The sequence below is a fragment of the Microtus oregoni genome, unplaced genomic scaffold, assembly GCF_018167655.1.
Source record: "Microtus oregoni isolate MIOR12 unplaced genomic scaffold, Mior012 000022F_ref0000154, whole genome shotgun sequence".
Classification (NCBI taxonomy): domain Eukaryota; kingdom Metazoa; phylum Chordata; class Mammalia; order Rodentia; family Cricetidae; genus Microtus; species Microtus oregoni.
The window spans coordinates 11,934,637-12,074,613 of record NW_024543081.1 but is presented as its reverse complement, the minus strand read 5'-3'; the positions used below and the strand labels follow the sequence as shown (position 1 = coordinate 12,074,613).

Here is a 139,977-nt window from a genome sequence, read left to right as displayed (position 1 = left end):
TAGCCGGGTGGTGGTGGCGCACGCCTTTAATCCCAGCACTCGGGAGGCAGAGGCAGGCGGATCTTTGTGAGTTCGAGACCAGCCTGGTCTACAAGAGATGGTTCCAGGACAGGCTCCAAAACCACAGAGAAACCCTGTCTCAAAAAAACCAAAAAAAAAAAAAAAAAAAAATTCCCGCACAATTAACAAAACTCGATGTGAAGTTTGTCTAAGGAGAGAAGGTGTTCCTTTTATATCGAGATATTTCAAATAGGAGTGTTAAAGTGTCAGTGAGCTGTGCCCAAGAGTCTACAGGTCTATGGCCAATAATGTTTTATGAGCAAGTATGACCAAGTATGGCCTTTCTCCTTTCCCACCTGTAAGTATGTAATTCCCTAGGAATCTCAGAAGCCAGACTGTAAACTCCATTTATAGTAAAAAAGGCGTGCCTTAACCCTCTTGTATAACCTTGTGACCAAGGGTTTCTCCTTACCAGGTTGCATCCTGTCCAAGGCACCTGAGGAACCACCCTGTCATTTCATTTTCTAAAAAGAAAGTGAAAAAAGGCCCCTTAGGAAGTTCTGAGATGTGGCTACCGGGAAGCTCCTTAAGACTCAGAACACACCAGAACCTGGGTGTGGTTTATGCCTCATCTCCTTTTCCATTAACCCCTGTGGGCTTAAATCTATGTTAAGATCTCTTCTTAGGGGCCGGTGAGATGGATCAACAGTCTCTAGCTCTTGTAGAGGATCTGAATTCAGTTCCCAGCACCCACCTGGTGGCTCATAGTTATCTGCACTTCCAGTTCCAGGGGATCTGACCCCCTCTGCTGACCATATGTGCAGACAAACAAAAACAAGGGCATCTTTTTAAAAAGATCCTTTCCTAATAAACTCCAGCTCCACCCTCATTCTAACTTGTCCTGAAATTTTTTTTTCCTTTGGCAAAGTCAAAAATCCCAGCTTCAGGGCTGGAGAGATAGATGGCTCAGAGGTTAAGAGCACTGACTGCTCTTCCAGAGGTCCTGAGTTCAATTCCCAGCAACCACATGGTGGCTCACAACCGTCTGTACTGAGATCTGGCGCCCTCCTCTGGTGTGTGGGCATACATTGAGGCAGAATGTTGTATACATAATAAATAAATAAATCTTTAAAAAAAAATCCCAGCTTCAGTGGGTGGTGGTATCCCACGTTTTTAATCCCAGCACTCAGGAGGCAGAGGCAGGCAGATCTCTGAGTTCGAGGCCCACCTGGTCTAAAAATCGAGTTCCAGGACAGCCAGAGAGACCCTGTCTTGAAAAACAAACAAGCAAACAAAGGATCCTAGGGTCACTGAACAGAGATCTTGGCACAGATCTCAGGCAGCTGCAGGCAGAGGCACGAGGCTGTATTTTCCAGCCTGTGTTCTGTTGCGGACAACATGGTCTCAGGACACTGGGCTCCATCACTTTCATGACTCACTGGTTCAAGTTTGGGAGTTACCTGGAGTGGTCCCCAGTGAAACTGGCATGTTGTTCTTAGAGAAGTGGGTTGGGGCCCTGGGAGCTGGAAGGGCCTGGTGAGTGTCCACTGCCTCCTCCACAAGCATGATAAGAAAACTGACCACAATTCTTATTGGGTAACTGCATTACTCAAAGGAGAAACAGGGTCTGGGGTGAAAGGTCACTGTGAGCTTGCGCTGTGGAGGATGGAGACAGAGAACTGTCTTCTGAGGGTTCTGGGCCTTGTGTCTGGATTCAGGAGACTACCCTCCAGTTGTGCTTTCTTCTTGCTTGACACAGGCAGGACCAAATCTCTGGAGACTCCCCTGCATGATGCAGGCCACCAACGCCCTGTTCCTAGGGCCAGAGCCTGCTTTTTGTTTCTCGAACCTGGAGTTCTGACTTGGTTTTGAGGGAAGTGGACCTGGAGATGGGTATCATCGGATGTCAGCTGGGGTACCACAGGGAAGGGAGTGGCAGGCAGCGCTGCTATGTTCCAACAGTTTTCAAGGTAGGTGTCCTCAGCTCCACTCAGCAGGGAGCAGAGGACACAAGACACACAGCTCCTGAGGTCTGGGCTCTGAAGCGCCAAACTCCCATGAGAAGGTCAAGAGCCACTTCTAGTCACAGGACATAGCCTCTCTGAGCAGGGGGAAGCTAAACAAAGGGTCATGGGCCTTGGCGTGGGAAGTCCACCTTCTTCAGTGTGACAGAGTTCCACTATTAAACAGAAGCAGCAGAAAACTTGGGACCAGATCAGGGAGATGGCTCCACGGATACAGGACTTGCTATACAAGCACAAGGACTAAGTTCAAATGCCCAGATCCCACGTAAAGCTGGGCAAGCCTCACAGCTGCCTACAATCCCAACATCCAGGAATCCCTGGGGCAAGCCGGCTACCTAGACCAGCCAAAGTCAGTGAGGTCCTGGTTCAGTGAGAAACGCTGCCTCAACTAATAAAGTGGAGCACGAAGGAGGAGGACACCCAACATCAGTACTCAGGGGCTCTACACACACACACTCACATGCACACTTTTACCAGCGCACACCTGCCCCGGCACTAACACACATTCAAGCAGGCATACACATGCACGTTTATGACCCCCCCCTTTATATGTACACCATGGCACATGCACACACAAGAAATGTAATTTAAAAAAACAAACAATTCTTTGTTTTGATTTAATTATAGACAGAAAACGGCGCCGTAGAAAGCACAGCTTGATGAACAGTGCACTCTCAACTCAGCCTCCCCCACTGTAACAACAGCTTGCAGAACACAGAAAGATGCCAGGTCCAGAAAATGGACTCACTGCAAGCCACAGCCCTTACTCGGATCTGGCCGGTCAAGCGTGCATTGTCTGTGTGTGCATGTGTACAGCTGGGCACATTTTATCACATGTGTGTGACCAGTGCCTTCTGCCGCTCACAACCCCCTACCCCCACAATGCCCCCCACAAAATGATGTGAACTTTGAACTGTGAGCTGAAATGGAACCCTTTCTCCTATAATTTGCTAATTATTTTCCTTTTCTTTGTTTTTCTGAGACAAGGTTTCTCTGTATAGCTCTGGTTGTCCTGGAACTCACGCTATAGACCAGACTGACCTTGAGCTCACAAAGATCCACCTGCTTCTGCCTCTCAAGTGTTGGGATCAAAGGTGTGCGCCACCACTACCAGGTCATAAATGGCTTTGTCTGGCTGTTTTATCACGGCAATAGAAAAGACAGTTACCTATATTATCCCTTTTTTTTTCCTTTCTTTTTCCCTTGGTTTTTCAAGACAGGGTTTCTCTGTAGCTTTGGAACCTGTCCTGAAACTCGCTCTGTAGGCCAGGATGGCCTCGAACTCACAGAGATCCACCTGCCTGCCTTCTGAGGAGTGGGATTAAAGGTGCGAGCCACCACCGCCCGCACATTTTCCCTCTTCAGCACAGGAGGGGACTGCAGCAGGACCTGAGTACTAAGAATGAAAGATCACTGTGGACAGTCTCTGGGGTTGGCCATGTTGCACCATGGAAGACAATTGGTCACCTGCATTCTTCTCTCTCTGGATGACAAACAGATTGTCCTTTGTGTCTCGAGAGTGCAAGCACAAAGCAGCCCTCTAGGTGTGACCAGGCAACAGAATATAAGGATGCCTGGGGCCCAGCATCCCAGAGCCTCAGTGCTAACCCTAGTGTACTACCCCAGGCTAGCCCTAGTGTACTACCCCAGGCTGTACCACGGGAAAGGCAGACATCTCAGTCCTAACAAGGCAGACACTCCCGTTCTTGTCATGGTGGCTTCATCTGTCCTCGTTACTGATACAGTGACTGTCCCCTCACTCCCAGCTCTGTGGTTTTTGGGTCTGTTCAAGGTTTGTTGGGGAGGGTGCTGGAGACGGACTGTGGGCTTTTGTTCCCCTATCAGCTTCTGCTCCTGATACAACATCTGCTCTGTGATACAACATCATGACCAAAAACAACTTGAGAAAAAGGTTCATTTCAGCTTACAGCTCCCAGGTTCTACTTCCTCATGGGGAGAAGTTAGGCCAGGAACTCAAGGCAGGAAGTGAAGCAGAGGCCATGGAGGAGTGCTGCTACTGGCTTGCTCTTCATGGCTTGCTCAGCCTGTTTTCTTAAAGCACCCAGGACCACAAGCCCAGGGGTAGCACTGCCCACAGTGAGCTGGGCCCTCTCACATCCACCATTAATCAATGAGATGCTTCACAAGCTTGCCCACAAGCCATTGTGATGGAGGCGTTTTCTCTACCGAGGTTCCCGTCTTTGAGATGACTCAAGTTGACAAAAACAAAAACAACAAAATAACAATAAAAAAAAGCTAGCCAGTACAGTGTATGTGCACATGTGCTGTTGTGTGCAAGCCTGTGTGTGTGTGTGTGTGTGTGTGTGTGTATGTGTGTGTGTGTGTGCTTGGGTGCTTGTGTATGCTCATGCAGAGGCCAGGGACCTACTGGGTGGCTTCCTCGGTTACTATCTTATTATTGAGACAAGGTCTCTCACTAAAGCACTAGCTCTTGGATTTAACTGCCTGACCAGTTAGGCCCTGGATCCTCCCACCCCTTCCCAGGACTGGGATTATGAATAAGCATCGCAAACCCCTTTTCACACGGTTGCTGGCTCAGGTCAGCTGATGTTGGGTGTGTGAATGTCAAGGACTCCTGACTGGGAATCCACCTGGGAGGACCCAGAGAAGGTGCCACCAGAGAGAACCCACCAGAGAAGGCACCAGGAAGGGTCCTCCAGAGGAGAGTCCTGGTCCCGCCTGCTTTGGGCCCAGAAGCCTTTGCTTGCCCCTGCAATTTGTGACATTCCAGAATGTCCCCAGACATGTGGCTTCTATACACACAAGCCCTTGCGGTCAGCCTGAAGCAATGCTCTCTCATCTCAGAGTAAACACGTTTGGGATTTTATTTTCTCTCCTCCCTCTCTGTTTATCACTCCGAGCATCTGCCTGACCCCACTAGCTGAGGCTCGGAGAGGAGGGCAAAGGCTCTCCGACAACACGAGAAGCCAGGGTGGCGGCCTTTTGTTAAGGGCTTTCATCCTGGTCACGTGGATCAAAGCAGTAGTCCTTGGAGACAGCATTTTCTGGTCCTTTACAGACCAGCGACAGCCTGGGAAAGGAGCCAGCACAGCTCTGGCCCGCAGTGCTAGTTTAATGAAAGAAGATAAAGAGAGATTTGCAAGGAGCATAACTGTGGCCACGTCTACTGATTCTTTTAGTCCTGATTTCTGCCTGTAAGATAGGGGTTTACCTGTTCTGTGGATGGGCAATACTAGCACAGAGAAGTACACTTACTGGTCTTAAGTCACATAGCAGCACATGGGGTCTGGCTGACTGGTTCTCTGGTTTTTTCCCCAATCCTTCCCTGGGTCATCGGGGCCATTAGGTTGGTAAACAGTGGGACCTCAGGGAAGAGCAGGCTATTGTTTTCTCCTCTCTTACCAGCCTCACCCCAGAGTCACTAATGTGGAAGTAACAGTAGTTTGTGGCACTAAGGACATGCTCTGTCCTAGCTATTGCTTACAGCACTGTTGCGGTAGGTGCTACCAGTGTCCTCATTGCATAGAAGAAACAAGACACAGAGAAGGAAAGCAACTCAACTGAGGCCACACAGCCTGGGCATCAGAGTTAGGATCCGAGAGTAAGTAGTTTCCAAAGACCGCTCTGTTCTTTGAGACAGTTTTGAACTGTAGCCCAGGCTAGCCTAGAGATCTCACTCCTACTGCTTGGTCTCTGGAGTTCTGGGATTACAAATGCACATCACCAGACCTGTTTAAAATGAGAACTTTTTGTTATGTGTGCTCTATCACAAGCCATTAAGCTTTGAAAAGGTGGTTACAGAGGGAGAAAGCAGCACAGTGGGGGAGCGTTTGCTGAGCATCCATCGAGCCCTGCCTACGACGTAGGTGAAGGTGGGAGGGTAGGACCCTTGGTCCACGTTCATAATCCCTGCACTGAGAAGACAGACAAGAGGATCAAGAGTTCAAGGTCATCCTTAACTACATAGTGAACTAAAGGCTAGCCTGGGCTACATTTCTTAAAATGGTCTTTCTGGCATTCAGGAGGCAGAAGCAGAAAGATCACCAGTTCCAGGCCAGCTTGAGCTACACAGAAAGACTCCATCTCAAAAACCAATTCTTTTTTAATTTGTCATCTTTGACCTTTCTGGGGGTCCCCTGGCATTGGAATTGCATGCTCTCACCCTTGACCTTTCTGGGGGTCCCCTGGCGTTGGAGCTGCACACTCTCACTAACTGTCATTTCATCTATCTCCAGACTCTTTTCAGCTTCCAAAGCTGCCCCTCAAGGTGAGTTGAACAATAGGTCCCAGTCCCATTCCTTCCACCCTGGAGCCACCATGCTCCCTCCTGTCTCTGTGCCAACCATGATGTTGTTGTTGTCGTCGTCTGTTTTGTATTTTTGCACCATCTCCCCTGTGTAGCCCTGGCCAGCCTTGAACTTGGCAGCAATCCTCCTGCTTTCCCTGTGGTGGGGACCCTACTATAGGGAGAATCATGATGTGTGTCTCTTTGTGACTGGCTTGTTTTTCTTAGCAGTGTCCTCAGAGTGCCTCACGAGGTCCCATGTGTGAGCATGATCTTTCTGTTCCAGGCTAACGAAGCTGGGCATGGTGAGGCAAACCTTGATGCGATGTCGAGATGCGTGAGTGGACTATACTTCCCAGTTTAGATACCGGGAGGACGTCCAAGACCGAGGTCCTAGAATGTTCTTTGGAACATTGCCATAGGCACCCTTGCTGCTGGTAGCCCCAGTTTGAGAGAGACAGGGTCAGCATCTTACACTTGGCCTTCCCAGAAGCCCTGTGATAAACATGTATCATCTGACTGGTGTTGCCTCCGGAACTCAGTGCTCTGTCCTCAGCCATTTCCCACTGTGAGGCAAGAACCCAAAGCCAGGAGGCCAGAGAGGAGTTTATTGGTTCACATAGCAAAAAAATCCAGCATGACCTGGACTCAAGTATCTGGATGGAGTCCCAGTCAATGTGATGTGAATGAAAGCAACATGGGTCAGCAGACCTCAAGTCCCACACTGCAGCCTCTGTCTGCTGCTTAATGGGTGATGTTGCAGTCTGTGCTGGCTAGTTTTCTGTTAACTTGACACAAGTTAAAGTCATGGAAAGAGGGGACCTCAAAGGAGAAGATGCCTCCATCAGGTTGGTCTGTGGGGAAGCTTGTAGTGTTTTTTTTTTTTTTTTAACAAGGTTTCTCTGTATAACAGCCCTAGCTAGCTGTGCTGGAACACGCTCTGTAGAGCTGGCTTTGAACTCACGGAGATCCGCCTCCTGAGTGCTGGGATTAAAGGTGTGCACCACCACCTCCTGGCGCATATTTTTTTTTCTTGATTGATGATTATTGTGGGAGGGTTCAGCTCGCTGTGAATGATGTCTCCTGTGGACTGGTGGTCCTGGGTTCTATAAGAAGGCAGGCTGAGCAAGCCAGGAGGAGCAAGCCAGTAAGCAGCACTCCTCCAAAGCCGCTGCTTCAGTTTCTGCCTCAGGTTCCTGCCCTATTTGAGTTCCTGCCCTGGCTTCCCTCAGTGATGGACTGTGTTGTGGCACTGTGTACTGAAGCAAACCCTTTCCTCAGGTTGTTTTTGGCCATGGTGTTTCTTCACAGCAACAGTAAACCCGACTAAGACACAGCCAAGTCTGCAGGGTACCATGGAAGCACAGGGAAGAAAGACAGACAAGGACTTGGCATACTTCTTTTCCTTCCTTGTTCAGTGGAATACGGAGTGCAGTGTGGAGTATGGAAGCTGGGCTCACTCCGGGGCCCAGCAAAGGAGAAACTAGAAACTTGTCCGAGGCCAGTGGCATCCTGGAACAGCTGGAGAAGTGTGTGAGTGAGTGGATCCCGGCCCGTGGATGCCCATGTAGGGCATCAGGGTGGAGGAAGAGCTGCTGCCCCTGGGGGAGTGTTCTCCTTACCTTACTGGAGTGTCAGGGAAAGCCCAGAGGGGAGGAGTGACTCAGCCCTGAATACCTCTGCTGCTGGGGAAATCCACCACAAGACTTGCAAACAGCTCATTTCCTTCCCTAGCCTGTGACTTCAGAGAGTGTTTACACCAATGCATGGTCAGGACTTGAGAGGCGACCTTTGATGGAACTTGAATGTTTTCCTGGTAAACCTGAGAACAAACCATGAGGCTAGCTTTCTGTGGTGAATTCCAGCCCAGGAGACAGCAGGACACACTTGGTCTCCTCGTGCAACTTAGGAGGGGGAAATTAACTTTGGTTTATTACACTTTTATTATTTATTTTACTGTACATACTTTGTGTTTATATTAATGACATTGGTGTGTGTGTGTGTGTGTGTGTGTGTGTGTGTGTGTGTATGTGTGTGTGATTGTGCGTGAATGCAGGCATGTGTCCCTGGCATCTGTATGAAAGTTAGAGAACAACTTCTTCTGGCAAAACTCTGGATAGTTTGCTCATAATTAGCAAACTCTTGGATTAGTTTCTAGTGTGCCTTTTTTCTCACTTTAAATGCCTTTAGAAGTTGATAAAATATCCTGAAGCTTATTTACAAGCAAGAAAATTGTGGTTGGGTGTTTTAGTATACTTGGGAGATAGACGCAGGAGAGTCAGAAGTTCAATGCCAGGCTTGGTTACCAGAGTCTGTTTCCAAAACAGAAGGAAAAGAAAGAAAATTGTAAAAAAAAAAAAAAGAAAAGAAAAAAAAAAGATTCCTGAGGGGTGAAAGAGTATACTTCCTCTTATAATGTATTGATGTGAGTGTGTGTGTTTGTGTGTGTGTGTGTGCTTTTGCTAGGGATCAAACCCAGGGCCTCACACACGCCAGATAAGTTCTCTACCATAAAGCTGTATCTGTAACTTCATTTATAAAACTACAGTCACTAAACATTTTTTTTCTTGCTCTTTCAAAAAAAAAAAAAAGATTTAAAAAGATGTATTCTGCTAGTATAAGGCAGCTGGCTGAGGACTAGTAGCCTTGGAGGCCCTCGTGGTCAGCTTTGGAAAGCACCCCTGCAACACTACAACCATCGTAACTGCCCCTCCTTTGGCCAGCTGGTCAAAAGAATGAAATACTTCTGGGCTTGGGTGGAGAAATGGCATTCTGATCTGCTCCAAAGATAAAGACATTACATTGTGTACCATGTCTCCTCCCCTCAGAGTTAATCCAGGGGTGGTGAAAAGGTTTAGTGGGTAAAGGTGCTTGCCCATAAGCCTGGCAACCTGAGGTCAACTGCCCCCCAGGACTCACATGGTGGAAGGAGAGAACCAACTCTTTTGTTGTTTGTTGTTGTTTTGTTTTTTAAGACAGGGTTTCTCTGTGTAGTCCTGGCTGTCCTGGAACTCATTCTGTAGAACAAGTTGGCCTCGAACTAACAGAGATCCCCTTGCTTCTGCCTCCTGAGTGCTTGAATTAAAGGTGTGCGCCACCACTGCCTTGCCATTTGTGGTTCTTGCGGAGGACCCAAGTTCGATTTTCAGCACCCACAGCTCACAATCATCTGTAACATCAGTTCAAGGGAATCCAACACCCACTTCTGTCTTCTGCAGGCACCTGCAACACATGTGGTATACATACATACATTCAGGAAAAATACTCGTACAGGTAAATACATTTAAAAAGAAATAAGCCGGGCGGTGGTGGCGCACGCCTTTAATCCCAGCACTCGGGAGGCAGAGGCAGGCGGATCTCTGTGAGTTCGAGACCAGCCTGGTCTAGAAGAGCTAGTTCCAGGACAGGCTCCAAAACCAGAGAAACCCTGTCTCGAAAAACCAAAAAAAAAAAAAAATAAATAAAAATAAAATAAAATAAAATAAAAGAGATGGGGAGGTTAACCCAGCTGACTGGCCTGTCAATCACCAGGACAGGAATTTACTCCCCACAAAAGCTGAAGGCCTGCTAAAGAGATGGGAGGAATAATTATCCCCTTAATGAGATAATACTTGTTCTTCCCAGAAGTCTCTGTCAGTACAGGCATTACATGGCCTTGCAGCCTGCCTCCTTTTCTGAGTTCTACAGAATAACTGTTTTTCTTTTCCTCTATCTTCTTTTGGATAGTGGCCAAAAGTCTAAGCATGCTTTCTCTGACACTCTGGGCTTTCTCACTCTTTCTCTGAAGCCTTCTTCCCTATCCACCGGATGGTTCCTTTGCTGACCTCCATTGCTGAACATGCAGTCTTGGATCTTAACTCAAAAGTCATGACTTCCTTTCTTTAAACAAATTAATCTTTATTTATTCGTGGGAGTGACATATGCGGATGTCAGATGTCAGAGGACAACTTTCAGAAGTGAGTTTTTCTCCTTCTACCAGGTGGGCCCTGGGAATTGAACTCAGGTCTTACCAGGCTTGGCAGTGAATGCCTTTACCCACAGAGCCTTTTCACCAACCCATTATTTTCTTCCCCTTCTCCATTCCCTTTCACAGCCAGTTATTGAGGTTTACAGCTTGCCTGACCTATTGCTTTCTCTCAAACTACCCAAATTATCTGCAAGCTTTCTTCTTCTTCTTCTTTTTTTTTTTTTTTTTCGAGACAGGGTTTCTCTGTAGCTTTAGAGGAAGCTCTCTTCTGAGTTTGTTTCTAAGTTCACTTATTAACAAGACTAGGAATCCAAAAGAGATCCTTAATGATTCTCTGATAACACTAGCTTTGTGGGCAAAGTGCCTGGCACATAGCACACAGTTAATGAATAGCTCTAATCACTAAAAAAATAAAGGCTCTCCTTTATTCCACGTGCTAAATATGAGTTGAAATAGGATCATTTAAAGCATTTATTATTATTATTATTATTATTATTATTATTATTATATGAATGCTTTGTCTGCATCCATGTCTGTACCCCACATGTATGTCTAGTACCCACAAAGGCGATAGGAGGGCATTGGATCTTCTGGAACTGAGCAAGGTTACAGATGGTTGTGAGCCACCATGTGGGTGCTGGGAACCGAGCCCAGGTCCTCTGCAAGAACATCCAGTACTCTTAACTACTAAGCCATCTCTCCAGCACCCTGAAATAGGAACTTAATCCCAATGAGCAGAAGTAACAAGGAAACAACATAGCAATTTAGAGAAAGAATGCCTAGTAACTTGTTAAAGTCTGCTGTGTGCTGGATATGGTGTAGGTGTTTCCCTTACACTATCTTACCAACAGTGCTGCTGCATATGGGGGAGAAAAGGGACACTCCAGTGAGTGATTAACCTGCCCAAGGTCATCCAGCGAACAAGAGGCCCAACTGGAGCCAATATTAATGCCTTTCCATTGTCATCCATGTCACACTGCACTAATTAACACCAGTGTCGTGCTTTTCTGTTTATAAATGTATCTCAAGTCACCTAAGACTTTGGACCACCTTGCCAGGCATGTGGCATCTGAAAGATGGTGACAAAATGAAGCTCCAGGAGGCCCCTTGGTCCTAGCCACACTTGGCTTGGCCCTGTGCCTTAGAAAACAGTCATGTAAGCCGGGCGGTGGTGGCGCACGCCTTTAATCCCAGCACTCGGGAGGCAGAGGCAGGTGGATCTCTGTGGGTTCGAGGCCAGCCTGGTCTACAGAGCTAGTTCCAGGACAGGAACCAAAAAGCTACGGAGAAACTCTGTCTCGAAAAATCAAAAAAAAAAAAAAAAAAAAAAAAAAAGAAAACAGTCATGTAACCCCGACAGCAGCTCCTGCCATTTTTCTTTTTTTTTAAAAAATATTTATTTATTTATTTATTATGTATACAATATTCTGTCTGTGTGTATGCCTGCAGGCCAGAAGAGGGCACCAGACCTCATTCCAGATGGTTGTGAGCCACCATGTGGTTGCTGGGAATTGAACTCAGGACCTTTGGAAGAGCAGGCAATGCTCTTAACCACTGAGCCATCTCTCCAGCCCCTGCCATTTTTCTTCAGCACTGACAAAGTAAGATTCAAAGAGGAGTGTGAAGCCCCTCAGGTCCCACCACAAGCAACTCAGAAACATGTGTAGGTTGTTGTGCCAGGCTTTGAACTCAGGATCTTGCCTACGGCAGGCAAGCACTCGAGCACTGACCGACTACATTCTTATTTTCTTCCTTTTAATTTAATTTAATTTTTTTTTTTTTTTTTTTGGAGATAGTTTTACTAGGTAGCCCTGGATGTCCTGGAACTCACTATGTAGATCAGGCTGGCCTTGAACTCACAAGATTTACCTGCCTCACTGGGACTAAAGGTATGTGCCACCATGCTCTGGTAGGCTTCTACTTTTTTTTCTTTCTTAGTTAACTTATTCTTTTACAATTTTACACACACACACACACACACGTGTGCACACGCAAATGCATGCATGCACTATTACACTTTGATCATTGTTTGACCATTGTCTTCTCCCTCCCTCTGAAGCCCTACTTCCCATCAAATTTGTCTCCTTTGCTACCTATTGTATTTAACTAGGGCTGCCTGGAGGAGATGGATGATTTACTCGAGCAAGGGCAACTTACCTATGACTACACCATTGAGGAATATGACCTCCTCCCAGTAAACATTACCTGTAACATGAAATGTAACATAAACATTAACTACTCAGGGAGGGGTGGGGCCTTATGAGCCCCTGCTCCATCCTGGATGGAATGTTGATGGGTGGGAGTCTTGTGTTGGTAGCCACTGCTGCATTGAGTTCATTGGGCAACAGCCACTCATCCAGAGGTAACTAGGACGTCAGGATTGACCACTGCGCCTTTTCCGTGTCCATTCACCAAGAGATGACTGACAAGCACAGGGTTTGTAAAAAAGTGGCTCCCCAGCATCTTTCACTTGACACCTGCTCACAGCTCCTCACGCACGCACATACTACAAGAGGGTTGTTACTCTTTTTCTAGCCTGAAGCTTCGAAAGGTCACATGGTTAACCTGTAGAAAGGACAGCAGCTGAGCCAGGTCCACCCATGAGTGCCCGTGGGTGGCAGGAAAGGGGCGAGGCGAGACAGTCAGGCCAACTCAAGGTCAGGCAGCGGCCTGCAGCCTCCCCGCCCGCCTCCCTCTAGGCTCTACCGGCTTCTCTCCAACCGCCCTGGTGTCTCCAGCTCCCAGATCTCTCCTATTGCGGTGCGCGACTGGGCCAAACCGCGCCAGCTCACTCAGCGCGGAAACCTGGAACCCGGCGGACCTGTTGCGCCGTCGCAACCATTGGTGGCTGAAGGAGCGGGATAATTTACATATGCGTTCTCTATTGGCTCGTAGGGCGGAAGTAGGCGGATCCAGCTAACCACCTGCCTGGAACTTCTGTGCAGAAAAGGTGCCGGGGCACAGAGGGCTGGCGGCCCAGGAGTCAGGCCGGAACCGTGGTTACTGCACCCTGGCTGCTTCTTGTGGCTGCGAACCGATCGGAGCAAGATACAGCCATTACTTGGTTACTTCTGGGGGCCGGAGGGTAGGCACAGAACGCAGATTTAATTTTGAAACATTTCAGGCCCAAATTGAACCTTGGGGCCTATCAAACCGTGTGTGCTTGTGTCTACACATGTGTGTATATATACACTTGGTAGTAGCCAAAAGGCCTCGGAGATGGCAAAGATAAAGAGATTTCTTTAGGATCCTCGCAGAGATATTTGTTGTTGTTTTATATTATTTGGTTTTGTTTTGAGAAAAGGCCGCCCTATATATTCCTGGAAAGCCTGGATGGATGCTATGTAGCCTCATCTGACCTCAGACTCACAAAGCTCCTCCTGCCTCTGCCTCCCAAGTGTGAGGGTTAAAGGTGTGCGTCAACCACCACAGGTATTAGTTTATAAATTGTAAACCTAACCTGTCATAACCCTCTACAGCCAGCTATAGCCTCCTCCCACCTGCCCACCAACCCTGAGCCTGAGGCTGTAGCCACAGGTGCTGGTTGGTCACCGCCCAGCCCACCTTCCACGTCCCTACAGCCTTTCCTGTATCTCTGCTCTTGTGGAAATTTCCACCTGGAGTTCTCATCTTCAGGGATCTCCTGGGTGTCCCTTTCCCCCCCATTCCTCATTGCAATTGTCTCCCTCACACTTCTAGAACAAGGACATCTACTCTATGTGCAGGTGAGGTCAGTTGTGAAAATTCTATCAGTATCGCCTCCCTGCTTCCTGTGAGTTCTTCAACCCAATCCCATTCACAGCCTTCCGTCCTTGATGTTTCTATGTGTGTGTGTGTGTGTGGTATGTAAGTGTGTGGGTGTTGGTGCACACTTGTGTAGAGGCCAGAGGAAGACCTCAAGTGCCCTGCTCTGTTGCTGTCCATCTTACTCCCTTGATATGGCCGCTGAACCTGGAACTAGGCCATCAAGTCACATTGAACCTCCTGACTCAGCTCCTAGGAGTGCGGTACCATGATCATGCTTGGCTTTTCACATGGGTACTGGAGATTCGAACTCAAGTCCTCATGCTTAAGCAGCAAGGACTCTTATACACTGGGCCATCTCTCCGGACCCTGCTCCCACCTCTTGTCACTTCTTGGTTTGACACAAACAGAGCACCCACTATCTGTCAGCTGCTGCTCTCTGCCCTAGAACTAGGGCAAGGAGCCACGGCTGGAAGTCCCCTGTCTGCCGAGAGTTTACAGTTTAATGAAGACAAAGTGGATGCTGTGGCAGAGGGCACAATGTGTCAGCCAGTGACTGGAGTAGGAAGAAAAGGAGGGCCACAACTGCATTTCCACCTTCCCTGGAAAGCGGGGGTGAGCCTGAACTGGGGCTAGGGGTTCAGAGGTGGCTTTTGAGTGGAGGTGGTATCTTAGGAATGGCCTGAATGGTGTAAGGGGAGTCAGCAATTGAGATAAGAGCGCTCCTGATGGGGACAGCAAGATGGAGCAGCTCCTGTGCCCTGTCAGAGCACAAAAAAATGGATACTGGATCCCAATGGACAGGGGAGGGGGAGATAGCCCAGGAAGGAGTGTGTGCGGGACCTTATATTTCCCAAGAGTGGTCAGCACGGTGGCCTCTGCTCGGGTCACTGAGCTGAGCGTTCTAACCAGCAGTGCAGTGTTTGGAAGCCCTACCCAGTGAATTTTGCTTCTGCAGAAGGCAGCTCTAGACTTCAGAGGGAATTCTTGATCTGGCCCTTGCCAGTGTCACCTTAGGAGCCACTTGGTCTACTTAGTCTACATCTCCATCCAATGGGTAGGGGTAATAACAGCCACCATGCCGTGCTGGAGCATTGTGAGGACTGTATATGATATGATCCTTTAAAAATAATTTGGATGTTTGTGCAAGTGTTTGTGAATGCTATGTACATACGGGTGCCTACAGAGGCTAGAAGAGATGATCATGTCCGCTGGTGCTGGAGTTACAGGTTGTTGTGACCTGCCTGACGTGGGTACTGAGAACAGAACTTAGGTTCTCTGGAAGAGCAACAGCTCTATTTATTTATTTATTTATTTATTTATTTATTTATTTTATTATGTATACAACATTCTGTCTGTGTGTGTGCCTGTAGGCCAGAAGAGGGCACCAGACCCCATTACAGATGGTTGTGAGCCACCATGTGGTTGCTGGGAATTGGACTCAGGACCTTTGGAAGAGCAGGCAATGCTCTTAACCTTTGAGCCATCTCTCCAGCCCCCTATTATTACACTCTCAACCACAAATATGATGCCAGACTGAGCTATTCACTCCCAGGACAAGCTGTCACATTTCGGGAAGAATAAAGAAAATCCCACGTGTTCAGTAGAGACACCTTACTTTGGAGTTGTTTTCAGCCCTCAGTTGGACACCTGATGTAGACCCTGCAGATATGAGAGGCCAGCTCAACAGTCTGCTAGCCTTGTAAATGTCAGGAAACCTTAGGGACCAACTGGTGGAGAGACTGGAGGCACAGTCGGACTCTCCAGCCCTGGGAAGCACTTGACTCAAGGATATTTACAGGAGGGCTGTCTCTGTCTCTTGGGCCTGCTCCAGGCAGCTTGATACTTTGGCCCTTGTTCACTGGGAGACACTCAGTCTGAGCCTCCTGCTTCACTGCTGGGCACCTCCCTCTCTTGCCCAACCGCCCGGGGTGGTTTTGTCTCATTTCCGTGGTTGAATGATTTCGAGGTTGAGGGGCTTCTCTTGGGCAACAGTGGTGCTGTCTCTGTCCCTCGTCCTCTGGGCCCCTCCCTCCTGAGCCTCTGCCTTCCAGAATCATGAAAGTCATGAAAGTCACTCTCTGATTTAGTCGAGATAATTTAGGCCTCTCCAGTTTGTAAGCCGTGGTCCCACAAATCTTCCTGGATCATCAAATCAAGTGCATTAGCTTGGTGAAGTTAGCACTTGTTTCTTTTCTCTTTCTTCCCTTCCTCCCTTCCTCCCTTCCTCCCTTCCTCCCTTCCTCCCTCCCTCCCTCTCTTCTTCATTTCTTTTCTTTTTTGAAACAGAGTCTCATGTAGCCCAGGCTAGCCTCAAACTTGCTATGTAGCCAAGGCTGGCCTTCACCTCTTGTTCCATCTACCTTCACCTCTCAAATACTAGGATTAATAGTATTTGGCACTATACCTGGCTCACACTATTCTTCTAATAGATGAAGAATGCTAAGACCCAGAAAAGTCAAGTAATTAGCTTGTGGTCATACAGTACCCTTTTTTTAAAAAAAAGAAAAGAAAACAAAACAAAGAAAAGAAAAGAAAAACAAAGTTCATGTAAAAATCTTAACCTGGTGTGTTGGGTTTCTTTTTAAAGAAAAGAAGGAAGGAAGGAAGGAAGGAAGGAAAGAAAAGTTTGTTTGTTTTGAGGGTCTTATTTACTATGTGGCTCTTGAGTTCTCTAAACATACAAGGCTGGCCTCAAATTCACAGATCTGCCTGTCTCCCGAGTACACCACCATGCCATGCCATACGTACTGGGTTTCTTACCTGTGTAATTTTAATAATTTTAATGTCACCCAGCTAGTAAGAGCTGGAACTGAGATTCTAACTCAGATATTGGGGAGCCAGGTCCAGGCTGCTCTGAATTGGGGTTCTGTTCCCTCCTATGAGTTCACCACCCAGCCAGGCTTGGCTGGGAAGGCAGCCTGGGATGCAGGCTTCCTTACATCCGAAGGGGCTTCGTGCCATCTGGCCCATCTTCCCAGCAAACATGACCATAGCTACAGCCCTGGGCCAGGAGGAAGTGGAGCGAGGCCATATGAAGGAAAGTAAGCCTCCAAGGGAAGAGTCTAACAAGCCACTGTCACACCGAGTCAACCTTGTCTCGCTTGCTCGTATGGTGGTGGCTCAGGGGGCTGTGCTTAACCACAGGCTGTGTGTGGGGTGGGAGCAGCAGGCAGGCTGGTAGTTTTCACCTTCAAATACCCTTTCTACAGAACCAAGGAGGACATCTTTATGTTGTCTTTTCATTCCTTTAAGTCACAGCTTTATTGAGACATAATTCACATGCCATAAAGTTCATCAGCTAGGCTGTATAATTTCATGGTTTTCAGGGGATTCCCAGAGCCCCACAACTCTCTCCATGATGTAGTTCCTAAACTTTTTCATTACCCTAAAGAAACTTCAGGGCCGGCAGGATGGCTCAGCAGGCAAAGGAGCTTGCAGCTAAGCTTGGCACCATGGCTCTTTCTTGGAACCAACATGGCAGAGAGAACCAATTCCCTCAAGTGGTTCTTTAATCTCTACATGCTTTGGCATGAACACACATATGCGTGCGTGCACACACACACACACCATACATGCATACATGTAAATAAATGTAACTAAAATCATCTAATTAAAAAACTCTGGAGGCTGGAGAAGTGGCTCAGGGGTTAAGAGCACTGACTGCTTTTCCAGAGGACCCAGGTTCAAATCCCAGCACCCACATGGCAGCTCACAATTATCTATAGCTCCAGTTCCAGGGGTTCTGACACCCTCACACAGACATACAGGCAAAACACCAATGCACATAAAATAAAATAATTAAATTAAAAAAGAAAAGAAACTTTGTACCCTTAGCAGTCACTACCCACTTCTCTGCCTCAGCCCTTTCAACCACTGTGATTGCTACCTGTGTAGGGTGGCCTTGAACTCCAAGCTTCCAGCTTCCACCTCCTGTGTTCACACTATCGACATTCACCACCCCACTGGCTTTATTCCTTTTTTTCATCAAATTAGAGTTCCTTTGGGAGTATGTATCATGTTTTGTTTACCTGTACAGCAGTTTGGGAGCATTTGGGTCTATGTAAGCATTATTATTATTATTATTATAAGCATTCATGTCCTGAAAAAAAGCGCTGTGGCCCTAGGCCTTGAGATACCTTTCATTGTTTTCTGCTACTAAAATAAAATACCACAGACTGGGAAATGGATGAAGAAAATAAGTTAAGGTCTGCAGAGTTGGCTCATTACACAAGAGTACTGACTGCTCTTCCAGAGGACCCAGGTTCAATTCTCAGCATCCACGTGGTGGTTCTTATCTATCTGTAATTCTACTTCCAGAGGAGTTGACACCCTCTTCTGGCCTCCTGGTGCCCCTTGGCATGCACTAGGTGCACAGACACACATACAGGCAAAATACTTATACGTAATAAGTAGATAGATAGATAGATAGATAGATAGATAGATAGATAGATTTAAAATTAGATGTAGTAGTGCACACCTTTAATCCCAGCTCTGGGGAGGCAAAGGCAGGCAGATCTCTGTGAGTTTGAGGTCAGCCTGGTCTATATAATGACATCCAGGGCTACAGAGAGACCTTGTCTCAAAAAGAAAACAAGAAAAGAAAAGAAAGAATAAGTTTATTCCCCACAGTCCTTTAAGGTAGGTAGTTCAAAATTAAAACACCAGCATTTCGGGAGACCCTTTTGCTGTGTTAAGACGTGGAGGGAGCATCGAGAGGACTGGCGAAACCAGATTCCCTTTCCAAAGAATGCCCTCTGCAGAGATAATGCACATACTTACACATTCCGGGGTTTTGTTGTTGTTGTTGGTTTTGTTTGTTTGTTTGTTTTTGTCAGGGTCTCGCCGCGTAGACCAGGCTGGCCTTGAATTTACAGAACCTGCCTGCCTCCACCTCACAAGTGCTGGGATTAAAGGCAGACGACACCACACCTGGCATCATCTTTTTATTTTGTTAGGGTTTCACACCGTAGCCCAGGCCCGGCCTCAAACTTGTGTTGATCTTCTTGCCTCGGTCTCCCAAGTGTTGAGATCACAAGTGTGCACTTCTTTTTTTTTTTTTTATTTTCGAGACAGGGTTTCTCTGTAGCTTTTTTTTTTTTTTGGTTCCTGTCCTGGAACTAGCTCTGTAGACCAGGCTGGCCTCAAACTCACAGAGATCCGCCTGCCTCTGCCTTCTGAGTGCTGGGATTAAAGGCACTGCCTGGCTAAGTGTGCACTTCTTGAAGCCCCCACCTTCTACTCTCCTCCTAGCAACAAAATTTCCACCTAAGTTGGGAGAAGACATTCAGACGGTCACCTGTGGTAACTCTGTTTTTATTCCTGGAAGAACTGCCATGCTTGTCTCCAGGGTGGCTGCATTATCTTCCTGCCCTGTGTTAAGGCATGCTATCTCCAATGGCTTCTCTTTGTCTTTTCAAACATTTCCATTATTTTTAAATATCTATCTATTTATGTATTTTTGATTTTTCAAGGCAGGGTTTCTCTGGGTAGCCCTAGCTGTCCTGGACCTTGCTCTGTAGACCACGCTGGCCTCGAACTCACAGAGATCTATCTGTCTCTTCCTCCCAAGTGTTGGGATTAAAGGTGTGCACCACCACTACCCAACTTTTCTTTATTTATTTGTTTATTTTGCTGTGATGGAGATCCAGCCACCGTTCTTTTAAATTCTTTTTTCTGTGTGTGGGTGTTCTGCCTGCTTGTGTGTCCGTGCCTGGTTCTCGACAGGGGGCGGAAGAAGGCGGCCTCGGTTTCCTGACACTGGAATCAGAAACACGCGTGAGCTGCCTTGTGGTGCTGGGAACCAAACTTGGATCCTTTGCCAGAACAACGAGTACTCTTGACGGCTGAGCCATCTCTCAAGGCTCCCTGCACCATTTTTATGTATTCTTCTTTTTCTTTATTTAGAAAGATGTCACTGTTTGAGTAAACAAGATAAACTCCCACCACGAGAGCAGTCTACAGATGACTCATGTTTCCAGTTGGGAGGACCCACTTAGCCTTACAATAACAACCAATGGGTGAATTTGGCTCACCCTAAAGCATCAAGAGGAATTCAGCATCCTTATCCTTTCTATTATTCTCAAGATGCTGTGGTCAGCGACAGCTTTCTTCATTTCTTTTTTTAAGCTTCCCAGTGGAAACTGAGACTTCCGCCCAAGCTGTCCAGGGTGGGGAGGTATGCAGTGGCTGTGGGCTGGAGCACTTCTGCCCTGGAGACAGCAGGCCTGGCTCCTCCCTCTTCGCTGAGTTCCTGAGAACCACTTAACCTTTCTGAGCATTTTCTCTCTCTGTCTCATTATCTCCACATCCCTGTCTTTTTCTTTCTTTTTCCCCCGTGGGGGGCGGGGACGCTAAAGATGAATCCAGGGTCTCATTCTTGCTAAGCACGCACTTTGCCAATAAACTACACTGCAGCCCTAGTCTTCTCTCAGACTGATGTGGGATCTAAGGAGATCACAGGGCAGTTGGGTATATAAAGTTTTGAGCTCCCTTGTCCATTTTTCAAAAGTTATCTATTCCTAAAGGCTTGTTCTCAGTCCTTCCTTCCTTTCTTCTTTCCTTTTCCCCTCCCTCTCTCCCTTCCTCTTCTCTTTCTGAAGTACTGAAGATTGAACCTAGGGTCTCTCACATCTATGTTGAGCCAGCCTTCTACCACTGAGCACAAAGCTCTTTCTACTTTTAATTTTGAGGCAGGACTTCACTAATTTGCTCAAGCTAGCCTTGCCTTGACTTTACTCCATAGCTCAGGTTGGCCTTGAATTTTCCATCATCCCGCCACAGTCCTGAGTACCTATGGTAGACCTGGGTTGCCAGGCTCAGTCCCTTCCCTTCCCCTCCCCTCTCTTTTTTCCTTTCTTTTTCTTTTTTGATTTGGTTTTTTTTTTTCAAGACAGGGTTTCTCTGTGTAGGCTTGACTGTCTTAGAACTCACTCTGTAGACCAGGCTGGGCTTGAACTCACAGACATCCACCTACTTCTGGCTCCTGAGTGCTGAGGTTAAAATCATGGGCCACCATTCCTAACCTCTGGTTCTAAATTTGAAACTTGCTTCTTAGTGGGGACACTCATTACCCTTGGACGGGAGGGAAGGACAGTGCACTGGAAGAGACAAGAAGAGACTGTGTCTCCCTCCTTCCTTCATCCCTTCCCCCGCTCCCTCCCTTCCTCCCTCCACCTCTCTCTCTGTCTCTCTTCCTCTCTCAGGCTCTGGGTTGTAAACTTCACCTGAGTGTCCAGTTTTTCTGCCATAAAAAGGAGATTAGACACACCTCACAGGGCTATTAGGATCAAATGGCTTTTGAAAAACATTCAGCCAGTGGCTTGCACCATCATTAAAACAGTACGAAGCATTCATCTCGCTCCTGCAGACTGAGTTAATGCAATGGCAGCTCAGGAGAGGCATGCAGCTGCCAGGTTCGGAGGAGCAGACACAGAAGAGGTCGATCATGCCCTAGTGTCCCAACCACCGGAACAGAGAGAGGCATGCTTAGAGTTCTCTGCAGGTAGAGAGGAAGGGCGTGGCAAGGAGGCTCAAGCAGAAGGAAGTGGTGAGTGGCACTGGGGCAGGTGGCAGGGGCCCCTTTCCTGCAGGGTGATGGGAGGGGGGCCAAGTACTGTTGGACTGAGAAGGTTGCCTTGTGGTTCCATTATTTTCGCCCATGCTGGTGCTTCAGAAGTGACCTGTCTGCACTGAGGGTGGGGATGGACCGGTCTTTGCCTTATAAATCCAGATCAGGAGCCTTTAAGATGGAGCAGTGGATAAGGGTACTTAGCACAAAGCCTAAGAACCTGAGTTCAATCCCTTGGGACCTACATAGTGGAGGAAGAGAACCCAGTCTTGTAAGTTGACCTCTGGCCTGGATACCCACACATACATAATCAACAGTCAATCAAACAACCAACCAACCAAACCAGCGGGAACATAGCCTTGACTCCCTTCTCCCGGAGCACATATCCAGACCTTTGGGAATCCAAGGCCAGGAGGACACAGGCTAAGTGAACACGGCCAAGTAGTCCACGAGGGGGAAAAAGACATGAAAGCCTCAGCAGACCTGGCAGGCAAGCAGAGTGACAGACAGGAAAGGGCTTACTTGGCATTCTCCCCCTGCCATTTAATTGTCTGGGAACTTTGGCAAGTCTCAACATGTCTCCCAGGCCTCGGTTTACTCATCTGTGGAGAAAAGGTAAGCCTAAGCCTCCTTAAACAGCAAACAGCAAGATGAAATGAGGCAGCGTGAAGACACGATTATAAAATCTCCCTGCCGCACACTTTCATGGAGCCTGCTTATTTTGGAATGGGTCAATCAGATATGGTCTCTCCATAGAAGGAGATACCACTTGGCCATAGGAAAGAGTGAGGTACCCACAGATGCTCTGACGCAGTCATGTTTCTCAAACACCAAGCTAAATAAAAGCAGCCAGACACAAAAGCCCACACGCCGTGATGCCATTTCTATGGAATGTTCTGAAGAGGCCAATCCATCCAGAAAGTTGATTAATGGTTGTCTACTTCCAGACAGGGGTGGGGGTAGGATGGAGTGACTGCTGATGAACAGGGGGTTACTTTGGGGGGGGAGGGATGTAAGTATTCTAGAAGCAGATGGTGATAATGATCGTGCAACTGTAAGCAGACTGAAATCCACAGAACCGAATACTTCAGGTGAGTGAAATCTGTGGAATGGGAGTTCTATCACAATAAACCTGCTTAGAGGAGCCGGCAGCATGTTTGTGAGTTTGGTTCCCAGCATCGGTGTGTGGGCCCACACAAATGAAGGATTGTCCTCTCCAGCGTGGCATTAGTGTAGTGGGTTCATATGCATGCTTGCAATCTTTATTGTCTTATTTGTCTGTTTATTCACTATAAAGACACTTATTGTAGGTCTTTCAAGATTCTGAGTTCCATGTTGGGTCCCAAGGACAACACACACACACACACACACACACACACACTCTCTCTCTCTCTCTCTCTCTCTCTCTCTCTCTCTCTCTCTCTGATTATGTCCTTAGGAAACTCATCAGGAGGCTGGCGAACTGAGGGGTGAAGAGGATAGCAGAGAGCCCAGGGCGCTGTGGGAGCAGAGGGGAGGGCACCAAGCCAGAATGGGAGGATCCAGGAAGGTCCCTGGAGACAGATCCACACTCAGAGGCATAAGGGGAAAGGACAGGAGCATGGAGGCATGACGACCAAGCGGGGCTCTAGGCCCTGTGGCCAAACAGGCACAGAAGCCATTGAACTAGAGATATGGGATCATGTTTGTTGACTGAATGCGATCGAGAGGACTCCTGAATGATTGCCCTTCGTGGGGCAGAGGAGGCAGGCATGGTGTTTGTGGCTGGTGCACAGCGATTGCTGAATAACAAAGGGTGTGAAAGAATGCTGGACTCCCTGCTTCGATTAACTGCTTCTTGAGACCTTTCAAAGTTTGTTCCAGATAGGCTCTTGTTCTGTATCCCAGGCTGGCCTTAAATGTGTTATTCTCTTGCCTCGGCCTTAGGATTGCTGGCATCACAGTGTGTACCACCATGCCTGCCTAGAGTTTAGCATGTGCCTGTACATGCTAAGAAAGTGATCTACCACTGAGCTGCACCCCAACTCTGTAGAGACTCTAATGTGGGATCTCCTCAGATTAAATGCATTGTTTTTTGTTTTGTTGTTTTGTTTTGTTTTCCCCAAGACGGGGTTTCTCTGTTTAGCTCTGTCTGTCCTAGATCTTGCTTTGTAAATCAGGTTGGCCTCGAACTCACAGTGATCCACCTGCCTCTGTCTCCCAAGTGCTGGGATTAAAGGTGTGTACTACCACTGTCCAGCAAACTCATTGCTTTTTATTTGTCTTCTTTTTTTTTAATATTTATTTATTTATTTATTTATTATGTATACAATATTCTGTCTATGTGTATGTCTGCAGGCCAGAAGAGGGCACCAGACCCCATTACAGATGGTTGTGAGCCACCATGTGGTTGCTGGTTATTGAACTCAGGACCTTTGGAAGAGCAGACAATGCTCTTAACCTCTGAGCCATCTCTCCAGGCCCCTATTTGTCTTCTTTTGAGACAAGGTCTTCCCAGGTAGCCCTGACTGGCCTGGGACTTACTATATAGCCAAGGCTAGCCTCAGACTTGTGGCAATCCTCTTGCTTCTGCCTCCTAAATGCTGGGATTACAGGTTTCAGTCACCAATGTGGTTGCTTTTCAGATGTCATCAGGACTTAGACCCAGCAAGCAGATTTGACTTAAGTGGTTCAGAGTATCTCAGTTCTTGCCCTTGGCTTTAATTTTTTTTTTAAATATTTATTTATTTATTTATTTTTTATACAGTATTCTGTCTGCTTGTATACCTGATGGCCAGAAGAGGGCACCAGACCTCATTACAGAGGTTGTGAGCCACCATGTGGTTGCTGGGAATTGAACTCAGGACCTTTGGAAGAGCAGGCAGTGCTCTTAACCACTGAGCCATCTCTCCAGCCCCCTTGGCTTTAATTTTATTGATATATTTATTGCTGGGTTTCAAATCTGGGGCTTTGTGGGTGCTCACTGCACCCTGTTGCTACACTCAACTTCCCTGCTCTGGGACTTCCCATTTCTACGAAGCCCCTACAAGAGAGGCTGATGCTGCAACCCCACAGTCCAAGGACCTCACTTTCCACAACAGTCTCTGGCCCTTTCTAGGCCCTGCCACCTTCTGAATGACACTTCCCTCATCCTGCATGGACTGCATCTCCTCCCTGTTGGCCTTGTGTCTGTGCTCTGCCTGGAATGAGCCCCCTCGGCCCTTCACTGGCATGCTCTCCTCCACCCTGGCTGAGCCACCTTTGCAAGTATTGCAAGCAGAAGACTCTTAGACTCTTAGAGATGCCGTTCTGGGTCACTGACTCCAGCACCTGCCATGTAGTCTGGCCAATCAAAAAGTCCTTAGGCAGCACCGCATTGAGGCACTAGAAAATGACCTGTTGGAATAATAAGACAGGAGCCCACATCTTCCTTGTCCTAGCAAACACTGCACTATCTGTGCTGGTCCCATTGCCAATGCTTGACATATATAGCAAGTCACAATTGTCAGAATGACCTAGTTTTGCAGGGAAAGTCACCAGCACCATCTTAACAGTGAACAGTGAGGCACAGAATATAGGAAGAGTATGGATCCTCCTCAGATAGCCCAGAACAGACACATAGGAGAAAAGGAGAAGTCCTGCCAGACATGACAAGTCACACAGATGATGAGGGATAAATATGTAGACAGAGAAGTCTGCCACTCAAATATCCCACCCAGAAGACCTGATTTAAAAAGTTTGAAGGGGCCGGGTGGTGGTGGCGCACGCCTTTAATCCCAGCACTCCGGAGGCAGAGACGAGACAGGAGAATCTCTGTGAGTTCGAGGCCAGCCTGGTCTACAGAGTGAGTTCCAGGACAGCCAGGGATGATACACAGAGAAACCCTGTCTCAAACAAACAAACAAACACCCAAAACAAAACAAAACAAAACAAAAAAACTTAGATTTAGGCACAGTGGCCTACTCCTTAACTCAGAGTCAGAAGGTAAGCCAGTGGCTTTGGAGCTGGGAAGGGGAAAATGGACGTGGTTGTGGAGGGAGCACAAAGTTTCATTCAGTCCTGGTAGGCGGAGTCTAGGGATGACAGTGATGGGTGGCACAATAAACACATTCAGTGCTACTGAGCCACACGTCTAAACATGGTTAAGACTGTGGGGCTTGGGAGTTAAAAAACACTGCCTTTTCTTCCAGAGGACCTGGGTTCAATTTCTAGCACCCACACGACGGCTCACAACCATCTGAAACTCCAGGTCCAGGGAATCTGATGGTCTTCTGCTGTCCCTGGATACCACGCACACACATGGTTTACACACATAGATGCTGACAAAACACCAACACACATAAAATAAAAATAAAATAAAATTTAAAAATGGGTTCTAGCATGTTAAATTTCATTGTGCATATTTTAACACAATTTTTATTTCTTTATTTTCTGTTTTTGAGACAGAGTCTCTCTATGGAGTGCTGACTGTCCTGGAGATTGCTATGTAGACCAGACTGGCCGCGAACTCACAGAGATCCTCCTGCATGTGCCTCCTGAGTACTCAGATTAAAGGTGTGCACTACCACACCCAAATAACACAATTTTTATTTTTTATAATTTATATTTTTATTGATTTTTCTAGTCAGCATACAAAATAAAGGATTTAATGGTTACACAAATACACACATACAAACACACACATACAAACACACACAGACACATACACAGATATACACACACAGATACACATACCCCCGCACCCCCTCCCCCCTTCCCACATACACAAATAATGACAAGAGAAAACATGCTATATGTGTCTTTCTTCCCCCTCTTACTTTTCCTTGTCCTCTGTCCTCATCTTTTATACCCCTTCCTTACCCAACATGGCCCCTTTCTATCTTCATGTTTGCAATTAGAAAATTAGGTTTCAAATTTCTTTTTCTTTTTCTTTTTTTAAATATTTATTTATTATGTATACAATATTCTGTCTGTGTGTATGTCTGCAGGCCAGAAGAGGGCACCAGACCTCATTACAGATGGTTGTGAGCCACCATGTGGTTGCCGGGAATTGAACTCAGGACCTTTGGAAGAGCAGGCAATGCTCTTAACCACTGAGCCATCTCTCCAGCCCCTTCTTTTTTTTTTTTTACATTTATTTATTTATTATGTATACAACATTCTGTCTGTGTGTATGCCTGCAGGCCAGAAGAGGGCACCAGACCTCATTACAGATGGTTGTGAGCCACCATGTGGTTGCTGGGAATTGAACTCAAGACCTTTGGAAGAGCAGACAATGCTCTTAACCTCTGAGCCATCTCTCCAGCTCCCTAGGTTTCAAATTTCTAATTCTCCTGCTTCTGCTCCAAATGCACGGATTATGGTCATGACTGCATCACCATCTCTAGGTACAAGTATTATTATTATTATTATTATTATTTTTGGTTTTTCGAGACAGGGTTTCTCTGTGGTTTTGGAGCCTGTCCTGGAACTAGCTCTTGTAGACCAGGCTGGTCTCGAACTCACAGAGATCCGCCTGCCTCTGCCTCCCGAGTGCTGGGATTAAAGGCGTGCGCCACCACCGCCCGGCAGTATTATATTTTTAAACTTACAATTCAGCGCATGAGAGACAACATATGGTATTGTCTTTCTCAGGCAGGCTTATTTCTCTTAACACGATGCCCTCCAGCTCCACCCATCTCCCTGGGAATGGCATCGTTTTGTTTTATTCTTCTTTAAGTCTAATGGCCATTGTGTATATCTAGCGCCACATGTGCTCCAGTTGTTTACCTGGCGATGGGCATCCAGGCTGGCTCCATAGTCAATATGGGTGTGCAACTATCTCTGTGGCGGGCTGACCTAGTTTCCTTCAGAGCGTTTCTTACAATTTTTAAAAGTTGAGAAAAAAGAGAAAAGATTGCTAATTTGAAAGCCTGGGTGGAACATGGACTTGGCAGTTACCTCTGTGACTGGTACAGCTGCAGGTGGCAGAGTGGGCTGGAAATCCAGGAAAGGAGTCTCAGGAAGCAAAGAAAAGAGCTTCAGTTGGTCACAGTGGACAGTGCAGCGCTGAGGGCTGGGGCAGCTGGTTGCACTTGCCTCATCTGAATGCCAATTCCACTGCTTAGTAGATAAGTCACTTAGCTTTGCTAAGTTTCACTGTCCTCATTTACAAAATGGGGATAATATTGTGAAGATGAAATAAGAAAATTCTTCAATAAGGTGCTTAATATAGGGCCTGCCACGCAGTAAAAAATCCTGTCAATGTGTGCTTCTGGTAGAGGGGTGGGTATTGCAGATTGAAACCATTCAGAAGGAACCTTAGCAGTTGAACCCGCATTCCTGCAGAGTGTCCATCCACCTAGGTCACCAACTAGGGAGGAAGCAAGAAACCCAGTTCCCGGGAGTTTCTAGATCTTTAGGGGGTGGGGCACAAGGCTGTTGATCTCTCTCTCTTTTTATGCCTGCATAGTAATCAAGTGTAGACCATTTTATCTACTTTATTATTATTATTAATTTTGAAGTCAGGGGCTCACTATGTAGACAAGGAGGTTGGCCTCCAGTTCAGTTTGCTGCAGCGTTTTGAATGTTAGGTGTGTTGGAATTATGGACATGAGCAACACACATTTTTATATTGATTGACTTTCTTCCTACTATGCTTTTTTTTTTGTTTTTTTGTTTTTTTTTTTTTTTGGTGGGGGGGATGACAGGGTCTTACTACATAACCCTGGCTGTCCTGAAACTCATGAGATCTACCTTACTGCTACCTCCCAGGTGCTAAGCACTAGGATTAAAGGCACCATGTACTTCTTTTTTGAAGTCTGTCCTTTCCTTAGTAAACACTCTCTCTCTCTCTCTCTCTCTCTCTCTCTCTCTCTCTCTCTCTGTGTGTGTGTGTGTGTGTGTGTGTTATTACAAATTGAACCCAGGCCTTGCACATGCCAGATAAATGCTCTACTGCTAGCCGGGCAATGGTGGTGTATGCCTTTAATCCCAGCACTTGGGAGGCAGAGGCAGGAGGATCTCTGTGAGTTCAAGGCCAGCCTGGTCTACAAGAGCTAGTTCCAGGACAGGCTCCAAAGCTACAGAGAAACCCTGACTCGGAAAACAAACAAACAAACAAAAAAATAAACTCTACTGCTGAACTACATCCCCAGCCTCTTGATGGTCAGTTTTAAAAGTAATTCTTTGCTATTTATTTCACATATTTGAACCATTTGTCTGTGTAGTTCCAGGTTGGTCTTGAATTATCCTCATTCTACCTCAGTCTCTTAAATTCTGATCTACCACCCACAACCCCTGGATGTCTTCATCCGTTTTTCTTTTGAAGCATTTGGATTTTGCCTATCAACTAGGAAGTGATCTTTAAGGTATTTAGGTAATAATCATTTGTCATCCGGGCTGCAAAATCTTTTTTTTTAAAAGCTGTCTTTAGTCTTTAGAAAGTAAGTTTTCCCTGAAGTTCATTTGGAAGGATTGTTTTTAGCTGTGTTAGCAAGAACATTCCAACAGTTAAGAGCAGTGACGAGAAATTTGCCATCATAAAGTGATTTAAAAGCTATTCCCATTGACTGCAGGATCGACCACACAGATCAATGGACACAACTCGAAAACGGATATGGTGAGAGTGGTACCTACAAATCAGGGCAGAAAACAATTGTGTGGACAGATTCCTGGTGGATTAAATGAGAAGCGCGAAAAATGTATCCTCTCGTAGTTAGTAACTAAAATAAAAAAATGTAATAAGCGCTTAAAAATAATTTAGCGACAAATATCTCAGAGGATGTGTCCGACTTAATTACTCAGTGGTAAAGCACGGTTTAGATCGCATTCCAAGCCGAGGGAACCGCCAAAGCAAAGGTTCAGAGGCTCCAAAATCGAACTCAGGACGCCCACACGGAATGCAGGGTTGAAGCCATGCCCGCCCCCACAGCCATCATAATTATGTAAAATACCACTTTTCCCATATATGGTACTTAATATCTGTTCTCCTGGTAGGACAGGACGAAGGGAAAACACGGCTCGTGGGGCGGAGTGTTAGAGCCTCAGACCTTCCCAGCACGCTCCCGCCGGCCTCGGCGCGGCCCAGGCTGCGCACCAGAGCCGGGACTCGGAGCCCAGCGCGCCGGAGCCGCCCACTCCTGATTGGGTGTAGCTCACGTCAATCCTCGTCCTGTAACCTGGCTGTCCGTTGGATACTCCCCACGAGGCGGGGCTCCCGCCTAGGAAGCGCGGGGAAGGTGGGGTGGGCGGAGGTGGGGACGGATGGAGAGGATGAATCTCAGCCCGCAGGCATCCGTCCCTTGTCTGCTTATAGGCCGAAAATCTGTCCGTTTAGGTCAGACTCCTGCTGGATTGGGCGGCGTGGAGAGGGGGCGGGCTCTCCCTGGAGCTCCGCCCCGAGCCGGCGGCAGGCTTCAGACCCGCCCTCCTCTGGAAGGGCGGGGCGGGCGGCGTTCAGCAGAGCTGGGTGCGGTGAGGCGCGTAGATCACCGCGGTTCCTGGGCAGGGCACGGAAGGCTCAAGAACCTGACCTGCTGCAGCTCGAGTCTCCCCTTCGCCCCACCCCGCCGCACCGCCCGAGCGCTCGAGAAAGTCCTCTCGGTAGAACCAGCGCCTGTTCCCCGGGCAGACCCAGGCTCAGGTGAGCGAGCCCTGCCGGTGTGTCCCGCCCCGGGGCTGCCGAGTGCGCGCGCGCGCGGCGACTTTACACTGGGGGCTTGGAGCCGGCGGCCCTGTGGTTCTCGGCCTCCGCGTGGCCGGCTCTGGAGCGGTCGGGCGCGAACCTCTGGGTCCGGGCTCCGCATCTTCACCCGAGGGGTGCTAGGCAGCGAGGCCTTGGGGTTAGGGAGCCGGGGGACACAGTTCCCGCCTCGGGAGGCTTCCCGGTCGGGGCACTGGGAACTCGGCCTGCTTCTGTCGCCTGTGCGCTCCTGCCTCCCCGACGGCCTGCTAGGGCAAACTTTTTAACCCCTTCGAGGACGCCGCAGTCCCGGGGCCACCAGCTGAGCCCACGGGGATGAGGATGCGGGCTCGGGGCAGTGGCTCTTCTGTAAGTTTTGCAAAGGGACTTAACGGGCAGGCGGCGACCGCTTGGCAGCTGTCAGGACGTCCTGAGTCAGGATCGGTCGCTCCCGCCGCAGACATTTCGCCCGGTTTCCGCCCTCCGCAGCGACTTCCTCATTCGCCCGGCAGCCTTCAGGCTGGGAGGGGGCGGGGAGAGGTGCGCTGGGTGCGTGGGAAAGGGGGATCCGGCTGCCGCGGGGCCCAGGGTGCCGGAAGGACCCCATCCGTCCTCGTCTAACCTTGGGTTTCTATTGCCCGAGGGCAAAAGGCCTGGTTCTGCCCGCAACCGTCGAGCCGCCCAGGCGTGCACCTGATTTCACCGCACCCTGGGACGCCACGCCCGGACTAGTTTCTGGAAGCTGGCCCTGACTTTAGGACCCGGCCCGGCTACTGCATCTTTTATGTTAGGGTTAGAGGCGGAGTTTTGAAGACATCCCCCCCCCCCCACCCCTCCACTTCCCTGTGTAAGGGTCCTCACCCCATCCTGTTCTAGAGCCACGCCCAGGCCAAAAATTCACCCCGCTCCTCCTGGTCCTCATTTCTTCTAGGCAAAGGAGTCTGAAACCTCCTGGACTTGCTTGCGGGCAGTAGTGAAATTGAGGGCAGGGTGGGCCCGGGCGGGTGCCTCAAGCCCCACCCAGCGGTGTTAGGGAAAAGGTTTCTGGGAAGTTCCAGGTCTTGGAGACCCGGAGGCTACTTCGGCTGGGCAGTGGAGATCTGGGCAGTGACTTCTCCATCTGAGTGGTTTTCTGAATTTAGCCAGATTTCAAAGTAACTGTTGCATGCTCTCTTCGGCAGCACCCATACCAAAATTGGAATGATACACAGATTCATGGCCCCTGCGCAAGGATGACACGCAAATTTGTTAACCATTCCATATTTTTAGCCGACGTAGACTGGCGTGTTCCAGCCATCTCTGGACAAGCCATCCCTGGGCAAGCGGCTCACTCTCAAGCGTGACTAGGTTTCTTCTCCTAATTGGCTCCCTTATCTGCTGTGTGCCAGCCAGCCTCAGCACCTCCATCTGAACTTAAGCCTGAACTTCTTAAGCCTCCAAGGCCCTCCCAAGTCTTGGACCAAGTTAAAAATAAAGTTTTTTGAAATAGAAAAAAAATTAAAAAATTTAAAAACGTAACTGTTAAAGGGGAAGAATCCTAGCCCCTTCTTGTTCACAGTAACATTGTAGCCATTTCTGACTCCAGTGTCTAGAGGCCAGGCTGATAACCCCACCTGCCTACCTTCTTTTGGTTTAGGAGGCAAGCTGCTTAAAGGCCTGTTTAGACAATCTCTCAATACCAGTCAGTTTATATACAAGGTTGCTGTGGGTGGGGGAAGGGTCTATAGATGTGTAATTGAGCAAATATTTAACTGGCTTCTCCTGCCAGGGACTTTGCCAGGTGGTGTGTGTGGGGGTGGGGTGCGGTGGGTGTGAGTTGAGTAAGACTTGGCCCCTGCCCCCAGGCACTTAGGGGAGAGCTGAGACAAATCAGTAGGTGACTCTAGTGTGCGGCAGGGATGACAGGAACTCCAGAAAGGTACTGTGAGGCATCCGACTCCCCTTGAGAGCTTGTTGGCCTCCTGAAGAGACTTGTGTCCTGGGGAAATTTGAGGGCTTCAAGGAGCAACTGTGGCACAGTGTGATACAAAGACAGCTTGTGCTGTGTCCCAAACAAGCCACAGACAAAGGACTCAAGGATTTCCTAGGTTAAGGGGACACTGCTGTCCAGGGCACACAGGGAAGCCACCACGAGGAAGGAAGACATTTCAGGCTTGGCAAACTGAGGCAAACACGTGGTGAAGGAAAGTGGGGAGTCATTTAATGGGTAATTGGGGAGTAATTAGAAGCATCGAGATTGCTCAGTGTAATTCCAGAGCCAGTGTGCGGTGTGGGTGACACTCCAGCGCTTTGCTTCTGTACTCGGCAGGTCCTGGCAGGGCAGGTGGGCAGACCCGGGTTCCCTTGGAACCAGCGTTAGCAAGTTCTGTTGGGAGGCATTATGCTGCCCCTCGGGGAAAGGGAAGCTGAGAGGCAGGGACCAGTAGGGCTGCTGCTCTGAAGGGCATGGGAAGGGAGAGGAAAGAAAGGACCAGGGTTCTGGTTTATCTGGTTTTTATTTTATTTTAAGTTTTGAAATTTTTAACCAAAGGGTTTGGAGATAGGGCAGCGTCTCTCTTGTGGAATGAAGGGTGCATGTTAATCACAGCCTGCCTTTTGCCTGGTCTTGCTCTAGAAAAAAAAAAAAAACAACAAAACAAGGATCTCTTAGCTCTTAGAGAAGCACACCGAAAAAATGCACCATTGTCAGAGCTGGTAGGGTATTGGTAGACTAGGGCTGGAGTTTTGCTCACTTCCTCTTCTTACTAATCCTTCAATAAAGTACTTAAGACGGCCCCTACCAGCTTGACATCTGTATTTTCAAAGGAGAGGAAGGGTTAGCCGTTGTTTTCCTTCTCTGGGGGAGGGGGGGGAAGCTAAAGCAAGGGGCAAAAAAATCCTTGCCTTGACAGCTTCCTCCAAGCATCATGTTCCAAAAATATTTAGAATAACAAAATCTGTGTGTTCCCTTAATTAAACAAATGTCCTAATTTACTGAGCATAAAACAGCATCTCCGCCCTCAGGGGCAGGAAGTAGATTTTCCTTTTGTGCTGCCCCAGAGAATCACTGCCTCTTAGCTTTAACCCTTGGTGATCTGAGCCCCTGGCCTCAGGGCTTCTGGTGACAGCAGAACAGGGCACTGGTTTCCTAGGCAACTGGCTCATAGACTTCTGTTAAAAAAAATAAATTTTTAATAAAGTTTGTGTGTGAGTTGAGTGAGTGAGTGAGAGAGATACTGATTAAGGGGAGTTGGTTCTTCTACCATGTGTGTCCTTGGGATCTAGCCCAGACTTGTGGCAAGGGCCTGCAGTCCACAGAGTTGGCCTCAGAATCCCATTTTTAAGTTGGGAAGAGTGAGTGGGTCAGGGAAAGAACATGGGCTGTGGTGATAGGCAGAGTTCAAATCCTAGCGCTGCCCACTAGCTTTGTGACATCCTCAGTTTTCTCAGCTGGAGCATGGGCGTCCTGGGCTCTCCTCTGCAGAACTGGATGCAGGAACTAGGAGTAGTCCCTGGAAAAGGTCTGCTATCTAGTAGCTGTGCACATCTCTCTCTGTGTTATTTTCGTCGTAGATTTTACTAGTCTTGCCTCTCACTGGGTGGTTCTGAGGGTAGAGGCTAGACGAATTTCCTTGGTTCCTAAAACTTAGCTTTTTTTCCTACCTCTAGGGATACTCAGGGTTGCCTGGCTAGGGGAGAGGAGGCAAAATGGTGAAAACACAGTGGCTTTAAGGCTGCAGACGCTTTTGGGTGCACTTACTTAGGAATGTGTGCTAAATGACTTGATTTGAGGTGTGGGCCTAGGCAGAAGCTGCTCATAATGTCTGTGGCTTTTTTTTCTTTTTCTTCTCAAACATGGTTTTCCATGTTCTAGGCGGTAGGCTAGGGTAGTGTGGAAAGAAGGATGGCAGACTTGTGTCTGGAGCCCTGGCTTCCAGCCGGTGGGCTGCGAGAAGGTTGGTTTGATCTTGTTAGAGAGGATCACATTCCCTGTAAGATTGTATCAGTTTGTGTGTCTACTATACAGGGTGCCTGGAAGACTCTCCAGGTGAGGGACTTCCTTCCATACACCTGCTTCCCTACTTGAGGACTCATGGATGGGGGTGTTCCTTGCACAACTTTTTTTTTTAAATGTTTTGTGTTTGAGTGTGCACGCACACATGTGTGAGTGTGCGAGTGTGTGTGTGTGTGTTATGAGTACAGGTGCCAGAAGAGGCCAGAGGTGTGGAATTTCCCCCTTTAGCTGGAGTTAGCAAGCAGTGGGTTGTGAGCCACATGATGTGGGTACTGAGAACCAAACTCCAGTCCTCTGCCAAAACTGTACTCACTCTTAACCACTGAGTCACTGCTCCAGCGTTGGCACACCTCTCTTTTGAAGGTAGTTTTGCCAGTATTCCCTTCTGTGTTCTAGGCATTTACCCCACAGATAAACTTGGCTGTGCAAAAGGAAATGTCTGAGGGTAGTTATTGTGGCATTGTCAGAGAAGAAGGCAGGAAACAAGCTCACTGTCCATTAGAAAGGTCATGTTAATCATGGCACAGCTGGACAGCGGAAATCCTTGCAGCCCTTCAAAGACAGGCTAATCTCTGTGCTCACAGGCAGGCTCTCGAGGGGACGAAAAAGCACAGCTAGATGCAGTGCCCTGTATTCTTATTTGTGGACACCCTTCTCTGCTATTTTTTTGAGACAGGATCTCACTGTATAGGCTCAGGTTAGCCTCTGCCTTTCCACCCCTGACCACTTGAATGCTGTGATTGCAGGCCTGTGCCATCACACCTGGTGGGGGTGGGAAGGGCTTAAAAATAGACTGACTTGCTCTTCTGGCTCAGAACACTTTGAGTCCTGTGTTCCTCAGCCTGCCTCAATCTCACTAGAACGACAGATGTACTGTTTTGGTTGTCGTCCCATCACCCACCCCAGCCTGGGGAGTATAGGGGTGATTCCTATTTTGGCTATGAGAAAAAGAAGCTTGCATGGATTTGTTGTTGTTGAGACAAGTTATCACTGGGTAGCTTTGGCTGGCCAGGATCTCACTCTGTAGATCAGGCTGGCCTTGAATTCATAGAGATCCGCCTGCCTCTGCCTCCTGAGTTCTGGACTTAAAGGTGTGTGTCCCCTTCTTTTGTAACTTGGGGTCCTAGCGTTCGAAAGCACTCTTTCCGCTTTATTCCAGTTGCTGCTCAGACATCTCATCTGTGGTTTTTGATGCATTAGCAGTGGGAAAGCTCAGGTTCTTGAAACAGTGTAATCAAAGGGACATGGTGACTTGGGGGGACCCTGACCTTTGTCTGCAGCCTCGGATGGTGTGGATACTGGAGGCTCTGCCAGCTCTGCTCTTTCCAGTGAAGCCTGAGGAAGAGCCTCCCAGGGCTCTGAGCAGACAGGGTGGAAAGCGAGAGTGGCATGAGTCACACTGGAGCACATAGCGTGAGCCAGGCTCTAAAGTAGGCCTGCCACCACGCGGGCAGGTGGTTGAAGGTTGATGCCTGTGTGGTGTTTCCTCTTGCGGCACAGGGAGCTGCTCCTTGGTTCTGATGTGAGTCTCTTTAAAAAGGACCCGAGGCAGGGTTGTGCTGGAATTAGTCAGATTCCACTCTGACCAGTTTCCCAAGCCTGAGGTGATTCAGCACTGGGCAGGTGGCTGGAGAAGGAGGCCTTGGCCGAGGTCTCTAGCTGTCTTCATTGTGGTGTGAATGCCTAGGACCCTCCTTTGGCTGAGGAGCTGGCAGTGCTCTCTGGAAGGAAGTCGCTGGTGAAGGGTGAGGCCCTGTGCATGCCCCGTGCAGGACAGGTTGGGCTGTCCATGCCCCAAGTGACTTTTTTGTGACCTCTCAGGATTTCTAGGTGCTTTGCAAAGGAAAAGGGGGTCTCCCAGGGAGGCCTCTATGGTCCTACTGGGCCAGATGCCTGTCTCCCTAATGTTTATGTGTTAAGGTAGCTATAGGCAAATTTTGCGAGGGCTGTCATTGACCAAGAGGACATTTACAATTCCAAAACTTGACCCTTAGATTTTCTTTTTATTCTTAATTTCTTTTCCCCTGCAGTGCTGGGAATCATTCAGTCCGAAGGCTTAGATACTATTTTGCCATTGAGCCTCTCCCTCAAATCTGTCCCCCAAACTCTGAATATTGATTCTAAATGTAAATGATCCTGATGAAAAGAAAAACCATTGGCATCAGTGCTGGACATGGTGGCTCATGCCTGCAATCAGCGCTGAGGAGGCAGAGGCAGGCAGATCTCTGAGTTCCAGACCTTCTATCCAGCACAATTAGACCCTGTCTCGAGACAAAAAGTCCCCATTTGTTGAATTTGCTTAGCCTTGTAGAATGTCTGAGTCGGAGGGGTTTTGGGTCTAGTTTTTAAAGAGATGCTTTTTTCTTCCCATGTTGAGTACTTTGCCTAGAATTCGTGCCAAGAGTTGCTCTTGGCTTCACTCAGCCAGGAGAAAGTGGTTTTGAACGGTACCCTCTTTCTTGGCTTTCGTGGGCTGGGAGCCACGCAGCATACCCGGCTCCCTTACTTAGCCTTCCCTCAAAACCTTCCCTCCCTTAAAACATCTTTTCCATTGAGAGGCAGCAAGTTAGAGAATGGGGGAGGTGTTGGATTTGTCTGAATTTCCTCCAGACAGGTGGGGCTCTTGGGCTGAAAAAGTTCCCAGAGAGAGAGAGAGAGAGAGAGAGAGAGAGAGAGAGAGGCGCCATCCTGAAAGCCACATTAGCGCTCACTCTCTCCAGCCAGTCTGAATTTCTAGTAACTTTGACTCAGTCTCAGGATCAGCTATTTTTTTGTTGAAGGAAGAAGCCAAGGTTTTTGGCTTGGACAGACCTGGACTGGACTCAGAACCGCATCTCCCGCTGCTTGCCTCAGTTCCTTCCTGAGACATGGACATGCCAGCTTTGAAATGGGGTATTCTTCACCTTCCTCCCTCCTTACCCTTGTTATCGTCTGCATCGCTTCTCAATATGGCAGGAAATACATGTTCAGGTTAAAGAGATTACATTTATTCCACAGAACTACTCCTTGGTAACCGGGGTGGTGGTAGCTAACTGATGTGGGAAGGAGCCAGCTGGCAGGCCTCTGGGTTTGATGTTGGCTTCTGAGGCCAGCCCCTGTGTATCCTCCCTCTCATCCTTGTTACTCTGATATGAGCGGGGTAAGCATTAAGAAGAAAGGCTTTAGAGAGCTGCAGAGGCCCCTTTCTGTCGAGTGTCTGTGTTTCCTGTGTTTTATGTGAAGTCACTGGGCTGGAGAAGGCAGCTTCCTGTGTGATAAACATGAAGAGCGGGGCAGCGGAACACTTGGTGACTTAACCTAACTAGGCCAGAGTGGGGGAGAGGGTTAGAAATCTTAGACCTCACTGGACTGCGAGGCCTGGGAAACTAAAGGTTGCCCCCTTTCCTTTCTGGTTCCTGCCTTAGCATAGGGCCTGGCCGGGTTCGCTTCAGGCCTCACTGCTTGAACAGAACTAAGGTCTCCAGGGTGCCTGTCTTAGGGGTTTCTACTGCTGTGTTGAAACGTGACCAAGAGCAACTTGGGGATGAAAGGCTTTTTTTTTTTTTTTTAATTAGGCTTGTATCTGTAGTCCATCATCAAGGGAAGTCAGGGCAGGAACCTGGAGGCAGGAACTGAAGCAGAGGCCATGGAGCAGTGCTGCTTACTGCCTGTCTCCTCATGGCTCTGTCAGCTCGCTTTCTTACACAGCCCAAGCCCACCTGCCTGGGGGTTGCACTATTCCGAGCTGTCTGTCTGTCTGTCTATCTATCTATCTATCAACTATCTATATCTTTAATTAAGGAAATGCCCCACAGGCTTGCCTACAGGCCAGTCTGGGTTGGGGGGCATTTTCTCAGTTTAGGTTTCTCTCAGAACAGCTGTAGCTTGTGTCAGGCTAACATAAACTAGCCAGCACAGGAGAGACTGGGACAGAGTAGCAGCTCAAGAGTCTGGGTATCCGAGTTGAGTCACATAGCATAGGCTAGTGACAGAGGTCAGATTGTCTTGAGCACTGTATGTAACAAACTGTGCTGATAAATTCTCCTCTTGCCCCCAGGAAGTAGAAGCTGAGGAATTGCTTTACAGAGATTCAAACTAGGGGGGGCTGCTTCAGCTCCTGTGGCCTTACAACACCTTTCACTGGGGGCATACATGGCCTGGCTTGGAAAGAGGGTGGACTGGTTCCTGCGACTTTCTCTTTCTCTGGCTGTGCGCTCATTAAAGAGCACAGTCATCCCCACTGCATCCGGCCACTCACTGAGCTCTCCTGTGCTATGGTATTTATCGCAGCTACTTTCTTCATGAGTATGGAGTTCGGGGAGGGAGGCAGGCAGGTAAGAGGACTATGGCCGCTAACATGGAGTCAAGCCCAGGATAACTGTTGGCTGTTGGACCCAGTGTTGCCCACTGGGGACCATGGCCAGAAGCCCATTGCTGTCTTAGCAGGTGGGCTCTTGCTGATGCCTGTGCATGGAACACTGTTGCATTCCTTCCTTTGTCTGGCCACTTGTCGAACTGCTATTCAGTAACCAGACTGGATAATGTGGATTTCCCATGTGCAAAGCTGGAGGGATCCCAGGGCCAGGCGCAGGGAGGATGGAGATACAGGAAATGTGGTTTGTAGGAGCTGAGGGTCTCCAGCTCATACAGGGAGCAGCCCTGGGTGGGTGGGGGGTCTGATGGTTGCTTAGAGGAGGTGGCACTTGAGCTGATGGCAGAATCAGAGGACAGGGCATGATGTGCCCAGGGAGCAGGGTTGGGACTGTGCTCTTAGGCACTTCAACCCTGCTAGCACTTTGTGCAGGAGTGATTCAGGTGGGTGAAGGCCTCGTGACTCATGGTCCTGGTGAAAGGCTCCCTTTCCTTGGTAGGTCCTCGCCTTTTTAGAGCCCAAGATAGTCACCTGTCTTGGGTGGCTTGCCTTCTTGCACCATTTCCTGCGAAGTAGAGTGCTGCATTCCACTCCCAGGTCATTAGCCTCTGGCTGGGTGCTGGGCAGGCTGTCCATGTCCTCTGGTTGCATGATCAGACATCAGGTTTACCCAGTCAAAGGACTCGAGGTGAGATTTTTCTCGTACTATTGAGAAACGACCATTGCTATTGGAAACAGTGTCCTATTAAAGTTAAAAAGAGAAAACTAGGCCTGTTGTTTACAGCACAAGTATGACAACGGAGCTGACAAGAAGCACCCCACCATTGGGGTTTCTGGGCTTCCTGCATGTGCACGCACACGCACACCTGTATGCACTTCACCAAATCCCAAGCAGAGTGATACTGTGTACTCTGATTTCTCATTTAGTGCTGTAACCTCAGGTTTCCTAGTCGCAACATTATCCACACAGGGTGTTTTAATGTCATCATGTTATTGTCCACTGAGGGGTAGAACTCTTATTCACATTCTCAGAAAGCACCATGGTTTCTCTTGACTCTTAAACTGTTTTCACTCAACGAGGAGATGGTTGCACATCAGGATATTGGTGTCTGAGATCACTGGGCTGCTCTCTGGTTTTATGAACATGGTCAATGCCTTCTGGTATTGTGACTGAGAAATGGGGATTTGCAGAGGAGATGGGGCTGCTGGGTGCCCAGTCTGGTTCATAGAAAGCTGGTCAAACCACTTTGTCATTCATGAGCTGTCAGGAGGCTCAGAAGCTGGCGCCAAGAGCTGGGAGACCTTTCCAGGCTCTGTGGAGGAAAGTCTTCCACCTTCTGTCTCTTAGCCCTACACATACATCTCTTGTCTCCTGTGTGTACCACACAGTTTATAAGATCTGAGTCAGAAAAACCATGTGGAAGAGGTGAAGAACCAAATGTCTCCTTGGGGCCTTGTTCACTGGGTAGTCACTGCTGAGGACCATACTGAGTAGGAAGGAGACTGAGGGTAGGGAGGAAGAGGAGATAGGGCCCCACCCAGGAGTGTGGGGAGGGTCTGAAGACTTGTACTTTGCCAGGGGCCCAGGACTCTGCTGAGGCTCCTACCTTGCGGAGATGGTGTAAGAATTGTAGCAATAAGTTGCAACACTTTGGCTTTGTTGTAAAAAGGAAGTTTCAGAATCCTAGTGGTAGTTTTTGAACGATGTTTTATCTGTGATGGGGAAGTATTTGCAGGGCAGCCAGGCTTTGGGATGGTAGTTGCCAGCCTTCAACAGGGAGGGCATTTTACTTAGCTCTCTCTGCCCCCTCCGCTCAGATCCCACTCCAGTTCAAGACTTTCTGAACTGTGTGGTCTTCTTAGAGAGCAGGAGAGGTAATTTGTTGCTTGTGAAGGAGCCAGAAGCTTGTTGCCACCTGCCCTGCTAGGGGAATGAAGGAGGTTGCAGTGGCCCCAGAAATGCTGGCAGGACTCAGGCATTGCAGTCTTTGCTCACCCCCACCCTGCAGTTTGTGTTTGCATCAGCCCAGGTCTCTTGGGTTTGAGGTTTGTCACCTGTTCACAATCCCCCCCATCTCCCCACTCCCCCCATTCCAGTTTACTCAAAGCAGCACAATCCAAGTTTTAACCTAGCTTTCTTTTCACACATGGATTGAAGTTGGTACAAATAAAAAGTAATTGGAGGAGTCCAGCAGCTGATGGATTATTAATAATATTCCTAGTTAGGGGGAGGCCTTTTGTGGGCCCTTGTAAAAATTAGTTTATATGTATTGCCTTCATGTAAGTTATGTATACTGCATGCATGTCTGCTGCCCAGGAAGCCCAGAAGAGGGCATTGGTTCTCTGAATGTGAAGTTCAGGATGGTTATGGACCACCATGTAGGTGCTGGAAACCGAATCTGGGTCCTCTGCAAGAGCAGGAGGTGCTCTTGATGGTTGACCCATTTCTCCACACACCCCCATTGTATCTTTATTCACTTCCTGTTTACACTGCTGTTAGGTAATTGCGGGCCAAGGGTCATCATTTGAGTTGATACTATTTTGCATTATTTACTAGCTGTCATATTGGGGGTGGGGGAAGGGAATGTAAGGATTAGAACAGTGGGAGGAGGACTTGGTAATAGAGCTGGGTGATGCAGCTGAGTTTGGATCCCATTTTTTTATCCAGGTCATTTGTTTATTAGCTCTGAACTGAAGGCTGGGTGTGCGTTAGAGGTTGTTCTGGGTCCTGGGACTATGCCATTGAGTAAGTCCTGTGACGCCCCTGCAGTGTGTAGTCTGTAGAGGCAGACAGCAGTCCCAGGAGCCGGTTCACTGTCGTCAGACTGCACTATACACAGGAGGCTGCTGGACAGCTGCAGTGAAGTACTACTGCTGGAAGTCAAGGTCACAGTGGGACCATTGGCATCCTGGCTTACACGTGGCTGTCCTGTTGTGTTCTCCTCACATGCTCGTCTTCAGCATATCTGTGTCCTAGTCTCTTGGGGGACACCAGTCATACTGGATTTGGGGCTATTCCAGTAACCATGGCTTGACTTAGTCCTCTTTGTCAAGGTGCTGTTTCCATCATGGATAACAACTTGAGGTATGTCTTCAGTGATCAGAGGAGCCCAGTGCAGCCCAGACATTCTGGTGACCCTTTTCAGGTCTAGGGGATGAGCACCTCCTGGTGGTTTTTTTTTTTTTTTTTTTTTTTTTTTTTTTTTGACAGGGTTTCACTATATAACCCTGGCTGGCCTGGAAATCCTTATGTAGACCAGGGTGATCTTTTTTTTTTTTTTTTGACACTAAGAGATTCATTCTTTATTTACAAGTAAAAGGGAAATATCTTTTGAAAAGAAATGTAAACTCTGAGATAAGAAAAGCAATACCGAGACGTGATTCTCAGCTCCACAAGCCACTGTTTCTCTAAACCACAAAGCAGGGCAATGGTGAAGCACACCTGTGATCCCACAAGCTGAGGTCAGCCTGGTCTACGTAGTGAGTTCAAGGTCAGCCAGGGCTACAGAATGAACTGTTTGAAACAGAAAAGCAAAATGAAACATACAATTATTTTGTTAAAAAAACAAAATCACATGATTTCTTCATGTTGGCATATGTGAAAGAATAAGATAGATCAGTTTTCACGTTGACAGTCTCTGTCTGGTCAAATGTGAACGGTGACTGGGTGAGAGCCCTTGCTCTCTAGAGCACAGGACTCAGTACTCATCCAGAGTATCTGCTCGAGGGATGGAGAGGCCCCGATCTTTAAGGGCCTGAACCTTCAGCTTCTCTGCCTCCAGTCTGGTCTGCTGTTCTACCCTCTGTTCTTCTAGGATCTCTTCAATAGACACTTGCTGGAGGGGTGTGTCACTCTCCTTTTCCAAGTCTATTTCTCCAAGTAGGACCACATTTTCTCCTCTGACCACAAAAATCCCTCGAGGAATATCACCGTAATTTTTGCCCACATGAATGCGCTCTACGGTCTGATGCAGCACTAAGTTGGCAAACTGATCAATGCTTCTTAAAAAACCTATCAGTGTCCTTCCATCACGAAGTAGGACCAAGTGTTTTTTGTCGATGTCCTCGATGAGGCTAGCGGTCCCGGGCATATAGTTCATTTTTTTTTTTTCTAAAATATTTATTTATTTATTATGTATACAATATTCTGTCTTTGTGTCTGCCTGCAGGACAGAAGAGAGCACCAGACCCCATTACAGATGGTTGTGAGCCACCATGTGGTTGCTGGGAATTGAACTCAGGACCTCTGGAAGAGCAGGCAATGCTCTTAACCACTGAGCCATCTCTCCAGCCCCATATAGTTCATTTTGAACTCAGGCAAAGATGCACCGCTGGGCGAGGGCGTCCAGTCGCCCGTCGGCGGGCCGCGGACGACCAGGGTGATCTTGAACTCATAAGAGAGCCACTTGCTTCTGCCACTGCCTCTGCTTCCCCAGAGCTGAAGTTAGCTCTACTCACCCCCTACTACTTCTTAGTCTGCTTTGACACTCACGTTCTCACATGTAAAGGGACTGAGAGGAGCTCAGTGAAGATTAGACTGGACCGGCTATATATTGAAACTGTCTCCAACAAAACCAAGCAACTACCCCCTTGCACCCCTCTAACCTGACTCTTGTCTTGATGTTCTTGAGGCAGCTGAAGGATCGACTTCAAGCAGCAGGTACACTAGCTAGCCCCCATCCCAGTCCTGCCCTCAGCGTCCCTTTTCACTTCACAGCCCTTAGTGGTCGGGCTGTTCCGCCTTTCCATCTGGTGTGAGGAGTGTGGCTGGCGTCTCTCAAGGGCAGCGGGAAAGTGGTTCAGAACTATAAACTTTTACATCCCTGGGGTTGGCCAGAGGTGAGTGGCTGCTATTATATAAAGCTGCTTTGCTGAGGACTTAGCCTGATTGGGGTGCCTCTCCTACTTCTCAGGGAAGTGCTGGCTTCTGAGTCTTGTGTTGGTCTGGTGTGCCTCAGGACCCTTGTGAGTCCTTTGAAGGCCCATGGTGGACTGGGGAAACAGGGGAGCATGTTTATCCCTGACTGGGTCAGGCACACAAGTTTAATTTCAGCCTTGGGTGGGCGATGGCACATTGCAGCTAACAACTGTCTGTAACTCCACTTCCAGAGGGTCCAGAAGCCTCTTTTGGATTCTGTGAGTACTGATAGGTGTCACACAGACATACATGCAGGCAAACACACATACACATAAAATAAAGTAAGGTAGAGAGTAGTGGATGAAGACAAGACACCAGTGTTGACCTCTGGCCTCTGTACACACAGAGACACATACATCACAACACATACAAAAGTCTATTTCGTATGACAGTCTTTTTATTATGGCTGCATGAAACTGTCACATCAAGGTTATTATGGCTGAAGTCTTCTACACGCAAGGCTGTCAGGAGTAGTGTTCTTATTTTATAGCTGGGCATGTTGAGACTCCAGGAACCTAAGAATCAAACGATAGCTAGACTATGAGAGAGCTAAGATCCTCTGTTCTCATGGCCTCTCCCACATTCTCATGCCACCATTATAAAGGCAGTGGTGACATGGGTTTTCTGCCTCAGTGACTTTGGGTGCCAGTTGCTTACTGACTTATTGGTACCAGGTATAAGATCCCACCTCAGGTGAGCATGGGCAGGCCAGGGCTGATGTGGTCGGCAGGTATGTGGGAGTTAGGAAGGAGGAGCTAGCTATTCTTAGCCTGCTTTTCTTACGAGAACCCAGCTTTGCTTCTCTTCTCCAGCACACCTCCTCCTGCTGGCCCCCACAATCACGCTGTTCTCAGCCTGCCTTCTGCCCACAGCCTGCTGCCTGCGTTGTTTCCTGTCCTGTCAGGGTGAAGAGGAGGAAGTGCTCAGGAGGAAAGCCTTATTATCCCTGACTGTGTGGCACACGTGGCATTCCCCTGCACTACCAGTGCTCTGCTGCCCAAGCGAGCTGTCTCCTCCTCCCCTCCCCAGCCCTGGCCACAGTAGTCACTTGTTAGCTGTGTGTCCTGCCTGTAAGGGTTCCGGGGATGCTCCAGGTGGCAGGCTCTGCCTCATTGTGCACTTTGGAAGCCCTGTGTGAAAGTGCCCGAGGCTGCTGTGGGGTGGGCCTCCCTCTTCCCTTGGAAAACCAGTCCTGGGCTTTAATTATCTTTAGGTGGAATAGCAGAACCCCCCCTCCCCAGTCCCACCCACCCTTTTTCTTCTGGCCTTCAGACAGGAATGTGAAGAATGTGGTCCTCTGTTGTGGACCTGAGTAGAGGTCTGGGTGCCTAGGCCCTCTGGCCGCTGGGGTGGGACTCAGAGGCTTGCCTTGGCTTTACAGGCTGCTTTGTTGTGCCCTGACTGTCAGGGACGTTCAGGATTGGTCATAGTTTGTTTCGAGTCATGACGATTCCAGGCTTACTCTGTATATCCAGTGTGGCCCCTTTGAGACTGCTGGGAGGAGCTGCAGTAGGGAGATGACCCTCTTCCCCTCTCAGCAATCTTAAACCTCAGAGGAATCAAGTTCAAGTTCAGAGGGATTGGCAGGGGAGTCTGGTACAGGAAAGGTCAGGGTCAGGCATGAGAACCAATTCTGTTGCTTCAGCTTTGGGGCAAGGAGACCAGAGTCACCTGCACACTTTCTTCCTGATCTGGTGTCTACTCTGATCCTTGCTGATTGCTTCTGAGTCTACAGCTTTATTGCCTCCCAGGAGGCGGGGAGCAAAAGGTTGGATGTAGGACTCTGGAGTCCAGAATGAGACTGTAGGATGCAGACACCAATAGCAAGCCATGTACCAGTTGTGTCTTTTGCAAAAGGATACCCACAGAAGTTACCTGCCAGGGCTGCTGTGTGTAAGTTCAGTTTCTCTGGATGGAAACAGGCAGGATGAAATTAATGGCCATGTGATCTTTTGAGGTGGGCTCTGTAGGGGAGATTCTGTGTGATTAAATAGTTTATTTATACCCCTCCCCCCCACCCAGACAGCATCCAGGGGAGCAGCTCAGGAGCATCACTTTCTGCTTTGATCCCAGCATCTTCTGGGGACACTTCCGTGTTTTCTTCTCTGTGTACACGTTTTTGTATACATGCCTATGGGCATGTCTGTGAACATAGATCTATACATATGTCTATGTACGCATAGCTCTGTATCCAGATTTGTGTATGTCTATGAACAAGTCTGTGTGTATTCAGGGTTTTGTGAGTACATGTTTCCACATACATACATACATACATACATGTCTGTGAGTGTATATTTGTGCAAACATCTGTATATGCACATGTTTGTATTTGTACATGCGTTGGTATATATGTTTGTATCCAGGTCTTTGGGTATGTATCTTTGTGTGTATGTATTTGTTTATATATATATGTCTCTGTGTGTGCATATTTGTTACACACATGCCTGTGTATGTGTCCAGATCTTTAGTGTCTGTGTGTGAGTGTGCAAGTGTGTATGGAGGTGAGCTTGTGGGAGTTGTCTCCTGTGTGTGTCCTGGATTACCAAACTCAAGGTGCCAGGCTTAGTGACAGGCAATTCCACTCCCCTCATCTCTTTGGCTTGCATCCAGGTCCTTTATGTATCTATGGGCACAGGACTTGCTCCAGAACAGGATGCTCTGACCTGAATGTCCCTAGTGCAGGCCCCCTACTTTTCTTTTTTTTTTTTTTTTTTTTTTTGGTTTTTCGAGACAGGGTTTCTCTGTGGTTTTGGAGCCTGTCCTGGAACTAGCTCTTGTAGACCAGGCTGGTCTCGAACTCACAGAGATCCGCCTGCCTCTGCCTCCCGAGTGCTGGGATTAAAGGCGTGCGCCACCACCGCCCGGCCCTACTTTTCTTATAAACAGCCTTGGCCAACCTTGGTCACTTTGGAGCCTAATTGTGTGGCTCAGGAAAAGGTAAAGTTCTCTGGACAGTCAGGATTCTGGTGAAGGACATGGTTTGGGGTCATTCCTGCCAACCAAGCTTCCTATCCAAGGGCAGCTGGGGTTGGTCTGCCTTTAGACAAGAGTAACTATGTAACTAGAAATTGTTAATTTTCTTATGTGTAAAGCAAATAGTTTGGTCTTCATTCAGTGGTTCCTACTTTGATCTTCCTGAGAGGCAGGAGGCTCAGAAATGCATCTGAGCACCTCAGAAGAGGGTGTCAGATTCTCCGGAGCTGGAGTTGAGGCCATTGCTGTATATGAGTACTGGGAACTGAACTTTGGTCCTCTGCAAGAATAAGTAAGCGTTCTTAATCCCTGAGCTGTTTCTCCAGTTCCTGCTTGTATTTTTTTTTTCTTTTTTCTCGCTTCGAAATAGGGTTTCTCTGTGTTGTTCTGGCATCCTGGCTGTCCTGGAACTAGCCCTATAGACCATTCTGGTCTCAGATTCATGGAGATGCACCTGCCCCTACCTCCAGAGTACTGGAATTAAATGCTTGTTTGTGTTTTAAGAAAAGATCTTGGTATGTCCTTGAACCTAAGTCTTATTGTCCCCTAAGATCCAGGGCTGCAGGTATATATGCCATACCCCTATCTGCTGCCTTCCTGATTCTTAAAGAATGCCATCAGGGCAAATCAGGTGCCTCTGAGCTTCCTGATTTAAGAGGGAGGGACCGTGATTTCCATCTTGGCTTTGTCAAGGTTGGCAAGGTCAAGCCACCGGAGTATGGTGAGACACCTGTCTGGCTAGTGGCAGGTTTTGGTTCGCTGTTGTCTTCTGACTTGCCAGAGGCTGGAGCCCCCTTTGCCTCCATACTTGGAGTTCTGCTTGGCCTATTGATGGGCAAGTAGCTTGACCTGTGTTTGAACTGGTGGGTGTTTCCCGACTGTCAGCTGGATGATACCAGTGTCTCTAGAAGTGCAGTAAAGTAGATATCAGTGCACACACAGCACACGGCCATCATCTCATCAAGCGGGTTGGCGTTTGCGTGTGTGTCCTGTGGTGGAGCTCATTGGATGAGTACTCTGGGGGTTTCTCACAATCCTGAACTTAGGTTTCTTCCTGCCGGTCCGAGCTGATCTGCTCCTGGAGACCAGCCTGTAAACGAGCCCCTTTCAAGGCCAAACGCTGACTAGAAGTCTTGACAGAATTCTGGGAAAGAGCTACATTCTTGGAGGGGAATAAATCATGCTGAGTTGGGTTAGGCAGGATGTGACTTCAAGCCCCTAAAGTGTGCTGCTTCTATGACTGACTCATTGTGAGTTCAGCCATGACAGAGCCACACAGATGACTGAAGGAGCCACTGTGGGGGGAGGGACTGCCTGTCTGGGGCGCCAGCAAACATGGGTGCAGGGACCCTGTTTTCTCTACAGTGGTTCTGAGTTAAACCTTACAGGGACAGGGCAGGACAGTAATGCCAGCCAAACCCGCCACATCCTCCTTACCTTTGCTCTTCTCTAGTCACCGCAGGGTGGCAGATTGCTCAGAGGTCCAGAGTCTGTCCCCCCTCCCTTTCAGGATGGCGTAGGTGATCAGTTCACCCCGGTAGTTGCTACCTCAGTTCTGGGGGGAGGGGGACTGTTGGAACTGTCACTTGTGTCTTAGAAACAAAGATTAGTGTATGTCATACAGGAAGGTGGAGGGGATGTGGTGACAGTGATCCCGCGGTCCCAGAGGTCGGTCTGTGCAGTCTGGCCTTTGCTTGTTATGTGGTCACACTGATATCTGGGCCGTGAGGTGTGGTAGATGGTGTGACTCTGAGTCTGCAGGGCAGATCTCAGAGCTTGCTAGTCTGCAGGGCAGATCTCAGAGCTTGCTAGCCTGCTGGGCTAGCCATTGCCAGCTCTGGGGTCAGTGAGAGACTGTCAGAAAATGAGGTGGAGATTGGTAGAGCAAGATCCTGGGCATTGACCTGTGCCATAGATACCTTGCCTCCTTCTCACCCCATCCCTCCCACAGGCAAGAGAGAGAGTGGGAGGCAGAGATTTCATTGAACTCAATTCCTAGACTTTGACCTTTAGGAAAGGAAGGCTAGACCCTTCCTAATTTGGTCAGTTCGGGTTAGGCATTATTTAACACCCCCACCTGTGTTGGTCAGCAAGGGCCTAGTGGTGACCAGAGTCCCAAGGCCTGCAGGATAGAAGAAGGAGGCCGTATGGGGAAGAGGCTCTATAAACCAGCCCCCCTAACCTCCAGACGGTTTTTCTTTGTAGCTTTAGAGCCTATCCTGGAACTTGCTCTGTAGACCAGGCTGGCCTCGAAATCACAGAGATCCACCTGCCTCTGCCTCCTGAGTGCTGGGGTCAAAGGCGTGTGCCCAGCTATAATTCAGGTTTAAAAAATTGTTCTTTTAAGAGCTGGAGGTGTAGCTCCGTGGTAATTTGCCTAGTGTGTATATGGCTCTTGGTTAGAATTTTCAGCACCACTCCAAAATAAAGTTAAATGATTAAAAAAAAAAGAAAAAATTTATTTAACTGTCACTAAGAGGAAATAATTTTGCTGAATGTCTGCTCTGTTGCAGATAGAGTGACCTTCAGAAATCATTTATTTATTTATGGACAGGATCTTGGCTTGGAACTTGCAGTGGAGACCTGGTTAGCTTCAAATTCACAGGTCCACCTGCCTCGCCTCCTGAAGGGCGAAAGTGTTGAAGGCCTGACCTGAGCTGCCACCAGGCCCAGGGCACCCTGTTTCCGATCCTGGATTGCATTGCTCAGCAGTCATGATGTGGACTTGGAGACCAGCGTTCTGCACTTTCCCACTGAGACAGTGGCCTGTAATTAAAATTTTCGAGTACAGTTATTTTTCTGTGTTGGTTTTCAGCAAACCATGCTCACATGCTTGAGGAGAGAAAAAGCCTTTCTCAGCAGAACCAAGGGGAAGGAAGGAACCCCACCGTCTGAAGGGCTCCAAGTTGCCCCCATGCATGCATGGGCAGCTGAACTGGGAGAGGCTGCTGTACACGTGGGAACAGCTCCCAGAGAAAGCAACCTAAGTGTTTTTCTGTCAGCCTAGCAAACCTGAGGGTGAGGGGGGGGTCCAAGCAGGAGGAGTGAGAGGAGGGACCAACTGCCCCACTCTGCTGGGAGGGCCGGATCTCTTCCTGGAATAACTTGCTTCCCTACAGCTCCTGGACCAGGTGAAGGCTCATTACAGGCAGGTGAGGCTTCTGTGTGACCTCACTGTGCAAATATTGAACCAATTAAAAGCTGACTTATCTGAGCTCCAGCCCCGCCTGCTGCCCGTCTGCCCTTAGCTCCTGGCCAGGCTGCCTAACCTGTTGTTGGAGCCCCTTTCTCCCCCACCCCCTTTCCCCTCTCCTATCCTCCTTTCCTTATCTCCCTTCCTCTCTCCCTTTGTCCTGAGACTTTAGACTTGAGGCTTTAGTGGGAGTTGCCTTTGGAGTGATCACTCAGGGCTGCTAGATTCCAGTGTTTGGAGAGTTCTGGTCTTTCCCCCAGCATTGACTTGGGGGACCCTGTCTGTAAAGAGGACCAGAGGAAACAGTTCTGCACCCGTGAAATAAGCAGAGCAGCAGAGCTGGGGCCGGACTGAGCCTGGCCTGGGAGAAGAGGACAAGGAAGCCCATACCACAGTGTTAGGAAAGGGCTGCTTGCCGGGTGAGGGCCATGCTTGGACTTGAAAGACTCAGCCAGCAGGAAACAGGGGAGGGGACATGCAGCTGCTCTGGGTGGGGGTATGATGTGAGGAAGGACCCTTAGGTGCTGGTGCTGATGCTGTGTCTAGCATGATTGGGTGTTGGGTTGGACTCGAGGCCTAGTCGGGCAGTTAGTCCTTTGGGTGGATCGCTGTGCTGCTAGGAGTGGCTCACTGCTTTCTGTCCTCACAGAGATCTGATTCATTCATTTGTTTAGAAATGGTTCTCATGCCGAGGCCCTGAGACAGCTATCTTAATGGAGGAGACTCAGTAAGATTATCATGTAGTTCCCGTGACACAGGCTACATCCGGGCTGTTCCTACCTCTCTGCGAACATCTACATAGAGCCCTGGGGTTGGCCGCTTGTCATCTGGGAGGCTATAACTGTGGGATTCCAAGGAATTGCACAGGGTGAGGGGTGTCAGAAGGTAAAATCTGACAGCTTTTGTCTCCTAGTTTAGTCCTCTACCCGGCCTGCACTGGGAGCTGGATCCCCAGTACCCTATTCTGACTATACTGGAAGATGGGCTTCCCCGTTAAGCTTGGAAGTACCCTCTTTGCCAGATCTAGGACTTTCCAGCTGTGATTTCCCATGTGTGGCCACCCACCCCCTCAATGAAGTATGTAGGGCGAACTCTAAAATACAGAGTGATGGTGTCATCTCCCCCTCCCTTACTGTTCCTAGAATAAAATCCACATTCCTAAATGGCTGATAAGATCCTGCTGGTCCTGGTGACCGCCTCCAGCGCTTTGTGAATTCACCCCCACCTTTAATGCACAGGATGAAAATCTACACAGAAAATTAATTCTCAGGCCTTTTTAAAAAATATTTTTCTTTTAATTGACAAAATAGAACTTGTCTGTTTATTTTTCCATGTACATTTTGAGATATGTGCTGGTGCAAACGGCCACCGGCCCACACGTCTCAGCTTATGAAAAAGGCAGTAGCTTGGGCAGGCTTTGGGCTCTCAGCCCTTGAGCTGAATTCCTCTGGGTCTTTTCCCTGCTCTGGTTTCCTTATCTGCTGAGCATCAGCTTGGGCCTGGGTTGGAATACTGCTAATACAAACAGGTCCCAGCTTCTCCTGTAAGCAAACAACATTCCTGAGGTGGGGGCCGGGGGAGGAGCCCTCCTGGTACTCAGCAGCTCTGCCTCCACCACTGCACAACCTGAGGTCTGTGGCTGCCATAGAGAGGCCACTGTGAGGCTGGCTGTGAGGCAGAGTGGCCCCTTGTGGCCCCTCCCTGTAAATAGCTGTTGTTTGTGCCAGGCCCTTTGTCTGCTCTGAGCTTAATGGCAGACAAGTGTGAAAGCTGAGGCCTGGGGTTTGGTAACAAACAGGTGGTCAGTGCCAGGCCAGGCTCAGGTCCAGCTCGCCTGGCACAGCCCTTGCACACAGCCCTTGCGCACATCCTGTCAGCGTTTCTCAGATCAGCTTGGAGCAGTCTTTTCCTCCACAGCATCTTCCTGAGTGCCAACTCTAATCTGATGAATTAGGCAGGCTTCCTTCTCTTGCCTCAGAACTCTACAGGTGGCTGTGGTGGTGCACACTTACTCTGAGGACAGGGCAGAACTTGCAGGGAAGATGGGGAGCCACTCTGGGAGCAGGACAGAGGAGAAGAATGAAGTATTAGGAGTCTGTGGGAACATGAATTGCAGCTCCTTCAATAGGTTGCCCCTCCCCCCTTCTTTCTAAAACCAGCAGTCTGAGATGTTAATAGCTTTCAGGTCACAGGAATTGTGAGCAGAGGACACAATTGTGGAATCCATCCACCCCCGTCCTTTTGGCCCCCACACCATACCCATTCTGTGTGTTTGGTGTACTCCGGCCATTTATCTTGGGGTTTGAGCAGATGCCCCTACTCCTTCTGAGTTCCAATACTGATGGGCAAGGTTGATGGCCACAGCCCTCGCTTGACAGGTGAAGACTTAGCCCTTCAGCCTCTTGGGGCACCCAAAGGCAACACCAGCTGTGCTTGTCAGTGTCCTTTTGGTATGTTGGTCTGGTAGGTCCTAATTTGCCTTGGTAAGTTGGGGTGCCATAAGGTTCTAGATAACTGATTGTTCTGCCCTATGCAAAGCTTTTGAGGGGTATCAATAAATTATCTCCACACCGTTTTTCTTTGTACATTGAAGCCCCAAATATACTTTCCCTTACTGTATATGTATATGACAGTTCATGAATGACTTAGTTTTCCTAAAGATGAGCTAGGCGGGCCCCTCCCTCCTTGTTTCAATGTGTCTCTGTCCTCTCTTCTCTAATCTGACCCCTTTTGTAAAGCTTGAGTGATTTTCAAGTCACTTCTCATTCATTTATACACTTACAAAACTGGAGCTGTGTGCCTGCCCTGGGCCACACATTGTGCTAAACATTAGAATTGAGATGGTTGAGACCAAATTCCTGTCCTCATTACAGTTTGACCAGTTCACTGTGGTGGAAATTAACCCAGGGTATGGAGGGGAGGGACATCAAACAGGAACATCTCTTTCTACCTTAGGAACAAGTGATCTGAGATCTGAGGGCTTCCTGATGCAAAGAAAACAGCTTCTTGGGAGCTATGGGGTCCTGATCCGATTGGCCATGAGCATAGAGTTGGCATAAAGAGCTGGGATGGAAAGTGGAGAGGGAAAGGGCAGGGCAGCCTCCTCCCCATCCGGGACGATTCGGCTTATTCTGAAGAAGGTGTGGAGTTATGGAATCTGTTGGAACCTAACCAGTAATGTCTATTAAACAGGAGAATGTGTAAGAAGTGGCGAGGGGAGGAGTTTACACTCTCCAGTGTGTAAACTTGGGTACCCAGATCCACAGAGTATCAGGGCATGGGAGGTGGAGGGTTCAGGCACGGTGCTCCTCCAGGTGGAGGTAGCTCATTGGAAGGTGCTTAGGTGAATTGGAGTGTGGAAGAGAGGCCTGAGTGGGAAGGGAAGTACTCATATGGGAACTGTGAACTGCAGAGAGGAAGCCATGGGCTCCCTGGGACCTGATCCTGATTGTTCCACAGTATCACTCACTAAATAGCATTTGATGTGCAATTCTACAGACAGGGTGAGCTGGCATTGATGTGGAACAATTCCTACCCTTCTCCCTCCCCCCTCCCTCCCTCCCTCCCTGATAATACCTGTTTTCAAGTTGCTTCCCTGGACTTTTTGATGCCTGTGAACTTTGCTTATGGATCACTGTCTGAGCTCCTGTGTTGGAGTTTTGGAGGGAGCTCTGAGTCCTGTGGGGGGGGGGCACACCATGTCTTTTGTATGCTATTTTAAAATTAGCATATGTAGAATATTACTTGTGGGGATAATACTGTAGGCAACCCTCTAGCTTTGTGCACTAGAGGAGCCATGCTCATCCCCCTGCCACGGACCTTAAAGTCCAGTCAACCGAATCCCTTCAATCATAGCCTTTTATGAAAAGGACAATCCTTTCGTGGTGACAGTACCATCAATACCCATCTTTGCTTGAGTTCTAGAATCATTAGCTTCAGAACTTTACTTTCTTTGCACACAGGGTCTTCAGACTCCTGAGCACTCTAGGATTATAGGCTCCTGGAGGATAATTTTAAGTAATTTCTTTATGCAGAGAACTGTGAAGTGTTTTGTTTGTTTTATTTTTATTTATTTGTTTGCTTTTTTTTTTTTTTTTTTTTTGAGACAGGGTCTCACTCTATCCCTTGACTGGCCAGGAACTTGCTGTGTAGACCAGGTTGGCCTTGAACTCACAGAAATCTGCTTGCTTCTGTCTCCCAGGTGCTGGGATGAAAGGTGTGTGCTACCATGCCTGGTTTTGTGAAGTTTGGTCTTTCTTTTTTCTTTTTCTTTTTGTGTACTGGGGATTGAACATAGGCCCTCCCACGTTAGGCAAGCACATTCTACCACAGGGTTCTGTGCCAGCCAGACTCCTGTGTCACAGAGGAGATTGGTCAGACACCTCAGAGCCAGGGAGGATTTTCCTTGTGTTGAGGTGCAGCTTGCCTTCTAACGCTCCCATCTTTGGTGATATCTGTGGGGTGTTTTTGGTATACTGGGGACAGGATGCTAATGACATCAGTTGGCAGGGACCAGGGATGCATTTTGTCCAGGTCAGCCCCACCAAGCGAGATTTGGCCCTAGAACAGCCCTGAGGTAGAAGACCGCTGCCTTAACCAAGCATACGTTTTTATGAATTGCTGCTGTGTTAGCTTTTGCTTCTCTTCCACCCCTCTCCCTTCCTCATCAGTTGCCAGGGTTTTGCCCAGCTTCAAGGACTTCACAGCCTTTTGTGCTTGCCCCTGAACTCCCACTGAGTCCCGCTTTCTCTTGCTCCTCTGGCCTCTTGCTTCACTGAGTCTGTGGTTGGAGCTGGTTGTGGACATGTTTCCCTCCACAGCGAGTGTCCATGGTGTGCGTGCATTTGAGGAACATATGTGGAATTGAACAGCCTGTGCGTAGGGAGAGCAGCATGGAGTGGTATCAGGTGTTGTCGGGGTCCAGGGGCATGTGGCAAGCAGTCCCTCCTCAGTCGTCAAGTGTCTAGTTGCATTTGGGTTTTGGGAACACATGACCAAGATTGAAGAAAACTTCCTGTCTGCTCTATCTGCACTCCTGTGTTCACATGATACTTCAGGGAGCTGCGTGTGCAGCCTGCCCCCTTGTCCCTCTGCACAGCAAAACCCCTGGGACTTCTGCGTCTTCGCAGTGACTTCTTATGTGTAGATCCTCAAATATGTATTTGGTGATTGAATAAACAAAACTCATGGCTTTGAAGTTACAGCCTTTCCTTTTATAGAGCTCAGTGACCTCTAAACCAGTATCTGTGAAAAGAGGGAGGAGGGACATGCTCCCCTGTGTTTTCAGGGGACAGGGAGTGAAGATGCAGGGAGCCAGCACCTGGGATTAAGCTGGACTGGGGCTTCCAGTGTATGCCACTCAGCTGTGGCCTATGCCAGTTACCTGGTAGGAACGCTTTAAAGGAGAAAGAGTGCCTTGGCTGGCAGGTGCAGGGCTGTCCCTGTCTTCTGGACCTGTGGTGAACAGGGCGTCATCACAGGTGGGAGCATATGGAGGAAAGCTGCTTGCCTCATAGCAGCGAGGAGGTTCAGAGACAGCAAGAATGTGCTGGGACAAGCTATGACCTCTGAGGACTCTTCCACTGGGCTCCACCTTTGAGAATGACTACTACCATCTCCCTATAAAGACAGCAAATTGCCAGGCGGTGGTGGCGCACGCCTTTAATCCCAACACTTGGAGGCAGAGGCAGGCGGATCTCTGTGAGTTCGAGGCCTGGTCTACAAGAGCTAGATCCAGGATAGGCTCCAAAGTTACAGAGAAACACTGTCTCCCTGTCTCAAAACACCAAAAAACAAAACAAAAATAAAACAAAAAACCCCCATCAAATTATGACTCCACTGAAGAGACCTCATGATCCAGTCACTTCCCCACAGCTCCACCCCGAGCATTTCTGCACTGGAGCCAAGCCGTTGGCATCTGAGCCTAGTGGGGTGGGGCGTTAGGGTCCAAACCATAAGCAGAATCTGAGTGGGGGCTGCCAAGGTTGGGACTGGAATCAACCTTCTAGGCCATCAGTGACTGCTGAATCCAACTACACTTATCACCTTACTTTAGTTCCGAAAGTTTCCATTTTCTCTCAGAATCCCTATACACACGAGGACAGAGAGCCAGGCTCACAGCTTTGAGGAGACACCCTAACGTCTGCCTCACCAGGGGCTTCTCTGTTCTTTCTTTCCCATAGTTCTGTGGCTAGGGCACATTGGCTCAAGGGGAGGCGACAGTGTTTGGAGGGCACACAGGTCCGCGCTAGCCTGGCCTTTGAGGCCTGTGGAGCCTTGTCTCCTTCTCCTGGAGATGATGTGATGAAATAGCCCGTGTGAGATGACTGCCAGGGTGGAGTGGAAATGGAGTGCACATTAGCAAGGCTGCAGAACAGAGGCTTTATGATGAGTGTAACAACTTACGGGCTGCCAGCCTGGAATCTGGCCTTGGAGGATGTTAGACGAGTCTGGTTGTCTAGGAATGGAAAAGCTCACGGTGCCTCCACCAGCATAATTTCCATCTTTACTGGGCCAGCAATTCGCTCTCTGAATAAACACACAAACAAGTAAAAAGAGAAGCAGGCAGGGGTTGAGGGAGACAACCTAGTGCAGGCTTAGGGAGAGGCTGGGGAGATGGATAGTGAAGGAATTACATTCTGGGTTGAAAGAAGAGGTTTTTGGTCAACCTCTCTGCTTTCAGTTTCATCATTTCCTGAGAGTCCTAATTTAGCTTCTGGTGTGTCCTGCTCGATTATGGCCTAAAAAGGCAACAGCTTGGGTTTCTGAAGTTGGATGGGCACCCGCAGGAAGCTTCTGGGGAAGAGCGGCCCAACCCGACCCAGTCTCCAGTGGGCCAGAGTTTCTGAGTCCCTTAACTCCTCCAGTGCTGCCTGCCAGCCCCCGAGGAGGAGCCAGGGCAGGCAGTGTTGGCAGGGTCATGTTCTATTGTGTGCGTGCCTCCCATGTACACACGCACCCATGTACACACACACGCACACACGCACACACACTCCTGCCCTAACGGCAGCAGCGCTCTAAGAAGATGGTTAGACCGAACATCCTGGGGCCACAGACATGTTTCTACACTCCTCCACTGCAGAAATGTCATGCTGCAGTTCACTGCAAGGAGGCCTACGGGTAATAAGGGAACCTCCTTGAAGTGGTATTGAAAAACTGCTTTGGAGCTAGCCCAGTGCTCACGAGGCCCCGGGTTCAATTCAGTTCTTAGTATGGAAAACAACAAAAATGAGAAAGCCAAACCAAATCCAAACCACCCCTCCTCAACGATGTCACTCCAGCAAAACAACAGGCTTTGGAATACTATGTAGTCACTAGTGACCCACAAAGAAGTGCCTTGGGTTTGAGTCCCAGCCCTCTTAGCTCCAGCGAGCTAACTCTAAGATTTGTTCCATCACTTGAAGCTTTGGGATAAACACAGAACCCCATAGGGAAATGGATGCAGGCAGTAAGTTAGGTAAATGTGAATGTCTGTGAGAAGTGTTTCTGTGAGTCAAAATTAGGGAGGACCAACCAGTAAAATGAGAGAAAATGGCTTTAAAAATTTTTTGTGTGTATCAGTGTTTTGCCTTTGTGTGTGTGTGTGTGTGTGTGTGTTCGTTCCCACAGAGGTGAGAAGAGGGGATCAGATCCTCTGGATCTGGAGTTACACAGATGGTTGTGAACCACCACGTGCATTCTGGGAACTAAACCTGGATCCTCTGCAAGAGCAACAGGCATGCTTAACTGCTAGGCCATTTCTCCAGCTCTCAGAAAATGGATTTTTTCTTTTGGTTTTTTTGAGACAGGGTTTCTCTGTATGGCAGTCCTGGCTGTTCTGGAACTCGCTTTGTAGTCCAGGCTGGCCTCGAACTCACTGAGAATCCGCCTGCCTCTGCCTTCTGAGTCCTGGGATTAAAAGCATGTGCCACCACCCAGCGAAAATAGATATTTTTTATTAAAAAAATATTTGAAGACTGGGCATGTACACTGACCTCCCACCCCCACCCCCAGGTCACCCTGAACTGTGATATTGCAGCACAAGTCTAGGACTGCCGCCACAGAGGCAAAGGCAGATGTGGGTTAGAACCCCACTGCATGACTGAGCTGGGGATCCCGAACAGTGACTCACTGTCTCTGTGCCTGTTCTCTCTTCTTCAATTATAGATAATAAAAGCTGCTTCCAGGGAGCCTAGCAGTGAGGCGGTATGCTTGATATTGGTGGTAGACACTTAACAACTGTCCCACCTCCTGGGATAGGGATCTTGTGCTGGGCAGTGGTACATACTCTCAGGTGTACGCTCAGGCATCTCCACTGGATGTGTAACCCAGGCTGGCCTCTGCCTCATGCTCCTCCTGCCTTAGCTTGCCTTCAAGTGCGGAGACTGTGAACATCTAGTGAAACTGCCACCCACTTAGGATTTTGGAGAAGCGCAATGATGGAGATATCACACCCTTTCTGAGTTTGAGTTCAAAGTTGGGAGGCAGCAGCTGACTAAAGCCTGGGTTCTGTGTTCATGGTGGCTGTTAGTCTTGGTCGGGCTACCTTTGACTGGGTAGAGGACAACTGGGGATTACTGTGGCAGACAGGTTTGTCCAGTGGCCTGGTCTCAATTGGCAATGCCTGTACCAAGTGCTGGCACTCTGGTGCTCACTCCACAGAAAAGATGAAGACTGAAGGCACGTTGCAGCTGCCCAATTCTGTTCTGCTTGCTATCAGCTGACACTGGGCCCTGGCCCCTCTTCAGTAGTCCTTGCAAGGTAGCTGACGCCTTGTGCAGGGGCTACGGGGGTGCAAGGACTGCAGAGTTTCCTGGTGCTGGGTGTAGATAAGGAAAGCCACCAGCCGATGGAGCTGCAGAGGCTGCCAGGACTCCTTCCTTGAACTTGCTTCCTTCTTGGGAGGGAGTTTGGGAGTACCAGGTTTCCAGGAAACCAGCCCCTGGTGGAGTGAGCAGGGAACCCCTAAGCCTAGGTCTGGAAACTATTTAACAAGCCAGAGATGGAGGCCTGGGCAGCCAAAGCCTCCAGCCTCTTTCACATCAAAATATCTGTTGGAATCAGGGAACTTGAAAGCTGAGCAACTCTGGGTTTAGATCTGGGAACTCGGTGGCTTTCCAGAGTTGGCTGGCCAGATTTGATCTCACAGAGCAGTGCTTTCTTGTGTCCCTTACTTGTGTTCCAATTTCTGGTTGCTTCCTCTGAGGCTTTGGGCCCAGTGCCATACACCAGTTTTCAGATCCTGGTTTTGGTTCAGTCAAAGCAACAGCCCCCAGGGATCCAGCCTCTCTGTAGGCTTCAGTCACCACTTTGCTAAACACAGAAGGCCAGAGACCAGGACCTGGAGTCCTTGGAGCCTCTCTGCACAAGCCCCTGACTCTCAGAGAACTGTGCTTACAGATGGGTATTATAACATATGCCCAAGCCATTTGTGGTTCTGTGAGGACTATCTTTATTCTGCAAATAAGTTTTGAAAATAACAAGTCACACGAGTGCTTGTGTCCTCCTGACCCACCAGGCATGCCTGTTCCCTTTTACTTCATGGTATAGCCCAGGGCCAGCTTCTGTTCTCACTGATGTCACTGTGCAGGTGTAGTGAGTTGCCATCTTGGCTAACTAGATACCCGTGTTCTTGGAAGTGTTCAATGCCTTAGCAGTGGACTGTGGCTGAGTCTGTCTTTGTGGAGATGCTTAACTCATCCCTTCCCATGGTAGTGTTGTCTGTGGAATTGCGTGTGTGCTGATCATAGAGTAATGCCCTTACTCACTACTTCCTAGCCAAATCTTGCTGTCTCTCAGATGTGTAGAGTGAGAAAATTCAGGCAATTGCTCAATCTGATGATGTAGAGCTTCCCTGCATGAGCGTTTGCAGGGAGAAGTCTTCTGTGGCTGATGTTCTGTCGTTGTGCCTTTTCTTAGGTCCTGGCTGTAAGTCACCATGGCCCAGCAGGCTGCAGACAAGTACCTCTATGTGGATAAAAACTTCATCAATAACCCGCTGGCCCAGGCCGACTGGGCTGCCAAGAAGTTGGTATGGGTGCCTTCTGACAAGAATGGCTTTGAGCCAGCCAGCCTCAAGGAGGAGGTGGGCGAGGAGGCCATCGTGGAGCTCGTGGAGAATGGGAAGAAGGTGAAGGTGAACAAGGATGACATCCAGAAGATGAACCCACCCAAGTTCTCCAAGGTGGAGGACATGGCAGAGCTCACGTGCCTCAATGAAGCTTCGGTGCTGCACAACCTCAAGGAGCGTTACTACTCAGGGCTCATCTACGTAAGTGGCTCTGAGATGGGTGGGATCTCCTCATCCCCAGGTGCCAGGGCTCCAGCTAGCTGGGTGAGAAGAGGGCTTTAAGAAGCTCCAGGTGAGATGCTCACAGCTGTCACATCTGTACATCCTGTGACAACACCCTTTCTGTTCCCTGTCTACTCTGTTCTTGGCCACATGTAGGAAGAACATGCTCCCACCTGTTAGCCTCTGACTTCAGATCTCTGTGAAGACATGTGGGTTCAGGCCAGCATAGTAAATTCCTTCTAAGGGGAGTGCTGCTGTCTCCTGGCTCCCTTGTTCTTCCCAGTCAACCCCTATAGCCACTAGTTTGGTTCAGTCCCATTTTGGTACTTGAGGCATTTTTTCCTTGTAGAATCCTGTTGGTAAAGCATCTTTCCTTGGGGTCACACATAGAACAGAGCTGAGCTGCCGAGAGTGGAATGGTGACATAGCAACATTTTGTTAGTGCTGGGTCCACGCCAGGTCCTACAAAAGAGTGGCCTTAGAGTCCTAAGAGCGATGTGAGCAAAGGTCCTAAGTACACCAAAGACCAGAGTCTCTTTCTTCTATTGGGGCTACCTTTTTAGATGGAGGGCTTTATCACCATGTGGGCGGTGTTGAGAGAAGAACATTTTCCCAGCATTCTTTATGGATTGCTTTAGTTCATCTTCCTTATGGAAGGGTGGGAAGAGTTGAAACCTGAAGGTGGACTGGGATTTAGATGGGATTTTACGCGCAGTAAGGTGCTGGCAAGGGCTAAGAGCAAAATCTGCTTCTTTTTTCTTTTTTTCTTTTAAACTTACTTATGTGTGTGGGTATTTTGCCTGCATGCCATAGAGGCCAGAAGAGGGCATTGGAAATCGTTGGAGAACTGCAGTTATAGATGGTTGTGAGTTGCCATGTGGGTGCTGGGAATCAAACTTAAGGTCATCTGGAAGAGCATTCAGTTCTGCTAACCACTGAATCTTATCTCTGATCCTGGAACTTGAGGTTTTTGGTGAGAATATGTATAATACAAATTCAAATCTTGCCCCTCAGAAGCATCAAACATGAAATTCAAATTTGGAGGCTGCAGAAAAATGAAGGAAAAATGTCTGTCCATCCAGATAACATGGGAGCCACATTCCCCTTGCCTGGGAGTAGGGTGCTCTTAGCAGGATTTGCTTCTGATGTCTCGTTCACTCTGCTGTGCTGGCCTGCCTTTACTGACTATGTCACATGGTGCTGCAGAGCCTCGCATCTTCTGTAAGTTGCAGGTAGCTCTCGGCTTGCACCAGGTCTGGACTCTGGCTGCCACTGTTTAAGTCAAAGTCCTGTACTTAGCCTCTTACTGGTGTCTCCACTTAAGTGAGCCTGTGAGAAACAGGCTAGCCACTTGCTGTTACCTCTAGCTGCAAGTGGTCTTTCCTTCCCATGCATGCAATATTAGCTGTCAAAGTACATTCACTGTTTAGTCACTACACCCTTGTGAGTTACATGCAGGGCTTCATTCTGTACGTAGATGTGGGTGTAGAAGCCAAGCTTTTCCCCAGAGCTCTGATGATGGCAGGCATTAGCTCTTGGTTTCTTTGCTGTCTTGCCACAGACCATCCGCCAGGTAGCATCACTAAAGACTGCTAGTGAGATTCCAGCAGATGCAGAACTGTGGGGGCAATTAAAGCCTTTGGTAACTGCCTGGCAGGGCTGCAGCCACCCTCACAGCCTATATATGTGCAGCAGGGTTCCACACTGAGACTCTAGGCACCTTCATGCTGCATTTGCCCAGCTTTGTGGGCGGCACAGCCAATTCTGCACCACAGCTGCTCTGTCTTTTGCTTTGAGGGAAGCGAGGCTCTGGGACAGGGGGCGATGGGGCACAAAGAGCCTCTGTGGCCTGTGAATGGAGCAGCTCCCTGGTGTGGCTGCGTGGGAGTAGAGCCACTTGCTCAAGTGTCTGTGCCTCCATGAGCCTTTAATGTGCTCCTTCCTCCCACCTGAGCTGGGTGCCCCCTTCTCAGGGCTCAGCTGGCTAGTGTCCTTGGGGGGGGTTAGCTCAGAGCCCTTTAGAGCCTCTGCAGTGTCATCTGCCCATCCAGCTGTCCCAAAGAATGGTCCTAATGACCCTCTGTCCCCTTCTGTTTCTGCCAGCTGTTTCAAACATCTGGCTTTGTGGCACACCCTGTATGTGGGACCACGTGTCCTTGGCTTTTATCAGGCTGGATTTCCTAGAGTATAGGGTTTTTTTTTTTTTTTCTTTTTCTCTAAGGCTGAAAACAAAGTTCAATTGTTTGGAGATCCTGGGATGACCTTACTATTTTCTGTCCTTCAATCTTGTCCCCACCTAATGCCATCTGACAACTATACAGAGGATGCCACAAGATGACCTTGCTCCCTTCTTCCTTTTGCAGCACCCAAGCCAGAACTACATTTGGGTTTCTTTGCTTTGACCTTCCTGGTTCCTTGAAAATAGAGTAGTTGGAAGGAGAACATGTGGCAGAAGTACCCCCTCCTCCCTCCTACTCCATAACTCTCTGGGAAGAAGGAAGTCTCCTTAGCATCCAGGTCAGCTGCTCTCCCTAGTGCAGAGCAGTGCACTTGGTTAGGGTACACCCCCTTGGGAGAGCAGCTGACCAGTGTCTGGGTGGTGGGGTCTTTGAGCTTTGTCCTCAACCTAGCTTCTGTTTGAAGTTCCAAGAAGAACCTTTGGTCAGTGCTGGGGAAGAGCCCTGTCTTCATGCCTGGCTTCTGCGTGAACCCCTGCGTTGAGCCTTGCTGTAGTAGAGAGAGCACAGGTGGAAGGGGCAGGATGCATACCATGATCCGCTCCCCAGATGGGCTGCTCCTGGAGCAGGGATAGGATTGTACAGGAAGATGAGGGGGGCATGGCTGAAGAAAACAGGATATTTGGAGAATTGGCCCTCCAGACCAAAGAGGTGTTAGCCTGTTTTCTTGAGGCCTGAGTTCATGCCTTGTGACCATTGATTGTCTCTTAGCAGACGGGCAGTTTTGGTGTGGAGCCTGGGATGCCGAGCCTTGCTCCCCAGCCTACCTTCCTTCCAACTTGCGATTGTTTTCCCAAAAAGATAGCACTGAGATTGCTGTTGCTGTCTGAAGACAGCCATGTCCCCAAACCGAGCATCCCTGGGTGCCCTTGGCAAGGACAGTTCTCATGTACTGGTTAGGAGTACACCATCTGTGCATTTGGAAGGATCAGGGAATTTATTAGAGTTGGTCACAGGCATTGTGGGCATTTCCTCCAGAAACATGGAGGAAAGAGCTGTGTAAGCTCACTGTAGGAAGCAGCTCTCCTGAGCAACACTGTGTTCCTACTCCTTGCCATGCAGTAAGGTGCCAACCTCCACCCATGCTCTTCTGCATATTGGGAAGTGGAGGAAGAAGGGTACGGACCCCACCACCGCACCCCAGTCAGGATTTGAACTCAAGGTATCTGACTCCAGGGCTTTGCTTTTAAAGGTCAAAGCAGACCTGGAACATTGGGTATACCATGTTGTAAATGTCTGGCATTAAGGGTATTGACACTTCTGAGTTTCTGCCCCTGGAGAAGGCTTTCCGAGGTCATCAAAGTGGCTTTATGTTTTTGAAAGATTTGCAGAGGAATGCAGGGCATGAGCTAACTTTTAGCCCCCGAGGCTCTGTGGTGAGCTTTCCCAGTGTTTGCAGGGTGGAGTGCCCGTGTTGTCAGTGAAGAATCACGTGCACTCAGTTTTTTGAGGTATAGCTGAATCCTTTATCTTTGTACATCTCTCACAATGACAGACACATCTCATTCTCCTAGGATCTGAGGTTTGTTGTTGTTTTTTTTTATTTTTTATTTTTTGGTGACAGTGTTTCACCGTGTAGCCCTTCCTGTCCTGGAACTAACTCTGTAGAACCAGGCTGGTCTCAACTCAAATATCTGCCTGCCTCTGCCTCTTGAGTGCTGTGATTAAAGGTGTGTCCCACCATGCCTAACTGGAACCTGAGTTTTGTAACTGGACTTCTGTGTGTTTTGATATGGACCTTGTCTGATGCACACTAGTCAGCATATAAAGCCACCTGTGAGAGAGTGCTATGACACCTGCAGCATCAGCAGGAGCAGGTTCACCAGAGAGCACTTTTGCCCTAGGTTGAATCGTGGCCTGGGGCACAGTGGACACTCAGCCACACAAAGATTGGGTGCTGTTGAGACTCAGACTTGCTAAACCATGGCTTCCTGTTGCTTTCTCAGACCTATTCAGGCCTGTTCTGTGTGGTCATCAACCCTTATAAGAACCTGCCCATCTACTCAGAGGAGATCGTGGACATGTACAAGGGCAAGAAGAGGCACGAGATGCCGCCCCACATCTACGCCATCACAGATACTGCCTATAGGAGCATGATGCAGGGTGAGTACTTGGGGCACTGAGGCCCTCGCCTGGCCTTTCTAGGGATTCCGTTGCTCTAGTGGCTGGTGAGGTGTGTCTTCATATAAGAGCCAGGGCCCATGGCTATGTAAACAATATGTTTATATGTTAATAGACCATTCTAGAAACTTTAAAGACTACACTTCCTGATTGTTCTCTCATGTACTCATCCTTCAGAGAGTTTCCCTCATCAGTTTTCGGATCCGTTCCTCATTTTCTCCGCGTTTTCCCTTTGTGCTCCTTACACACAGCTGGTAACACGCCGGAGTGCGGTCCCCTTAGAGAACCCATGTGAAGCTTCAGCTGGTGGCTGCACCCCTGCACTTGCCTGTGTTCTCTGTCCTGTCACAGTAAAGTGCTTTGGGAGGATGTTTGTTCACTCATCCCTTCTCCTGGACACACCCATTACCTCCCTACTTCTTCCCCTCTTCCTGGTGTGTGGCAGTCTCCCACTTTCCACCCTTCCTTCAGGTCTGCTCCCTTAGACTCCTTCTCCCCTTCTGCTTGGCTGTCTCCATGGATCTCTTGCTTTTGCCTGTGGGCACTCCTTTTTGGCTCATCCTCAGCCCTGGGCCTTCCATTCAGCCCCTGGAGTGGTTTCTGCCATCGGTGCCTGGCTATGCACTGGTGCTGTCCCTGATTGCTGCCAGCCAGGCCGACCTCACTGCTACTAGATGCTGGAACCTAGTCTTACCACGCACTTTCTTGCTCTCACCCCTTTCCCCAGCTCAGCCAACACTTTTTTTTTGTTGTTGTTGTTTTTTTTTTTTTTTTTTTTTTTTTTTTTTTTTTTTTTTTTTGAGACAGGGTTTCTCTATGGTTTTGGAGCTCTTGTAGACCAGGCTGGTCTCGAACTCACAGAGATCCGTCTGCCTCTGCCTCCCAAGTGCTGGGATTAAAGGCGTGCGCCACCACCGCCCGGCTTCAGCCAACACTTTTATTTTCGTTTTTGTTCTTTGGGTTCTGAGACAGTGCCTCACTATGTAGCCCAGGATGGTCCTGCACTCAGAATCCCCCTGTCTTGCGCTTCCCCATGCCTGACTTCAGCATACTCTGTAGGTGTTCTTTCTGTTGCTGTTTCTGATCTTCCTACCCTCACTGCTCTGGCCTTAGGTCTGGCTTTGCAGCTCCTTGTCTGTACTGTTGTCCTCTTAACCTCCATTCTGTCAGAGCCTCTGCCTGTCAGCTGACCACTTTTCAAGACTGCAGATCTAAGGGTGGACCCAGAACCGTCGGGCCGCCCTCCCTCCACTCAGGGAGCTCCATGCATTTCTCCAGCAGGCCTTTCTGCTTCAGGGCCCCACACTTGCTCCACCTGCACACAGTGCTTGGTGAGTGACTGCTACTTTTGGGAGCCTTCTGCTCCCCCAGGCTTTGCACCAGAGCCTGGCAATGCTTAGCTGGAGTCAGGCATTTTAAACTTTTATTTTCTCTGCTCAGAATGGCCTAGGCCCATGCTGCCCTCATATTCTTAGAATGTTGCCAAGTCCCTGGCATATGCAATCCTGCTCAGGTCCAGCTCCCAAACAGTGTGGCCGTCTTGTTTTGATAGTGGTTTCTTTCGCATCCTTTGTTCTTTAAGCACCACAGTCCATCTGGGCAGTGGTGGTGATGCCCCTCATACTAGCTTTGCCCCGATTTAGTAGTTTAAAATGGCACCATGCACAGGGTATTTCTCGGCCAGGTTATTAATTAGGCAGGATGTGCAATTTGGCCTAGCCTTATGTTCACATCTATCAGGGTTCCTTGTGGAAGCCAGCCCTTTGGTTTGAAAGTAGGATGTCTGTTTGAAAGTGCTAACGAGAGCAGTCTGGTGGGAGAACATTCTGTGAGATTCCAGAGGAGTCTGAGTCTCTGTCTCTGGGGGTTATGAGTCACTTTCCCTTGGCTCTGCAGTGACGCAGTGCGAGGAGTGCACTTGGGGTCTTCCTGAGCAGGGCATGTTCTCATCTCCCCCAGGATCTCAGCTGCTCCTGCTGGGCCGTCGTGGGAGAGCCATGGAGAGTAACTCCAGCAGCCGGTCGTTGGAGCTGGACTCTCAGACTCTCGGCAGATAACCTGTAGGGCTCTTTTCCAAGAGAGTTAACCGGTTTTCATTTATTCATAAGAAACAAGTTTGGGGAAGGTTTTCTGAAAGTCACACAGACTGGAAATGGTTAAGTGAAAGAGATAGATAATGTATCTTGTCCGTGGCAGAGCAGCCTCAGTAGGGAGAAGGAGGTGGCTTGGACCATGACAGCAAGATCAGTTAGAGGGAATGATTGTCAGTGTGGGGACCTACCAGCCCTGTGCTGCTTCAGGAATGGTCTGTGCAATTGCTAGGACCAATGTTTTCCCACCCTCAGCCTGAGAGGCCCCCACTTGACTTCTTGCTTTGGGGTTGCTGGAACTCGTTAGCCCCTAAGAGGACCTACTAAGCCCATTCTGAGCTGTTGTACACAGTGGGCCCACAAAGCCTTTAGCAGTAGATGTCTTGTTCTTGGGGGTGTGAAGGACGGTAGTCACACAAGCTTGCCTGTGACACTACGGGTCACTAGTAGAGAGTGTTTCTGAAAGGGACCCTGTCTTCTTACCCTAAGCCAGGTTTTGTAGGTGGAGCCTTGATCTTCAGGCTGTTGGAGCTTGTTACTCTCTGTTTTGGGGTGAAGCCTTGGGCTTGCTGACCACCCAGTGGGGAAGGGGGCAGGTTTGCTTTGTCCCTTCCTCATGTCTTAAAAGGTATGGCCAGATGGTTCCTCTTCTGCCTCCCCTCCCCCAAGAACTACACAAAAATTTCCTTCCTGAGTTGGTTGTGGCTTATGACATACTAGCGTTTATTCTGCCAAATAGGGTAGTTGGTGGCTTTGTCTGGGAACTTTTATGAGACAAGCTTTTTGATTCCTCCCAGGGCCCATCCTTGTCTTCAAATTCTTCTGTGCTGGGTTTGTCCTTATCGTCTTGGTTACTCTCTGTGGCTCTTTCATTTTTATCCTGGTTTGGATGGTAGCTTATAAGCTACTTTACCTGTTTGCCAGACTAAGCCAGGCTTTCTCAAATATGACATTTGGGATACTGTAGGATGCATAGTAGTATCCTGGCCTCTTTTCATTCTCTCTATTTGTGACAAAAAATATCTCCAGCCACTTCCATTAGATGTTCCCTGATGGACAAAATTGTCCCCAGTTGAAAACCCCTAGACTAAACTTTACAGATCTGTTTTATTCTGATTGTTAGTTCTGGTACAGCAGTTGTCTGGACCCTGAAGTGTTATGGTTTGAAACACAATCTCAAAAGAATTCTGGGATAGATTAGTATTGTCTGCCATGTGCACAGGATAGGGCACTGGAGTGTATGGTCTCCAGCTTAGGCCCCCCAAATAGGTGATAGAAAACGCCAAGATATCAAAAGGGTTATCCTGTTCCTGGAGGCCCTGGCGGTCCAGATGGATAGAAAAGACATGTTTGCTGACAGATCCGGGGCTATAGATGCATTAAAGGCAAGCTGTTGCTGCCGATACCTGGTGCCGGCGCAGTGTCAATAGGTATCAGGTGTCTTGGAGTTCATGGAAGTTGTGGCTGCTGAGGCTGGTGTGGCAGGGAACAGCACTGTGGAGGTAGAGACCATGGGAAAGCTGGCCGGCCTATGATAATAAGTGGTTGTGGTGCAGCCCAGACGTGCCTGCACAGTTTTGCTTGTTGTCTTAATCTCCAGCCTTGGGTTTAATTAAGGTTGTGTTTGCGTGGTCGTCTTACCACTCTAACTCTGGCTCTCCGTGTATTTTTTTTTTTTTTTTTTTTTTGCCTTCTTGGCTATTAGGCGGCATTTCATCCTTAGGAGAACTTGAACCTGTGTTGCTGCCCCCAGCTTGGGTGCAGATGCATCCCAGGGCAGGTACAGGGGCTTCATGTGGAAATCAGGCAGCAGATCCCTGGGGCTTGGGGAGGGGTGCTTTCAGCCTTCTCTGGGGCCCTTGTTGGTAAGAGTGAGTTCATCTGGTTAGTGAGAGACTTCGGCCTGAGCTCAGTTATCTCCCAGTGTAGGTAGAAAAGAAGCTACGCTTACTAGCTCCACGCCAGGTCTGGCTCACTCTCGGAAACCAGCAGAGTTGGCTTGCACTGTGCTACCCTCCTCTCCATCCCTCCTTGGCTTCTCTGTGGAAGCTGCCCTGCAAGTGGTGGTCACTGAACATTGCTCCACTGCCCAGTGGATGTGCACATTCTCCTGGTGGTTGACTGACCTTGCTGGGTCAACAGTGACAGTGAGGTTTGTGTGTCTCCTTCCCATCCTAGCATGGTTCCCCTGGCTCACATGTAAGGGGATGGGCTCAGATGCGTTAGCTGATGTGTCATTCATGGGCCTCTGAACCGGAGGCTGTGGCTACTGTGGCCCCTCTTCTCTTCTGACTAGTCCTTGGAGGAAATCTTCCCAGCCTGACAGTTAGGTGGGGGTGAGAGAGAGGCCTGCCTTCATTCACCTCTCTTCCATCTGCCCAACTGGTTCCAGGGTTTGCTGAACGAAAAGTCCTCAGCTCCTCAGGGGCCGGGAGAGTATTTTAGGTCTTGAGTGGCAGCTCTGGAGCTGGAGCAGTGGGAAGCCACAGATGCGCAGACTCCACTTAAGCAGGAATGTGATAACCAGGAGGCCTGATCCTGGCCAGACTGCTCACATAAAGGTCTCAACTGTCTGCTGGGAGGTGTGGAGCCAGCTTTGTACCTCATCGTGTGCCTCAGGAGGCAGTGTGGCTTCCCTGAGGAGGGCCATGCCCTGTGCCTGCATGACATCGTCCTTGCCCAGGGCCAGCCTCGTGCCTCCTGTGTGTTGTACACTGTAGACTATCTACTCACGCAGACACAGGTCCTGCTTAGAGGATTGCTGATTGGCACCTAGAGGTACCAGATGCCCTAGCTCCTCAATATCAGGGAGGGTCCCACACAGAGGTAGTGTGTTCTGGAACTTTGGGGTAGGCATGGGGTTAGAAAACCAGTTAGCACTTTGTAGGCTACAGCCAAGCATTTGCTGGCCCCTCAGCCTTAGGTATAGTGAGAAGCCTTGTAAACAGGGCTTGAGAGCTATCTCTGAGAAGAATGTGGAGTTTGGCACAGATAGAGTAGGATTCTCCCTCTTCACTTGCTGATTGGCCTGGTTATGGCACAGCCGTTCACCATGAGAGAGTTTGTTTTTCTCTTCCTTTCAACTTGACACAGCTGACACGGCCAGGTTAAAGAATTTCAGAATTTCAGGAGTGGCTGTAGGGCAGTGCTGACCTGTGCGGTAGGTCCCTGGAGAACGGGCAGTAGGAGACTGAAACACAGCCTTTATGGGATCTTCCCAGTGCCTAGTCCTGCTCACTACTGACAGACGGGCAGGTGCCACAGGCGTAGACAGACTTCTTTCTCTGTATCTCCAGAGGGGCTTCAGACTGACTTCTCTGTATCTCCAGAGGGGCTTCAGTCTGACTTCTCTGTATCTCCAGAGGGGCTTCAGACTGACTTCTCTGTATCTCCAGAGGGGTTCAGATTGACTTCTCTGTATCTCCAGAGGGGCTTCAGACTGACTTCTCTGTATCTCCAGAGGGGTTCAGATTGACTTCTCTGTATCTCCAGAGGGGCTTCAGTCTGACTTCTCTGTATCTCCAGAGGGGCTTCAGACTGACTTCTCTGTATCTCTAGAGGGCTTCAGACTGACTTTGTTGTATCTACAGAGGGCTTCAGACTGACTTCTGTATCTCCCCAGAGGGCTTCAGACTGACTTTGTTGTATCTCCAGAGGGCTTCAGACTGACTTTGTTATATCTCCAGAGGGCTTCAGACTGACTTTGTTGTATCTCCATAGGGTTTCAGACTGACTTTGTTGTATCTCCAGAGGGGCTTCAGTCTTGTAGCAGTAAGGCCTTGGGCTGATAATGGTCTCTGTGGGTCTTCTAGGAGGATGTCACTTTGTTCAGGTTGTGTGTGTGTGTGTGTGTGTGTGTATCTGTCCGTCCATCTGCCCATCCATCCGCCCATCCATCCGTCTGTCCCCTATTGCTGGTGGGCCAATAGAGAAACAGACACACAAGCTTCCTACCTACTTCTCCCACAGTTCTGGAGCTAGGAGGCCGCTCCCTCCGCGCTGCTCCCGGGACAGCAGGTCTGTTCCTGGAGCAAGCCACCGTATTTTGATCTCGTCAGTTTCCTCATCCTCACATTTAGGCTCCTCTTTCTAAAGAGGGTCCTTTTTGCTGGTTTCTTTCCTTTTCTGTGCTAGGGATTGAACCCAGTAGATGACTTGCGAGTCAAGTAACCTGCTGAGCTGAATTGCTAGCCCAGTAGCGATCCTTTTTCACAACTCAGCTTTACGGTTTCCATCCAGCTTAGCAGTGGTCCCCTTCCCCTCATGCTTTGACCTGGGCCAGCAAAGCTATTTTGAGAGTAATTGGAAACTTGACCCTATGGTTTTGTTAGTCCATCCACCCTCACCCCCTCAAAAAAGGTAACTATAAAAAAATCTACCTGTAGGGACTGGAGAGATGGTTCAGTGGTTAAGAGCAGTGACTGCTCTTCCAGAGGACCAGGGTTGAGCCCCAGCATCCACATGGTGGCTCACAAATGTCAGTAACTCCAGTTTTATGGGGTTTATTTCCCTCTTTGGTCTCAGAGGGCACCAGGTACATGAGACATACATATAAGCAAAACCTACCTTTAAAAAATCTACCTGTAAAATCCAGTGGGCAGACCATGCTTGGTTGCTGTTCGAGCATGTGTCCTGCTCTCCCAAGTCCTGGGGCTGTGTACTGGTATGCTAGGACTAGACAGTGCTGTGTTGAGAGAAGAGAGACACTTTGCTTCCCATTGGCTTTCTGGAGTGAAGCTATCAGATGAGAACAAAAATAATTCCCTGAAGCCAAAGAGAGGTGAATAAGTGGGCAACCTGCACACATGCAGGTCCTGGATCTTGACCCCCGGGGTATTGGCTCAGTATTGACTCCCTAGGACATATGATGTTTTAAGCATTCAGACAGTATAGCTTAGGGTCAGGGAGACAGATAGACAGACACCCACACAACTGTCCATAGTCTTGTCTGTACACAGACACAGACACACACCCCGTTTATAGTCTTGTCTGTACACACACACACACACACACACACTCTTATCTGTCCACCTTCAGCTGGTCCAGAATACAGTAGTGCTGAGGCCCAAGCTGAAGGGAGAGGGTGTGCAGCTGTGCTCCTGTGGCTGTGGCATGCTCCTCCTGGCAGCCTCCAGTATACCCTTTACTAGACTGGCAAGGCTACTAGAGGTCAGGGCGTCTTCCAGAGCACCCCACCCCCACTGTCATTCCCCTCACTCTTCTCCCTGAGCTTATCCAGGGCCATTGGTGTGCCTGTCCTTCGCGCATCAGCTCTCTCTGAGCCTGCTTGACTCTGTCTCTCTGGCTCCTGTCTACTTTGCTTTTGTTCTCCTTCCCCAAGAGCACAGCTCTGCAGAGCCATCAACTGTGGCTCCACCGTGACTCCTTACCATCTGTCCAGGATCCAGCAGGGAGCCACTGAGCAAGGCAGAGCTGACTGGGTGCTTCCTGAAGGCATTTGCCGTGGGCAGTGGGCATTCGGGTAGTTTTGGATTTCCAACCTTACAAACCTGTTGGAGCCACCTGTGCCAGGTGAGGGGCCAGTCAAAAACATTTGCTCTCAGCCTTGCCAGCAGAGAAGTGGAAATAGCTCACTTGTGCTCCTGAGTTTTGCTGGTGCATCTGGCCAAGAGAAGGTCTGGGGTCTCACTCACTTTTAGCATATTGAAGGTCTAGAGTCAGTCCTGGAGCTTTGTTCCAATCATCCAGGGACTGACAGGAAGGGCTGCCTGACTCCCGCCCTTTGCACCTGAGGCCCAGGCTTCTTAGACCAGGTCTTGGAGAGAAGCACAGGTCAAGGGGCCAACTCCATTTGTCTCTAGTAGGGATTTGAATGAGCAGCTGCCTGTGTGTCCTGGATCGCGTTGTGTGCTTATGGGCCCCTGGCAAGGGGCTTCCTTCTTAAATGGCTGCCTGCAGACCTCTGTTCAGCCTGTCTGCAACCTCTGGTAATAAATAGGAAGCGGTTTTTGCACCCTTTATTCTCTCCTTTCAGTCTGCTTCCCAAGTGCTTGTCACTCAGGCTGTGATTGGGCTGGCTGGGGAGATGACGTCGGAGCTACTCGAAGGCTTGCTATCATCATGAGTGGCTTGCTCTCTGCATGGCTCTAGCCTCTGTGCATCGAGAGGTTAGACCTAGTCTGTAGGGTTTTTAGTGGGACAAAGGCCTGCTTGAGTCAAATCGTCAGCTTCCTCAGGCTACACTAAGGCCTTCCCACTTCTAACTTTGAACTGGAACCCGCATTTTATATGCTTTGCATAATCCTTTGTGCTTTGACTTCCTGACACCCAGACAGTATCCAGACACTTGACTCTGGAGTTTCAGTGTCTGCCTCGGGTGACCCAGTACAAGAAGTCACCTTGCCTACACTGTCTGCACACAGTAAGCCACCCTCAGGTCCGCTGTGTAATTTCTCCAGAGCACATTTGGAAGCGGGCTGCTTGTCATGGTCCTGACTCAGGGAGGCACATTGCCTACTCTATTGCCATCCACTATTGGCCTTCTCAGCCCCAGAGAACCCAGTAGACCTCTAGGTAGGGGTTCCTCAGGCAGGGCACTCACCCAGCTATGGCCTTATGACAGTTCCTCCTGGGAGGTAGACTCTCTGAGCCTGGCATGAGTCAGTTCTAGTAGCAGCCTGCACCCTTCCTCCTGTACTTCCTGTCTGGCTGATGTCACCACTGTGCTAGTAGTCTGAAGCCTCACAGCCTTTTATGGACAAGAATCAGCCATAGCTCCTCTCACAGAGGAAGTGAGCCATAGCACTGCTTCTTCCCCCCACCCCTACCCCTTCTGTGTAGGAATCTGAATGCCTGGGATGGAACACCTGCAGCCAGGCCTCAGGTGTTCTTCTGAGCTAGCTAGAAACCTGTCCATTCAGGGTGGCCACATCAGCTTGTGACCTCATTCCCCTCATTCCGTGAACTCAGCTTCTGGGTTTAAAGTCAGCTCAGGGCGGGAAGAGCCTGGCTGCTGTGTTTCACTCATGAGAACTTTTCTTGTGGTTCTGGAAAGCTCTTTGGGAGCTTGGAGATGGAGATAGAGTGTGGGGGTGGTTAAGGACAACATCCTGAGTGGGCCTTGAGCATTCATTCCCAGAGGGCTCCAGGGGCACAGCTAATGGCTTCCTTTCTAACTGCTCTGGGTGTATGGGCAGCGGTAGCCAGACTGCCCTCTGCTAGCCACTGTCCCCTGCTCAGTGCTTTGTTAAGATTCTGACCGAGGAAAGGCTGCAGCTGCTGGAGTTCTAGCAACCACGTTGAAACTCAGTGCTGCCTCAGCCCACATCCTCTGTGGTGTGGCCCAGGATGAGATGGGGTCCTGGGTGGTTCAGAGCCTGTGCTTCTGAATACGGTTATGCTGGTGGCTGTTAACTCCCAAGCCCCAAGGTAGAAGACGGACAAAAGGTTATTTCTGATAAACTCTTTGACCGTTTAGCTGGCTCTGCGTGTCCTTAGCCACTGAGACCGACAGTATGGGTGAGGCAGGACTGCAGGCACAAGTACCAAGGAGAGTCCTTTCCAGAGCACAGGAAGCACAGGCAGCAGGGTGAACTGGCTCAGGCTGAGAGCCCACTACTTTCTGGGAATTGATGCCATTATCTGTAAGGGAATGCTCTGAGCCTGAGCACATCTCAAACAAATGACTGAGAAAAAAAAAAAAAACTAGACAAATCAGGCCGTCACACCGCCAGCTACCTCCTGCCTTACCTGACTGGGGAGGGTTTCCTTTGGCTACCCAAGAGGTCAGGAGATGGACTGAAAACTTCAAGAAATGGTTGTAAGGACTTTGAGGATTTAAGAGGCTCTGTGTGAGTCACTCTAAGTGTTGGGGGCCTTCACCTGAAGGGAGGAGGTGGCCTCTTGGTGGCTCTTCTTTGAAAGCAGTAGTTCAGCAGAGTCTGGCAAAGCAGGTTGGGATTCCTTTGAACCTGTCCTTGGACTGTTAGTTGCAGAAAGAGCCTCTGAAAGTGGAGAGGAAAGGGCAAGGGTGGCGGGTAGGCTGAACCTTCTATGCTGCAGGCCTCTGTGTCTGTGTATGTACATGAGTACGTACATGCGCTGTGGATCTGTTTACACCAAGTGTCTGCGTACTGCTTCGTGCACTCAGTGGATCTCTTTGCACACAAGCATCTGAGTGTGTGCTGCTCTACACACTCATGTTCCTGCTCATATGTCTGTACACATTCTTATGCACCAGGGCACACCTGTGTGTATGCAAGTGTGCTTCTCTGTGTAAATAGGACTGAACACAGCTGCCCAAATGTCTCTTTCTGTGCATGTGTGTCCATGTGTGCATGTGTGTTGGCCACCCCACTTCCTGTTGAGTAGTGATGTCACTGGTTCCTCCTCACACAGTTGAAGGAATTCCAGTCATCCAGGGACTGGGCCTGGACGGCCCTGGAAACAGTTCCTTCTGAAGGAATGGGGAATGTTTCCTTTTATGGTAGCACCAGGCCCTTTCTGCTCAAGCTTCGCCAGCACACGCAGGTACATTCTTGCCTGCTCTGGAGGGGTGACTAAACATGCCCGCCTGCGGCCACAGCTGGGGCCAACCACAGGGAGCTGCTAGGGGAGGGCAGAGCCAGGGATGACAGAAATGCTTGCTCCAGCCTCATGGAGGAAGCAACTGCTGTTGGGGAGGAAGGAGTGAAAATGGCTCTCTTCCAGCCCGTCCCCAGCCACCTCCTGCTTTTTCCTGTATCCCTGCCTGTCTTGTCGAGGCTCTGCTCTTTCTCAGTCATTGTCTGGCAGCTTTGAAGAACGAATGTTTTTGGAAACACACAGCAAGGTGTGGGAAGGTTGAGTGCCTGCTTCTTGCCTTCTTGCTGAGTGGTTCTCATGGAGGTTAGATAGTGTTGTGTGAGTGCGAAGCGTGGGGCTGCCCCTACTCCCACTCTGAGGCATTTCATCTTTCTCAGCTTTTGGTTTGTCTCAACTATACAGTTCACCCTGGCCTTCAGTGCCCAGCAGTTCTGCCTCTACCTCCAAGTGCCTGGCTTGGTGGTTATTTCTTGAGAGAAGGGTGAAGGCTGCAGCTGAGGGCATGGACAGCTGCTGCCCCTGTCGGGTGTAAGGCTTCCTTTTTCTGGCTTCCTGTCTTGGAGTCCAGCCTTCCCTTCTGCTCAGCCAGTTGACAGAGTGGGGTTGGCAGTGTGTACTCAGCCTTACATGCTGTTGAGATTGGGCCAGCTAGAAAGCTCACCTACAGGAGGGCAGGTCATCTGCCTGGTCAGTCTGGTGTTAGATGGCTAATTCCATGACCTGAGGCCACACACAGAAAGCCATGAGTCATTCTCTGAGCACCTTGTCACACGGGGCCCTAGCAGAGTGAGAGCCAGGAGTGCCCTTCATGAATGGCTGGCATCTACTGTCTGGCAATGCTGGTTTTACCAGTAGCCACCAGCGCCCCTTGATTGGCTCTCCTGCTTTCCCCCTCTGCCACTGCTGCTCTATCATAGAGATGATAGTGGCCCTTCAGGAGATCACTGTACTCACAGGGTCAGCACCAGAGCTGTTGTATGTGTTTATCAAAATAATCACAAAGAGGAGTGAGTCGCCAGTGTACCTTGTGCTGTGGAGAGCCACAGTCGAGTATAGTTCAGATGTTACCAAATAACATGGTGCTGGGTCCAACCGCCCTGACTCTATAGGGTCTAAAGTGGGACACTCAGCACCCACCTGGGGCGGTAGCTTGTCCTGGAATTTCAGAGCGCAGGGCACTGTCCCCTAGCTTTCAGAGTGCAGTTGTCCCCACATGCAAAAGGAACATTCACATCCCTCCTTGCTGAGTGGTGGCTGTTGGAAGCTCCTGCCCCTGGTGTAGAGGGCAGGACCTCAGAGACACTGTCAGAGCTGTTCATGATTGCTGGGTCCCTCGATCTTGTCATTACTGTGTGTCCTGCATGGGCCAAGCACCATGCAGGTGAGTTCACATGTGTCCTTTACATATAGGCTGCCCCACAACATGGAGGAGTTCATGGGGCTCACATTGTCTCTGTGAGGCAACATCTCATACCGGGACTGTCCCATTGCAAACTAGGCCTTGTCATGTTGCCTGCTCTGATTTCTTGCTTCTTAAACAGTATTCCTTGCTTAAATATGAGCAGTGTTGGGAGCCTGGCATGGGCATTGTTTTCTGATATTCTTGGGATAGAGTGGGCAGTGTGTGTACAGCCTGGACTCGGGGCAGGCAGCTTTCTGGGACTTTGACGCTACAGATGCTCCTCTTAAGGGACTGTCCATAGGCAGCTCAGGTTGGAGGTCTGCAAGGGTCCCTTCAGAGCAGCATTTAAGTCTTTGTTCCTTGTCTTGGCAACATTTCACGGAGGTGGGAAGGGGCAGGTTTCTTCTTTCCAAGGTAATCTGATGTCCTCTTCTTTGTTGCAGACCGAGAAGACCAGTCCATTCTGTGCACGTAAGTGTTTTATGAGTGTGTGTGAGTGTGTGTGGGGGTTGTTTATCTCTCTGATAGTTGTATTTGTGGTGCTGGGGATTGAGCTCACCCCTACTCTTATTCACAGGGAAAGAATACTTTTATCCTGTTGAAGGGGGTTGATAGGCTCCAGTTCAGGTCCCTCCTTTTGCCCCAAGACAGGACTCAGGGCTATGTGTCTTTTGCCCAGTGGTCCCAGTCACAGCTAAGGCCTTTGTCAGCCCTTCTTAAATGAGTGGTACTCGAGGGTGGGTGACAGCAGAGGATCACCACAAGCTCCAGCAAAAGGCACCAGCTGGCGTTTCCAGAACTTCCAGCTTGGCACATGCCTTCCGACTGGGGATGGTGGCCTTCCTTACCTGATGTAGGCTGATACTGGCTACTGTCCATCTTAATAAGGAAACCGCCTCCTAGGGTTATTTCAGGGGAACACATATAAGTGCCTTTGGCTCCTAGGTCGGCAGCTGCCTCCCCCGATGTCTCAAACATTTAGCTCTGAAGGCTGCCAAGTGAGCAGGGTAGGCAGTGGCTATGAATCGACTTTTGTCTGGCCTCTGGTGGGCCATGGGAAGCAGGCAGGGAGAACTGCAGAGCTTCACATTTGGTTTGCTGTGCCCCTTTCTTCCTGTTGGCTCCTCGTGGGTACCCACAGAAGGGCAGAATGGTAGACAGCAGGACATGCTGTAAGGGGTGGAGGCCGAGGACATAGCTGCATCTTACCGAGGACTCCCTCAACTCTCTTGGCAGGGGTGAGTCTGGAGCAGGCAAGACAGAGAACACCAAGAAAGTCATCCAGTACCTGGCACACGTGGCATCCTCACACAAGAGCAAGAAGGACCAGGTGAGTGCCTGGTGCCTTGCTGGGCCTTGGCAGAGGGTGATAAAAGAGGAAGGCTTATAATGGAGGCCTCAACTTTAAGTGAGGATGCTCTTGGGCATGAAGCAGAGGCCCAGCTTTTTTCCCTAGGCAGCAGCTTAGCAGTCTCAGGAGTACTTGGGTGGTAGCAGGTCCATTCCATTCTTGTCCTCCAAACTCTTCAAGTTGTTATGAAAACTGGACCCATCCCAGGGTCTACTTAGCAGAACCCTTGGTGTGGCAGCTGGTTGCTGCATGCACTCCACCTCTGAGACTGGAAGAGACAGTCCGAGACAAGGTTCTCCAGTTAATGGAGGCCAGAAGGACTTGGGTTGACCTGCCGTCAAATCCCTGTATCCTTGTTCTGTTGTGGGAATAATGTCTCTGGGTGGACAGTCCTCCCTCACCAAGAAAGGACAGTTGGAAAGTCATCTTACTTCCTTTTCTCCCTTCTCTTGGTGGATTTTGGTGGAACTCAGCAGTGTCCTGGCTAGGTGAGATGCACGTTTTACTGCACGTTCTGCACCGGGAATGCGTGTTCTGCCATCGTGTGTCCTTGGATTCTGTACATTCTTCTGAGCAGCTTTCACGTCACACATTGTCACTTTCTGCAGCTAGAACTTTCTTTAGAGGCTCGGCTCACTGGTTGTCTTGGGAGGAGGGCTGGGTGTGATGCACACAGGCCTCTGGTGCACTCTGAGGGGGCAGTTCCTGACTGGGGTCAGCCTCATCACAGGGCTTTTCTCAGAACGCCAGACCTGCCTGAATTCCAGTTGTGCCCCGTGCAGTGCCTGTGCAGGCACGGTGGGGTGTGCACCTGCCTTCCCAGAGTCCCACATGCTCACTGTAGTCCACACCAGTTACAGATGGCTGGCCCCTCGTCTCCTGGCACAAGCTGGGGGAGATACTGGGAGGTCCCAGATTGGAGTTTCCTGGGGAAAGCAGTGGTTAGTGTTGAGCATGGCTGAGGAGCCCCCACTCTCCTCATACACTTCGGCTGCCCTGAGGAATCTAAGTACTAGTGATGCCTCCCCAAGGCCATCAGGGGTGCTCTACTGCCCTCACTGGCTTCGCCTTACTGGGGTCCTGTGCACTGTGTTCACCAGTAAGTTGGGGTGTGTCTCTGCATGCATAGCTGGGGTGCAGCCACACAACACCCTTGTACCGTCTTCTGGAATCAGACCAGAAACAACTCTCCACATGCCGAGCTTTCTGAAACTTTTTCCACAGGGTGTCAGTAATTATATTTAGAAACTAATAAAGTTTCTTCCCCAAACTCCCCCCCCCTCCCCCCCATTTTCCATTCTTTATAGGAGGCCTATTTTAAAAACTGAGCTGGGAGGTTAGGAGGTCTCTGGCTGAGGTTTTTTTTTTCTGTGAGTTTGGAGTAAAATCCATTTCCCAGCTATTTATTGAATGCTTGGTATGTGACTGATTCTTAGGAGGGTGACACTGGGGTCTCTGCCCTGGAGGACAGGAGACAGGACCCCAGTTAGAGAGCAGTAAAAGGGCCCCATGCACCTCATGCCTGGGTTCCAACTGTAGAGGAAAGACAGGCCTCGGGCATACAAATAATTGGGGGATCTTAGGGACGTAGTGGGGGAAGAGCTAGGAAGACACAGTGTGCGGTGGGTACTCTGTCCTGGCCCCACCTCCAGCCCGAGTGAATGCTGCCTCTGGTGTCCAGACACAGCTAAGGCCATCGACCAGTGTAGTTGTTCATCATCCCTGAAGCTGTGCTGTGATTTCCCACACTTGCCCAGCTAGTTTCTCAGTGTGAGGCCTGTTGTGACATCTCTGGGAGAGAACTCTCTACCTGCAGTGACTGGCTCACCCCCTCCACTGCAAAAACAAAAAACAAAACCCCACACAACAAAAAACAACAAAAACCAAAACATACATACACACGCAAGCAAGCCCATCAGACAGGATATTAAGAGGAAGGGCAGGGTGGGCTTCTGTAGTCTGAGGATGACCCTGTCCCTCTGTTTTTTAATGTACTAGTTGGAGCCCCCTGACTGAAATATCACCCGGGGAAGCTTTTTAGAAACCGGACTGGTAATTCCAAGCTTAGGACCATACACCAGCACATCATTTCATATTGTGCCAATTTCACAGTCTCTCCTGTGCCCAATTAGATGTCCATAAAGCAAACTCTTGTCTGTCAGCCATCACCACTAGCAGCAGGGAATGGGCTCTGTAACTGCTCCCACTTGGCCCAGTGAGCCCACTTTCCCAGCAGCTGTGTGTGGGTCTAGACAGAAGCTTGAGTTGAGACTGTTTGAGAGAACAGGAGTGGCCCAGCCATCCTGGCAGCCTAGCATCTGCTTTGTTAGGAGCGTCACTGGGTGGGGAGCAGTGCCTAAGTTTGGCTGTGCGGGTTGCTTGCGGGCTGACTAGCAGGCTCACCCGAGGCCTTTGGGAGGCAGCCTGGTGCCTTCCGGGAGGGTGACTGTTGGTGCCAGGTACACATGTGGAGCTGTCTCTGAGGGCATGATCACCCTTGCCCTTTGACCTGGCCTTGCTGACCACTTTCTCCTTCACTTACCTTACTGGGCCATGGAAGCTTCCACAGGAGGGAGGAGCCTTGGATGAGGTGGTGGGAGGAAGAGGAGGATGCGGAGGAGGCTTAGCCTGGTTCATTTCTGGGCTCTGGTGGACTCGAATCTTGCTGATGCATGTGGTGTCTGGTAGGTGTGCTAGAAGGCTGTCATCCTGCAGACTGGTTGTGTCTGTGGCAGTTGTGCTGGCAGGCAGGTGTGGCATCACTGACTCTCCTGGGAGATCTGCTGCCCTGCCACCAGACTGCCTTTCCTCCCTCTCCCGTTGGCCGCTGTTTCCGTAAAGCCCTGGCCGCCCTCCAGCCCTTCTGATAAACATCGACCCTGCCTGGTGGGAGCGACGCTCTTTACCCTCTAGAGATCTGTTAAGAAGAATAGGACCCGGTGTCCTCGGCCAGTCTTGGCTGCTGCTGGCTGGCTGAAGAGGTTGATGAATGCTTGCAGAACTGATTTGGCCCGGCAGGGCAGATTCCCCTTGTAGGACAGGGGCAGGGGCAGGAGATATCGAAGTGGCTGGCAGTGGTTAGGGCGAAGACTTTAGTTTGACCACCAGCTTTGCTGACCCATGACTGGATGACCTTGAGCAGAATGTCCTTCCTTCTCCAAGCTTGCTCCTGCGCCTGTGAAAGAGGGCAGCTCTCTGCCTACCTAGGTCCAGGGATGAGATGCACGAGGGTTTCTTCTGCCAGCCAACAGACACCAGGATTTGTGAAAATTATTGTTAAATATTTGGGGCTCCAAAGTGGGCCTCGCGGATCCCACCTGGAGACCCTTACTGATTTCAGGGAAGGTTTGGAGATAGGGAGGGGCCCGTAGGGACAGTACAGCTGACTCCATTCTGGCTGCGGTAACTTGTCTTTTGAGGATCTGATTCTTCCTTGTATGTAAAGGGAAAGTGTGGGGACTGGATACAAGGAGTGGGCAGAAGGCCAGTGTACACAGGGTGACTGTCCTGGAGACAGGCTCGTGCCATGCCTTCTCTTAATCTCCTTACCCTCCACACTCTTAGGGTCATTCCCAGAACTGGTAGACTCCTGATTTTCTCACAGGTCAGTTTCTGATCAGTCTGTTTCCAAAGGCCGAGTGGGAACAAGGAGGCTAGAGTGGCAGCTACCAGGGGCCCTGCAGGCCTCCCTTTCTGGCACTTTGGGCTCAGTAGCCCAGACTGCTGCCTGGCCTTCATGAGACTGGGTTCCTCTACAGGGCGAGCTGGAGCGGCAGCTGCTGCAGGCCAACCCTATCCTGGAGGCCTTCGGAAACGCCAAGACGGTGAAGAATGACAACTCCTCGCGATTCGTGAGTCCTGGCTGGTGGAGCTGTGGCTGTGGCTCTCGGGACATAAGGGAGCCTGCACACGTTTTGACACCATGACCTCCCACCTGGGTGCTTTCACCCCAAACAATGAGGATTTGAGTTTGTTGCTTCCTCCTCCCCACTTTGGCGCACGTGTTTCTGTTAGCATCCCGGGACCCCCCCCCCCCCCCCCCCATGGTGGCAGTAACCTCTTTCACAGAAGATGGGAAAAGCCAGGGAGGAAGTGAGGACTTGTCTGTTGGGCATCCCAGGATGCCCTGCCATACCAGTGGCCACAGGGTCAGGTCACATGGGAGGGAGCACTGCCCATTACAGGTCTCTCCTTGCTGCCTTCTGTCCTGCAAGGAACTCACCTCAGGCTGGGCACATTAAGTAACCTAGTGCCTCCTGTATGTTGGCTCAGCTTCTAAACACAGGGCTTTTGGCCCTTCTCAGCCTCCTGGGTACAGGGGCAGGGCTGGGTGGGGCCCCTTGTTCCCTATCTGAGATTTGTCTCCTCTGTATTTGTCTCCTCAGGGTAAATTCATTCGCATCAACTTTGATGTCAATGGTTACATCGTGGGTGCCAACATTGAGACCTGTATCCTTGTGTCTGACGGAATAAGAGCTGATGGAGCTGGGGGAGGTGGCGTGCTCGGGATAGGCTGCTGCTCCGTTCTAGCACTTTCCCTTCTTGAGCTCATTGCCTTACCACTTGTGTGGCACTGGGACAATATCAAGACCTGACCAGAAATGCGGCACGGAGCTCAGGATGGATTCTTCTTGGATTGGGGGAGAACTCCTGAAAAATCACTCGTGGGGTCCTAGAGCAGTTCCACATGGTGGCTGCTGTTTTCTGTCCCCTTGCACTACCCTGAGGCCTTTGTGGAGTCTCTAGTCTGATGTCACTCATCAGCAGGGTCCTGTAAGCAGACCGGGCTCTACAGCCTGGTTGAAGGCTGAAGGAAGGCAGTTGGCTTTGCCCTGCTTTGTTGTTTTCTGCCTCTCTTCCTTTCTGGTGACATGCAGTTCTGTTCGGTGGAGGTGGGAGCACGGCAGAGAGTTCCCTTCCCTCCAGTGTGTGTTGCTCTTTAACATGCTCTAAGATCTTTTGGAGAAATCTCGCGCCATCCGGCAAGCCAAGGAGGAGCGGACCTTCCATATCTTCTACTACCTGCTGTCCGGGGCCGGGGAGCACCTGAAGAGTGCGTCAGGGCCCCTCTGGGGTGGGCGGCATGACACTGGGGTGTGGGAGAAGTGGGGGTGGGCTTCTGCATTTGGGTGTGTCCCAGCGGAGGTCTGGCCTCAGAGCTTTCTTTGATGCTCTGTGCTGCACAAATGCCAGCTGCATACGCTGAGTAAGCAGAGAAGAGGGTGTCCAGGCGTTGACAACCCCAAGTCTTGGAGGTCACAGCATTGTCTGGAGCCTGCCTCTCAGACTTCACTGACCCATGCCTCTCTTCCTCTTTTCACAGCTGACCTCCTGTTGGAGCCATACAACAAATACCGCTTCCTGTCCAACGGTCATGTCACCATCCCTGGGCAGCAGGACAAGGACATGTTCCAGGAGACAATGGAGGCCATGAGGATTATGGGCATCCCAGAGGATGAGCAGATGGGTAAGGGCAGGGCCTCCTGTGGTAGAGGTGGTGTAATTGGTTAGCCTGCCCCTAAGGGCCTTGAGGCGGATGTGGGACCCATGGATAACTTCCTGTTGGCTTTTGTGCTAGGGACCTCTGCATCTTTATGGAGTAGGCTTGAGTTCCAAGGGTTTGCTCTTGGTGACATCACACGCATTCACGGAGCTCTGGCTCTACGAAGTGTGGGAGAGGCTGGCAGGCCAGAGCATCTCTCTTTAGTCACAGGCACGATTTAAACAGATGGGTGTAACTGTGTCCCAAGAAGACGTTGTTTATAAAAGCGGGCAGTGGGTCTTGGGCCAGAAGCATGTCCTTACTGTAAGGTTGGAAAGGTTGAACATGTTATCAGACCTTGTGTCTGAATAGTTTGATCAAGCTGAGGTTTGGGAGAGACAGTCTGTCTTGAGTGGTGGTGAGCCCCCAAGGCAGGTAGCTTCCACACACCAGGAGACAAGGCCTGGTGTTCCGGTACCTCAGGAAGTGCAGTACCCCTGCTTAGCCAAAGATCTCTTGTGGATTTTCTACCCTTAACTGGGGCTTCCTCCAGCCTCTTGTCTACTCTGACCCATCTTTTCCAAACACCATAGGCTTGCTGCGGGTCATCTCAGGAGTTCTTCAGCTTGGCAACATTGTCTTCAAGAAGGAACGGAACACTGACCAGGCTTCCATGCCCGACAACACAGGTAACACCAGGCTCACTACTAAGCTGTGGGTATGCTTAGGAGAGAGTCCCCAGAGTCCCACTCTTTGTCCGTGTGTGTGGGTGGGTAGCCCTCTGGTTGTTGGATTTTACTGTGTTCCTCAGGCTGGCTGTGAGCTTACGGCACAGTCTACTCTGCTGTCACCTGTCCTCCAGGTGTGTCGTTTGTACTTGTGTGAAATACACAGCAAGTGATAGTGAGCTAGGGGATCTTCTCTCCTGGCCTGAGTTTTGCTCACTTGTTCCTGAAGACAAACCTCTTGCCCTGGTTGCTAAACGCTGTTTCTGTTTGAGGGGCAAAGTAACCTGAGCCTTGCCCTTGAACTGATCGGGATGTGACACCTTGTAAATCACCTCAGTTAGCCACTATTTCCTGTTTAAGTGACTGAGTCTTACTACATGGACTCCTCATCCAACGTGGATTTGGTGGCTTGTCTTGGTTACTTCTGTGGGACTATATACTGCTGTGCCTTGGGTGGGCCTACACCCATGAAAGCCTAGTTTCACTGGTTTGGAGGCCCGAGGCACCATGTCCACAGGCCTGCACCGAGGCTAGATCCAGTCAGTGATGGCACTTTCTCTTTTGCACCTTTCTTCTTTGCTCACAGGCTACATGTGGGTTTAATTAAACCATTTCTCACCCCTTTCCTTATTTTTTGAAAATGTCAGCTGCTCAGAAGGTGTCCCACCTCCTGGGAATCAACGTGACCGATTTCACCAGGGGCATCCTCACTCCACGCATCAAGGTGGGGAGAGACTATGTGCAGAAGGCACAGACTAAAGAACAGGTATGCTATTGTGTCTCTCTGTGTGTCACATGACAGTTCCGGGGACGATGTTCTTGCAGCTGTGTAGTGCGAGGCTTGTGCTGGGCTGCTCGCTGTGTGAAGATAGTTGAATAGGGCCTGTTGTTCAGACCTCAGCGCTGCAACATCAGGGTGGCACTCTTGAACATCAGAGGCCGAGGGACATGCCAAGTCCACGTTTGAAAGTGCTACCTTGAGGCTGCTTGGTGTTCAGAATGATGTCACATCCTGTCTCTGCTTAAAATGAGGCTTCACTGTTTCTGTGCTGCGGTTTCTGGTTCCAGCAGCGGCCCCATCATCTTTGGAACTCAAGCCAAGTTGTTGTTTCTCTGCCACCTGCTGCCTTGCTCCATGTGCTGAGAGACAAGCAGGGGCTTTCCTGCCTGTGCCAGGCAAATGTGCCTGTCATTCCTGGGCCTAGTGCCCTCTGCCTTTTCTGTCGACTTTTTCAGTGGCTTTGGTCATGGAGTTTTACGGCACCAACGCTTGGAAGATGGCATCAAGGCTCTTCCTAAAAGACCCCACTTTATATCTGTGAGCCTGTGTCTTAGGCTACTCTTGCACAGGGCCATGATAGGAAAGACAACAACATTGTTTTCAAAAGCCATTGTGTGTAATTGTCTTCAACTGTTTATGTCCATAATAATTAAAAGGAAACCTTGACCCCCCCCTCCCCAATTAGAAAATGCTACACAAACACTTAAGAAAATCCAGCAAAGCCAGGAGAAGTAACAGCATTGTCTTCCCATGAAGATTGTTACTTCCTGCAGATTCTTTTTCCTTTTAACTTAGTTTCAATTCTGGCTTTTTATTATGGAGCCTTTGAAACAAGCAAAACAAGAGAATAATGGAATGACCCCTTTGTGCCTGTCAGGAGGCAGCTTTAGCAGATGGCCAGTCTTGGTCCGTCTTCACCCTTCCCACCTGCAGTGTTCTGAAGGAAGTCTTGGGATCTTACTACTTTTGTAAATATTTCATGCCTTTGTTCTAGTAACAAAGGGCTCTTCAAACATCTGGGTATCCTGTGAGCTGGGCATGGAGGTGTTTCAGCTGTTGGCATTGTACAGCCCTGCAGTGAGAATCTGAGAAGCTTTCTCCATCTTCTGTCCCTGTTTCTCTGGGGGAAAGCCTCACAGTGAGGTTGCTGGGGTAAAGGTACGAGGCTTCCAGACTTTGTATCTGACTTCCTTTCTCCCGGGTATTGTCCCTAGGCTGACTTTGCCATTGAGGCTTTGGCCAAGGCTACCTATGAGCGGATGTTCCGCTGGCTAGTGCTTCGCATCAACAAAGCTCTGGATAAGACCAAGAGGCAGGGCGCCTCTTTCATCGGAATCCTGGATATTGCCGGCTTTGAGATCTTTGATGTAAGCTCACCCCTTCACACCCTCTGGCTGCCCTGTTGATTTCTCGGCTGCCATCTTCTTGGGTCCCGAATCTTTTTTGTCATGGTTTTTGTAGCTGCTCACAGCGGTAATCTTCATTGCAGAGGAACACTGTTGGTGTGTGTTTTAAACAACACACGTGTATTCCCATTGACGGCTAGCAGTTTTAGAGGGGCAGGCCTTTCAGGCCAAACTCTTAGAGACTTCATGGGGGATGGTGCCCGGTTATTTATTCTCCCAGCCAGAGTTTGTACTTTGGGGTCATACATTGTTCCTGTCCATGAAGTCTTTGAGATCAAGTGGGGAGAGCTGCTGAGATCCTGCATCTGTTGCCCACAGTCGATCTCAGCGCAGCCGAGAACTTAGATATGGGAAATATGGTCTTTAGTTTTCACTAACAGTGAAGTGTATTTTTTTACATGTGGCTTGAGTGTAGCTCACGGCCACAGAGGTGTTACTAGCAATAGATGCCAGGTGTTTCCACGTCACAGCGGAGTCGCAGCGATCTGCTGCTGCCACTCACCTATTTGTCAGCGTGCTGGAGACGGAGTCCACAGCTGGTTCTCGTTCATGAGGAGCACAGATGCATTTCCATAGCCTAGTATTTTAATTAACGTAGTCAACAGCACACCCGTCCTTGCTAAGCCACTTTGTGTCTCATAACTTTATCCAGAGCAGGGCATTGTCAGCCTGTGAGAGGGCTCCTCCGCTGTGGAATGAGACAGGGCAGACCCCGGACACTGCTGTACACGCAGTGATTGATCGGTCGACAGCATCCCTTCCCTGCCCTCCCCTTCCCGGTGGCCCTGTACCTCTCTGATGCCTCTATCTCCCTGCAGCTGAACTCCTTCGAGCAGCTGTGCATCAACTACACCAACGAGAAGCTGCAGCAGCTGTTCAACCACACCATGTTCATCCTGGAGCAGGAGGAGTACCAGCGCGAGGGCATCGAGTGGAACTTCATCGACTTTGGCCTCGACCTGCAGCCTTGCATTGACCTCATTGAGAAGCCAGTAAGAGCGAGCTGGTCTGTCTGGCTCCCTGCTCCTCTCTGCAGTGCCTGCTCTGCATCTGCAGCCCCCAGCTGATCTAGTTCTCCCTGCTGTCATTGCTGTTTAGAGAGCTCGCAGCCTGGGCCCTTGACCCTCAGCAAAGACACCCTAGTCGAATGGAGATGTGACTGGCCCATGCATTCCATTTTCCTCAGACCCGTTTATCTTCGAGAAATAGCATTCTACAGCACAGAACTGTGCAGCCTTTCACACAAAACCCAGGTTTCATGTTCTTGGGATCAATACAGCCCTATAGCATTGACCCCATGGCCTTGACTGTAGAGACAGCTTGGGCTAGAAGAAGCCATCCCTTCTTGAAAGCAGGTCATATTTATAGCTCTTGCCCAGTGGAGTTAGGGCCGCCTGGTTGGGCTTTTGGGTTTGTGTGCTGCATCGAAGCCTGACTTGTTTCTAATTCTGGACCACTTCCTGGATGTTGTTGGATGATCAGGTTTTGGTGTCCTGGACATTGAACCACATAGAAAGTTGCATAGTCAGAAGGCCCAGGAGAAAGTCTGTTTAGTTTGAAAACAGTGTTCTTGGCAGCAGGATGTGTAGTTTGGTAATGTTGACTTTTTGAGGTTTTGTTTTTCCTTACTTTGAATTTACAGTTGTCAGGAACCCACCTGGCTCCAAAGTGTCAGACATTCTCTAAGATGTCCTTGACTCCTTAGAAAGTTCAGTGTCTAGCAGGCGATTGCGTCTTTTGGGCCCTCTCCTCTTCAAGAACTGCCTTAGGTGTCTCTTCTCAGTTTGTGTAGACACAATGTAGGGGCCAGGGCTTAGTCAGAGGGCCCCTGAGTAAACTTTAGCAGTTCCCGTGCAACCCAGAAACAGACACTTGGGGTACGTGTGGTGGTGGAGCTGTGCATTTTGTCAGTCTCAGTGGAGTTGGCTAGTGACTGCCACTGCCGCAGACCTGCTACAGTGCATCCTCTCTCAGCTATAGCCCAGACTCCAGAGGGACCTGGAAACAGAGTTCTTCACTCAAGTGCGCTCTTTAATGCTGCTCTTTTTCCCTCTGAGAATGCCCCCTCTGTGAGAAGCCTGGATCCCCTGGGTGGTTGTAGCTCTACACTCTGCTCACCTGTGCCCTGCTGCTCTTCCTCCAGGCGGGCCCCCCAGGCATCCTGGCCCTGCTAGATGAGGAGTGCTGGTTTCCCAAAGCCACCGACAAGAGCTTCGTGGAGAAGGTGGTGCAGGAGCAGGGCACCCACCCCAAGTTCCAGAAGCCGAAGCAGCTGAAGGACAAGGCTGACTTCTGTATCATACACTATGCTGGCAAGGTGAGGCACCTGGAGAAGGAGTCAGTCGCTTTGTGCGTGATGTAGGGTCATCTCCAGGCATAGAAGCCAGGCAGCCGTGGGGTGAGGGTGGGGGCCAAGCAGTTTTTGGTAATGTGGTAGCTGTAGTAAGCCGGCACATGGCTTTCACGGCACCTTCACATAGGCCTAGCGGTGGTGTTGGAAGCTTGTGGAGTGTGTGGGGGTGGGGGCATGTCAAGGCTGTGATGTGATGTGTTTTAGGGGTGGAGGAACTGTGGCTGTAATCTGTAGCTGAAATGAGATCCCTGAGAGTTAGGAGCTGAATGACTTTGGACAAGGTGCTTAATCTCTCCAAGCTTCCATTTCCTGAGCTGGGAGCAGACAGGGATGCAGTGAGCTCGCCTGAGTCAGTACTGTAGGGTAAGGCTTCTCGGCCTCCTGCAGCCCCATTGTCTGTCTTGTGGAGATGGACTGGCACTTGTTGCAGTGTTGAGCAGTGCTGTTTCTTCCGCGCCTCACAACCTCGCTTCTCCCGCAAGACTTCTGGCTGTAGTACCCTTCTGCACCATATCCAGACATTGCTGGTTGTGTTCCATTACGAGGGGAAGGGCATTGTCCCTGCTGTAGATGGCAGCCCATTGTCCTGAGGCTGCACAGCTGGTCTGTAGTGGAGCTGTGTTCGACCCTTGGCTAGCACTCAATCTGTGTGCTCCTGGGGCTTCAGCCTAACTGAGTCTCCAAGGTGTGAGCTAGGAGCTGCTCTCTGCTCAGCAGTCTCTCTGCTCTTTGCAGAGTCTCCAGTACTCATGGGAGCACACAGTCTGGGATGAGTTGGCATCTCTTCAATGATGACCTCAAGGCTTTCCCGTGCTCTCCTGGCCTGTGTGGCCTGGTTCCTTCTGTGAAGCAGCTCTCTTAAAACTCCCCAGAAAAATACAATAAAACCCAAAGCGCTATTTACACAGCCTACCCTCTGAAGGCTTCCTCGCCTTATATTTCCTTCCAGTGGTTCCCAGGTCCAGCACAGTAGCTCATAGGATGCTTCTGCTACCCTGTGATGTAGGACTTGGAAGGCAGGGACACTCTACCTGTCTGTCATCCAGGGTCTAAATGATAAAATGTCTGTGCCATGTCTGCCCAGCGGGGCTGCTCTGCACTGCCTTTGAATTGCCGTCTTGCAGCATGGATGCGGCATGGAAAAAGGAAGGCCCATCCTGTTCCTCACTGGCAGCGGCTGCACGTGGGCTAGAGAGCAGAAGGCCAAGATGCCTGCTGCTCTGCTTGTATTGTTCTGGGACCTTCTGCAATGAAAGCAGGACTCGTGTCAGGGAGACTCTATTTGTGAAAGGTTAGAACAGTGCATGCAATTATAGAAGACATGGGTGTTGTGAGCAGACAAGGAAAGCAAAGGCTTCTGGCCTCATGACAAAGAATATTGGTTAGCATGGAGTTTTGTTCTGTGGTGGGCATTTGCTTATGATCTTACTACTTTTAAGAAGATAGCATTTTGTGGCATAGCTGTGACATCCTTGTTGGCTTCCTGTGTTATTTTTCATGGTTGGCTCCCGTTTGCAATACTGCAGAGAACATCTTGTCAATACTGTCGCTTGGCACCTGTTTGTTGGGGATGGCAGTACTAGGCTAGAAGGTGTTCTCACAGGGTTCTCCGTGTCCCTGTTAATGGTATGATCCCCAGAGCAGCTTGCGATCCAGTCTGTGTTCTTCCAGGTGGATTATAAAGCTGATGAGTGGCTGATGAAGAACATGGACCCTCTGAATGACAACATTGCCACACTGCTGCACCAGTCCTCAGACAAGTTCGTCTCTGAGCTGTGGAAGGATGGTACGTCCTTTGCCCTCCACCCCTGCCTCACACATGGCCCATCATTCTCCCCGTCTGCGGTGAACCCAGCTACCATACGAAGGGTCTGGCACCAGCCAGGTGTCTTGTCCTTCGTGGCTCTCACAAGGAAGGCCTCCCTGAGCTAAAAGGGAAAGGTTGTCTGAACAGTGGCATCGCCATGTCCTCTGAGGCTGTGGCCTTTGCTGACTGTCTGGCCAGGCACCTTACACAGGTGACCAGCCTCTAGGTGGCTTCAGCCTTTGCCTCGCAGGTCTGCCGTCTACATTTCTGCCTTTCCTCTTCGGTAGACTGGTTGCTTTGAAACCGTTCTTTTTCTGTCTCTCCTTTTCTCTCTCTCCTCTGCCTGGGTCTTGCTTTAACCTCTCTGTTGCAGAGATGCAGAACACTCAGAGAGCCTATTTCTATCGCCGCTTTCCCATTCTCCACCTAGAATCAGGTGACTGGCTGCCCGGAGTCGGGTCTCTTGTGTGGCATACCCAGGACTGTGCATGTTTCTGTCTTATTTTCCTTACCCCACGGCTCCTTCTGCCTGGCTGTGCCTGTTCCCTGTGCTGCCCTGGGCTCCTGTCCTCAGTATGCTTGGCACAGGCCTCAGTAAAATGCCAGGTTTCTAAGGGACTGTTGGGTTGTTGGAAGTTTTACATGTAGGCAAAATCATGAAGACCTGGTTAGAGCTCCCTCTAGAGGCTGTGTCTTCTGCTTGAACAGCTGTGTGTCCTGCATGAGGTTCAGATGTGCATGCCACTGTGTGTCTAGCTGAAGGGCAGCTGTGTGATTCTTCAACACTTACTGAGAGAACACTGGCTGTGAAGGCCAGCAGTAGGGCACATACAGGGACCATTCACCATGGGGCCACGTTCATCTTCCCCTCTAGGACTCCAGTGTTTTCTCCAGCCACTCACCCCCAGGCTTAGGTGGCCAGTAAAGTCAGCACCATGGTGGGTGAGATCAGAGGACTTGCAGCCCCACTCTGCCTTCCATTTGAAGCAGGCGTGTTTTTGTTTTTTGTTTGTTTTCAAACTGTCCTCATGTAAATAAGAGAGATATGGTCACACAGGAGTAGGAACCGGTCTTTGCCATAGAACTCATCTAGCCATGGATGCCTTCAGGTTTAACCCAGCGCTTGCTCAGAATTGATGGCAATGGCTGCTGCTTTGGTTCATTTGCTTTTGTTGTTACCCTGGAGAAGGCGGCTCACTTTAGTGCTGTTGGCCGGGATCTGTGTCATTTTGGATTGGTCTAGAGGACGAAGGCCCCGGGCAGTACCCAAGCACCATATGATACCGGATAAATGTTCCAAGGAGAACCTTGGGAAAACTTTGGGCCAGCACCGGTTTGTTTTTCAGAACATTTTAATGCCACATGCTGCCCTTAGCGTCCTCGCTTTAGAGGTCTCTGCTGGGAAGGACCGTATGCATGTTGAGAACATAGAGCCCTGCCTACAGTAGCAGAGCATATTTGGAGATCCCTTCGCGTGGCTCCTAGCATAGTGCCCATATTCAAAGGTTACTGTGAAGTCAAGATACTATTTCTTTTTCAGCTAGGACCGCAGGAACCCACATGGGCTAAGCCAGGGTTTAACCTCAGAGCCAGCCTTAGGGAATTCTCTCTATTCCAAACCCATTACCAACTTCATTGATTCTCCCAGAGTTGGCTAGGGCAGGGGACATGAGCATATAAGGCCAGCCTTGGAGATGCATTAGAGATTTGTCTCAGGACTCTGCTGTCGCCCCCCGTATCTCTTGCCCAGGTCAGGTCTGTCCTACTCAAAGGCCTTTGCAGTTCTCAGCTCTGATCAGAAGGGCCCTGCAGCTCCATACTGACTATCCTTTTTGTCTTGACATCTGTCTGTCTTCTCTTGTCTTGTGCCCTCTGATCTGTCAGTGTGGCACTGGCTCCTTTTCGTCCTGACGTCTGTCTCTCTTGTCTTGTGCCCTCTGATCTGTCAGTGTGGCACCGGCACTCAACAAGCTTTATGTTCTTCACAGTGGATCGAATCATTGGCTTGGACCAGGTGGCTGGCATGTCTGAGACAGCACTCCCCGGTGCCTTCAAGACACGGAAGGGCATGTTCCGTACTGTTGGGCAGCTGTACAAGGAGCAGCTGGCCAAGCTCATGGCCACGCTGAGGAACACTAACCCCAACTTTGTCCGCTGTATCATTCCCAACCATGAGAAGAAGGTGCGGATACTTGGCGTAGTGGGGCAGGACAAAGCTGTGTCCCTACCAGCAGGTCTCACTTACCCTTTTCTCATTAGCTCCTGGGTATAGTAGTGAGCCCATCTACATGTGCTTTCCTCTCTAGGCTGGCAAACTGGACCCACACTTGGTTCTGGACCAGCTGCGCTGCAATGGTGTCCTCGAGGGCATCCGTATCTGCCGCCAGGGCTTTCCCAACAGAGTGGTCTTCCAGGAGTTCCGGCAGAGGTGAGCTGGCCTGAGCCCTTTGCTTGGCATAGGCTACATGTAGAATAAGTTGTGGGTGGACGGCTTCCTGAAGGAACCTTTAGCTAGGGCTGTGTTACCATCTACGAACAGTAGGGTCTGGCTAGCTCTCGGCATTGTTCTTTGTTCCTTGCGGGGAGATGGTTTTTAGTTCCGGTTCCACCACTGTCTTGGTGGCTTTCCTGTTAATAAAGCACTGTGGACAAGGCAGCTTAAACGGGGAGAGGGTTATTTGGGGCATTGAAGGAGCTTTGAGGAGGCGGGAGGGGGGGTGGTGGTGGTGGTGGTGCACGCACTGCCCGTAGCTTATACTGGTGGCCGAAACGTTCCAGTGTCCTCTCTAAACTCACCCCTCCTCCACCATTTAACCAGAGAGTGGGGTGCGACTGGGGTAGGACCCCCTCTTTGTAGCTCAATGAGTACTGCTCTCTTGCTATGCCACCTGGTGACCTTAGATTTTGATTGAGCTCTAGTCCATGCCGAGGTGAGCCATGGGTAGAAGGAACAAGTTTTCTCTCCTTCCTCAGGTATGAGATCCTCACTCCTAACTCTATTCCGAAGGGCTTCATGGATGGGAAGCAGGCGTGTGTCCTCATGGTGAGTCCTGCCGCAGTTCCCTGGAGTGGGAACCTTTGGCAGTTGGGTCCCAGCTGTTCATGTGTCCATCCTGTGGGAGGGTCATTTTGATCTGTGTGCATCTGTGCTGCGTGTTCTCTGTTTGTACTCAGGTTCTGAGTTTTCTAAGTGCCTTGAGAGACAGGCTGCCCTCAAAGGCCTTGAGTGGTCAGGGATGTGTTGGAATCAGAACACACAGCCCAGGACTAGGCTGTAGGAGATAGGATTCTGAGAGGAGTTGGTCTGTTCCATTCGGGAAATATTCTGTTGCTTTCTTGGCTTCATTTTCTTTGGCCTTGTGCTCCGTGGGTTCATGGCAGCTCACAGCCAGGACTGTGAGTGGTCCTGGGTTCATTCCAGCATCTGGAATTTGTGCCTCTGAACTTTCCTCTGTACACCGTCCTGCTCTGGCTTGATGTACAGTGCACTCTGGGTTTTGGTTTAATGCCCGATGGTCCCAGTGTCCTGTAGCCATACTTGGGGTTCATCTTACCCTGGGCCCTTGCCTGTGTTTCTTATGCTTGTGTGAGCAGTCACCGCTTGCTGGCTCAAGAGTCATGGAGGCGGGGTTACTGGAATGAGATGTTGGAAGAAAAAATTTTTCCATGTGCAGATTTGTTCAGTGATGGGGAAATTGAGATGGGAAGGAAGTGAGGCAGGGGGAGACTGCCTGCTGTCCAGATGTTTGTCAGCCATTAGTGGGCAGGGCAGGGTTGGGGAGGTGGTCTTCACCCCTGGAGTCTGGATTGCATCTTCTCCAAGGACCCTTGGCCATTTTCTCACCAGATGGGCTGCCTGTTCCTACAGGGACCGAAGTCCTTCCTGGCTCTTCAGGGAAGATGAGTATGGCTATTCCTAGGTCTTTTCACGTGGTCAGAGATCTGGGTACAGGCAGGGAACAGGCCCACCCCCTGTCTTAGTCTTTGGTCTTTCTACTAGAACTTCTTGCCAGACTAGCAAGGTTATTTATAGGAGCAGAGGTCTCTGAACCCACGTAGAGTACTCACTGACCAGACAGACAGGCTGGTGGTTCACGTTGCTATCTGTATTGGTAACTTTTCTCATTGCTGGGACCATGTACTTGACAGATGGCTACTTTAGGGGAAAGCATTTGTCTTGACTCAGGTAGAGTCTATCATGGGGGTGAAGAGGGGTTGTTAGGAAGACAAAAGCAAGGCAGCTGGTCCCATGGCATCTGCATCAGGTAGGAGACATGAATGGCATTCAGCTGCTTCCTCCTTCCTCCCTTTTAAATAAGTCCAGGACCCCAGTCTTTAGGATGGTGTCACCTACCCATTCCATCCTCAGGTAAAGTCTGGAAGCGTCCTTACACAGACACCCAGAGGCGCGTCTCCTGGGCGATTCTGAATCCAGCCAGTTGACAGCAGAGAACCTCCAGCATGTGGGCTTTCTGAGAGAGCCCTGCTGCCCTGGCACCCACTGGGGCTTTCACTCTGTGTGGAGTGCTTCTGACACTCTTGGCAGTTCCCACAGCCCTGCTGGGAAGGAGGCACTGGTATTTATTTGCTGTGTGCCCTCGTTTCTTTTTAAGCTGCAGCACCCCTCCCTTTTGCAGTTGAGGGCAGTGGCTTCAGGGTACAACCCAGGCTCTCCAGGTAGTGTTGGGTCCTCGGGCCCAGGAGGGTGCTTGTTTTAATCTTAGTGCCAATGTGCTGTAGCTGCTTCCTAGTGGGCAGTGTCCTGGTTGAGCATTTGTGGAGTGTGACTCCAGAGGGTGCAGAGGCAGCAGGTAGAAGAGGTCTCAGAGGAGTCCTGTGTTTGACAGTCTGATTTGCCACTTTGCTCTGTGCTATTCCTTCTCTTAGTGTCTCTGAGTCCCGTGTTCTCTGGTCCTGGAGGCTCATAGAAGAGGTGCAGCTACCCTCTAAGGACCGCTGGGACCTCTGGGCTGAGGTGGGTCCTCGCCTTTCCTCTGCAGGTTCAGAGTGATACAATCTGCTCTCCTCTCTCTAGATCAAAGCTTTGGAGCTCGACAGCAACCTGTACCGCATCGGCCAGAGCAAAGTGTTCTTCCGGGCTGGTGTGCTAGCCCATCTGGAGGAGGAGCGGGACCTGAAGATCACTGACGTCATCATTGGCTTCCAGGCCTGCTGCAGAGGCTATCTGGCCAGGAAGTAAGTTGCAGGGACCCTCACTGTGCTCCTGCTGAGGAGAGCTTAGACAGCTGTAGTTGAAGGCCTCTGGGTCCCGGCAGAACCTGTCTGGGGATGGGCCCTAGGCACTTCCTGGATTTCTCACGTCGGTGGTAGAAATGGCTTTTTATAAAGGCGTTTAGAGGGACATATGAAAGTCAGGCAACTGAGCTTTGATTTGTCCCAAATGTCTGTTTATTGTAATCCTCACTTTGCACCATGACACCAGGCCCATCTTTGCCTATCCTCATGGGGTTGTATGCTCCACGGAAGCATCCTGAGCTCAGAATGTAAAGTCAGTGTGTTCAGATTCCCCTGCCATAGGACAGCATGTGCCAGTGTGAGTCCTGAGCCCTGAGCATGAGTGTGGGTTTGTGATGTTGGCAGAAGTGGTGCTCCCCTGCCCACACCCTACTCCCTGCTTTGGCAGCACATCAGCTGCTGGTACTGTGCACCCCCAGCAGCTCGGACAGGAAGGCAGCATAGGCAGATACCCCAAGTCCCAGTTTTCTGGGCACAGCTGGAAATCATGACCAAGGTCATAGTTAGACCTTGTTCTGACCAGGATCTGCCACTGGTTTTTGTTGGGTCTTTATGCTTGTGAGTGCCTCAGTGGAGGGCAGTGACTGAGTGACCCGAGCCCTCGCCAATCATGTGTTCGGTGACTCACGAGCCAGGGCTGTTGCTGTGTGTGTGCTTTCCCTCACTCTGAGTTGCTAACTGTGCCCTTCACCTGCAGGGCATTTGCCAAGAGGCAGCAGCAGCTGACCGCCATGAAAGTCCTCCAGAGGAACTGCGCTGCCTACCTCAGGCTGCGCAACTGGCAGTGGTGGAGGCTCTTCACCAAGGTGGGTGCTGGAAGGCTGTGGCCTGGCGCCCCACAAAGAGCTCGGCCTCCTCTGCTCATGTAGGGGCTTGCTGCCCACACCACGAGTCTTTCCTACGGCTCCCCAGAGCCCAGTATGAGAGCCTAACCTGGTGCTGTCCAGGGTGTGTGCCAACCATACCACTTGTTTAATATGGATGGCAGTGCCTGGGCTGGGCCAACGTAGAGAGCAGCTCTAGTAGGTAAGGCCCTGCCCAGCACTCTGGCCCCATTTGAGACTCTAACCTCCTGAGGTACCCCTCAGAAGTTCTACTTTATACCCCAGTCCTTAAAAGCTGGGCGTGGTGCCTTTAATCTCAGCCCTCAGGAGGCAGAGGCAGGCAGATCACTGTGATTTCAAGACCAGCCTGGACTACATAGTGAGTTCTAGGGCCGCTAGCACTACATAGAGACCCTGGTTCCTTTAGTTTATAATACATGATAACTGCAAAATGTTAAATACGAAAAGCATTAAGAAAAGAGTCTAAAACTTCCTGGGCCCTCCCACTGCACCAGCACTGATGTTTCCGTATTTACTCACACTCTCCCTTTCTCACTTGCAGTAAATGTAGCTGTGTAAACTGTGCATCCTTCCACAGTCTTGTACTTTGCACTTTGTATTAAAATTCCCATCAGCATCAGTTTTTAGGATTATTCCTTAGAGGCTAGCTCTGTGTATCATCCCTAAGTCTTGGCGCTATAAACAGCGCTGTCGTGAACATCTTTCTGCACACGTAGAGATGGTTTCCCTGCAGTGGAATTAAGCGGGTAAGAGGCCTGTCGAGTGTTGCTCCAGACTGACTTCCAGGAAGGTTGTACCTGCATGCACCTCCTCCCCGGATGTTGAAATAGGAACTAGGAGCAGCGGGGCTGTGTCCCTGGCACCCGGCCGCCCACATGGCTAGCTCTAGCTTATGCCCCGAAATAATTACACGGAAAACTGTATTCTTTTAAACACCGCTTGGCCCATTATATCTAGCCTTTTCTCGGCTAACTCTCGCACCTGGACTAGCCCATTTCTTATAATCTGTGTAGCCCACGAGCTGGCTTACCAGGAATGATCTTAACCTGCATCTGCCTGGAGTGGGAGAATCATGGCGACTCACTGACTCAGCTTCTTTCTCCCAGCATTCTGTTCTGTTTACTCCTCCCACCTATGTTTTAACCTATGAGGGCCAAGCAGTTTCTTTATTGCTTAACCAATGAAATCAACAGATTGATGTATGACACTCCCACATCACCCGGATAGCAGGTCTGGTGGCCTCTCCTCTCTAGAGCTTGTATTCCAGAGGTGAGGAAGCTGTCAGAGGTGGGTACCCCTAGCCGGCCTTAACTCTGCCTCTGTCTTCTCTCCCAGGTCAAGCCCGTGCTGAACTCAATGCGGCATGAGGATGAGCTGTTAGCCAAGGAGATGGAACTGACAAAGATGCGAGAGAAACATCTGGCTGCTGAGAACAGGCTGACAGAGATGGAGACTCTGCAGTCCCAGGCAGGTGTCAGAGGCTCCACCCATCAATCTCAGTTGCTCTCAGTGCTGCCCCTGTTAGTCACCAGTAGGCAGGCTGGTTTGCAGCGTTGAGAGCGTTTGCAGTTCAGTGTAAGCTCCCATCCTAACATATAACCCTTCGGCCTATTATGTGGATGTCTGAAGCTCTCGAGGCAAGGCCCAGGGTAGAGGGTGTTAGGGCTGTGTGGGAGCTTGAGCACTTCTGGTTGGAAACTGTTCTTGCCCATGGAGGCCGGGCCCCTGAGCCATAAGCACCCACCCTGGAGCTGCTTGAAGATCACACATCGGCTTTCTGTTACTGTGAATATGTACCTAAGAAGCGAACCTCAAAGGGGGATTGAGAGATTTAGCCCATGGTGACTGACTGTTGTTTCAGGGCCCCTGTTGAGGCAGAATGTCCTGGTAGAGGGAGTGTGGCAGAGCAGAGCTACTCAGTCCTCTGTGCCAAGGAAGCAGAGGGAAAAAAGGGGCCAAGGCCTTATATTCCCTGCAAGGGTGTGTTCCAGTGATCTTTTTGCTTCAGATCCCAGCTCCTAAACTTCCCAATGGTTCCTAACAGTGCCCTCAATGGGCAACCAAGCCTTTAGTGCCTGCCTTGGGAGACATGTCCCATTTGGACCGCAAGGAGGTCTCAGGGAACTTAACCTTTGCCTGTGTTTTTTGCAGCTGATGGCAGAGAAGTTGCAGCTTCAGGAGCAGCTGCAGGCAGAAACAGAGCTGTGTGCCGAGGCTGAGGAGCTCCGGGCCCGCCTGACATCGAAGAAGCAAGAACTGGAGGAGATCTGCCATGACCTGGAGGCCAGGGTAGAGGAGGAGGAAGAGCGCTGCCAGCATCTGCAGGCGGAGAAGAAGAAGATGCAGCAGAACATCCAGGTACTACCTGCACCTGCTGGGCAGGGCGGGGCACACAACAGACACGTGGATTCAGTTGTCGCATCAGCCTTCTTTGTCCACTTGGGCATCTCTGTAGAGGCTTGCTGTTAGGGATGGCTGCTCATAGCATGCAGCTCTCAAATCTCTACGAGCTCTACCCAGTTGAACGTTGAGGCCATTGAGTTTTTCCTCTTTGGTCCCTGCTCCACCAGCCTCGAGTAGGTAGCCTTAGCGCATGGCCCTCTTTCACATGCTGGCTCAAGTAGCCCTGGGAGCAGTGTGAAGCTGTTCACATGCAGGTTCTCCGAGTGAGTGCCAGCCAAGTATGTCAGTCGCATGCCCTTCTCATGTGTCCTGTTCTTTTTTTTTTTTTTTCGAGTCAGGGTTTCTCTGTGGTTTTGGAGCCTGTCCTGGAACTAGCTCTTGTAGACCAGGCTGGTCTCGAACTCACAGAGATCCGCCTGCCTCTGCCTCCCGAGTGCTGGGATTAAAGGCATGCGCCACCACCGCCCGGCGTGTCCTGTTCTTTTAGGAACTCGAGGAGCAGCTGGAGGAGGAGGAAAGTGCCCGGCAGAAGCTGCAGCTTGAGAAGGTGACCACCGAGGCTAAGCTGAAGAAACTGGAGGAGGACCAGATCATCATGGAGGACCAAAACTGCAAACTGGCAAAGGTGGGGCCTGTTGTTCCATGCAGTCATGGGGAAAGCAGGGCAGCTCAGGGCCGTGCTTGCCTGCCTGTTCAGTGTAGCACCGTGGCTCTGGTCAGCAGTCAGCTGCTTCTCCCAGGGTGCCCAAGGTCTCTGAGTGCCAGCTCCATGTGGAGAGGGTTTTTTCATGAATGAGGAGCCTGGGGGAGAGGCAGACCATTTTTCCTTGTTAAAGCTCTTAATCCCAAAACTTTGGGGATTGAGGAAATACCAGGTGGCAGCCTCATATAGTGGCAGGGATGGATGGGGCCACTTGTCCCTCACCTTAATCAGCTGATACCCAGAAGCCTTTCTTAACCTGACCCCAGGAAAGTCTTGGATGCCTACGTTTATAGTATCTAAGGTTGTAAATTTACCCAGATGTCTCAGGTGACCTGCCAGCTACCTCTTAGACCCAGTAAATCTTTATGAACTTGGCCAAGTGTTTAAGGTTTAAGTGTTTACCCTTGACTCATAGATTTTTGGTCTAGCCCTCCTTTGAAAGAGCTGAAGCGTGTGTCCTCAGCCAGCACTGAGCCCTGGTATTCTTCCCCCACTTCCAGGAGAAGAAGCTGCTGGAAGACAGAGTAGCCGAATTCACTACCAACCTCATGGAAGAGGAGGAGAAGTCCAAGAGCCTGGCCAAGCTCAAGAACAAGCACGAGGCGATGATCACTGACCTGGAAGGTGAGACACGCTGGGCATGAGCGCTCTGTGCACCCAGATTGCCGAGCTGTGCACAGCTCATAGGCAAGCTGGGCCCAGCGCAGTGCTAGGCCACTCCCTCGAGAAAAGGCCTTCAGGCTTTAGGGGCAGTATCTGGTTTTCTTGGGAGTGTGGTCTGCAGACTCATCGCTGCATGGCTGGATGGCTGTCTGTGTGAGGAGTGATAAGCATGAAACTTGATACAGCATGTGTTGGGCTCGGCTGTCTCAGAAGCTGTCAGACTTTGACAGCTCTGAGGGGAAGAAAGGAGGAGGGATCCCAGGTGCCGGGTCGCTCTGGAGACACAAAGGCCTCAATAGCTTGTGGAACTATTTCCTCGTCTCAGAGTTAGGTGCATGGTGTCCCTTTAAGCCTTCCATGTGTCTTACAAGTGCACAGTGTTTGGTTTTTTATACAAGTAATTCAGAGCAGGCAAGAAGCCTGTGACCCCTGAGGGCTCAGTCTCTCCTCCTACCTTCCCTGTCAGAACGCCTCCGCAGGGAGGAGAAGCAGCGGCAGGAACTGGAGAAGACCCGCCGCAAGCTGGAGGGAGACTCCACGGACCTCAGCGACCAGATCGCAGAGCTCCAGGCGCAGATCGCTGAGCTCAAGATGCAGCTGGCCAAGAAGGAAGAGGAATTGCAGGCTGCCCTGGCCAGGTGAGGCCCAGCTCCTGGCCAGTGTTGCATGTACAGTGGCTCCTTCCCTGTTCTTGGTGCTGCAATGCACCATAAGCATGCTCTCTGCTCCTGCTGCAGAAGAGCCCACAGTGAGATACTTCTCATCTACAGTGTGGTCCAGGGTGTTTAATCCTCAAACAAGTCAGCTACAACCCACTCTGTAGTCCCCCCTCTCTGCCCCTTCCTCCCACATCCCTTTCCTCTCCCTTTCCTTCCCCTCTCTGGTCTCCTGCCCCCCTTTGTTTACTTTGTGGTTATAGGCACATACTAAAAATAATTTTTGTACTTTTTAAATTCTTTTTTTTTTTTTAGATTTACTTATGGGGGTTGCACAAGGGGTATGTGCTACAGCGCAGGGGAGATCAGAGGAATTTTGCCTGAGTCAGTTCTATTCTCCCATTGTGTGGGTCCCGAGGATTGAACTCAGCTGTCAGGCTTGGTTGCAGGCACTTTTACCCCCTGAGACATTTCACCACCCTGTATACGTTTTTTAAAATTTATTATTTTTTAAGAGCAGCTTTAGATTCACAGCTAGATTGAGCAGAAGGTTGAGATTTCTCATACATGCCTTGCCCTCGCATGTACAACCCCTCCCTCCCTCTCTCCCTCCCTCCCCTACTGTCTTGTACAGTAGTCACAGCTGGTGACCTTAATGCTTCTTAATCATGTAAATTCAAAGCACATCCACGATTTTACTTACAGTCACTATGAACTATAATGTTTTATTTCTTTTTATCTTTTCAGTAAATGTTTGAATGTTATATATTTAAGGTCATCTTAATTTAGAAAATGAAATAATTCTGCTGTCCAGTTCTCAAATGGTATTTTTCCTTAATACATATATTTTTAAGTGTGTGTGTGTGGTGTCTATTTGGGGCCCAGCAGAAGGCATTAGCTCGTGGACCTGGAGTTGTAGGCAGTCATGAGCTGCCGTGTGGGTGCTGGAAGTTGAACTCAGGTTCTCTGACAGAACAGCCAGTGCTCTTCTCAGTCCTTGAGCCACCTTCCTGGCTCCGCGTGGTGTTGTTCATAAACATTCTGGACGGTTGAGCTTTGCTGAGGTTGACCCTCAGTCCACGACTGTGACTGCCAGAAGGTGCTGTGGCTGCCCCTTCCTAAGGTGGCCTTATACTGATGTCACTGATCTCTTTGGCAGAGTGGAGGAAGAAGCTGCCCAGAAGAATATGGCCCTGAAGAAGATTCGAGAACTGGAAGCTCAAATTTCTGAGCTCCAGGAAGACCTGGAGTCTGAGCGAGCCTCCAGGAATAAAGCTGAGAAGCAGAAGCGGGATCTTGGAGAGGAGCTGGAGGCCCTGAAGACAGAGCTGGAGGACACTCTGGATTCCACGGCTGCTCAGCAGGAGCTGAGGTGTGCCACTTGGCGGGTTGGACGGGGAGGTTTGGGGAGACCTGGCAAGGTGCTGTCCCCTGCACATACATCACATACACGGCACAGTCCTGCACACACATGGTAGCCTGACTTTGCATGAACTGGGCAGCACACACACTGATGGTTCCTCAGTGAGTAGAGTCCCTGCTGAAGAATCTGGTGAGTCAGGGTGGACCCTACTAGGGATGAAAAGGCATGAGTCTCTGCAGTGTGCATGCTAGACTGGGCCTGAGGATGGATGAATGGTTGAGAACAGAGGCCAGTGGTAGAGAATCTGGGAGTCTGGGTGTGGTGCAGCTCACTTGTAATCCAGCACTTGGGAGATGAAGCCAGAAGGGTAAGGAGTTCAGGGTCATTCTTGGCTTCACAGAAAGTTTAAGCATGAATGGCATAAGAATTTGTCTTAAAAACTAGGAGAGAGAAAGAGAAGCTGTGTGAAGTGCCTTTGCCTCTTTTAGGCCTCTGAAGTCAAGATGAGCCAGGGGACAACAGTGTCCTGGGATACTTGGCCTCCACTCTAAGTGTGTTTTCTTTCCAGGTCGAAACGTGAGCAGGAAGTGAGCATCCTGAAGAAGACCTTGGAAGATGAGGCCAAGACCCATGAGGCCCAGATCCAGGAGATGAGGCAGAAGCACTCCCAGGCCGTGGAGGAGTTGGCCGAGCAGCTGGAGCAGACCAAGAGGGTAGGGGAACTCTGGGAAAGGCAGGCACTGCCTGGGGAGGGCCCTGATGGGTCTTGCAGGTGTGGTGTCGGCTGCCCCAGACCTGTGCCTGGGTCCTGATTTTGTCAGAATGATCTGGACAAGTAAGTTGTTCCTCCATGCCTTAGTTTTTAGGCCAGTGAAGGAGGATGGCAGCTGGTCTGTCTGTCTTGTTATCTGAAGTTGACCATGCTATAAAGCTCAGTGTTGATTCTGTGATGAATTCGTGTTTTCATCTGTAACACTCTACCAGACTAAGAAGTTTAAGGAACACCCATGATCTTGAGCCTGAACCTGAGGGGGACTCATACTCTTTTTTGAGTAGGAGATCTCTTCTTAAACTAGCAACAGGAAACCCTGGTGGTGTCCGTCCAGGCAGTTGATAGCTGACAACTCCTCCTGGGCAGGGTCTGCCCTTTTGGCTTCCAGCTCCTATCACTGTCACATTGCTGACAGCGTCAGCAGTCCAGGTCTCTTCCATGTGACAATCTAAAACATGTAGAAACATACCTTGCTGCACCTCCACTGTCATTGTGAGATCTGTTTTTACCCAGCATGGCTTTGGACTCAGGGTCCTGTTACCCATGGCCATGTCAAGCCCTCTCTGCTGTGTGGAATGGAGTTGTTTTCCATCTGTTTTATGAGCTGCACATTTTTAGTTGTGTATTTTTGAGACAGGTTTTGTTTATGTAACTTTGACTAGCTTAGAACTCACGATTGGACCTGGCTGGCTTTGAACTCAGAGATCTACCTGCCTCTGTCTCTTGAGTACTGGGATTGAAAGTGTGCACCCCACACCCAACACCTTCATAGTTCTTAAAATAGTATCACATCAATGCTTTGAACATTAGATTTCAAGTTTAGGAACAGTTTTCTTTGTTTTATGAATGTTGCTAAAATCCCTGCAGATGACCCACGAAACTTCATATAGTAGAATGGTCCCTCCATTCAGAGAGGAGAGCTGGACAGTGTTTTTACTTACCTTAGGGATTTGAGAATAGGTGCAAACGAGGCTTTCCTTCTCCAGGGCTCCTGAGACAGAGGCAGCTGTCCTTGGCTCTGTCGACATCAGAGAGACCAGGCCTGTGCCAGACCCTGGATACCCATTACACCCTTGTCTACTCCACCAGGTAAAAGCCACCCTTGAGAAGGCAAAACAGACCCTGGAGAATGAGCGAGGAGAGCTGGCCAATGAGGTGAAGGTCTTGCTGCAAGGCAAGGGCGACTCGGAACACAAGCGCAAGAAGGTGGAGGCCCAGCTGCAGGAGCTGCAGGTCAAGTTCAGCGAGGGAGAGCGTGTGCGCACTGAGCTGGCTGACAAAGTGTCCAAGCTGCAGGTGAGGCTTCTGTGGGACCCTGAGCCTGGGCCCTTCTCACCTGCTGTCCCATAAACTTGCTTCCTCATACCGCCTCCTCAGCCAGATCCCCGTGGTTCTTTGTCAGAACAGTCCCAGGCGCTCAACCCTTGCCTTTCTCTTTCCTACCCAGGTGGAACTGGACAGCGTGACCGGTCTCCTTAACCAGTCTGACAGCAAGTCTAGCAAGCTCACGAAGGACTTCTCTGCGCTGGAGTCCCAGCTTCAGGACACACAGGTGAGTACAGTGTCAGGACCTGAAAGTCCCAAGAGCCCTAGCTGCCACACCAGTGCGTCTTGTTTGCAGACACTCTAAGCACTCCTCATCCTGTATCTGGGTTGTGGGTCCTCTAGGCTGTGGCACTGCACCTCCTCAGCATCCCCTTTGTCCTCTGAGTAGGAGCTGCTGCAGGAGGAGAACCGGCAGAAGCTGAGCCTGAGCACCAAGCTCAAGCAGGTGGAGGACGAGAAGAACTCCTTCAGAGAGCAGCTGGAGGAGGAAGAGGAGGCTAAACGCAACCTGGAGAAGCAGATTGCCAACCTCCACGCCCAGGTGCGGTACCTTCTACCACCTGGGATGAGGGAAGTGATTGAGGCGGGTCAAAAACTGTGTTGGACTCCTGGAACCCCCATGGTGCAGCAGGATTGTCCCCCAGTGGTCCTGGAAAAAGATGAGTACAGACCAGGTGCTAACTTCTCCTCCTGTGCAGATGACCGACATGAAAAAGAAGATGGAGGACGGGGTAGGATGCCTGGAGACAGCAGAGGAGGCAAAGAGGAGGCTCCAGAAGGATCTGGAAAGCATGAGCCAGCGGCATGAGGAGAAGGTGGCTGCCTATGATAAGCTGGAGAAGACGAAGACGCGGCTGCAGCAGGAGCTGGACGACCTGCTGGTAGACCTGGACCACCAGCGGCAGAGCGTCTCCAACCTGGAGAAGAAGCAGAAGAAGTTTGACCAGGTGTGGTCTCTACACCACCTTCTATGTCCTCCCTAGGCAGGGCGGTGGGGTGGGCATGTCCAGGTGCCTAGTCTGCAACTTCCTGAGGAGCCCAGGGAGTAACCAGAAACCAGAAGAGGAGTTAGGATTTAGATTTAAGCCAGTCTGTTCCATCATGGAGATACAGACACTGTGGCCAGATGGAATAAAGGAATAAAACACAGGGTCAACAAGGGACAGACAAAGCCTGTCCCCACCATGTTTAAAACCTTTATTTTTTCTGCTTTTGTTCTTAAATACATTTAGTTATTTGGTGTGGCTGTGTGCATGTACCACAGCGCAGGTGTCAAGGTAGAGGACCACTTGCGGAAGCCTGTCTTCTGTCATCAGGCTTGACGTCACCTGCTGAGCCATCTTCCTGGCCTCCTGTTAGATAAGGTTTCACTAGTCATAGCCACAGCTATTTATATGCTGCTGCTAGCTCTGCCACTGTAAGAGCTGTGTACAGTGGCAGAGCTGCCACAAGAGGCTGTGTGGCCTACCACCTCTAAGTAATGTACTTTGCTTCTCTGGCGCTGTATGAAAAGTTCCCCCAACCCATGCAGCAAGTGAAGAATGAGCCAAAAGGACGAGGGCAGGAAGAGGAGGGATGGCAAGGTTGAGTCAGCACAGAACAGGCGCAGAGGTTGCACCCATCTTTGGATGAGGGCCGCATATGGGATCTAAGCTTTAAGAAGCCAGGCTTGCATCTTTTCAAGAATCCCGTCAGCCTGCTCTTTTTGAGATTGGCCATGTTCAGGGCGGGTGGTGATTTTGTTTCTGGGCTCTCTTCCAAGGGGCACCTGGTAACATAAGTCAGACTTAAGCAGAGGGTTTGCAGAGATGGTCAGCAGTTAAGAGCAGTTACTGCTCTTCTAGAGGATATAAGTTCGATTCCTGACACCCATGCCAGCCAACTCACAATCATCTTTAACTATAGCTCTACGGAGTCCAGCAGACTCTTTAGAAACCTAAGCAGAGGGTTGGAGAGATGGCTCTGACGGCTCTTCCAGAGGTCTTGAGTTCAATTCCCAGCAACCACCTACACAGTGGCTCACCACCATCTATAATGAGATCTGGCCTCTTCTGACCTACAGGCACACGTACAGACAGAATACTATATATATAGTAATAAATCTTTTTTAAAAAATAAAAAGCCCCGGGCTGGAAAGATGGCTCAGTGGTTAAGAGCATTGGCTGCTCTTCCAGAGGTCCTGAGTTCAATTCCCAGCAACCACATGTTGGCTCACAACCATCTGTAATGAGGTCTGGCGCCCTTCTCTGGCATGCGGGACTATATGGAGGCAGGATGTTGCATACATAATAAATAAATAAATCTTTGAAAAAAAAAACCCCTGACACAACAACAACAAACCCTAAGCAGAGATCTAGTGTAGTGCTAGAGGAACCCGTGCTCTCACTCTGCCTTGGGCCTGTTTGTTGTGGGTCTGCCTGTGGGATCCCAACCGTCTACAGTCTCAGCCTCATACTACGACCTCTTTCCCCAGCTCTTAGCCGAGGAGAAGACCATTTCTGCCAAGTATGCAGAGGAACGCGACCAAGCTGAGGCTGAGGCCCGTGAGAAGGAAACAAAGGCACTGTCGTTGGCCCGGGCCCTCGAGGAGGCCATGGAGCAGAAGGCAGAGCTGGAACGGCTCAACAAGCAGTTCCGCACAGAGATGGAGGACCTCATGAGCTCCAAGGATGACGTGGGCAAGAGTGTGAGTGCTGGGCTAGGGTCCTGGGCCCAGGGGAGCCGGATCGGTGTGGTCTGAGTTTAGGATTCACTGCTGTCTGTGCCTCTCAGTAACTCGGGCTCTCTGCTAGGTCCATGAGCTAGAGAAGTCCAAGAGGGCCTTAGAGCAGCAGGTAGAGGAGATGAAGACCCAGCTGGAGGAGCTGGAGGATGAGCTTCAGGCCACTGAAGATGCCAAGCTCCGTCTGGAGGTGAACCTGCAGGCCATGAAGGCCCAGTTTGAGCGGGATCTGCAGGGCCGGGATGAACAGAATGAGGAGAAGAAGAAACAGCTGGTCAGACAGGTGTGTGTGACCTCCCTACCTATGGAAAAGGCACGTTGACTGCCTCCTGCCTTCTCTTCTGGGCCTGGGAGGGGCTCCTGGGCTACCCTCTTATCGCCTCATTTCCCAGTCCTCTGTCCCAGGACTCAATGACTTACTTTGTTCTTTGATGGCCCCCTTGGCCCCTGGGATCTTTCAAAACTGGCCCAAGCTCATCTGAGCTCAGCACTTGCAGTGAGCTTCAAGCACGAGGCCTGCCTCCTGAGCTGCTGATGTCCCTCAGGTACGGGAGATGGAGGCAGAGCTGGAGGATGAGAGGAAACAGCGCTCTATGGCCATGGCGGCACGCAAGAAGCTGGAGATGGATCTGAAGGACCTGGAGGCACATATCGACACAGCCAATAAGAACCGGGAGGAGGCCATCAAACAGCTGCGGAAGCTCCAGGTGAGGCAGACCTGGGTTGGCCACAGACGGGGGGGGGGGGGGGGGGGGGGGGGTCTGTAGAGGCAGGGAGTCAGGGCCTGTCCCACTGTGAGCCTGTACGTGGGAGCTCCTAGGTTGTCTCACAGGTGAGGCTCAGGTTCAGAATGGAAATGGTAATAAGAGGGGCTGAGTACATTAAACCAAGAAGAAAGTAGTTGGACATGCTGAAGAGTCAGGGATGGTGGCCACTTAAAAGCAGGCTTCCAGAAGAAACCAGATACCGATAGTTCAGGTTCTGAGAGGTGGCTTAGAGCCTGGGGCATATACATGGAATTTTCACTCACCAGTGATTAAAGACTAACATTAATAAAACGGCTACTGAGTGTCCCTCATGCCTAGTGTGTCAGCAGAAGGAAAGATTAAATACCACATGGCACGTTTGTGAGGCATAGAACGTCAGCTTGCTGGTGGCATTTTAAGAGCCACGTATAACAGGAGTCACACTCTGCCTCTGAGAATGCCGTTGGGAGATCTATCTGCAGAAGGAAAAGGGGCTATTATGGAGGATCTTCAGATGGGGAACAGGCGGCAGGAGGGTGACAGGGGACTGAGTCTTCTGCCTTGTAGTTGCATAATCTGGCAGGATGCATGCTTACTATTTTGTTCCTGAGCTCACCTGGTCACTGACTGTGCGTCATGGCTGCCATTGGGTGGTGCCTCTGGCATCAGTGCCAACAGGAAGTTATAAGAAGTAAGTAGCTTTCTAAGCTTAGAGGAGGAGGCGGGTGCAGAGCCGCTTTTCTGCCCGCTTATAAAAAGGTTGGTCAACGTGGTGCCAGGTTCAGAGAAATTCCCTTTTGGGGACGTGGTCCCTGAAGGCTCCCCTGTAGAGGGCAGAGCAGGTGTGAAGTAGGTGAACATGGCAACCTCTCCTGCACACAGGCCCAGATGAAGGACTGCATGAGGGAGCTGGATGACACGCGTGCCTCCCGAGAGGAGATCCTGGCGCAGGCCAAGGAGAATGAGAAGAAGCTCAAGAGCATGGAGGCTGAGATGATCCAGCTGCAGGAGGTGGGCTGGCGGTGGGGGCTCAGGGCTGTCAGTGGGCCTCAGAGCAACCTCCTGGAGGGGGTTAATAGATGTGTCCCCACCAGGCCTTACCCCTTACCACACACCTTGGCATGGTGTGATGTGTGTGTTCGTGCACATTTGTAATAGGGGAAAGGATGAGATTTAGAACTCAAGAGCTGGGCAGTGGACCGCACCTCTAAAATGTGATCATTTAGTCCCCAGTCCATTTCATGAGCCATTGTATTGATCATGAGCTTACAGCAGTTGCACCTGACAAGGAGGGTCCTGAGTGCCCCCTGGGCTGCTGGCTTGGTTACACATGAAGCCCGTGGTGGAGGGTAGTGTTTCCAGATCTGGTTGACTCACACGAAGTCCCATTGCTGGTTTATGAAATGCTCCGTCAGACCCTCTGTTCTGGCATGGCTCTTCTCTTCTCATGGGTGTGGGATGACTCCCTCTGTTGTCCGTCATGCTTGGTTCTCTGGAGGCTTCCTCAGCCCACCTGCTGCCCTTGGTGGACCCAGAGTCCTGGACTCAGCCTACTCCATAAACCTCAGTCGCTGGTCTGGCCATATGCAGAGGGACCAGCACTGCTGATCTGTTCACACAGTTGTCCCTGTTAGGCCTTGGTGGTTCCTGTTTATAGCCTGGTGCTTGGCTTGACTCCAAGTACTTAGACACAGGGGCTTTATAAACACACGTCTAAAGGTGCTCCAGGGTGGAACTGACCCTGTGAGCTAGAGGAGTTCCTGGGGAAGGGTGTTGTGGAGGAACAGAGAGGACTTGTGTGGGCTGCTGGCACTGAAGGTTGTGTTGGTCCCAGTGGGTCACAATCTGGGTCCTTGTGGCAGGAACTGGCAGCTGCCGAGCGTGCTAAGCGCCAGGCCCAACAGGAACGGGATGAGCTGGCCGACGAGATCGCCAACAGCAGTGGCAAAGGGTGAGCAGAGGGAGGAAGCACAGGGGTGCCTGGAGGACCTCCCCGCTTGTGCAGGTCCTCACTTCTCTGGGTCCCCAGGGCCCTGGCGTTGGAGGAGAAGCGGCGACTTGAGGCCCGCATTGCCCAGCTGGAGGAGGAGCTGGAGGAGGAGCAGGGCAACACGGAGTTGGTCAATGACCGGCTGAAGAAGGCCAACCTGCAGGTGAGCGCCAGGATAGCAGCTGACCCTGCACCCTGGGATCCAGACTCTTCATTTGAGCTCCCTGTGGTGAAGCGCCTGTGGTGGGCAGAAATAGGATGAGTGCCCACTGTTCTCCCACTGTTTCTGACTGTGCAGGCTGTGGCTGTAAGACCAGGTTTCAGGAAGTTTCTGGGTCCTGTTTGTCGGCAGATTTCTTTCTGAAAGAGCTGGGATGTTTGTTGGTCCTGGTGTCTGAGGAGAGGGTCCTGCTGGATCCGTGCAGGTGGGACCCAGCCTTGAGGTCACTGTATTCCCTTCTTGCAGATTGACCAAATCAACACCGACCTGAACCTGGAGCGCAGCCATGCTCAGAAGAACGAGAATGCACGGCAGCAGCTAGAACGCCAGAACAAGGAGCTCAAGGCCAAGCTGCAGGAGATGGAGAGTGCTGTCAAGTCCAAGTACAAGGCCTCCATTGCTGCCTTGGAGGCCAAGATTGCACAGCTGGAGGAACAGCTGGACAACGAGACCAAGTAGGTGCCCCACCCAGACTGAGGGCACAGTGGTGTTCTTACTGCCAATGCAGGTTAGGTCAGGAACGAGCTCTGTCTTCCCAGCCCCACAAGCCATCTTCCTTTGTTCTGAGAAGTATTAGAGTTTGGATGGAAACCCATATCCCACACCTAGAACTGGGGACTTTTGTGGGCTGTTTTAGTGAGAGACCCCACCTAGCTGTGTTGGGGCTCCGAACTGAGACTTGGAGGTAATGAGGATCGTTCTGGGTCCCAAGCTTTAGTTTCTCCATAGACTAGCTTCTTCAGTCGTCTCGTGTCAGCCCAGGTCCCATCCTGAGGTGGCAGCTCCTCGGTGCCCAGAAAAGACTAGGGCCTCAGTCTCCAGACCTCCATGAGGCTCCAGGAAATAGCGTTTCTAGTTGCTGTCTCGTTGGCTGTGGCACCTGGTAGAGAGGATCCCCCTTCAGTCACCATGTCTGTCCTACCCAGGGAGCGCCAGGCAGCCTCCAAGCAGGTGCGCCGGACCGAGAAGAGGCTGAAGGATGTGCTGCTGCAGGTGGAGGACGAGCGGAGGAATGCGGAGCAGTTCAAGGACCAGGTTTGTGCTCAGGCAGAGCCGTGTTCTGGGTGGGCTGACCTTTCTGAGCCCCTTACCGTACCATGTACCACGTGTCTCTGCAGGCCGACAAGGCGTCTACCCGCTTGAAGCAGCTTAAGCGGCAGCTGGAGGAGGCCGAAGAGGAGGCCCAGCGGGCCAACGCCTCCCGCCGGAAGCTGCAGCGTGAGCTGGAGGATGCCACAGAGACAGCTGATGCCATGAACCGAGAAGTCAGCTCCCTGAAGAACAAATTGAGGTGAGCCAGTCTCCTGTCTTACTCTTCTTCTCAAGGAAGTTTGTTCTAAGAGGATTTCAGAACACCATCTTCCAGAGCCAGTGTGCAAGATGGCAGTGCATAGTGACAGATGTAGAGGGTACCCACCCTAGTGTGACCGCCCTGGGGTCTCCTTGCCCCTGGGGCTTAGCCAGGCTCTTGGATGAACTGCAGATTCTTGGCAGTTCATTCCCAACCTTTTGTTTTGTTTTTCAAGACAAAGTTTCATATTGTAACAGCTCTGGCTGTCCTGGAATTCTCTTTGTAGACCAGGCTGACATAAAACTCACAGAGACCTACCTGCCTCTGCCTCTGTTGGGATTAAAGCTGTGCACCACCACTACCTGGATTTTTCCAGCCTGTTTTAACAGTCCGTCTTCTTGCAGCTTGAAGCCTAATGGGGGTGTTTCCATGCTGGGGTTTTTTGAATTGGCTGCTGGAGGCCCCTGGCCTGAGTCTGAGCTCCTAGGAGATATGCAAGAGGGATTGTTGGCGTCTCGATGCAGCATGGAGGGAAGCGAGGCTTCTGTCAGTGTGGGAGCTGTGCTGACTGTAGCAGATCTCGAGAGTCCCCGTTCTTCTTCCAGTCAAGGGCATTTTTTTTTTTCAAGCTTGAAAATAAGACTTTTGTGAGAATTTCACCTGTATTTTCTAATGTGATCAGAGGATGCCCCTGATTCTGGTGTGAACAACTGTTCCCCGAACTTCCCGGTTCACTATTCCTTTTTGTTTTGTGGTGCCGGGATGGAACTGGTGCCCTACATGTATTAGGTGTGTGTTCTGCCACTCACACTCCGAGCTCACACTGCCTGTCCTGAGGTGTGAGCACAGCTGCCTTCTGCTGGTGTTCTGCGGCAGGTAAAGGCTGGTGGTTGCTCCGGTCACCCGCTCCGCTCAGAGTGCTGCCTGCCCAGTACTGACTCACTTCTCCTGGCAGGAGTGGTCCCTGACCACTTCCCCTCTAAAGATCACATTGAAATCTACCTGCTGGGCTGCCCATCCCTCCTTAGCTGGGCCCTCCTGACATTGCCCCTCCTACAGGCGTGGGGACCTGCCGTTTGTTGTGACCCGTCGACTTGTCCGGAAAGGCACTGGCGACTGCTCAGATGAGGAGGTTGATGGCAAAGCAGACGGAGCTGAGGCCAAGCCAGCTGAATAGGATCTTCTGCTGCCTGAGACGACAGACAGACAGACAGACGGCTCTGCCTCCCCTCCCCAACCCTCCACACCCCTGCCTTGAGACTGCTGTGATCATGACCCCCTCCTCCCAGGCCTTACTGAGGGCATTGGCTTCCTCTGCTGCCGCCCTTTCAGCCCTCCTTACCCTTCAAGAATCTGATACCAAAGAGTCCAGGCTGGTCCAGGCTGGGTGACCAGCAAGGTTTTGCCCCACTTGCCTGAAAGCACAGGTGGTGGGCAAGGAGGGCAGCCCTTGGGAGTGGGCACAAGAGTTTTCTATGAATCTATTTTTTCTTCAGATAAAGGTTTTACTGCTCAGGCCCTGTAGAAGAGTTGTCACCTCCCCCACCTTTGCTGCCAGCTCCCCCACTCCTCCCTCTGCTGTTGGCAATCACACATGGTGACCTCACACCTGTCCGATGGCCCCCTTCCCTGGCCCTTCCTGGTCCAGAAGGAGCAGTCCAGGGCTTCCACCTCTGTGCTGGGTGCAGAACAGGGGGCACTCGGAGACTTTCCCCCACTCCCTCTTGGGTAGCACGGGGGCCTCTGCTCCTTCCGATTGTAAAACGTCTCAAGTGCAATGCCCCTCCCCTCCCTTGCCGAGGGCAGACTGTCCTGGCACCGGGGCAGCCAGACAGGGCATCAGGGCCACACTGAAAAGGCCAACAGCCTTCGGGTGGCTTCTCCCAGCACTCTAGGGGACCAAATGTATTTAATGGTTAAGGGACTTGCAGGCCCAGCAGCCAGAATATCCAAGAGCTGGGGCCCGTGTACGCTCTTGTGCCTCTCCTAGGATGGGGCCAAGGGTGGCTGAGCTGCACCGCCGACACTATAGCTTCAGGTCTGCCTTCTACATGGATGTTTTTGAAAGAAAAAAAAAAAGTTTTTCTTTTTTCCTTTCTTGAAGTAAGTTCTGGGTGTTTTCACTGCCTTTCCTCTGGAACCATGTTTAGAAGAGAGTAGCCTGTCCTACAATGGTCTACACTGGTTGCTGAGTTTTCCTGTGCGCCTCACTGTTTTGTAAATGCTGCGTTCAGACTCCCTCATGGCAAGAAGGCTTTTTTTTTTTTTAAAGGGAAAAAAAAAACCAAAACCCAAACTAAACAAAGTCAAATCATGAAGCTATATATGCCGGAAAAGCTCTGAGCTCAGGTCCCAGTTGCTGCCTCAAAGGAGTGAGTGAGACTCGCACCCCCTTTTTTATATAATAAAAGTGCCTTAGCATGTGTCGCAGCTGCCACTACAGTACGCTGGTTTACAGGTGTTCCCACTGAGCGTCACAATAAAGAGTACCGTGTCCTACTCTGTCGTGTCTGGGTGTCTGTCCACAACAGAAGGTGGCCCGGCAGGGCTGTCCCAGCTGTCCCGAGAGACCGCACTTGGCTTTGTGGTTAGGCTGAGAGGGCTCTGAGAAATCTCAGGCAGCCCCAGGGGCTCACAGCCTGAGAAATTAAAAGGCTTCACTCTCCATGCAGGCAGAGGCTGAGCTGCCATGGGCCCAGGGCTCATTCTGGTTTGCCTCTCTTTCCACATGCTGGGTCTCTTTTCTCTCCTAGGAGGGAGTTATCACACTGGGAGTGAGGTGCTGCAGGTCTAGAGGCAGCAGTCTCCAAGGAGGGGGCGCTGTATGCAGGGCAAACACCCCACAGCAACAGTAGGGGGTGAAGCCCATGCTCCAGGAAAGAAAGCTGTTAGGGAAGAAAGGGTTCAGAATGTGTCCTAGACTAGCACGGTGCTATGGAAAAACCAGAAGGCTTGGAGACAAGACTCCATCAATGGGAAGAGGAGAGGAGGCCACGCCCCCAGAGCAGCCTGGATCCTGCTGGATTTCCCTGGGCTCCCTGCTCGTTCCTAAGTGTGGCTCTTCACAGCTTAGCCTATCTCCTTGTTATCTGAGTTGATTTGCAGCCTGGGACTTGGAGTCTACGTCCTTGTGCTTGTTAGCAAGGTCTGACCTCCAGCCCTTGACTCGAGTCAGGTTTTGTGAAGGAATCTTTTGGGCAAGAGCTGGCCACAGCCAGCGTCTGTGTGGAGCCCAAGCCTGGCCAATACACCAGCTGCCAGAGTTGGTGGTCTTTTTTTCAAAAGTCTTTTTATAGTATGAGTATTTTGTCTGCATGTGTGTCCTCCATGTGTGTACCTGGTCCCTGTGGAGGTCAGAAGAGGGCACCAGATTCCCTGGAACTGGAATTCAAGGCAGCTGTGTTCCTAACCTCCGAGCCATCTCCAGGCCTGTCAGTGTACATTCTTACAACCACTGCAGACCTGCTGCTGCCTCAGTCTGGACTCGGGATGCCACCAGCTCGCCAGGGGATTCAGGTGCATGCCAAGCTCAGAGAGCCTGGTGTGGACCCGCAGGGGTGTCTCTCCAGTCTGGACGACCGAGATGGGAATCCTTGCTCAAACCCTGTGGATGCTTCATTTCTACTTCCGAGTAAAATGAGCGGAAAGCCCTACCTACACATCAGCCCGTGCTGCTTCTTCCTTTCCTAGGGTAACTGTAGCATCACTACATGCCAGTACGACAGAGAGAGCTGCTGTCAAGTTCCAAGCTGAGGGCTCAGTCAGCTCCAGGGAGAATCTGGTGGGTCTGTGTGTTCCATGGCTTCTAGCGGCCGCCAGTGTCTGTTTTGTTTAAACACAGCCTCCTCCCTCTGTCTTTAAATTTTTTTTAAAGATTGAAACATTTTCAATATGCATTTATCATTGTCTGTGTGTATGCCTGGTGCCACGGTGGTCAGAAGAGGGCATCAGATCTCCCCCCCCCCCCCAACACGCTGAAGTCACGTGGTTGTGAGCCACCATGTTGGTACTAGGAATTGAATGCCAGGGCCTCTGCAAGACAAGTACTGTAAGCCGTGGAGCCATCTCTCCAGCCCCTGAAAATTTAAAATATACTGTGTGTGTGTATGTGTGTGTGTGTATGTATGTGTGTGTATGTATGTGTGTGTGTGTCGCTCATGCACGCTTGGAGGGAGTAGAGTCCAAGGGATCAAATGCAGGCTGTCATTGGCAGCAAGGGCCTTTACTCACTGAGCCATCTTCCCAGCTTGCGGTCTTTCTTTTTAAAAACACATTTTAAATAGAGTTTTGTTTTATGTATGTGTGCTCTATCTGCACGTACAACTTCATGCCAGAAGAGGGCATCAGATCCCACTGTAAATGGTTGTGAGCCAGCATGTGGTTGCTGGGAATAGAACTCCAGACCTGGAAGAGCAGCCAGTGCTCTTAACTGCTGAATTATCTCTCCAGCCCCTCTGTGTCTCTTAAAAGGACACTCGGCATTAGATCTAAGGTCCACACAAGTAATCCCAGATTCGCAGTTTACGGGCCCTGCCGAATCCCACTGCAGCCTCCATTCTGGTTATAGTGATCAGGTGCTGTAAATTTCAAGGCATGATAGTGACATCAGCCAATGTTCCTTGGTGACTGAGGAGCATGGTGGAGCCCTGGACACACACTGCAGAGATGCCTAGTAGAGTGCCCCCTCCTCCACACTCAGGAATCTGCCGAACTTGAAGCTGGATCCTCTCTGGTTAAAGCACTATGTTCAGCACGCGGCAGAGTCTCGAGGCGAACTCCGGCCCCTTGGGTCCATTACTCATCCTGTTTGAAATCAGAATCCCAGAGCTGCTGTGTTGAGGCAGCAAATGTGCCTGATGCTCCTGATGGTTCCATGTGCACCAAACCGAGGGCAGAGGGCAGCGTTCCATGGAAATCACGGCGTCAGGGTTTCTGCTGCTGCGAAGAGAACATGACCATGATGACTCTTAGAAAGGAAAGCATTTCCTTGGGGCTGGCTTACAGTTCAGAGGTCTAGTCCATTATCATGGCAGGAAACATGGTGGATCGCAGGCAGACATGGTGCTGGCGAAGGAGCTGAGAGTTCTCCATCTTGATCCACAGGAAGTCAACTGTAACAGTGGGTGTGGCTTAAGTATAGGAGACCTCAATGCTCACCTCCAAAGTGACACACTTCTTTCAACAAAGCCATACCTCCTCAAAAAAGGCCACACCTCCGAATAGTGCTACTCCCTTTGGGGACATTTTCTTCAAACCACCACACATGGTTCAGATCCTGTCATCTTTATAGTTAGTTCTCAACCTTGAAGCTGACACATTTGGAGCAAGGATGTCCCTTCTGAGCAAAGACAGGACAATTCTCTGAACGACGCTGGTGGTCAGGCTGCAGTGGCTGGGAGCAATGACTGCCCTTTCCTTTCCAAGGCCATTATCCAGGGTTGCCTGTTCTGGGGTATCCAGTGTAGTGATCAGCTTGTCCTTGCCAGTGTTTGCTGGGATCAATGTAACCATGGTGGCCAGGTTCATTTGACTGCTGATTCCTGTACCGTCCACTAGGTGGAGCTGGCTCTCTGCCTGACTTGCTCTGCAGGTTTTCTCTTTCTCTTTCTTTCTTTCTTTCTTTCTTTCTTTCTTCCTTCCTTCCTTCCTTCCTTCCTTTCTTTTTCTTCCTTTCTCTTTTCTTTTCTCTTTCTCTCTTTCTTTCTTTTTGGTTTTCGAGATAGGATCTCACTGTGTAGCTCCGTGGGTCCCTGAACTAGCTCTTGTAGACCAGGCTGGCCTCAAACTCACAGAGATCCACCTGCCAAGGCTTCCCGAGCCCTGGGATTAAAGGTGTGCACCATTACCACCCGGTTCTTGTGCCATAGTTTTAGGGCTGTTTCCTTTGCATTAGGATCCCGGTGGCAGTAACTGCCAAAGATTTGGGCTGAGATACCAAGCCCTATGCTGTGGTAGACATCCCGGGAGACGGCTTTGGATGGCAGCAGTAGAGTTGTTGTGTCGTAGATCTGCAGGTGTCCACGAGTTTCTGGGCTTCAAGACATCTATCCCGCCAAGTAAGTCTGCCACCCAGTCCAGGCTACTCCACCCAAGACTGCTTGAGATGCCTGTTCTGGTCTATTCCACACTCCGATCAGAGGGTCCCCATCATTGCAGACATGATTTACCTGGTTCTGCACCTTGCAGTAGTTTCGTCTGGCTGCTGAATTAATTAATGTCAATCCTGGTAAAGACTTGATGGAAGGGAAATTCATAAAAAAGAAATGACCCAAAATAACCATAAGCAGAAAGGGGGCTCTCAAGAGCCACAATGCTAGAATACCTGTCTATATCAGCTGGCATCTTGACTCCGCCCCTGCTCCTCTGATGGGGACAAAGTAGTTCCTGAGATACAAGAGGCCCAGAGGGCTCTTATCCAGCCCTCCTTTGAGCATCTGTTCTGGTTCAGGTCCTGTGGGGGAAACTGAAGCCCCAGGTGATTTGCCAGGGGGTCCAGACTGGTCAGCTGGACACAGCCCTGCATTTCTTCTGACTCCTGGTGTCAGGCTGTGGGTGATGGAGGCCGAAAGCTGGCGCTGTCCTGGGTGTCGGGATAGGCGTGGAGACCAGGCTTGGGGTCCAAGAAGGGGCACATTGCCAACCGTTATCCACAGAGCCATCCCGGCTCTGTCAAGATAGCATTGCTGGGTGTGGAGAGAGACCGAATGTAAAGAGGCACAAGCTAACTCAGAACTTGGATTGCTTTCTTGTTTTTAGAGACGGCAACTCCCCAGGAACCCCAGACAGGCCTGGGGCGCCCCATTAGTCTGGCTTTAAAGTCATCGTCTTTTTGTCTCTGCTTCCTGAGTGCTGGAATTCTAGGTTTATACCACTAATGCGGCTCTTAATGGTCACGCCGGGAGCTTCGGTCTCAGAGTGAAAGGGTCAGTGTTGGCCTCCACCTTGCCATCAAGAGCTTGTGTTCTCACCTGATGGACAGAGCACCTGTGCTGCTGACCCCCGGAGGCCACTGCCCATCAGCGGGATGGGTTGGGAGTCAGGTTGCCATGGAGACTGTGGGAGAGTGAGGGAGCAGGAAGAACAGAATGGAAGCGTCTCACTATGGAGGAGGGAGGGCTGAGGCAGGATGGCCTTGAAGCAGGGAATGGTCGGGAGGGAAGGGGGGAGGGGCTGCAGCAGGTTGGAGGACTGGTGTGCTAACTGAAAGGGCTTCAACTTGACCCCGAGAGGTCACTGAGGACTCCTTAGAGGGAGCAAACTGTCTTCACTCCTTTCCCTAACTCCCTGGCCAGGGGAGGAGTTGCTGAACTCTGTCTGCTCAGGCCGCAGCTGGGGGAAAAGAAGGCTCCTATCAGGGCCGCACAGCTGGCCAGGAGCAGGGTAGGGCTGACACAGGCTCCACTTCCCCCAGTGTGGCCTCTGCCCTTCCTGGAACAGCCATTCGAACTGAGCCACAGGCCCCTTCAAGAGATCCACTGTGCCCACAATACCCAGCTGCGGTCCACAACCAGGTCAGTGCAGGGCTTTACCGAGGGGCCAGAGATGGAGGATGGGGCTTTCCTTGCGTATCAGCTTCTCTGGCTTGGTTGGGGAGCGAATAGTCACAAAAAAGAGTGCTAGAGCAGAGAGAACTTTATCTGGTCACGAAGGGAAAGAATATTAATCAGCCCCAGAGAACAGGCTGAGAGAATCCAGGAACTCTGGGGCCGCCTCATTTGGTTGCTTCTTGCACAAACTGGGGTTCTCTGTTGTGGTGTCTGCTAGTTGCCTTGACTGAGCTCTGAAGAGGTTGGGAGCTAGGCAAGCCTTAGTTAAATGAACCCTGTGGAAGTTACCCTTGTAATGGAGTGCTGGACCAAATGGGCCTCGGTGCGCCCCGTGTGTGTGCTCAGCCGAGCAGGTTCAAGTGTGAAGATGAAGGTAGCGAAGAGACAGTTGCACTGTGAAGGAAGGTGCCATTTCATCTCATCTGGCTACTCGGGGGACATCTGCAGGCCTGTCACTGTTTCTGCCAGGCCTCTGTGTGCCTGGAAAATACCGTAAGAAATGAGTCTTACTGAGTACGCCATCCCAGAGGAATGGAACTGCTTTTAATGTTTAGTTTTCTGCGTAGGAAGTAAGTCAGTTTCTTTTCACTTTTTTTTTGAAGTTTTTTGTTTTTGTTTTTTAGTTTTAGTTTTTGTTTTTAGAAATAGGGTAGCCCTGCTGACCTAGCATTTGCTATGGAGACCAGGCTGGCTTTAAATTTACAGAGATTGGCCTACCTCTGCCTCTAGAGTGCTGGGATTAAAGATGTGCACCACCAAACCAACCTAGATTTATTTTTCAAGTTCATACACACACACACACATACACACACACACACACACACACACACACTTACATGTGTGGGGAAGCCAGAGGACACCTTGTGGGAGCCAGCTCCCTCTTTTCAGTATGTGGGACCTGGGATTGAACTCTCTTCATCAGCCTTAGCTGCAAGCACCCTTGCCTGCGGTGCCATCTTGCCAGCCCTCTCGATAGATCTTAGGGAAATATTCTGAAATGGCGGCAAAGTTCTATGCGAGGAACATGTCCTTGGCACTATTGTTCACGTAGAGGGTTGGATATGATATGAGGTCCAGTGATTAGGGAGGATGGCAGATGGGTTTGGGCATCCCAGGGCAGGCACAGAACAGACAGGATGTGGCAGGAATCTAGGGCCAGCTTGGATGCAGGATCCTGAAGGAGTGAGACATGGGCCTTGGGAGATCCTAGGAGCTCTGGTGAATATGCCCCCCTGCAGGGCATAGGCATTGCTGTGGGTGGGAAGCTGTTCGTAATATACCACGCATGGGTAGGAGGACCCTGCTGAATAATTAAGGGACCCAAGCTTAGTCGCCAGAGGGTAGGGCATGGCTCAGAACGGTTTGGGTTCGTGAGCTAGCTCTAACACTGTTCTGAAGACTGGGGACGTTAGCTAACCTCGTGGTCATCCTTCTCCATTGTGATGGGGCCACAGTGCTTCTCATCTCATGGCACGTGTGCAGTGGATGTCTAAGGATCCCCGTGTATCCCGGACAGTAAATGTCAGTCTCTATCATTAGTCCACACATGCGCTCCTCCTCTTGGATAGCTGCCAGAGCATCCTGCTCCTCTTGCCTTCTGTGTCCAAATGCAGTTCCTTCCCCCAGGTTCCATCCACTGATCCTACCAGAGCAGGAGGCCTTTGCCTTGTCTGGAGCAGGGGTGGGCAGTTAGAGCCATATGGCTGGCTGGTTTTTTGCAGAGTCCATGGGAGAGAAACACTCTGTGTAAAGGCTGATCCTTGCCAGACACTGTGGAGGGACCTGAGGGACCCTAGTTCCCTGCCTTCTCTGCAGTTGTTCCCCTTCCATCACACGGTGTGCTTTCTCCTCGCAGCTCGGACCTGAGACCCTGCAGTGGACACCATGGACCCGCCACCCTGCCAGGGCTCCACAGGTATTTGCGTTCCTCTGGCTTCTTCTCCTCTGTGGCCTAGACCTCCATTCCTGAGTGCAGAGAAGTTGAGAACAGAGAAGGGGAGACCCAAGGGGGAACTACAGGAACATTCCTGGGGCGTATAGGTGGAACTCACTGTAGTAATAAGGGCGGCGGGGCTGCGTTCCCAGCACCCCGGCTGCCTGGCTAGCTTATGCCTGAAATAACAACACACAAACTGTATTCATTTAATCACTGCTTGGCCCATTTCTATCTAGCCTCTTCTGGGCTAATTCTCACATATTAATTTAGCCCATTTCTAATCATCTGTGTAGCACCCCTAGGTGCGCTTACCGGGAAGATTCTAGCCTATGTCCATCCTGGGTCGGAGCTTCATCGTGTGCGTCTGCCTGGGAGCTGGGAGCATGGCGTCTCTCTGAGGCATCTGCTCCCGAGAGGAGAGCTGTGGAGTCTGAGCTCACTTCCTCTTCCTCCCAGCGTTCTGTTCTGTTTACTCCTCCCACCTATCTTCTAACCAATGAGGGCCAAGCAGTTTCTTTTTATTTAACCAATGACCTTCCTCCATCAACTCACCTCCTCCCTGTTCTGCCTCCTCGGGTGGGACCAGGACAGTCTGGGAAGCTGACTCTGTGGATACCATCGCTCAAGTGCTTCCACTCTGTCCTCCCACCTCACTTTCCTTTCTAACTAGGGAGCAAACACTTCATCGAGGAAACCACTGAGTACCTTCAGCACTCATCAGGGAGGGGAGATCTGCGGCTGCTGCTGACTGAAGATGGAGCCTGGGAGGCCTTCGTGGCTGAGGCTGAGTTGTCCAGGTCACCTGCGGTTGTCACCTGCGGTTGGGCACTCCCCCTCCTTTTCTGGTTTCTCTTCCCTGCCTTTGGATGGTGCGGCCCCATTCACCAGTGCCTTCCCCACCCAGTGTCCTTGTTCACATGCTAATTGTCTCCAGAACACCCTCATGGATGTACCCAGAACTGGGCTGTGTGGGTGTCCCATTGTCTCTCAGGGAACTTGAGAGCATCAAAAGGCTAGACTATACACCATCTTCAAGGCTGACCTGGGATCGTTCATTCTCCTGGAGGTCAATGCCTTTAGTCTCCAATTCCCTGGAGGTCAGAAATGACACTAAAGCTCCCACCACATTCTGCCTGGTTAAGACTGAGCACCCTATACACCCTATTCTGTTCCTGGGAACAGAAGTGGTTTGGATCCTGGATTTTCCTGATTTTAAAATATTTTCAACTATGTTCCATCATAGGAATGAGATCCAAGTCTCAACATGAAGCACATTTTGGTATTTTTTACACCTAGCGAACATCTTAACTTCCTATGCTCTTGTTAGCACCCTTGTGTTTGAGTGTGACCTTGTCCCCTGAGGTCAACTATGGGGTTTTCCACTGTGGCATCATTTTGAAGCCATTCACACTTAGAATAGTCATTCAGGGTTGCTCAGTTTGAATGAGCTTTCTGCCAAAGTCCCAGCCAGATGCAGACGGTCCTGGTAGGCAGAACATGACCCAGATGACCCAGCCTACTGCTTACATCTCAGTGGCTGAGGGTGAAAGGGAGGCAACTCACAACACCCTAGCAAAGATTCCATGAATTAAGGGTGACTTATATTCCAGTCTCGCCTCCCTGTGTCCATCAGCAGAGACCACAGTGTTACCCTTGAGTAAGAAGCATCCTCATCAAACACCTGACACCAAGAGAATTTTTTAAAACAAGGTCTTATGTAGCCCACAATGGCCTTGAACTCAGACATAACAAAGATGACCTTGAACTTCTGATCTTCCTGCCTCTACCTCCCAAGTGCTGTTACTAAAGGACTTGTAACATCATGCCTGGTTTTATACAGTACTAGACCCCAGCCTCACTCATGCTAGCTAGACAGACATTTTGCCTATAGTGCTAGTCCCCAGCTCCTAAAGAACATCTTTTTAAAGGTTTTTAATTAAAAAAAGACTTATTGCCGGCGGTGGTGGCGCACGCCTTTAATCCCAGCACTCGGGAGGCAGAGGCAGGCAGATCTCGGTGAGTTCGAGACCAGCCTGGTCTACAAGAGCTAGTTCCAGGACAGGCTCCAAAACCACAGAGAAACCCTGTCTCGAAAAACAACAACAACAACAACAACAACAAAAAGACTTATTTCTATTTTATATGTATGGGTCTTTGCCTGAATGTATATGTGTGCCTGGTGCCCCTGAGGCCAGAAGAGGGCCCTGGAGCCCTTAGAACAGGCAGTTTTATGCTCCCATGTGGATGCTGGGAGTCAAACCTGGGTACTCCGGAAGAGCAGACAGTGCTCTTAGCTGCTCAGTCATCTCTCTAGCCACAAGAGCATCTTAAACCAATGAAATTTATATTATTTATTTATTTTTGAGACAGGGTCTCTCTATATAGTTCTGGCTGTCCTGGAACTCACTCTGTAGACCAGTCTGGCCTCAGACTCACAGAGATCTGCCCGTCTCTACCTCCTGAGTGCTGGGATTAAGGGCATGTGCCACCATGTCTGGCAATTTATTTACTCTTTATTTAGATGCATGAGTGTGTACATGCACATTCCCCTGGAGGCCACAAGAGGTCAGCAGAGCCTTTGGATTTGGAGTTAGAGATGCCTGAGAGCCTTTTGATGTGAGTGCTGAGATCTAAATCCCAGCCCAGTACAAGTTCAACAAGCAGTTTTAACTGCAGAGCCGATTCTCCAGCACCTCCTGAAGAGCACCTTAACATGGCCTTTACTCACTATCCTCTACTGATGAAGGGCCATTTTCCATTACCAAGTGTTCACCAGCAAAAGAAAGATTCTGCATGTCCGTAAAATCCTTCCTGAGCTACAGAAAGCATGTTCTCATTTGCACAGGTCATGTGCTATGGAGCCTATAACAAACCATCTGTCTGTCTGTCTGTCTGTCTGTCTATCTATCTATCTATCTATCTATCTATGGTTTTTTTGAGACAAGGTTTCTCTGTAGCTTTAGAGCCTGTCCTGGAACTCGCTCTGTGGACCAGGCTGGCCTTGACACAGAGATCCACTTGCCTCTGCCTCCCAAGAGCTGGGATTAAAGGTGTGCACCACCTGGCTTGTTGTATGTATGTATGTATGTATGTATGTATGTATGTGTTTGTTTGTAGTACTGGGCATGGAACCCAGGCCCTGTGCATATTAGACCGGCAGTCCAGCCTTGACCTAAACCCACAGCTAAACTCTCTCTCCATGCCTGTTACAGAGCTGATGCAGACGCACTGCGTGATGCTCTCAATGACCTCACAGAAAACATGGCCGAGGAAGACCAAGACAGGCTCCAGCGTGAGCTGCAGGACACAGAGAAGTTTGTGGAAAAGTTTCCTCAGGTGAAACTGGAACTCGAGGAGCACATCAGGACGCTCCAGGCCCTTGCAGACAGGGTCGACAAGGTTCACAGGGACTGCACCATCTCCAAGGTGGTGGCCGGCTCCACCAGCACTGTCTCCGGGGTCCTGACCCTCCTTGGCCTCGCTCTGGTACCTGTGACAGCTGGGGCCAGTCTGGTGCTCTTGGCAACGGGAATGGGCCTGGGAGCAGCAGCGGCTGTGACTAGTGTCTCTACTGGTATCGTGGACCACACAAGTGAGTCATCGGCCAAAACGAGAGCCAGCCACCTGGTGTCAAGCAGCATGGACAAAGTGAAGATGGTTGCAGAGGCCGTGGTTCATTCAGGGCCCCGAGTCTATGAGTTATCTGAGAACTGCTGCCGAGTCCTGCAATGCCTTCAACAGAGCATCTACGCCATCAAGCTCACCAAAGCCAACCCTGCCTTAGCAAGCAGTGCCAAGCGCCTCTTGACCATGGGGAGCATCTCTGCCCAAAGTGGGAAGCAGGTGAAGAATGCCTTTAGGGGCACTGCCCTGACCATGAGCAGAAGAGCCTGGATCATGAATGCAGCCACCGCAGGTGTGGCCCTTGTTGGGGATGTGATCAGCCTTGTGAAAGAATCCAAGCGTTTGCACAAGGGCGCAAAGGTGCAGTCGGCTGAGGAGTTGAGGCAGCAGGCTCAGGAGCTGGAGGAGAAATTGGGGGTGCTCATCCAGATCCATGAGAGTTTGCAGTCAGGATCAACTCAGTAGCAGGCTTCCTCTCCCAAAGCAGTGCTGGGACATGCACTTAGAGCTGGGGCATGCACTGAGAGCCGAGGCATGCACTGAGAGCTGAGGCATGCACTGAGAGCTGGGGCATGCACTGAGAGCTGAGGCATGCACTGAGAGCTGAGACATGCACTGAGAGCCGGGACATGCACTTAGAGCTGGGACATGCACTTAGAGCTGGGGCATGCACTGAGAGCTGAGACATGCACTTAGAGCTGGGGCATGCACTTAGAGCTGGGGCATGCACTTAGAGCTGGGACATGCACTTAGAGCTGGGACACGCACTTACAGCTGGGACATGCACTTAGAGCTGGGCCATGCACTTAGAGCTGGGGCATGCACTGAGAGCTGAGACATGCACTTAAAGCTGGGGCATGCACTGAGAACTGAGACATGCACTTAGAGCTGGGACATGCACTTAGAACTGGAACATGTACTTAGAGCTGGGACATGCACTTAGAGCTGGGGGATGCTCCTGAAGGGTTATCTTGGTTCTGGCTCTTTCATGTTGGTCCCCTATGCTTCCTGACTGCCCTATGGTGATCACTTTCCCTCTGTCATGCCCCTGTGCCATGAAGTTTCTATCAAAGACCGAAAAGCAATGGAGCCAGCTAACTGTGGATTGGAATTGCTAAACCATGAGTAGAAACAAGCCTTTCATGCTTTCAAGAGTGAATGACTGACCCAACACAGGAGGGGGTGGTGGCGAGACTGGAGAGAGACTAGAGTCTCGCTGGATTCATTTGTCAGTGGGGATGGGGGCTTGTAGAAGTGTGTCATCTGGAACACTCTTCTCGCCTGTGGGAGGACTCTCAGGTAAGATGGAGGCCACACAGACTCCACAGAAGTCCTTGATCTCAGTTTCTCAACACTGCCTAGCTTTCATAGTGTTAGGAGGTGCTATGCAGGCTCCTGGGGAAGAACCCCTCAGTGGTCTTATCCAGAAGCAAACCTCATACTCTTAGTAGTGATCCCAGGCTAGGTGTGCCCATTGGTGCAGTGGTGGCTAAAGGTTAAGGGAGAAACCAGCTGCTTTTGCAATGGATTTGAGGAAAGCCTGTTTCATCGGTGGAAACTCATGCCCAGTCCTGTAAGCCTTCTATAAAGCCAGGAGGTCATAGGCACAAGGGGGGACCTACTACATTTGACTTGCTGAGACTGGACATGTTGTCAAGCAGTCTTCTGAGTATTTCTTTCTATACCCATAGATCAGTGCTTGCCTCACCCTTGGCCAGAGAAGCTTCTCTCTGCAGTGGGCAGCAAGCAATGCAGGTTCTTGACTGCTTAAGTGCCGAGAATAAGTGACTGTCGTGTGCTGAGCTCCAGTTGAGATGTCCGTATCCCTTCCCACCTCCTGACACCTGCCAAGGCTCAGGGAACATCATGGAAGAGGGGTGGAAAGAACTTAAGAGCTACAGGATGGGGAGGAGGGCCGTGAAATGCTCTCTTTTGGGCATGGCAGGGTTGTGGCTCTCACAAACTCGTTGCAGCTATGGCCACCCACACTTGGTCAAGCCAGCTGGATCAGTCAAGGTGCCAGCATCAAGGGGCACCAGTTGGACTTAGTGGGGGTAAGAAATGAAACAAAGGTAGAAGGGGCATATGTTGTGGGTGTCTGGGGAGAGTGTGGGAGGTTGGGGATGGATATGATCAATATAATAGTCTATATGTATGAAATTACCAAAGAATAAATAAAAGAGACATATAAGAGCCATCATCAGAGTGTCCAGCCCCAGAAGCTGGCTCACGATCTGTTTTAGAGTGTGACGAACGGGTTGCACAGACAGCAGGGCAAGAGTGCTGTGTGTGTCAGGGAGCTCTTGAGAGTCCTGCTAGAATCTGGCAGCTGGATGATCAAGGCTCCCGCCCAACAGGAGAGGTCCCAAAGGTCTGTTTGGCTGCTGTTTGACTTTTGGTTTGGGGTTTTAAAAATGGACTTTGCAAAGGAGAGGGGACTTTTGGCGGGGCAGTCCCCAGCTGCCTATTCGTTTCCTGTCATTTGCCTTCATGGTTTTTCTAGGAAACAGGTTGTCTTCAGCTGCAGCCAGCAAGCGCTTGTTGGCAAGTAGAAGCTGCCAGGGTCAGGACCCCATGCTGACTGCTGGGGTCTAACTCCTGATGTCACTAGGGCTCTATGTGCTCTGGCTTCCCACCTCCCCATAGGGCCTCTCCCCCGGCAGGGACTGCTGCCATGATTCATCGCCGTGAAGTGATACAGTTGGTGGTTCTCATCTGTCCGTGCCTCTGTCCAGCACATCTTCCCTGATCCCTGGCCCGCTGTGGAGAAGAAGAGGTTCTTGAGTCAAAGACTCATGGGACAAAGGTCCAAATTAGGAGCAGAAGGAGAGGGAGCACGAGCAAGGAACTCAGGACCGCGAGGGGTGCACCCACACACTGAGACAATGGGGATGTTCTATCGGGAACTCACCAAGGCCAGCTGGCCTGGGTCTGAAAAAGCATGGTATAAATCCGGACTCTCTGAACATAGCGGACAATGAGGACTACTGAGAACTCAAGAACAATTGCAGTGGGTTTTTGATCCTACTGCACGTACTGGCTTTGGGGGAGCCTAGGCAGTTTGGATGCTCACCTTACTAGACCTGGATAGAGGTGGGCGGTCCTTGGGCTTCCCACAGATCAGGGAACCCTGATTGCTCTTCGAGCAGATGAGGGAGGGGGACTTGATCGGGGGAGGGGGAGGGAAATAGGAGGCGGTGGCGGGGAGGAGGCAGAAATCCTTAATAAATAAATAAATTTAAAAAAAAAAAGACTCATGGGACAGGATGAGTTCCTGCAACTTCTGCTCCAGGTCCTGAGCCTGCTCCTGCAGCTCTGCGAATGCTTTGAGTTTTTACAAGGCTGACTACGTCCATTAGAATGGAAATGTCCACAGTGGCTGCACCCATTGGCATGGACAAGATGGTGACCATTGCTGCTTGATAAAGTTCCAGCATTTTGACTTTGCAGATCACAGTTTTCCATCACCCTTTGGTTCTCACTGTGTGTTATGTGCTCGGTTCCAAACAGATTAAGAGATTCTCTTTTGTCCTGCAAGAGAGACTGACATTTTCAAGATGTCCCCTCTCTGCTGTCTCTCTGTAGAGATAGGATTTACAGAGACACCTGTACATAGATCTATCCTTCACTTTTTGCAGCAGATTCTGTAGACCAGTGGTTCTCAACCTGTGGGTCGGGAGCCCTTTTGGGCGGGGAGGGGGTGTCAAATAACCCTTTCACAGGGGTCACCTAAGAGCATTGGAAATTCCAGATATTTACATTATGATTCATAAATAACAGTGGCAAAATAACAGTTATGAGGTGACAACAAAAATAATTTTATGGTTAGAGTCGCCACAACATGAGAAAGTGTATTAAGGGGACCCAGCATCAGGAAGGCTGAGAACCATTGCTGTGGACACTCCTCCATCCTGCTCACCTAAGCCCAGCTCCTACAGTGGCTTCTCCCAACTCTTTCACTAATACCATGGTGCCAAAGCGAGCCTTCTTCCTCCTTGAGAACACCTGACTGATTCACCTGACTCTAACAGGCGTGTCCTGAAGACAGAGATACCAGGTGCTTAAAAGAAATCTCACACTGACTCAGAACTGAGAGATAGACAGTTATTTATTTAGGGGGAAAACTTACAAATCAGGATTCTCTGCTTGAACGGTGGATGGAGATGAGATCCAAAACAACCTGAACGATCAAAATGGGAACCAGGGGGGAGGAGAGAAGGGGCCGGATGCAATTTGGCATCCGGATAAATAGTCTCTGAGGCCACGCCCCAGTAGGCAGGTAAACCTTCCTGTAGCAGCGTCCCTGGGATCCTTGGCTGATAAACATGGACTATACAGGTGTATGTTGTCGGTGTCATGTAAATGAACAAATAAACCAAGGCAGTTGTGAGGGGTCTCTAGGCCTTTCAGAGGTAGCCATGGCTACCAAAGGTTCCTTGGTCACTCCATCATAACCAACACCCTAGATAAAGGGCATGGCTCAGACCAGCTGGACATCTGAGGGACCATGCAAGACAAAACTTCCAAGAACTGTAAAGCATAGGGAAGGAAATTGCATGTTCTGCTGACAGTCATTCTGAACCAGTCCATACCATCAGTAGACGAGAAATCCTCAGCCTGTCAAGGGTTCTGAGAATATGTTTCTTATTCCAGTGTCCCTGAGTTGAGTCACAACACTTCAGAGCCATGGGATTGTTACCCAAAGGCAAATGGAAGTCAGGAGACCAATGCCTAGAGGAACCAGTGGGCCAAGATTACACAGGCTCAATGTGTTAGATCCAGCTTGGCCTGACTACAGCCATCTGAGTCTAAGCATCAAGAGTGGCCATGAGAAACTCTAACCTGCTGCCCCTACATGGCCTGTCATTACAGTGGCATGTGGGTTTTGCATGGGGTCTGCAGGGCTGTCAGTGTTGGAGACACACCTAGCATCCTTAGTGTTATCTGAGACCGGAGTAGTCCCATTCTGACTCTGATAAATGTCACCAGTATCCTGCTTACCATATGTAACTCCTCCCTCTGAGCCCTGTGGCAGCCCACCAGGCTTCCATCTTCCCTCTACTTGGCACTGTGCATAGCTCTCCACCAACGAGAACACTATGCTATCTTGACCCCGCACTTTTCTTTGCTCCCATGCCATCTTCTTCTGCCGCAATCGACTGCTCTATACTCAATTTATCTAGACCAGGAGGTTAATATTTATTGAACACAAGTCTATAAATATAAGAGGACAAGAGCCAGTTAATCTGAGACACTGTCTTGGCCATCACATCTCTCTCCAGTATGAGAGGAAGCTGAGGGTCACAGGCTGAGTCTCCTGTCATAGACACGTTGACTCCAAATCACAAGTTATCTGACCTCTCATGTAAATCTGCCTTGACTCTCAACCCCCAGAACCGACCACTGTCACATCACACACACAGACATTCACTTTGATACCATTGGTCTCTCTGGTGACCCTGTCCCCCTGGAGGACTGACTACTTCTCAAGAACTCCATCTTTTCTGCTGCCACCACCACCATCCTCAGCATCATCTTCATCCCCATCACTATCACTATGCAGAGGTCACTGCCTGGAGGACACAAGGGTGAGTGGATCCTGCTGATGCTGGAGTGATGCTGAAGTGTCGTAGGGACACTTCCCCTGGGAGAGGGGATGTGGTCAGCTGCTGTGGCTTCTCCATATCCAGAACTCCCACTCTGACTTTCTCCCTCCTCAGGTTTCCTGCCTTCTCCTCGCTTGTTCCTACACAGCCCTCTCTGATCACACCCACCATGTTTTAGTAACATTCTCTACTCTTTAGGCCACTCTGGCCCCTTCTTTTAGACCCCAGTTCCTGTCTTCCCAATGAATCGCTAGCCTTCAGCATTGACCTTGCTGTGCTGGGCCACAGAAACACAAACGTCTCAATACTCAGTTCCAGAGACTTGATCTCATGCTATTTCCCTTGTAATGGCATGCCCCAAGCTAACTGCGGTGTGAGGGTTCACTGAGGCAGGTCCGACTGAAGAGCCTTGTGGATCTGCTCAAAGTTCTGCAGCTTCTCCTCCAGCTTATTAGCCAGGTCCCGCAGTGCTGTAGCTGACTGTGTTGGCGTTCCATTGTACAAATCCATGGAGTCAGTCACCAGGCGATACACATCCAATGCAAGGATGATACTGGTAAAGCCTACTGTTCTAATCCTGGCTCCTCTGGTCACTGGGAGAGCAAGGCTGGGTAATGTCTTCCCCATGTGCCTTGAGCCTTGGTCAGGGATGCATCCTGTAGCCCTTGCTCTTAAGTGAGAGCTGGCTTTGGCTGTCCGGATGGCATCAATCTGCTCTTTGAAGGCTTTCCAGGTCCTGACTAAAGTCAAGCTTGTATTACCAAGTTTGACTGTGATCATAGGCACGATCTTCATAATCGTGTTCAGTATGTCCATGCTGGCTCCAACCAGGCGACTGGCTTCACTTTCATCTGACAAGCGGCTCGACTCTTCCACGATGGTGGTGGCGAGACTAGTTATACTGGCTGCCAGCCCCAAGGAGGCTGCTGAGAGCAGCAGACTGGCCCCTCCTGTAATGGATCCCATGCCTAAACAAAGGAGTGCAGAGGCGATGCTGCTGGAGCCGGACACCACATTGGAGATGGTGCAGCCCCTGTGCACCTGGTCAAGATGGTCAGCCAGAGCTCGGAGCTTCCTGATGTGTTCTTCAAGTTTCCTTTTCAACTCAGGAAATTCTTTCAAAAAATTCTCTTTCTGCTGCTGCTTTTGAGGTTCATCATTTTCATCTGCGGGCTCCTGTGCTAAATGCTTCTCCAGAACATCATGCAATGCAGCTTCCTGCTCACTGTGATGGAAGAGGTCAAGTGCATGAAGAAAACAGTTATTATTATTATTATTTTTTCGAGACAGGGTTTCTCTGTGGCTTTGGAGCCTGTCCTGGAACTAGCTCTGTAGACCAGGCTGGTCTCGAACTCACAGAGATCCGCCTGCCTCTGCCTCCCGAGTGATGGGATTAAAGGCGTGAGCCACCATTGCCCGGCTCAGTTATTATTTTTTTTAAAGCTAAAAGCTTGTACAAACCTCACTTTCATACCACAAACCCAACGGGCAAAAATTTTACATATACCCAATTTTGTAGTCGGCCATGAACATTTGGTACCTCATACATGACTGTAGGGGTCTGTGTGTAAAGTAGAGTCAAGATACTGTAGTGAGACTCTTGATGAAATGCCTCCACTCACGGTCAGTGTCATCACTATCTGTGGGAGCCCTGTAGACGAGCACAGGGAGGTGGGATTAGAGCAAGTACTCTTTAGTTCAGAGAACTGTGTGTGCTGTGAAGGATTCACATTTCCCAGGAGTCTCCTTTCTGCTACCAGCAGATGGGAAGTCATCTTCAGCCCGTGCAGAACCCAGCCTGCAGGAATGTCCGTGCTTGCCTGGGGAGCTCTGCAATGGATCATGCATAAACAGTGCATGCCAAGAGTGCACTCATCAATCTGAAAGGATTCCAAACCTGAGCGGTCTGAAGCCCCACATCTGTCCTTATGGGACAGTACGCAGGGACAGCACAATTGCTTTAGGAGCTTTGCATACCCCCCCATCTCCTGTACAGTGTCAGCATTTGTGTAGATTCGGGTCCCACCTGTAAGAAACTTCACAAAATATCTACAAATAACTCAAAGTGGGGAAATGCAGGATCTGTTCCCAAGAACTTTCTATAAAAATGCTCAACCTGAAAGATAGGAGGTGTGGTGGGAACTTTGGTGCCATTTCTGACCTGCAGTGGACCCGGAGGCCAAAACACTGACTTTAGGAAGATTTTTATGAGGCCTCTGTCACTGAATTGATCTGTTGTTGATGTCCCTGTAAAGGATCTGCTGTCCTGCCCTCCTGACATGTGTCTGCAGGTCCCCAGCTCCTTGTGTGTACAGAGTGACTCCACCTCTATTCGACTAGGTCAACAGTCCTGAGCAGTGTCCTCCTGTCTTCTTGGACCTGCTTCAGGATGAAGATTCTTTCCTAGGGTGGGCTTTCTGGTGTGCAGTGGTCATGTGATTTCCTGTTGTGCAGTAGTCATGTGATTTCCTGGTGTGCAGAGGTCATGTGATTTCCTGGTGTGCAGAGGTCATGTGATTTCCTGGTGTACAGTGGTCATATGATTTCCTGGTGTGCAGAGGTCATGTGATTTCCTGGTGTGCAGAGGTCATGTGATTTCCTGGTGTGCAGTGGTCATGTGATGCCTGGTGTGCAGTGGTCATGTGATTTCCCGGTGTGCAGTAGTCATGTGATTTGTCACACACTCAATGCAGGACAACAATATGTCCTAAGGAGAAGAAACTTGAAGCTTGAATCTCTCTCATTTCCATCTGGTGGATGTTTCTATTGGCTCATTTTTAACCCTCTGTGTTTTGTGGTCAACTGTTACTATGTGGCAACTGTCTTACATGTGAGTTCTATGATTGTTTTTAAAAGTTCTCAATCCTCGTTGCTTTAAAGTAGTCCTTCATCAACAGCTGGTGTCAAATATAAAAAGAAGGCTCACAGACTGTGGTGAAACACGCCTTTAATCCCAGCACTTGGGAGGCAGAGGGAGGCGGATCTCTGAGTTCGAGACCAGCCTGGTCTACAAGAGCTAGTTCTAGGACAGGCTCCAAAGCTACAGAGAAACCCTGTCTCGAAAAATAAAACAAAACAAAACAACAAAAAAAAAGGAAGACTCACTGGTACTCTTTTATCAGACTTTGTCATTTAGCTATCTCAGAGAATTTAAAATTAAACCCCAAACAAACCCTCAGAGCCACAAGAGACCTTCCAGATCATTTGCCTGTGGTCTGCTCTATGCAGACGCCCAAAGCTCTTTCCCTCCATTTGTTGGAGCTCACAAGATTGGTGCAAGCTCCAGATGACTGAGACAGATCAGCTGCCACTAACCCTGATTCCACACTGACTCCCACCCCTCACTCAGTCCTGACCCACCACCTGGCAGGTCTAGTTCAGGGTCCTGCAGACAGAGGTCACCAGGCTACCAGACACCACAGCTGGTATCAGCATCACATTTGAACACAGCAACAGCATGTGCAAAGATGCAAGGAGCCTGGAGAGCAGTAAGCAGTAGGCCAGATAGCCCTTGAATTTGGACAAGACAATAAGAGAAGCACTTTCCTCTGCTATGGTGACATAGGGGTCCCCTTAGATTCTAAGATTTACGTGAATCATCCTCCAACCACACTGAATTTTGAAGCTATCTCTAGCCACATGTCCTTCCTCATAATCAGGGAGCACCATGTAGAACAGAAGCAAGTCGCAAAGAACACCTGGGAACTCTTAAGCAAAGACAGTGTGTGGAGGATACACCTGGGCACAGGCCTGCACATCCATGAAGATGAAGCCAGAGCAGGGGACAAATGTCCCTTCTCTTACCCTGACCATCCTCTTCTCTGTGCCTCCAATTCCTCCATCCTTCCCTCCCTGCTGTCCTTGCCTTCTTCCTGCACCTCCATTCTAGGGTCACTCTCAGTCTTTCCTGAACCCTGGCTGAGACACTTGTCATGGTCTCTCTGGTCTTCAGAAAGGGTGCTGGCACTTGGTTTTCCATCCCTGACCTGCTGCTCATCCCAGGCTGTCATCATGTCCTATCAGCCTGCACTTTTATTCCTACTGAACACAGCTGGGCTCCAGATCTCAGTAAGGACAGTCAGGGTCAACCCAGCTCTGTGCAGCTGCACTGTGGGCTCTCGGCCTCCTCAGTTCACAGAGGACCCTGCTGTTGTTATAGTTCCTCAGGTGGGACAGAACCTGGTGACAGGGCTGATCATATCTAGACTTTTCTCACTTGTCTCACAATAAGTTCTTCATTTCTCAGTCCTATAGGAGACTCCTGGCCCTGGTCTCCTCCCATGTCTAAAGAGCTCTCAGTGATAATTTCAGGGGCACCCACTGTGTACTGGCCACATGCCGAGAGCTGCACACATTTGATCTTATTTTCTCACACTGCAGTCTCATGGTGGTGACACGCAGGAAGTGCTAACTAACTTGCCAAGGTCACAGAACTAGTAGGTGGCAGAATCGGTCCTGGCACCTTGAGCAACATCTTCAGTCAACCCGAGGTGATGTCCACCAAGGATAAAATAGTGGAAACATCCCTCCTGGATTGTTGAGAAGGAATGTCCACAACCCCACCCCTGGGACTGCCTAGAGTGGATATGCCCGCCCAGAAAGCCCTCATCCTCATGGTCTGTTGGGCAGCGCTGGGTGCACCACGCAGGTAACCTTGACAATGCTGCTGCCTCCACAAATGCCTTCCAGACTCCATCTTCAGTTATCAGGTGCTCCAGATCCTCTCTGCTGAGTGCTTTTGTGAGAAAATCAGTGACTTCTTTCACAATGCGTCCTGCCTCTACCAAGAAAAAGAGTGAGGTTAAAAGACAGCATGGAAGAGGTTAAATGGCAAGAAGCAGGAGGTGGCCAGATGCCATGTTCCCAAGCATTTGCCCATGGGTCCTAATGGGGTCTCCAGGGTTGGTGGTTCAATTATGTCTCCCAAAGGCACATGTAAAAGCCCTTGGCTCAGCAACTGTTTTTGGAGACTGAACCTTTAAGGAAGTAAAGTAATGAAGACAAAATGATGCCATGAATATGGAGATAGTGGGACTGGTGTCTTTATGACAATGAGATACCAGAGGTCCACTCTCTATCATCTGTCCGCCATTTTATTGTCTATTATGTGTACACACTTGTCTCTCTGTGTCCCCCTCCCCCTCCATCTATTTCTTACTCTGACCCTTCTCCACCCATACAGAGGAGACACCATGTGCAAATGTAATGACCCTGCTCCCTCTGCACACCAGGATGAGGGTGCTTATTTGGACCAAATTTCCATATGTTTGTCATGGACATGGGCTTCTATGGCTGAGGGGACCCACAGACGTTTTGTTGAAGTCCCTTGTTACATCTACCACGAGCCTCTGACAGGTCAAACACGTGGCACCAGCTCCTTCAAATGTGATTTTCAAACCACTAGTGGGTTCTCCATTTGCACGTTGTGTCAATAGTAGAATTTTAGACAATATGGAATTAACATCAGTGTCTACTGAGCATGGGAGGGGCTCAGGTTATTTTCTGATTTAGGGAGCTCTGACACCATAGAGAGCATCCGTGACCACTTAACTCCTGCATATTTCATGACTCCACAGGCAGTATCCATACACAGCGCACCAGGTTTGACTGTTAGCTTGGGATGGACCCTTGTCACAATAAACCACACCAGATTGCAGCTTTTTTCATCGAAACAATGTCTTTCCAGGAGCAAGAACGTTTTGGTTTTCTCCCTACAGAAGCTGGAGTCCAGGTGGTTGGGGTCCTGTCACCACTGCCCCCTCCCACTGCTCCACTGCAGAGCAGGAGCCTCCTGTTTATGTCCCCAACCCCTCACAGCCATTCTGTGACATTGAGATTCCTAGCGTCCTTTGGTCTCCAGTGCAAAGCATCAAACACTATCATTTCCTACTGTCCCACTTGCTCTTCCATTGTAGACCTGCAGAGAGTCACTATTAATAATCATTCTAGAGACTCTGTATTATGCTCTGTTGAGCTTTTCCCCACCAAATAATTAGTCCATTACTTTTTAATTTAGTCTTCTGTAAGTTCTCAGAATATGGACAGAAAACACGACCTCTAGCCCAGTTGCCAATAAAGTCCTTGCATTCCTCTGAAACTGCATGAGCCAGTCTGCACCCTTCTGCACTGCTCTCAGCAGGACTGCCTTCCAGGATCCTGCCACACGGACCCCTGGGGCTCTGCTTACAGTATTCAATTCATTTCTAGTCCATAGTTAGAAGTCTCTCTTATTCCTTGCATGTATGTATATTTCTCTCTCCCACTCGCTTTCTATACATACACAGCAAATATTTACTATATATACTCCACACATATACACACACTCTTTTTTTTCTTAATTTATTTATTTATTAAGGATTTCTGCCTCGTCCCCACAACCGCTTCCCATTTCCCTCCCCCTCCCCCGATCAAGTCCCCCCCCCTCATCTGCTCGAAGAGCAATCAGGGTTCCCTGACCTGTGGGAAGCCCAAGGACTGCCCTCCTCTATCCAGGTCTCGTAAGGTGAGCATTCAAACTGCCTAGGCTCCCACAAAGCCAGTACGTGCAGTAGGATCAAAAACCCACTGCAATTGTTCTTGTATTCTCAGTATTCCTCATTGTCCGCTATGTTCAGCTAGTCCGGATTTATCCCATGCTTTTTCAGACCTAGGCCAGCTGGCCTTGGTGAGATCCCAATAGAACATCCCCATTGTCTCAGTGTGTGGGTGCACCCCTCGTGGTCCTGAGTTCCTTGCTCGTGCTCCGTCTCCTTCTGCTCCTGATTTGGACCTTGAGATTTCTGTCCGGTGCTCCCGTGTGGGTCTCTGTCTCTGTCTCCTTTCATCGCCTGATGAAGGTTAATATTCCTGAGGATGCCTATGTGTTTGTCTTTGGATTCACCTTATTTAGCTTCTCTAGGAACATGAATTATAGGCTCAATGTCCTTTATTTATGGCTAGAAACCAAATATGAGTGAGTACATCCCATGTTCCTCTTTTTGGGTCTGGCTTACCTCACTCAGGATAGTGTTTTCTATTTCCATCCATTTGTATGCAAAATTCAAGAAGTCCTTGTTTTTTACTGCTGAGTAATACTCTAATATGTATATATTCCATACTTTCTTCATCCATTCTTCCGTTGAAGGGCATCTAGGTTGTTTCCAGGTTCTGGCTATTACAAACAATGCTGCCATGAACATAGTTGAGCATATACTTTTGTTGTATGATAGGGCCTCTCTTGGGTATATTCCCAAGAGTGGTATTGCTGGATCCAGGGGTAGGTTGATCCCGAATTTCCTGAGAAACCGAAACACTGCTTTCCAGAGTGGTTGCACAAGTTTGCATTCCCACCAGCAACGGGTGAGTGTACCCCTTTCTCCACAACCTCTCCAGCAAAGGCTATCATTGGTGTTTTTTATTTTAGCCATTCTGACAGGTGTAAGGTGGTATCTTAAAGTTGTCTTGATTTGCATTTCCCTGATCGCTAAGGAAGTTGAGCATGACCTTAAGTGTCTTTTGGCCATTTGAAGTTCTTCTGTTGAGAATTCTCTGTTCAGATCAGTGCCCCATTTTATAATTGGGTTGATTAGCCTTTTACGGTCTAGTTTCTTGAGTTCTTTATATATTTTGGAGATCAAACCTTTGTCAGTTGCAGGGTTGGTGAAGATCTTCTCCCAGTCAGTGGGTTGTCTTTTTGTCTTAGTGACAGTGTCCTTTGCTTTACAGAAGCTTCTCAGCCTCAGGAAGTCCCATTTATTCAATGATGCCCTTAGTGTCTGTGCTGCTGGGGTTATACATAGGAAGTGGTCTCCTGTGCCCATGTGCTGTAGAGTACTTCCCACTTTCTCTTCTATCAGGTTCAGTGTGTTCGGACTGATATTGAGGTCTTTAATCCATTTGGATTTGAGTTTTGTGCATGGTGATAGATATGGATCTATTTTCATTCTTCTACAGATTGACATCCAGTTTTGCCAGCACCATTTGTTGAAGATGCTCTCTTTTTTCCATTGTATACTTTTAGCTCCTTTATCGAAGATCAGGTGTTCATAGGTTTGTGGGTTAATGTCAGGGTCTTCTATTCGATTCCATTGGTCGACTTCTCTGTTTTTATGCCAATACCAAGCTGTTTTCAATACTGTAGCTCTGTAATAGAGTTTGAAGTCAGGGATGGTAATGCCTCCAGACAAACCTTTATTGTATAAGATTGTTTTGGCTATCCTGGGTTTTTTGTTTTTCCATATAAAGTTGATTATTGTCTTCTCCAGATCTATGAAGAATTTTGATGGGATTTTGATGGGGATTGCATTGAATCTATAGATTGCTTTTGGTAGAATTGCCATTTTTACTATGTTGGTCCTCCCAATCCAAGAGCAAGGGAGGTCTTTCCATTTTCTGGTGTCTTCTTCAATTTCTTTCTTCAAAGACTTATAGTTCTTGTCAAGTAGATCTTTCACTTCCTTGGTCAGGGTTACCCCAAGGTATTTTATGCTATTTGTGGCTATCGTGAAAGGTGATGCTTCTCTGATTTCCCTCTCTGCTTCCTTATCCTTGGTGTATAGGAAGGCCACTGATTTTTTGGAGTTGATCTTGTATCCTGCCACGTTACTAAAGCTGTTTATCAGCTGTAGGAGTTCTTTGGTAGAATTTTTGGGGTCGCTTATGTACACTATCATATCATCTGCAAATAACGAAAGCTTAACTTCTTCCTTTCCAATACGAATCCCCTTGATCTCCTTATGTTGTCTTATTGCTATTGCTAGAATTTCAAGCACTATATTGAAGAGGTATGGAGAGAGTGGACATCCTTGTCGTGTTCCTGATTTTAGTGGGATGGCTTTGAGTTTTTCTCCGTTTAATTTAATGTTAGCTGTTGGCTTGCTGTAAATAGCTTTTATTATATTTAGGTAGGACCCTTGTATCCCTATTCTCTCCAAGACCTTTATCATAAAGGGGTGTTGAATTTTGTCGAATGCTTTTTCCGCATCTAGTGAAATGATCATATGGTTTTTTTCTTTCAGTTTATTTATATGGTGGATTACATTGATAGATTTGCGTATGTTGAACCAGCCCTGCATCTCTGGGATGAAGCCTACTTGATCATAATGGATAATTTTTCTTATGGACACACACTCTCTTTTTATACACACACACACACACACACAGTCTCTCCCTCCTCTCTCTCTCTCTCTCTCTCTCTCTCTCTCTCTGTCTCTGTCTCTCTCTCTCCCAAGAACCCACTCTGGTGAGACCTGCTGGACAATGACTTCTCTGCAGTCATCATAAACACCACCGCAGGAGTGCATTAATGAAGATCCATTTGGCCTCCATCTCCACAGGGAGAGATGTTCAGAGTGGCAGTGAAGGGACAGAAGCAGGTGTTGGAAATGGAGAGATCACATCTCTACTGCACCTAAGAATCATAGAATGTACTGGAAGGGGCAAGGTTATGAACTCTATTTTATTTTATTATTATTATTTTTTTTTTGATTTTCGAGACAGGGTTTCTCCGTAGCCTTTTGGTTCCTGTCCTGGAACTAGCTCTTGTAGACCAGGCTGGCCTCGAACTCACAGAGATCCGCCTGCCTCTGCCTCCTGAGTGCTGGGATTAAAGGCATGCACCACCACCGCCCTGCTTTTTATTTTATTTTTGAGACAGGGTCTCACTATGTAGCATTGGCCAGCCTGGAACTCACTGTGTAGAGCAGTCTGGCATCAACTCACAGAGACCCACCTGCTTTGGACTCCCTAGTACTGGGATTAAAGCTTGCATACTGCAGTCAGCTGAGCTATAAACTCTAAAGGTCCACACACAGGGATGAACTTTCTCCAGTAAGGCTCCATGGCCTGTGAGTTCCATAACCTCCCCAAATGACAACACCAACTGGAGACCAAGTGTTCAAATCCACGAGCCTCTGGGGTATCTTTTAGTAAGAACAGGCAGCACACTCATACACACAATCACCACACATAGGTGGACCACTAAAACCAAAGGCACCAGATTTGGACAAGTAAAAGATGTGGCATTTCCTCCTATTTTGGGAAATTTGTGATCTGGAGACAGTCAGAGAAGTGGAACTTAGCTACCTGACAGAGCTGTGAGGGCGTCTGGGTCCTCA

General features: G+C 49.9%; 4 protein-coding genes and 1 non-coding gene across 6 annotated transcripts in view; 3 read left to right on the top strand and 2 right to left on the bottom strand.

Moving 5' to 3' along the window:
- The first annotated feature begins 29,986 nt into the window (after positions 1-29,986).
- Positions 29,987-113,669, top strand: Myh9 (myosin heavy chain 9). 2 transcript variants are annotated; one of them, XM_041672637.1, is made up of 42 exons: positions 29,987-30,174; positions 59,540-59,891; positions 64,096-64,252; positions 76,750-76,777; positions 77,543-77,636; positions 81,416-81,508; positions 82,043-82,106; positions 82,612-82,710; positions 82,981-83,124; positions 83,733-83,828; positions 84,515-84,633; positions 85,863-86,015; positions 86,873-87,046; positions 88,198-88,371; positions 90,079-90,193; positions 90,645-90,650; positions 92,203-92,396; positions 92,521-92,642; positions 93,188-93,257; positions 95,250-95,410; positions 96,168-96,276; positions 97,651-97,782; positions 98,467-98,673; positions 99,206-99,343; positions 99,922-100,045; positions 100,551-100,722; positions 101,900-102,112; positions 102,672-102,816; positions 103,965-104,171; positions 104,323-104,427; positions 104,590-104,742; positions 104,900-105,148; positions 106,675-106,887; positions 106,994-107,206; positions 107,469-107,630; positions 108,552-108,680; positions 109,532-109,620; positions 109,699-109,822; positions 110,126-110,334; positions 110,806-110,914; positions 110,998-111,170; positions 112,230-113,669. In XM_041672637.1, the coding sequence occupies exons 2-42, from the start codon at positions 59,559-59,561 to the stop codon at positions 112,345-112,347; spliced, it is 5,889 nt and encodes a 1,962-aa protein (XP_041528571.1). In that variant the 5' UTR covers positions 29,987-30,174; positions 59,540-59,558; the 3' UTR covers positions 112,348-113,669. The 2 variants fall into 2 exon arrangements, with proteins under 2 accessions (XP_041528571.1, XP_041528572.1); XM_041672638.1 differs by lacking the exon at positions 90,645-90,650 and having other exon boundaries at positions 29,988-30,174.
- Positions 31,379-31,480, top strand: LOC121461584. The gene has a single exon (XR_005976200.1). It is a non-coding gene; the product is annotated as a U6 spliceosomal RNA (small nuclear RNA).
- On the bottom strand, positions 41,837-42,875 carry LOC121461535 (U6 snRNA-associated Sm-like protein LSm1). The gene is made up of 2 exons (XM_041672639.1): positions 42,865-42,875; positions 41,837-42,658 (listed from the first exon to the last, which is right to left on the bottom strand). Exon 2 carries the CDS (start codon positions 42,656-42,658, stop codon positions 42,257-42,259), a length of 402 nt encoding a protein of 133 aa, XP_041528573.1. The 5' UTR covers positions 42,865-42,875; the 3' UTR covers positions 41,837-42,256.
- Positions 113,670-118,615: 4,946 nt separating the features above from the next.
- Positions 118,616-124,742, top strand: LOC121461004 (apolipoprotein L2-like). The gene is made up of 4 exons (XM_041671680.1): positions 118,616-118,681; positions 120,573-120,632; positions 121,324-121,450; positions 123,866-124,742. Exons 2-4 carry the CDS (start codon positions 120,602-120,604, stop codon positions 124,740-124,742), a joined length of 1,035 nt encoding a protein of 344 aa, XP_041527614.1. The 5' UTR covers positions 118,616-118,681; positions 120,573-120,601.
- Positions 124,743-130,264: 5,522 nt separating this feature from the next.
- LOC121461460 (apolipoprotein L3-like) overlaps positions 130,265-139,977 on the bottom strand; it is a 9,724-nt gene continuing 11 nt past the window's right edge. The window contains exons 1-3 of the mRNA XM_041672544.1: positions 139,946-139,977; positions 134,537-134,663; positions 130,265-131,108 (exon numbers count right to left, since the gene is read on the bottom strand). The exon at positions 139,946-139,977 is cut by the window's right edge and continues 11 nt beyond it. Coding sequence (XP_041528478.1) covers positions 130,265-131,108; positions 134,537-134,663; positions 139,946-139,977 — 1,003 coding nt within the window. The remainder of the gene's footprint in view (positions 131,109-134,536; positions 134,664-139,945) is intronic.

What these genes read in the sequence shown, in the direction of transcription:
- LOC121461535 (XM_041672639.1), bottom strand. Translation starts at nt 42,658, where the DNA reads ATGAACTATATGCCCGGGACCGCTAGCCTCATCGAGGACATCGACAAA.
- Myh9 (XM_041672637.1), top strand. Translation starts at nt 59,559, where the DNA reads ATGGCCCAGCAGGCTGCAGACAAGTACCTCTATGTGGATAAAAACTTC. An exon ending in CCCAGCTTCAGGACACACAG is followed by an intron (nt 104,428 to 104,589) that starts GTGAGTACAGTG and finishes TCCTCTGAGTAG; the next exon opens with GAGCTGCTGCAGGAGGAGAA. An exon ending in CAGCTGGACAACGAGACCAA is followed by an intron (nt 110,335 to 110,805) that starts GTAGGTGCCCCA and finishes TGTCCTACCCAG; the next exon opens with GGAGCGCCAGGCAGCCTCCA.
- LOC121461004 (XM_041671680.1), top strand. Translation starts at nt 120,602, where the DNA reads ATGGACCCGCCACCCTGCCAGGGCTCCACAG. An exon ending in ACCCTGCCAGGGCTCCACAG is followed by an intron (nt 120,633 to 121,323) that starts GTATTTGCGTTC and finishes CTTTCTAACTAG; the next exon opens with GGAGCAAACACTTCATCGAG. An exon ending in GCTGAGGCTGAGTTGTCCAG is followed by an intron (nt 121,451 to 123,865) that starts GTCACCTGCGGT and finishes TGCCTGTTACAG; the next exon opens with AGCTGATGCAGACGCACTGC.